The sequence below is a fragment of the Nyctibius grandis genome, chromosome Z (assembly GCF_013368605.1).
Source record: "Nyctibius grandis isolate bNycGra1 chromosome Z, bNycGra1.pri, whole genome shotgun sequence".
Classification (NCBI taxonomy): domain Eukaryota; kingdom Metazoa; phylum Chordata; class Aves; order Nyctibiiformes; family Nyctibiidae; genus Nyctibius; species Nyctibius grandis.
In genome coordinates, this window is record NC_090695.1 from 1,618,149 (window position 1) to 1,760,773 (window position 142,625).

Consider the following 142,625-nt stretch of genomic DNA (forward strand, 5'->3'; position numbering starts at 1 on the left):
ATACAGCACTGCCAGCATCTGAAGGTGGTTTCAGCCACCCCCAGCATTTGGATATGTCGCAGAGTTACTCTCTCAATACTCCCTTTGTTCCCAGAAAATCCCCAGGAGATTAAATCAGCTGGCTTTACAGTTCCTTGTTGCAGCCCGACAGATCTGGAAGGCAGGGAAGGAAGGGCACAACCTGTTTATGTGCCCTTCCCTGCATAGTTTGCTCCTGTAGTAGGTGAGCTGACGAGACTTGGATTGTAAGACTCATTGAACTGGCAGCATTATGGCTTTTGTGGCATAGAAAAAAGCAATGAAAGCATCAGAAAAGCTGGACCACGTCAGACCAAAAGTTCATTTGTGCCAGTACCCTGTTCCCAATAGTGGGTGAAATCAGATACTTTGTGAAAGCCCGCAAACAGTTAGAGATATGTTCCCAGAATATTGTTTTAGCATCTAATGATTTACAGCTCATGGGGTTTCTGTTCTAGACATGATGTCTTGTTTTTAATAACCCTCAATGGATTTTTTTCTTCCATGGACTCAACCAGTGACTTTTTAAAACCTTGGCACACTTTTAGCAGCTTACAGCATCCTGTGGCAATAAGCTCCACAGCTTAAATATAGGTTGTGAGGAAAAAAAATCTTCTGATGTTTGGAGCTGCCACCTGTGAGCCTCTTTTTATGCCCTGGGCTTCTTGTACTGTATGAGATCAGTTGCCAGTTGACTCCTGCCAATCCTTATCTACCTTCTCCATGCTAGTCATGGCTTCATAGGCATCTATCAGGCCTTTTCGGTTGTCTTTTTTTCCAGGTTGAAGAGTCATAGTCATCCTTCCAACCGAAGCAACCCCATAGTTTTGTACCCTTCACGTACCTTTTCCTGATCAGCTATACCCTTTTTGAGATGGGGAATTAGCTGTGTAGAGTATTCAGGATACTATATAGACTACAGTAGAGAGTGACATGATATTTTCTGTGATGAACGAACTCAACTGTAGCGTGGTGGTAAAATGTCTTACCACTATAGATCAAAAATTTTGCCCAGACATAAAGTAATCCCGTTGCTCAAGAAGAAATTACTGCTCTAACGACTTTTGAGTGCCAGAGCTCCTGGATGTGGTCAGGCGTGCAGAGTAACCCATTGCCCCTCAGCGTTTGAGAACCAGCCAGGTTAAGGCCCAGGAGCAGACATGAAGGATCTACAGCAGATTTATTTATTTTCTACTCCCTGCTCAGCAATGTTCAGACCATCATGTTCCCCAGTGACTTTCCACAGTGAGTAGCATGTCCATGTCTTGGTGAGGTTGTGAAACTGTGTATTAAATGATCACACATTAAATGTGTGTTAAATTAAATGTTCACACAAATGACAGAATGGATGTGCAACTAATCTGTTTCAAATTGAACATTCAAACTTGAAACGTCCAATTTGCACTTGGTTAGTTATGCCAAACTCCCCAGTTTAGGGAAACACCACTTGTCTGGTTTGTAACTGATCTACGGACCACAACTGCAATGTTAATGTGCAATGTGTGTCTCAGAATTAAGCATGAATGAAGCACGTTTTGAGTTAAAAAAGCTCAAGATAAAGCTCAAGAACGTGATCCTAGAAAACAAACACAGAGCAGCCACCGCCTAAACAAACCTACTTTGATAAACATCCAAGGAAACTTCTTATCACCGGTTGCTTTTTGTTTACTTTTGACTTGTGCCAAAGGTAGTACATGTTAAGTTGATGAAGGGTCCCACTAAACACTTGTGTTTCACAGACTCAACCCTCAACATTTTCACCAGCTGGCATCATAAAGAAAAGAAAAGGATACTGGAAAATTTACCCAGTAGTTTATATGGTTGTATATGCAGTACACATACCCTGACGCTGTGTCTGTACTAACGTTTCCCTATACTTGAACTCACTTATATAGTTAAATCGTTGCAGTGGCCCCGGCAGGGTTGTGTTTGAGCCCACTGATGTCCTGGGCAGCAGCTCCCAGCATGGATGGCGAGTTGACCCAGACCCCGATGACAGCTTGGATGTGGCCACCCTGAGCTTAAAGGTAATCATTGAGCTGTGATTTGAATTTTCCTGGGTCCTTGAATGGACAATAAATAAGTACGGAAAGCTCATTTGTGACTGATAGTCTTTTTTTTTCCCCCCACAGGGCTGGGTTTCCGTGAACTGTCCACAACGTCTCCAGACTGAGCTCTGTCCTTCAGGACTTAGGACTCATTTGCTTCTGAGATACTTTAGCGCAGTTATTTATGTTGGTGAAGAAGTGCACCAAACAAAAGCATGAAGGTATGTGCTTTCCTTTACTTGAGAGCATGGGAACAGACCTTCTCTTGGGACCGTACTTCTAGGTGCCTTCAAACCACCTCCCTCAAAGACCTTTAGTTGCCTTTTGTTGACCTTGTTCTGAAATGGCAGGTGAAATCCAGTGAATCATGAACAAGTTATTTGAAGAGGACAGCATATCTGAGCATTTACTGCTCTTGAGATTGATCATACTAGTGAATAAATACCTTGAGTATTATAAAAAGGTTATCTCCACATGAACAGGGCCAATTAAAGGCGTTACAGTAAAGATTCGGAAGTTTTGTCTGAAGTGGGTATGGCAAGCAGGATAAGGCCGTGCTAATTACTAGTAAATAAAATCTCTGCTTGTTTTTGTACTACTGATCAACTCTTGAGTGTTCCTGTGTCTTTTGTCTTCTGTGAGGGATTAAAGTTCAGGTTTCCTCAAAATTTATTCTTCCTTTTTCCATACTTTTTACGTAAAAGTTCAAGGCAGTTGTGCCAAAAGTTTCTATAAATTTTGCAGTGTACCAAAAATAGCACCTTCTCAGCAAACCTGTGTTTTTTAGGCTATATCAACAAGGAAATAACAAAAACAAAGCCTAGCATTTGCTCTGAGCCTCTTGAATCACCACTTTTACCCCACTGGCTTTCAAAGCAGAATCTCTCTGCTAAGCAAAACTGTTGGGAGAACTCCTGGAGGACACCTCACTGTTTTCCTATCATCTTCTGTAGCTCTTTTACCTCTAAGGGGTTTGTCCATGGAGTTTATGCCCAGATGAGCATGGCAGGGGGGTTGGAACTAGATGGTCTTTCAGATTCCTTCCAACCTAAACCATTCTATGATTCTAAATGTATTTTGACACAATTTTATTCAACTGACTTGGATTATTATACATTTTTGAGAGGGCTTTTTTTCACTATAATAAGATTATCCTTGATACATACGCTGATATGAAATGTTTCCTCTCCAAACTACTAGCCAAGTACTCACTAATGAATCCCAAAGCAGGTAAATAACCGACAGCCATATTAAGAAGCTCGGGCCCTGCATATGGCTCGGATCCTCGTGCCCTGTGGCGTGTGTCTCTGCAGCCACGTCCACACTTGGCTGGTTGCCCTCATCTCATTGGGTTTGATTTATCTGTGCTGGCAGTTTGCAGTGGTGGACTGCACCCAATCCACATGAGATAAGCCTGCAGGAAAGAACTGCCTCTTCCACCACCACAGCTCTCCACTCGGTGATCTCAAGCTTCTCCACAAAACTGAGTTTGGAGTCAGGCAGATACAGGGATAAAAAGGAAAAAACTATTAAGACGTTATACATCCCCTTCAGGAATATTAAAACATCCCATTGCTTTGTCCTTAACGTCTCTGAAAGTTCAATGAAAGTGAATTTCCATTCACAAGAAAAGTTTGCGGAGAAGAACGTGTCCCAGACACTTCCATCATGTCTTCACACTGGGCATGATGGAGGATTTAAGTATAATTCAGGAGATGTTCAGTGGCTTGCAAGAATGAGGTCTGCCATGTATTTAACATCTTTTCCTCTCAGGGCACAGTCTGAGTTCCAGAGAAGTCAGTAAACAGAGTCCCACTGACGTTGGTGAGCTTTGAATCAGACTCAAAATCACAAAGCAATTTAGGTTTTGGTTTGAGCTTTCTGTTTGATAAAGAAGGAAAGCACTGGCATCTGCCCAAATATAAAGTCCTCCCTTCTCAAGAAGTCTTTTGTGGCATATACAACATGGAAGTGTTTCATGACATCATGCTTGCTCTGGCTCAGAGCCAAATAAAAGGCCAATGATGCCCTGGAGAAGGGAGAGAAGGTATTTACATAGCAAATGTCCTCTGTGGATGGTACAGAATTAATAATTGTTGTGTGACTTAACCAAAAACATATCTGCATATATCTGCAGGCCTGCTCTCTGCTGTTCACCTCTCCATAAAATCTGTTTAATGTAGTTCATTCACTGGTTTCTTCCACCATAGATAAAAATTCATAGCCATGATCTATGATCTAAACGTGCTCAGTGATTTGGACTGTGGACATCTGAAACCCTGCCAGACAATCCAGGGGATTTGGAGAGCTGCTTTGGTCCTGTTTGATACTAGCAGTGAGGCAAGAGGAGCTGAAATTGTTTTGCAGCTATTTACCTAGGCACAGCAGAAAAATGCGTCACTCCCTGTTGTTAGTTTTGAAATACCTGCCAAAAATGCGTCAATCTCCATTGTTAGTTTTGAAATACCTGCCAATCTGGAGTGTATTAATGTATTCTGTGTGCATGTATTAATGAAATTAATGCTCCACCCTAGAGCACCACTCCTTCTCTGATCACAAAGCACAGGTAATCGTGTTTTTTATCATGAGATAACTCAGTGCCAGCTCAGCTCCAGCCTGGCAGTAAGGACTAGGGGCTTTTACAGAGCAAAACAAGGTCCAGATCTGCGGAGATGTGACTTCCCTAACAGAGGCGTGGGAAGAGGTGGGTGCTGCAGCACAAGATTGATGATATCCTCCTGTCCGTGGTGCAGTGCAGAACACCTAAGCCAGGCTGCAAGAAATGCCAAAACGAAGCACATTTGAAACCCAACCCTAAACTGTCCATCACCACTTAACAGCTCAACAACAGCTCCTTAAATTCCTACCTCGTTCCTTTCGGTGTGAAGAGCCAGGTTGGTCTGCGTAACACCCAAAAAGCAAGGACTGGCTTCACACTTACCGTGGTCCCGTAGTCGCCCCTTGGCCAGAAGCCATCTCAGCTGGTGGGGTTCCTTTGCCTGGAGAACACCTGAAGCACGGAGCTGCCTGCTTTCTCCACCCAGTCTGCTGAAGGAGACCCAAAGGCACCGCTCTTGGGACACGGTGTGTTTCTGCAGTGGCTCTGCAGTGCAAGCTACAGAGGCAGTTTTGCTGGAGGAGTTCGTGCAATCATAGCATGCCAGAAGGGGTCCAGTGCCCAACGGAAGCCCTGGCACGCTTCTAGGTGGAGTCCAGCCATGTCTCCTGCTTCACCAGAAAGATCATGAAAGGAATTGCTTAATAAAAGGATGGTGAGTAAAGCCTCTCCTTGATCCACGTCCGCACTTTATTGATTAGCTGTAAACGGAAGAGATTATTCCGCCCTAATAAAAACCACGGAGAGAAGAAAGAAATCAACAGAGGCAAATGAAAGTGAGCAATTAGTCTGAAACCCTTCAGACCAGCTTCACTTTCAGGCAAGGTCTTAGCAGCATGATGCTGATGGAAGGATCTCCAGCAGTCACAAGGTAATCCAGAAATTCGTAATCTTATTCTGCCCTAGATTTAAATTACCATGGTTTATTTTCTTAACTTTTTTCCAAGTTGAAGGGTGAGACTGAGGTGCTGCTTAGGACGTCTTACTGATGAGACAAAAAGAGATTGTATCATGATGGGCTGGAGGACTCTGTAGTAAGCAAGTGATCTTCCATTTTCAGTAACACTCAGCCCAGCTCTCCTTGCACCAGGGGAAATTTCACATGAGATCCTGAAACATCTTCTGGGCCAACATTTCTGTTTATTCACAGACGCCTGCACTAATGGATAAGAGGCAAAGCCTGGACAGTCTATTTAGGTACAAAATTATGCTGCCTGGTTTTACTGTCCAAGCTTTATAGGAGTTGTTGCATATCCCTCTGATTCATGTTGATAGGAGGGGTAATGGTTGTAGCGATAGGACAAGGGGTAAATTTGATTTTACACTAAAAGAGGGGAGATTCAGACTAGATAGAAGGAAGAAATGTTTTACACTGAGGGTGGTGAGACACTGGCCCAGGTTGCCCAGAGAGGTGGTAGATGCCCCATCCCTGGAAACGTTCCAGCTCAGGTTAGACGGGGCTCTGAGCAACCTGGTCTAGTTGAAGATGTCCCTGCCCATGGCAGGGGGGTTGGACTAGGGACCTTTAAATGTCCCTTTCAACCCAAACCATTCTATGGTTCTATGATTCTATGCCATGTACAGTATTTCAGTCTGAGCAGCATTTCAGAGCTGGTATCATTCCTCATATAAATGTGAGCATGGGTTTGGTTTGGCTTTTTTCCTGTAGGGTTGTATTTTTTTCAGTCACTTGCTTTTTTCTTGTGCAACCTGTGGCTACACAGATTTTTCACAATAATTCCATTTTAAGTTGAGCTTGTTGATGCAAAGAGAGTAGAATTTAAAGTGCAACATCTAAGACTTTCGATACAAGCTCTTTTGATATCTGAGAACATACTTGCAGACAAATTATTCTTGTGTTTATTAACTCAATGGCATCAGGATATATCTTGTGATTCCATATTTCATTTTTATGCTGGAAAAGGAGCTAGGATAGGATAAAATAATGATTGGAAATCTGCGTATCACACATGCAAGCTGGAAATATGTGTGTGCTTCTGTGTGTGCCTATGTGTTAGTGTGCCAGTATTAGTATGAGGTGACACCTGAATCTGACTTGCACACTTGCTTTTTATCCATTATACTTTCCAGTAATATGGCGTGTCATAGTTTTAAGCTTCTACAAGAGGAATATTATCATGGTGAAGGCATAAAACCAAGAGGCAGGAGATCTGCTTGAAATTCCCCCGCCATGCCACAGACTCTCTGACTGATGTAAGACACATTGTTAGCCTCAGTTTCTCCATCTTAACAGTAGGTTGATGATCAATCCATGCCTCACACGCTTGCTGTGAAGGAAGTTTCACCCACCATTTTGAGAAACGGTGCTTGAATGAGGTTTTTGGTGACAATATTGCTGTGGTAAAGTAATGGTGTTATTTACCACAAAGCAAGAAACTGTGTTTTGGGTCCCCATCATCTTTCCATCTAGTTGTTGGTCATTCCTAGTTACTTTCTTATGTGATGGCTGAGATTTTTTTACAGGAGTTAAGTACTCCACTTCTGGAGACAGTAAAAGAAAAGGTATAACCTGGCCTTGAGAAACTTGGGCTCAGTTACTTTTTCTGCTAAAGTCTCCCTCTGTGTCCTGGGGCAAACTGGCTGAGATTAGATGGAAGTGTGTGCTAGGCGTGCTGGAGTGTGATGCCAACATGCTTGTCCATGCCAAGATTAGATGCCGTACACAAACATGAAGTCAAACTCAAGGCACCTGGGGAAGCTCATTGCCTTAAGAGAAACGTTCAGGTTTTTGATGTCAGATTAAATTCTGCTTTTTGGATCTGTCCCATCTTGCTTTGATCCCCCGGTCTGCCAAACAGCGATAGCAGAATCTATCTCACAAGGAAATTGTGAAGCTAATTCACATTCGAGATGATGAAATGCTCCGTCGTCATAAATGGATCTAAAATAAATGTGCTGATTTTGATTAAATTGCCATCTGAATGCCTGTTGGCTTTCTTTTTCAGGCTGGTCCACGCTGGTGAAGAAGGTTTCCACAACATGGTGGTTGCCAAGGAAGAAGGTGCTTTTCTTTCCTGTTTGTTAGCATTTTAAATCAGTTTTGAATTGTTTATTTGCGTGGTGCCGGGCAATAGCAGTGTTATCAAGTATGTAAGATTAGCAGATACAGAGTGTTGAAGGGGCTCAAAAGGAATGAATGAATTAGCCATGTTAGACCCATTTCTGTTGGGGTTTTAGAGAGGGAAGAATGGTGGAAATAAAAGGAGCTGTTGCAGCAGAAGGGAGGAGTGAGAAACTTGGTGGCAGGGGTAGATAGGGGATGTAAGCAACATTTCACTCTATTAAGTTTGGAATTAAACCCATGAGCCAAAAAGGATGGAAACTGAAATTACTAAGAGTGGAAGTGGATGGAAAGTGGTGGCTAGAGAGGCAGAAAGATTTGGGATCCTTCTGCAGCTTTACTGGGAATAAGTGGATAATTTGAAATAACTTTGTGGTCTAACAGTGCAGGGCAGACTTTTCCACCCTTAGATCCCTAAGGCTGGGTTTCAGCCCTGCAAAGCAGTTTTGGTGTGTACTTTGGTAGATAAAGACCCATGAGTTAATTAACTGAGCTGTGAGATTTTTGAAGAAAAACTCTTTTCTAGGAACGTCCTCCTGACGCAGAGCTGGTCACCCCATTCCATCCAGGGTTTGCAGCAGGACAATCAGTATTTGCAGCCTGTAACAACCAGGGGTCATTTCACAACAGGCTGCATTTCTTAAAGTCATTTGTTGGCAAAACTAACCTGTGATTTCTATACTCTCTTCAAGGTTCATCACCGTCTACTTATGACATTATCATGGTGTCTCTCAGTGGAAGCCTCTTACTGTTGGTTACCATCAGCGCAGCAATAAGCGTTCTCTGGAGGTGAGTGTTAGGGCAATAGGGGAGGACCCAGGGTTGCCAAGGAAATGTGTGCAGCAATGAATTCCTCCAGGAGCCAAGTGTGATCAGGGAGCCTATGGGAAAAGCATGCCAAACCCTAGTGCTTCTTGGGACCCGCCTTTATGCAAGCTCTTTCTCCATCAGCCCTCAGCAGCGTTCATTAATGGTGGTTGGAGAATTGCTAGGGTGGGTGCTTGGGTAATACCAATTTAGACTCATAGAACCAGAAAATCATTTAGGTTGGAAAAAACCCTTAAGATCATTGAGTCCAACCATTAACCCAGCACTGCCAAGCCCACCACTAAACCATGTCCCTCAGCACCACATCTACATGGCTTTTAAATCCCTCCAGGGATGGGGACTCCACCACTGCCCTGGGCAGCCTGTTCCAGTGCTTGACAACCCTTTCCGTGAAGAAATTGTCCCTGATCTCCAATCTAAACCTCCCCTGGAACAACTTGAGGCCATTTTCTCTCATCCTATCACTTGTTACTTGGGAGAAGAGACTGACCCCCACCTAGCTACACCCTCCTTTCAGGTAGTTGTAGAGAGCGAGAAGATCTCCCCTCAGCCTCCTTTTCTCCAGACTAAACACCCCCCGTTCCCTCAGCCACTCCTCATCAAACTTGTGCTCCAGACCCTTCACCAGCTTCGTTGCTCTTTAGGGCAATGAGATTTGGTTTTGTTTTATATCTGGGCTAAATTATTCTCCTCCTCCTCCTCAGATTTTATTGAAATGCATATTTATATGTATTGAAATTTTACTGAGGAAAATTAAGAGACCCAAGCCCCTAATTTCTCATTACTGCCAACATTCTTATTTTTTTCAAGAACAGCCTGAAGTCAGAAGAAGAGGGACATTCCTTGAGATGTTTATTTCTATCACAAGAAAGTAAACAATAGTCTTGAGAAATCTCTTCAAACAAAAATTTTATTCAGCCTTAGTTTGAGTGCAACTAGCCAAATGGAGGAGGGGGTCCATGGTAGATGGAAAGTTGAAGGAAACAGGAGGTCATAAGGAGTGTTTTATGCTAAGGGGAAGATGATTAGGGGGAGAGGAAAAGGTCACCTCCATAATTAATTAAATCAGCTCTATCCCAGCCATTGGTTCTGTACTGCCATTAGTTATATCCTGTTATTAATTGGATTAGGTTCAAAATACAAACAGCTCTTCACGCTTATCTAACACCTAACGGTTTGTTTTGCTCCATTTCTGTTGTGCCAGGCGCTGCACATCAAACTCTTCCTCCAAAGATCTCAGTACACCTGTGGCGGTGGAAAATATTACAGTGACGAACAATAGCTCTGATAAGATCTCAGCAGTGGATTTGACTGTCCCGGTGTGTATAAGTTACATTTCTGACAAGCGAACTGTATCCCCAGAGTCTGCCGTCTCCGAAGAGACAATTTCCATTGTTGAGTTACCATTGTTCTCCTTCGCTGTCTCAATAACACCCCCCGACTCAGCGCCGGCGCAGTGATGGCCCACAGCTTCTTCCACCTGCAGCTTTTTTCTGGAGAGAAAAGTGGATGAAGGACCTGGGGGTGTGTGCTGGTGAGCTGAAGGACTGACGTGCCCCTCTTAATTTTCTCCACCGTAGCTTTGGACTGTGAACTCGTACCACACCAGTATTAGAAAACGTGGAGAAATGGCATTTTTTTTTATGGAAATGGAGAAAAAGCATAGATACATGTACCGCATCTCTGTGATGTGTTATAAATTTACTGTAGAGCCATACGACTTTCCATATTATCTCTTTCTGTGGGATGAGTCATGGGAAAACAAATGCAGGGAAGCGATTTCTGGTAATTTTTACAAAGATTTCCCAGTCCCTCTGACTCACACATGAATCCCACACGTTCTGCTGAGTCCTAACCTTTTGCTCATGGTTTCCTACTAGCTCAGTGGCTATGCTAATGTTATTGGACAGATTGCAATCTCTTAAATCACTAGGTCTGTGATTTGTTCTTACCTGCCCACTTTTACAGCCTGAAGGAAGATACTGTCTATTAATCTTTAAACTGAGTGCTGCAACTTTGCCAGCACTGATGACCTCTGCCTCTGGTGTGACACCAGCTTGCTAAGAAACAAGCCTGGATGTTTTCCCCATTCAGGTGACGGTTATGGGGACAGGTTAGTCTGAGATCTGGCACGGACAGGGATAGGTGTGCTCCTTGGATCTGGCCAGCCTAGTCCAACTTCATGCCCTTTGCTAACTGCTGCTCAGAACCCTGCAAGAGCTGTGGGGTGTGTAATTTTCCATTTATCTTATCAACTTTCTTGGCCTACCTCCTGTGTGTTTTCAGTACAAGTAGATGGAAAGTTGAAGGAAGCAGGAGGAAAGCCCTTCGACCAACAGATATTCTTCCAAAAGGGGTCTCGCATGGTCCGTTCCTCCTTTGTGCTCCCATGTCACATTTGAGAGGAAACGGCCTCAGGTTGTGCCCGGGGAGGTTTAGATTGGAGATCAGGAACAATTTCTTCACCAAAAGGGTTGTCAAGCAGTGGAACAGGCTGCCCAGGGCAGTGGTGGAGTCCCCATCCCTGGAGGGATTTAAAAGCCATGTAGATGTGGTGCTGAGGGCCATGGGTTAGTGGTGGGCTTGGCAGTGCTGGGTTAACAGTTGGACTTGATGATCTTGAAGGTTTTTTCCAACAAAAACTATTCTACAATTCTATAATTCTATGTCACAGAGCACTGAAAGTATCTGCAGGATCATTAAGGCACTTTAGTGTTGCCAACAGGTTGGAAGGGCGGTTGGCATCAATGACTGTGCCTTAGCTAACCTCAGTGGAAGTAATGCTCTCAGGGCTCACGTTTTCAAATGGGAGACCCAAGGTCCACCAAATGTATGAACAGAAAGGCTACAGCCTGTGAATTTCCTCCTCTTCCAGGCTGAGATGGAGCCAGGCGTTCACTGGAGAAGCTGTTGATAGAGGGTCTGGCCCCAGCAGGACCCACTGTGACACCAACACACTCGTGTAAGCTCTTGTACGTGATGCTTATCAAAACCAGCAAGGGAGATGTAGGGCAGGCACAGAAAGATGAGGCTCCCCTGCACGGATCCATGCAGGCATTAGGCATTTCATAGACCTGAGTGAAAATCTGTGTGCCATGCTGCAAAGGTGGTTGAACTTCAGTCACCGTTACAGCACCTCCATAGTTGTCCCAAAAGGGCAGTCTGAGTAACTTTTCTATTAGTGGAGGTGGAAACCAGACCTGATTCTGAAGCTGAGGGGACATGTCACCCTCTCTGGTGGAGGCTCAGCTCAGAGGAGAAAAGCAGGATCTTTTCTCTTCTGGCATTAGCTGTATTCCCATTCAGAATATTGCTACTGGTGGCATTTTCCATGGGCCAATGGAAACGGGTTTGCACCTCCATGGTGGCAAACACCAACTCCTTGCCTGTAACAGCCTGTGCCGCTTTGGTCTCCTGTTTCCATACCTGTATTCAGCGAGCTGCTCCTGCCTGCCCATCGCCCATAACAGCAGCCTCAGGCACCCCTTCTCTTTGATCTCCTTAAAACCCCTGCTCTTTCTTCATGCCACTCGCTGCACAGAGACAAAATCCACCCCCCCCTTGTCAAAATTCATGGAGCTGTTTCCTCATCCTCCTGTAAATCCCTCCTTAAGACCCGCTGCTGCCTCAGCGCCTGCAAATCCTGACCCTCCGTCAGCGGTAAGGCAGGGCTAAGCAGAGACTTCCAATTCTCTGACAAAGTCTTATTTGTTTTCTTCCTGCCCCACTCCCCCATATTGGCCTGCTTTTGATATCCACTGTTTTCCAGCTGAGACACGGACTGGAAAAATCCCTACGCCTGTCATCTCTGAAAAATATCTATATGGTACCGAGCATAACGAGCTTTGGTTCTGGACTGGTGTATTCCAGTACGAGCACAACACAAACAGTGACTGGGGTGAAGATGCCCATAATCACAGCACAATATAATGTAAAATAATGTAACACCGTACTATCGATAATACCAAGATCAACAGCAGCGTGTGTGTGTGTGCATGCACTAGACAACAGGTGACATTTAAAGGCTGTTACGGTTACAGACGAGCATGATAAACTTAAGAAATGGCATCAATAAATTTAGGTGTAAATTCAGAATTTTGTATTTATTTTTCCTTTGTTCTTCAATCTCCTTTTGTGTAGGGAAGCCATATTAATGTCCTCTCAAGGGTAGAGATGATACTGCGCAGCACATTTAGGGTCATGGACAAGACAAAGATCTTCTCTGTATGTAGCTGCCGAAGGGTAAGAACCAGATATTAACTCTCTCCCATGTACAGAGCCTTCTTGCGTTCCCAGCTTTGGTGGTTAAAACAAACAACTGGACATTAAATCAGCTGAATATTCAATTTGTGCTTACAAGAGATGCGTTACACCTGTCGGATGCATCACTAACCTTTGCAGCGGTTCAACAGTGCAGTAGGTGTGATGAGTAGAGGATGACAAAGGCTTCAGTTTAACTGCGAAATGTAGCTACGGGATTTATTTATAGCACATTACTGAGCCACAGAACCTACGTTTTTTGCATACACAGAGTTTTTCAGTTGATGGAGTTACTCATGGTAGAGCTTTGTGCGTGGCTGGCAGGTGTAACTAGTCAACTCCTTGATTCAGTACCACATTCCACATGTTGCGATGGTTTGTGTCTGTTCAGAGCCTCGTTAAGGTAAAACCACGATGTAGCAAGCTTCCTTCTGGACTCTGAGGGTGAAAATTTAAAGTTTGCTCATCTTCAGCTCATGAGGTACGACTAGGCCCACTGACAAACTCGTCTAGACACACACATTCATTAGCAACCGCTTGGCCTGAAGCATCGAAAATAGAGAGGCTGATGCCGTGTTCCCATTAAGGGTCTTTCCACTGGCAATTAGAGAAGTTAAATCAGGGTAAAAGAGTTGCCACCAACAAAATATATCTTTATTTTCAGCTTGGGATTGGTTGGGCCAATTTCCAGCATTTCCTGTGTCTCAAAACTATTCTTACTGATGTGTGTATGTCTGGGTATGTAAAATGTCTAAAGGAGGAAATTGTCATAGAATCATAGAATCACAGAATCGTTTTGGTTGGAAATCACAGAATCACAGAATGTTCGGGATTGGAAGGGACCTCAAAAGATCATCTAGTCCAATCCCCCTGCCAGAGCAGGATTACCTAGATCATGTCACACAGGAACGCGTCCAGGCGGGGTTTTGAATGTCTCCAGAGAAGGAGACTCCACAACCTCTCTGGGCAGCCTGTGCCAGTGTTTGGTTACCCTCACTATAGAGAAGTTTTTCCTCATATTTATGTGGAACCTCCTGTGTTCCAGCTTGCACCCATTGCCCCTTGTCCTGTCAAGGGATGTCACTGAGAAGAGCCTGGCTCCATCCTCATGACACTTGCCCTTTACATATTTATAAACATTAATCAGGTCACCCCTCAGTCTCCTCTTCTCCAAGCTAAAGAGACCCAGCTCCCTCAGCCTCTCCTCATAAGGGAGATGTTCCACCCCCTTAATCATCTTTGTGGCTCTGCGCTGGACTCTCTCTAGCAGTTCCCTGTCCTTCTTGAACTGAGGGGCCCAGAACTGGACACAATATTCCAGATGCGGCCTCACCAGGGCAGAGTAGAGGGGGAGGAGAACCTCTCTTGACCTGCTAACCACACCCCTTCTAATACACCCCAGGATGCCATTGGCCTTCTTGGCCACAAGGGCACACTGCTGGCTCATGGTCATCCTGCTGTCCACTAGGACCCCCAGGTCCCTTTCCCCTACGCTGCTCTCCAACAGGTCTGTCCCCAACTTGTACTCATACATGGGGTTGTTCTTGCCCAGATGCAGGACTCTACACTTGCCCTTGTTATATTTCATTAAATTTCTCCCCGCCCAACTCTCCAGCCTGTCTAGGTCTCTCTGAAAGGACCTTTAAGACCATTGAGTCCAACCGTTAACCCAGCACTGCCAAGCCCAACACTAAACCATGTCCCTAAGCATCACATCTACACGTCTTTTGAATCCCTCCAGGGATGGGGACTCCACCACTGCCCTGGGCAGCCTGTTCCAATGCTTGACAACCCTTTTGTTGAAGAAATTGTTCCTGATCTCCAATCTAAACCTCCCCTGGCACAGATTGAGGCTGTTTCATCGTATTGTTACTTGGGAGAAGAGACCGACCCCCACCTCGCTACACCCTCCTTTCAGACAGCAGTAAGGTCTCGCCTCAGCCTCTTTTTCTCCAGGCTAAACACCCCCAGGTCCCTCAGCCGCTCCTCATCACACTTGTGCTCCAGACCCTTCACCACCTTTGTTGCCCTTCTCTGGACTTGTCAAAGCTAGTTCAGAAAATAAACTCAGAAGATGGTGGCAAGTAAGGTGAAGGATGTAGGGACTGAAGTCTTGAGAAGACTTCCTTCGAGCTGGAATTTTCTCACAGGGAATAAACTAACATAATCCTGAAAACTTGCATACAACAAGCTCGAGTCTCGTTAACTGTAGCAGATAGTCAGAGACAAGGAGCTCTGTCTGATGATACTGAATAATAAACCGGGAATAAAAAAACCCCAAGGTCTTCACAATACTTCACCAGCCTGAAGTTTAATCCTTTGACATGTGTAAGGTGGTTTAAAACTCTCCTTTATGGTGATGGACTGCACTCTGCAGATGATGCCACGGGAATTTACTACACTGAAACATAACACCTTAATGAAGAAAAAAAATTGCTTTCCTTCTAATGCAAGCGGCTTTGTCTGGTTTTCCCTTCAACCACGTAACTCGGTGATTCAGAGATAAGACTCATGTGGTTATTAAGTTGCTGTGATGGATTTTACAAAGGGGAAAATCACATCAAGTTTATCTAAGCTTGATAGCAGCTGCTCTTTGGAAATACATCTTAATTATGGGTAAAAATACTAAGACATAACTTGTATACTTACTTTAAAAACCTCATTATATTTTTTTTCAGGGCCATAATTCTAAACATGAGCTCGTCGCTGAGATTAGTATTTATTTATAGGTTGGATACCGTAAGGAGGTCGCTCAGGAAATGCTGCTTGATGCTGGTGGTTATTAGACGTGCCTGTTAGTGACCCCTCGTATTTATCTGTATTTAATTATAGAATTACTGCCATAACGCCCTAAGTTATGTCTGAGAACAAAAGCCAGTTCCATTTGTGAGACCATTATATACCAGCACTCACAACTTCTTAAAAAATAGTCATGACCTTTGGGATGAAATCTTTTCAGCCCAATATTGACTTTCTCTGTGTGTGTGTGTGGAGTTTGGTAAAAATCATGATGAGCCTTTTTTATTATTTATAGACACATGGGAAAAGATGGTTTGAATAATTAAAAAAAGCTTCTTGCAAACTTTGGGGGCCTCTGGGTAACTAGAAATGTCTGCATTTTAAGATGTTAAACTGATAGTTTTTAAGAGGTTTGTAGTTATACCCAATTTAAAAATCTAGATGAGAAATAAAGAAGTTATGTTGGAATTCCTGATCTTGCAAGTGTGTGTTCCCCTGTGCCAGCACACCCGAGTAGTGCCGCTTACTGCTGACACGTATGAAGTTAATCATACACAGAAGTGTTTGCAGAAATATTTTGAGCTTTCCTACAACAAAACACTTCAGCACATGCTTAAATAATATTGATTTCACTGGAATTGCAATAGATGTTTTACTCACATCCCTGAACTGAGACTATATTTCTTTTTGAGACTGAAATGACAAATGCTTTTAACCAGATGACAAAACTCTGATGAATATGTTTGATTTTTGTTCTCTATTCTATCACCCTTAATTAATATTAGTAATTTTGGGTGTAAGTTAGGAACAGAATATGCTATGGCTCTGATGATGGGGTGCTTTCCCTTGCTTCCAGTTCCAGCTGTTAAAATAAAATGTAATTTAATAGTAATGATTATTTAGATGCATAATCCTACTTCATCGACTATGTGAAAGCAAATGTTTTGGAAAAGAAAGCTGAAGACAAGGAGAAGCTGAGGTGTGGGTTTCTTTGTGGCTAATTTGCGTGGTGTCTGTTCATCGTATGGTCCCAACAATTAATCGCTGAAGTATCGGATCATCTCGCGCTTGCTGGTGAGCAGATCTTAACCCAGAGCTGAAGCACAAAGACATAATATTGATAAATGGTGAATAATTTATCCAGATCGCATCAGAAGTCTGTGGCAGGGCAAGGAATCGAGGTGGGCTCTCTCCAGTCCACCACGTTAAGCACAAAGTTACCATTTCTATCGCGGCGAATGAGTCGAATAACCATCAGAGCGCAGCGGTTATGCAAATCTTCCTGCCCTGCTTGAGTAATGAAAGCTATCAACCATCCGGAGTTAAGGGGTTTGCATATTGTATGATTACTGAGAAATAAAAGCAGAGTGATTATGCAAATCACCTCCTTCAGCCAATCGGACTGAAAGAGGTAAGGGGAAAAAAAAAAAAGTGTATTTATGCATCAATAACTATACAGTATCCCTGAGCTCCAGTTACTATTATTTTTGTTATTTGACTGCAGAAGTACCCAGAGGCCAATATAAAACACAATCATTTTCTTTTGGGTTGTTGTGCATCTTGACTTCTGCAGTCGTGACACGTTGGAGAAACGACGATTGGGATCCGAGCGGATTTCCTGCTGGAGCAAAAATGTGAATCGACATGTAGCAGAAAAATACAGGGGGAAAAAATGAGATGCTATCCATAAAACTAAATATAAACCCCATATTTTTGAATATAAAGTGGTTTAGGTTTTTAACGGATTGTAATAATATTAGATTATTGATACATGGAGGGGTAAACCCCCATATTTTTGAATATAAAGTGGTTTAGGTCTTTAGCTGATTCTAATAATATTAGATTATTAATATAAAAAACCATATTTTTGCATATAAAGTCGTTTAGGTTCTTAATTGATTCTAATAATATTAGATTATTAGTACATGGGAGAGAAAAAAATGTGTATTTTTGCATATAAAGTGGTTTAGGTTTTTAACTGATTCTAATAATATTAGATTATTAATACATGGAGGGATAAAAACCCATATTTTTGCATATAAAGTCGTTTAGGTTTTTAATTGGTTCTAATAATATTAGATTATTAATACATGGAGGGGAAAAAAATGTGTATTTTTGCATATAAAGTGGTTTAGGTTTTTAACTGATTCTAATAATATTAGATTATTAATACAGGGAGGGAGGGGAGGCCTCGCCCATCGCCACGCCCCTTCAATGCCCATATATGGTCAAACCACGCCCCCTCCTTCGCCCCGCCCCAATCATGCCCCTCCCCGCCCCAAGCCCCGCCCCTCCCGGAGCTCGCCCCGCCCCCTCCGTGCCCGCCCCGCCACGTCCCGCCCGGGCGCCGCTCCCCGCCCCGGCGGCCCCTCGCACGGCGGCGCCGGGCCATGGCGCTCACGCTGTACTCGCTGCTGCAGGCCGCGCTCCTCATCGTGAACGCCGTCGCCGTGCTGCACGAAGAGCGATTCCTCCGGCACGGTGAGCAGCCACCGACCGGCCGCGGGGACAGCCCGGGCCAGGCCGCGGCGATGCCCCCGCTCCACACACACCCCCCGCCGGCCCGGCGGGGCCTCCTGCAGGGAGGAGCCGCCCGCAGCCCGGCTGGCGGTACCGGGCGAGCCCGGGGATGCTTGTACGCGGCAAGGCCGCCCGCTGTGGCGGAGGCCTCCCCCGGCCCGCCGGGCTCTGTGGGGCCCGGTGCTGCGCCCCCCCGCCCCGCAGCCTTCCCTTGCCGGTGTGGAGTGTCACTGTGCAGGGAGGGCTTTCGGGCCTGAAGGTGGATTTTCTGCCGGTGTGGTTGGCGTCGCTCCTGTCATTGTTTTGTCTCTTCTTTTTTCCCCATAATTTTCGTGTTTTTTTCTGTGCGCTTGTACTATTTCGTCCCCGTTTGTGCCGCTCGTCAGGATGTTGTGACGGCGTGAGGGGTTTCTTTCATCTTGTCGTGCCTTTTTTGGATGAGAGAGAACTTCTCTGCTTTTGCACGCTCAGTACTGAAGAAAGATCCCCAAGGCTGGCCATCCTCATCCTTTAAAAGAAAACAAAACCCCACAAAACACAGAAAAGCCACCGAAGCAAAGATCTGCAAAACCCCAGGAAAAATAACCGATGATCCAAGGTTTACCAGTTTCCTGATCCAGAGAGTCCTGACTTCTCCAAGTCAAGCTGGACTAGGATTTTTGGCAGGAGTGCAAATAGTTGCCCCTTTCTCCCCTTCCCTAGTAGGATTCACCACGGGATTTGCTCGGTTTGGGGTTTTCTTTTTTTTTCTTGATGAGCAGCAGCTCGAGTAAAAGGGAGATGTGGGGACTAACAGGATGGGTCAAGCCACTTGTTGGTCCCAGGAGACTCGGGAGACTGGTTTCTCCCTTGAAGGGCTTTGTAAACCGTTAGGAAAAAAAAAAACAACTTTTATTTTTTGTTTATAGCAGTTACAAAAATCATCATCCCGATTTGGAATTTGTGCTGATGGTTTTCTGTTGTGCAGCTCGTTTCTCAGTCCTGAAGCATCACTTCGTACCCAATAATTATTTGCTATTTTATCTTCTGGTAAAAAGGACCGTGAACAGATTGTAGTTTGTTTTTATTTTGGTGTATATTTTTTTTTTTAAGCTCAAATAAGCTCATTTGTTTCTCTGGCACACGGGGAACAGTAGTGTATTAAAAAGGTAAAGGTTTCCTTTACACAAACATCAATCTGTCGTTACTGTTGCCTTGATTAAAAGGTTAACAGCTTTTCTATATATTGTTTTAAAGTCTGATCATGAAATAAAGCAAATTGTAGTTTGTCTTTCTAATGTTAGTGCTGATATTGCTGATAGCATTTGTGACATGGCTTGGGGGTTTGTCTTTTAACATGTCTGGCTGTTTTTATGTGACACAGTTGGCTGGGGAAGCGATCAAGGGATTGGAGGATTCGGAGAGGAACCAGGAATTAAAGCACAGCTAACGAACCTTATTCGATCTGTACGAACCGTTATGAGAGGTAAGGTCACTATCTTTGGTTGATTGTTGTCTGTAAAGTTTTGGTTTCTGTGCTTTAATGAAGTAACATCAGTATTTTGACTCTTTTACCAAACAGCTGCTCTTTCTGCTCGTCATTTCCAATCCATCCTTCCTTCGGGTTCCTTCCTTCACGCGTGGGCTCTGTTTAAGAGGGTGCAGGTCCCAGCGTGTGGCGCTCGTGCCTGAGTTCGATAAAAACTTAAAAAAACTCAGCAAAACATAAACAGTAAAACATTCCTTGACTCTGGCTTGTGGTGCCGCTGCCACGTCTTGGCTTTCCTCAGAGTTTTGGAGTTGGAGGGGGAAGCTTGGTGATCAATCCAAGTGTGGAATTAGCTTCACCTTGGCTAAGCTCAATTTTATGTGAAGTACCTGGTGAGGGAAATGTAATTCTTGGAATTCCTAGAGGTAAGTCAGGCTTACGTGCCTCAAAGGATGGGGAACAAAATAGAACTTAATTTATAAGTTACAGATAATTTTATTCACTATAAAGCACAGCAAAAATTCCTTTTATAGGCGATGATAAAGAGGAAGCAACAAATCTTACCTGTCTTGCCCACCACAGGGTAAAACTGGATACATTTCTTCTAAATCACAGCAAAGCCAAGGATAGAAACTGATTTTGAGATGGTTTAGATTCATGTGGAGGAAAGGGTTGATTGGGTTAACACTAAAACATGATGGGCCGTAGAAAAATATTTAAGCTGTTGCTTCCTGCTCATTTTTAGTATCCCAGCTGGCTCCTTCCACTACTGCTGATTTTTGCATAGGAAAATTAAGAGTATTTGTAAACTTTTGATTGATGTTCCTCCTTAAAAGGTAGTGTCCCAAGATAATACAATGTTCTGTCCCTTTGTGACGTGGAAAAGCACATTTTCACAATAACTCTTCTTTCTCTGCAGTGCCATTAATAGCAGTGAACTCCGTTACAATCGTTCTCCTCCTGTTGTTCGGTTGAAGACAACCTGTTGCAAAATCTTTTGGACATCCAAAGAAGCAAGTTGCTAACCATCACTGCTCTGAGTTTTCTGGCATCCAGCACTGTTTAGCTGTCAATTTGACATTCAACTTTAAATAATAAAGACACTGTTTCTATTTATCCTTATTTTCTAATGTTCCCTTTCGGTTTCATTAAACAAGATCCTGGGATCAATGCAACAATGCTGCAAATATCTTGGACTATGCCGAGTTCTGTTGCTGCCTGTTCATGGTGTTGACTGATAAAGAGTATGCGTCGTAATGCGGCGTGATGATGGTCGTTGGGATGTGGTTTTTAAATGTCTCATGACTCAGGGATGAATTTCCTTCAGTACATTTCCCAATTTATTTTTAAATTAAAAAAAAAAGTGTTTTTTATTTCAATTACTACCGCAGTACTATTTAAGAGAATACGAATTAGGCTCTGAAAACATGCTATAAATTATTGAAGTACAGTTGTGATATTGAGGGAGATAAAACGAGCTGGGTAAAGCTCCGATTCAGTTCACATTGGAAGTCAAATGTTCCTGGTTTGATCGTGTCCAGGATTTTTCTCTTGATGTTTGATGGCCTTTGCAAATCAAGAATGTTTCATGCTAACAGTGAAGTATGTTGAAAATAGGTGCAATTGCTATGCAAAATCTAAAAAACCAAGCTGGACCTAAAGCTGGGCGACTCTGTGTTAATTTAGACTAGCAGGTGATATTAGTGATTAGCATTTGTTACTGTTCTGTCAAGGATTATTATACTTTAAAAAAAATGTGTGTTAAACTTCTGCACGCTGATGAGTACGTTGGGAGCAGGGAACCATTTGTATTCTGAGCTTCTGAAATTGAAACTGTGGGTATGATCTTGCAGTTCTGTCGCAGAGAATATTGCTAATTGTTTTGGTACAGATCTTGTCTCAAGACCGCTGGGTTAGGTCTGATGTTACGTAGCAAGAAGGCTGATTCTCATGTAGATTTTTAGAAAAATTAGAAGTCTTATGTCTGTTCCTCTGCTAAAGTGTTCTAGCTTCTTTTAAAGTGGGGGAGGCCAAAGGAAACCTGGCAGTTTCATTATTTAAGAACAGCTTAGTTTTATCTTCTCTCCTTCCGACGTCTTGACGACTAAAGCATATGCTGTTGTATACAAAGATAAATCTGTAAAATGTGTAAATGGATTTGATTATCTTCAGTTGCAGCATTCTTCAAAGTAGAGTATATCCAGGAGGAGAGTTTTATGTTGTTTCCTTTTTTTTTTAGTGAAAACTTGTAAATAAATTCTGAATTTCTAAGTTAAGCACTGTCTTTCTTAACTTGCTCTATATCTGTGTATAGTGGGAGTAGCCCAGAACTCAGCATCCTCCTGTTCCAGTTACCAGAGTTGCTGTTCTTACATGAAATACTTGTTTCTTATCCCTGTGGCACTTGTGAGTTATCATCTCTCTGCTATGAAGCTGTATTTTGGTTTCTGTCGCAAACCTAACGAGCCATGGTAACATTGGCCAGAGGCAGAATAGTGTCATGTTAACCTTTAAATTCTAAAATAGGTAGATCTATTATAAAGTGTTCCTTGTAATAATCTTGGTGTAATTCAGAGGTGATGAGGGTACCGTCCGGATCAGTTATCTTCATGTATCCGTCTTGCATGGAAATGGGGCAGGATATCTGTGGAACAGATAAAACATAGGTGTGCAGGCCTTTTTGTTAAATTGCTGTAAAAAAGCAGCAGTAGATGTTTCAGTTGCTGATGCGTTGGGTTGGAATACTGACTGATTTGAAGCGCAGCTCGCCTATCATTTCCTTTTCACATGTATTGACTGCTAAAACCCTAGTTCTTACTAAAATAAAAGCCAGCACTAAAGATGACAAGCAGCAGCTTTAAAGACAGGTGAACAGTGATTTCCCCCTGTGCTTTCAGACAGGCTGGAGTTTGAATGCATGGCTTACAGCACGGGGGTAGACCACTTCAAAATCAATTAGGCGCGTGCAGTAAGAGCAGCGGTTCTGTGCAGCAGGAATCCTGTGTTTGAGGCAAAACTGGGACGTGTTTTACCTGGCAGATGCAAAATAGCGACTCAAAGTGGGGCAGCAGCTGAAGATCAGGTCTCCCAGGTAATGAGCAAGGATGAGGACAAAAGGGTAGCCAGCAAACAGGCAGGGGAGAGTGTAGAAACAGCAAGGGAGTAACTATACTGCTGCTGCCGCCTCCTCATGTGCCTTTGAGCAGTTCTGCTGGGACTAAGTTGGAACAAGGTGAAGCACCTCAAACCTGGCAGGGGCTCGGGCTCTTTGGTAACAGGGAGCATGCAAAAAAGTTTCCACCTGACAAAAAGGTCTGAGTGCAAAGTAGCCTGCGCTCCGGTAGTCACTTCAAAGAATCAAGAGCATTACTGCTCGGACCTGGCACAGAAATCATGACAATAACCAGAACATTCTACAGATCAGGATGAGGACTAGGAGTTTCCAGTTTAGAATAATTGGCTCATTTCTAGGAAGGATTTGTAAACAGAAGGTGCTTTTGCAGCAGTAGGTTGCAGTGTGGCTGATACCAGTCGTGGCTGGCTGAGTGGGGAAAATGAAGCTTGTGGGACACTTCACAGAGTCTTTAGTGCAAATACAGACAGGAATGAGGGATCAATTCTGTGTACCTGTACTGTTAGAGGTTTTGTTTTGAAGGGCATGGGGACAGGCGAAGGGAAAAGTAGGGAAGTAATGGGTTTGTACACAGATAAATGAATCTCAAACTCACGTTAATTATCCTTGACATGTCACCTTAGGTTGCAATGTTATGACTTTAGGATTGTACTATCTTATATACCTTGGATTTTTTGATGTACCATCACAATATAAAATTGTGAATGTATATAATACTTAATACATTGATGTCCCCTCATTTCTTACAAAATCCCCACTTGCAGTAGCTTAAAATGCAATTGCATAGAATCATGGAAAGGTGTGGGTTGGAAGGGACCTTAAAGACCATCTAGTTCCAACCCCCCTGCCATGGGCAGGGACACCTTCCACTAGACCAGGTTGCTCCAAGCCCCATCCAACCTGGCCTTGAACACTGCCAGGGAGGGGGCAGGCACAGCTTCTCTGGGCAACCTGGGCCAGGGTCTCACCACCCTCACAGCAAAGAATTTCTTCCTCATATCTCATCTCAATCTCCCCTCTTTCAGTTTAAAACTGTTCCCCCTCGTCCTATCACTCCATGCCCTTGTAAAAAGCCCCTCTCCACCTTTCCTGTAGCCCCTTCAGGTACTGGAAGGTGCTAGAAGGTCTCCTCAGACCCTTCTCTTCTCCAGGCTGAACAGCCCCAGCTCTCTCAGCCTGTCTCCAGAGCAGAGGTGCTCCAGCCCTCTGAGCATCTTCGTGGCCTCCTCTGGACTTTCTCCGACAGCTCCATGTCCTTCTGTTGGGGCCCCAGAGCTGGATGCAGTACTGCAGGGGGGGTCTCACGAGAGCGGAGCATCTACCCATGTTTTCTGCAGGCAGCCTCCCCTGCCGCGGGGCACGGCGTGCTCCCCTGCCACCACAGACACAGCGCGGCCTCCCCCGCGCCCTGCCGGTGTCCTAGGCCAGGCTCAGCCCTCACAGTTACACCTTCCCGACACAGCAGCTGTAGGAAGCTCATCTTCAAAATGCCCACGAACACTCCCTGGGCGGCTTCAGCACCCCCGAATGACCAGGCCCGCTGGGGCACGGGGCGGCTGCTCCCCCGCCCCTTCGCCCCCCTCAGCCCGCCCCGCCGCCGCCGCCTTCCCGCCCTCGCCGCCCTCCGCCCCTCAGCGCGGCCGCGGGCTGCCCGCCGCGCTGCCTGTCGGTGGCTGCCGCACCCCCGCCGGGGACAGCGCCCCTGAGAGCTGAGCGCCGCCGCGGTGCCGCGGCTGCGGCTGCCGTGCCGGTAGCAGGCGGGTACCGGCGCTCGGTCGGGCAGCCCCGGCTCCGCGAGGGCCCCGCGGTGCGGTGCGGGGCGGCGGCGGCGGCGAGGCGGCTGGAGCCAGGTTGGTGTCGGGGCTGCTCTCCCCTTTCGTCCGAGTGGGCCCGCCCGCCTGCCTACGGCGTGAAAGGGCGGGCGGAACCATCGGCGTCAGGGGAAAGGGGAGCCCGTCTCCAGAGAATGGCGCGGCCCACCTGCCCGTTATAAACGGGCGGAAAGAGGCGGCGCCATCTCCGTGGCTGGGGGGCGGAGGTCAGTTGTAGCCTCATGACCTTGCCAGAATGGCGAGGGAGGGAAGGCTGCCGTCCTCGAAGGCGTTGTGGGGCAGGGGACCAGCCCCGGGGCTCCCCGGCGAGCAGCAGACCCTCACTGCCCCGGCTCCTCGGGGGGCAGTGGCAGGCCCGCAGGGGAGCCCGTGTGGGCTCTCTGTGGGGCTGGAGGGGTGGCCCTGGAGCCCCACTCCCCTCAGTGCAGCCTGACCCGGGCCTGGGCCGCTCTGCTGCCTTGTGCTGGAGCTCGCCGGTGGCTTCAGGGGCTCCTGCCTCGGTGCTCGGCTTGTGCTGTCATCCCAGGGAAGGGCCTGGCCTTCGCTGGGCCCTGCGGGGTGGCGCCGTGGTGGGGTCTGGGGGAGGGGAGGAACAGGAGCCGGGGGAGGCTTGCCCTGGGTGGGCAGCACAGGGTGCCTCTGCCATGGAGAGCAGCCCCTCGGTGGTCCCAACACATCTGTGCCGTTACAAGCCTCTCTGCAAGGGGACAAGGCCTCTTTACCTATAGGTTGTGAGCATCTTGTTCCATCCCTATATGGCATGTAGGCCCCCTTAGACCACCAAAGACCAGGTGGGAGTTGAACTGGATGGTCCTCCATGTCCTGACCAGCCTGAATTATCGTATGGCTTCATCCCGTTGCTGTAGCTGTAATGCCAGCACCAAGGTGAGGTTCCCTTGATGTGTTGGGCTGTGATTATGAAAACTGAGGTACTGCAGTTTTTTAGGACTTTTTGCTAGGCCAGGAGCTTTATACTTAAAATTAGGCTATGCTGAAAACTGGCTCTGCAAATAACTGAGATACTGCCCAAATGAATACTGTGAATAGGAGAACCAATGGAGATCTAGCCTAAAAGAAGAATAAAAAAAAATCCCATCACTGTTAAACTAGGATATTCTCTCCCTGTCCTTAGCTGTGGTATCCATGCAGGCATGGTTCAGCTGCTCTGCAGTCATGTGTTTTTGGCTGGAGAATTTATATAATAGCACCTTCTTCAGTCCTCTTTTTAATCTCTCTCAGCACTCAAAATTCCTTGTGCCAGAGTTGAAGTGCCTGAGGGAAGAGAGTTTTTTTGTCATGGAGATAATGTGGAGTCATGCAAATTCCATTCTGTTCAGGCACTTTGTCTGCAGGTAAGTATTTTACTCAGAGATGATGATGTGGAAACCTGGTGTCCTCTTCCCTTGCAATTGATGCAGCTCCCTTAGCAGTTCTGTTATCAGCTTTTTATCGTAGACTTTTCAGCTTGGCCTGTGTAGTAACAGACATGCTACAAAATAAGCATTTTTAATTTTTTTTTCCTTATTGCAGGCAACCAGCAGAAATAATGAAAGTGGAATCTCAAAGTTTTCTGCACATGTGTCTTGTGCCTGAGACATCAAAACAGTGATCAAGTTCAGATGATCCTGATCATTGATAAAACTGTCTGCAAAGATAAAACTGTCCCGATAGAAAATTAAATGTATTAAGGCAGGTTCTAATCATGGTGATGACTACTCTGCGTGTTTTTTAAAAGTACATACATGTTACATGTTCTGTCTGTAACCAAAAGGGCTCAACATAAAATTGCAATGACTTGCTAGTGAGGACAGATCAGACAGTCGTTACTGTCCAGCAAACAGGAGAAAAGCTTCTGTATTGGACGTTTGTGAAGAAATAGCTCAGCGAACTTGCTTGTGGAGCAAAATGCAGCACTTGCAGCACGCATAAAGGAGAAGTAGGAGTTTCTGAAGACAGCTTTTCAGCCAGATGACTTCCACATAACCTCACTGTTTTCTTCCCCAGTGCTTTTACCCGTTGAATGCTGGCTTCTCTTTTGGGCTGAGTCCCATGTACCTGTTTGTGTGACACAGAAGCTTGCTGTAGAAAAACCGCTTCACTGCCCCCTTTGCAAGAGGAGGGAGTAACCCTTTGGGGTGCTGAATATCCTTGAGCCCTGAGAGCTTCCAGGCTAAATCCACGCTGGCACACAGGCAGTCAACCGCTGAATAACTAAAGCGTTAGGGCGCTTGAGTTGCAGGCTGCATCACCGTAGATCTCGCTTACAAAAATAAAATTAACAATATGCACTTTTGTGGAGCGTTTTGAGCTTTATAGTCAGAGCACTGTATCATCACTTAGTAGTAGTGTATTTATTTTTGCTTGAACAGCGCCGTTGGTGTCGATGGGACTTGCTGAAATGTGCTTGCTGAGGCCTTGAACCAGCAATACCAGGCGTAATGATCCTCTTCCCAACACTCTTAGTTGTTTAGAGAATTTTTTGACGCGCACAAATAAAGGCACTTAAAAAACAAATAGCACCTGATTTCCATATATAGAGTCTTTGGGAAAATACCACCCCATCAATTATGTATTTTTTTTAAACACTGCCTTTTATTTCTCTGTCTAAAGGGGCCCATTTAATACTGCGAGTAATGTTCTGAGTAATACCGGGCTTGGCACAAATGAGGCGCTTAACTGAGTTCCTTATTTTTATTATCCATTGTCTGCTAACCAGTTTTTTGTTGTTTCATTTATTTGCCTTTTCCCGGGGGAAGGAAGGATGGCAGCTCGGCGTGCGCTGAAAGCCGTCTTGGTGGATCTCAGCGGCACACTTCACGTTGAAGACTCAGCTGTGCCAGGCGCGCAGGAAGCTCTTAAAAGGCAAGCTACCTTTTTTGATTTCCTCTGATAGGTTATGTCAGCCCTGCTTGCAGAAAGACGCTTCTTTAAGTAAATGGGCCTGAAGCTTCTGCCTTTTTACGCTGTCGTGGATAAGCAAATACGTGGCCAAGTTCTGCTTTTATTTACACCTGTATTAATACCGAGAGAAATCAGCAAAGGGCCTAGGTATTGAAAAGTGCTCATGTATCACCTGAGCCCCTGCAGCTTTCCTAAGTTGCTGTCTAGGTCTTCTCTGTCAGAAAAAGACTTAATATTCAGAATGTTTCCGCTAATTTCATAGAATCACAGAATCATTTTGGTTGGAAAGGACCTTCAAGATCATCAAGTACAACCATTAACCCAGCACTGCCAAGACCACCGCTAACCCATGTCCCTCAGCACCACATCTACACGGCTTTTAAATCCCTCCAGGGATGGGGACTCCACCACTGCCCTGGGCAGCCTGTTCCAATGCTTGACAACCCTTTCTGTGAAGACACTTTTCCCAATATCCAATCTAAACCTCCCCTGGCACAACTTGAGGCTGTTTCCTCTTGCCCTGTCACTTGTTACCTGGGAGAAGAGACCGACCCCCACCTCGCTACAGCCTCCTTTCAGGTAGTTGTAGACAGCAATAAGGTCTCCCCTCAGCCTCCTTTTCTCCACACTAAACACCCCCAGCTCCCTCAGCCGCTCCTCATCACACTTGTTCTCCAGACCCTTCACCACCTTTGTTGCCCTTCTCTGGACTTGCTTCAGCACGTCAATGTCTTTCTTGTAGTCAGGGGCCCAAATACTGAACTGCAGCCTTAACCAAAGTGGAAAGTAGTTAAGTTAACCTGAATTACCCCATCTACACCAAAGTCACTTCAGCTCAGCTGTTGCTCGGTGCTTTGTTTAACTACAGGAACCTGATGGTATATCTGAGCCCTTAGGCCCACGGTGAGCTAAAGTGGAATAACAGAGAGATTAACTTGGCCTAGTGAGGAAGGCAGCCTTTGCAGAGTTTTCATTTGGTCTTTCAGCCAAGGCTTTGCTGTATTATTTTAAAGTTTCTCTGCTAGGTAAACAACCTCAGTCACTTTTTAGTTTGAGAAACATTTGATAATACAGCCCATCTTTTGTAGGAATTTCCACGCGTTAATAAACAGGACAGTTAAGTAGCACTTTCTCTCCTGATGAAAGGGTTCCTGAAGAAACTGAGGTGTAGTCAAATGACTTAATCTGACCGAGTGACAAAATAGGATACGCAACTCCAGAGATCTTTGTACTGTGTTATGAGACTCTTTTCCTGGAGAAGACATCTGGCAATGGATGAAGAAAGGCACAAAATGATATATGCTATCATGGTGTGTGAGGGAGGACACTTTAAGATGTTGGGACAGTAAGAATCAATCAGGGGAGAGGAATAGAGTTGAATTAAGGATGAGACGTTTTTACTGGGGTTGTATTGGCTGCTTGGATTTTTATAAAGCTAGACTGTTGCTCAGAGGAAATGTTCACAGAAAGATTAGGAAACTCTGCATTTATTTTCACAAATAATTCTGTGTATCTCCTAAAGATGTAAAATTGCAACGAAGTAAAAACTGCTAAAGCATTGGGTACTCATTCATTACCCATGCATTCTGCCACGTGAGAGTCAGCACTCTCGAAAATCCATATATATATATAAAAGTGGTGATATTGTTGAGAAGAGTTCAGTATCTGCCTCGTCTGCTGCCCACCTCCAAACCCCCAGGCAGCAGAGTGGACAGAAGAAATGGCTTCTGTAGGATCAGAAGACAAACTCTTTTATAAAGCCACTGATTGTCCTTTGTCTTCTGCTTCTGTTTGTAGCTGTGTTGAAGCTGTTTGTCAGCTTCAACCTGCTGTCACAGGTATGGAGAGCGGGTGTCATTTCACTGCAAAGAACAGCCAGGTCTTTTTGCTTAGAGGTTTGAAAAAAAAAATTTCTCATGCTCTTTTCTGCTGATCCATGTCATTGTCCTTCCTAAAGAGAAGCTGAAATGATTGGCACGCAGCTTGCTTAGGGAATGAACGGATAGTTCCATTTTTTAGGGTTAATTCTCCGTATTGAGGTCCATTGGAAAAAGAAAAAATTACTTTTTATTTTATTAGCAACCAGGGGACTTTTTTACCAGTTCATACTTACGAAGGGTCAGTGTATCTGACAAACAGGAGAAATAAGTGGCAGGTGCAAGCAAGTCTCCAGCGTTGACCAACTTGATTCTGATGTTCTCCATGCAGTCCTGATGCCACTGTTTGTTTCTATAGCAACAAACAGAGAAAGTGATGGTGGGGGAATAATTAAAGGGAACGCCATTGAAATTGTCACTTAAAATTATTTTATTGTGTGGTAGCACATACTGTCAGTGTAAGGCAATAACGTGGTTTTATGTGATATTGGTGTTCTTCTGTAAAGGGAGAAATGGCTGCAAAAGCTGACATAAAATCGCCACACAGGTAACACAGGCTCCTAGAGCATCCTGCATCTCTGAATGAGCCACAGCTGCTGGTGAAATTCACCCAGCATGTGGAGTTCAATGTATTAATTTAGCAAGAAGGTTCTTCTGTTTAGTTATTTTGGTTCAAGATGCTGTTGATCCAAAATACAGGGCTTGTTTATTTATTAGCTAGTTTGATTGCCCCCCTGTACTCAGCACTGGTGAGGCTGCACCTTGAATCCTGTGTTCAGTTTTGGGCCCCTCACTGCAAGAAAGACCTTGAGGTGCTGGAGCGAGTCCAGAGAAAGGCAACAAAGCTGGTGAAGGGTCTGGAGCACAAGTGTGATGAGGAGCGGCTGAGGGACCTGGGGGTGCTTAGTCTGGAGAAAAGGAGGCTGAGGGGAGACCTTCTCGCTCTCTACAACTGCCTGAAAGGAGGGTGTAGTGAGGTGGGGGTCGGTCTTTTTTCCCAGGTAACAAGCGATAGGAGGAGAGGAAATGGCCTCAAGTTGTGCCAGGGGAGGTTTAGATTGGAGATCAGGAACAATTTCTTCACCAAAAGGGTTGTCAAGCACTGGCACAGGCTGCCCAGGGAAGTGGTGGAGTCCCCATCCCTGGAGGGATTTAAAAGCCGTGTAGATGTGGTGCTGAGGGACATGGGTTAGTGGTGGCCTTGGCAGTGCTGGGTTAATGGTTGGACTTGATGATCTTAAAGGTCCTTTCCAACCAAAACTATTCTATGATTCTATGAATTAAAAGGCTTTTCAAACTCATTGACTGTGGATCATAAATATGTTTGTTACTGCTATGGAGTTTGGAATCACCATTTTCCTCCTGACTTTTCCTGGTAGAAGCAAAGCAGGTGAGATTTGATCTTGTTCTGGGTAGGTATAATTCTTGCCATCTGTTTCACATTGCCCTCCAGTCCCCAGAAATTAACAGCCTCATGGTTCTATCATGGCAGTAGTCTGGGATGTATAAAGTCTTTTCATTGGCAGCCTTTAAAGAAATGGTCCTTTTTCAGTCCCAAAGAGACGTAAATAGAAGGATGCTGTGGCCAATTTGCCTTTGTTCTTCATCCATCAGGCTGCGTGGTGCTCCAGTTACCATTCGATTTGTGACAAACACGACGAAGGAATGCAAGAGAGACCTGCTGGAGAGGCTGACGAAACTGGGCTTCGACATTGCAGAAAATGAAATCTTCACGTCTCTGACAGCAGCCAGAAATCTTCTGGAGCAAAAGGAGGTGCGGCCTCTCCTCCTGGTAGATGATAAGGCCCTGCCTGACTTCACAGGTGAGGTGGTCAGAAAACAGCATGGTGGAGGTTACTGAACAACTAAGGAAACGTAGTGCTCTCTGTTTTGTAGAATGACAGTTATATATATACCACTATCCATGATGAAGCCTGAAATGTGGAACTCACCAGAGTCATAAAGGTCCTTTCTTCTTTTTAAATTAGCATTAAACAGTCTGAAATCATAGCTGCTTGAGGAGTAGTGGAAATGGCAGCCAAAACCTTCAAGGAGTCAGGAATTTGGGTAAAACTTGATACTTTTTATTAATTTCCAGTGTAAAAAAAAAGTAATGCTTATCACTAGATCATTGGATGTTTATTGCACTTACCAGTGCTGATTTGTTTTATAGCAAGGATGCGTCAGTTTGTTGGAAATCAGGTTTCCCTCAGCTATTGTACAGAGGTTTTGCTCGTAAAGAGATGAACAGCCAGTGTGTAGGCACATGCAGGAGGCTATTTCTCTCGTAATAGATTGTTATTAAAAGTAAAATCTTGAGGTAGTTACTGTTACTTATCTTGTATTGAACATCTAGGTCTCACTCCATGTGCTTTGATACCTTAATTGGTGACAGAAGGTTCATCGCCCTGACTTCTCTAGATTAGCATCTCTAAAGGCCTGGTTAAAACTTGCTTTACTTTCAGATGTTCCCATTTCCTTCCCTCAACAATAAAGGGAGTAGAAGATAATTTATTCTAACTTGGACGTGTCTGGCAGGTGCTAGGACAGTTAGTCCTTGACTTAAGCACATCCTTGTTTCAAGAGTAGTGAAGATCCTCACGTTTTTAACATACTCAGAGGTGAAAACCATGTGTTGTATATTCAATCTTTCGTTTAAAGTCAAGGCAGCAGAAATGTGGATGCCTTACCACTGCTCCCCGCCCCTTGCCTTATGAACTGAAATCCTTCTGCCTGTGTAATTTAAGTAGGTTCTAATCTTGCTTGGAGCTAGACATTTCCTGTTAAATTTTAGAGCCGTGGTCTACTCAGTTCAGGAGAAAAGCCTGTGTGGGCTCTGAGAGCAATGAAACCTGATAGTCTGTTCTACCTAACGTCGCATCCAGAGAAATAAACCCCGGCAATATCCTGTATTTCTGTTCTTGAGAAGGCTTTCTTGGGTCAGAAACAGCAGAGACAGCAGCTATTTCACTGAATGTCATTAAATCAGTTTAATCTCCATGTGTTTGGGATCTTTGCATCAGTTTTACAGTAGCTGATGCTAATTTTGTAAAAGACAGCAGAGACAGAGATATCAGCGGAGTGCATTAGTGACATTATCTGTATTGCTTGGGTCTGGAATGGATTGTTTTGTTTCTTTTTGCTACAGGCAATTTTGCTCATAGTCTCTCAGTACTGCTCTTGAAACATTTAAGTACAATGGAGAATTTCTTTAAATTTCTGTTAATGGCTGCTATTGAACTACTCTTGGCTAATCTCTCTGTAAAGTTGGTGACAGATGGATGATTGTCATCCGTTCTTGGTTAAAGGACCCAGATGCTTTTGGGTGGTGTCACAAATCCACGTGGCACATCTGAGTATGCGTTTTGCTCTCTGAGCTAACTGAAGGACATGCGGCAGGAGACATCAGCCAGCAGGCTGCGATGACGCTCTCAGGAGACCCAGGAGCTCTGGTTATCCCAGTAAAGGTGTAGAGCATATGCTGTGTGAAGGCGGAATGAAACCCCCCAGCAAGTGCAGGATGCAGCTGATGGTAACTTAACCTGTCATAAATAAAACTCTCTGATACTCCTGTTTCTCCTGCAGATGCTACTCTGCTTCCATTGCTGGTTCTGTTCAGAGGTGCCACTGCCATGTAAAACCTGTCCCGCTCCTCCAGAGCAGTGTAGGACAAAGGAGGTGCAAGCTGTTCTCAAGGGGAACAATCCATATTAAAAAAAAAGACCTTCCAGAAGAGCCAAAACTAATCTAGTGTAACAGCTTCTAGGTCATGCTGCAATACCATTGTTGCCATCATAACCAGACTGATATGTAGAACAACAGTCAGGCTTTATACCCTAAAAGTAGAGTTTTCTGTGACGAGAGTCACCATCTCTGGATGTGTTTAAGAAAAGACTGGACATGGCACTTAGTGCCATGGTCTAGTTGACAGGGTGGTGTCAGGGCAACGGTTGGACTCGATGATCCCTGAGGTCTCTTCCAACCTGGTTGATTCTGTGATTCTGAGAGGGAATAGAAAAACTGGATGGAATTCACTAGTCTTCCTGCTTTACTGTCTTTCAAAGCAGGTGAATATATGTAGGAAGAGATTCTTAGATAATAGAAAATCAGTTAAAATTTTTGCGTTCTGCTGCATTTCAGTGGAGGCAGTGAGAGAATCGCTGTTCAACAGTCGCTGTTAAGACTATCCAGCTGTAATGTTGTGGTTGTTGTGAAGGATGGCAGAGTCTGGATAGATCAACACCTTTTCCACAGATGCTTTCCTCATTTCTGAAAGATATAAAAGTCATCTATATAGTGTGTCCGTGTAAGAAAATGCTAATTTTTGCTGTGAAGTGATTCATTGCACTTACGGACCGGGTACTGCTAAGTATGACTAAAATTCTGTTCTCTCAGAATCATGTTTTCATGACTCTGAACATAATGTCTTGGTGTCATCGACGAGGGACATTGGAAGGAAGGGATGGCATCCAGAGGGACCTTGACAGGCTGGAGAGCTGGGCCTGTGCGAACCACTTGGAACTCAACAAGGCCAAGTGCAAGGTCCTGCACGTGGATCGGGGCAATCCCAAGCACAAACACAGGCTGGGCGGAGAATGGATGGAGAGCAGCCCTGAGGAGAAGGACTTGGGGGTGATGGGTGACGAGAAGCTCACCATGAGCCGGCAACGTGCGCTTGCAGCCCAGAAAGCCAACCGTGTCCTGGGCTGCATCCCCAGCAGCGTGGCCAGCAGGGTGAGGGAGGGGATTCTGCCCCTCTACTCAGGGGAGCTGTTGGAGTGAGTCCAGAGGAGGCCACGAAGATGCTCAGAGGGCTGGAGCACCTCTGCTCTGGAGACAGGCTGAGAGAGTTGGGGCTGTTCAGCCTGGAGAAGAGAAGGCTCCGGGGAGACCTTCTAGCACCTTCCAGTGCCTGAAGGGGCTACAGGAAAGCTGGAGAGGGGCTTTTGACAAGGGCATGGAGTGATAGGACGAGGGGGAATGGTTTTAAACTGAAAGAGGGGAGATTTAGATGAGATATGAGGAAGAAATTCTTTGCTGTGAGGGTGGTGAGACCCTGGCCCAGGTTGCCCAGAGAAGCTGTGGCTGCCCCCTCCCTGTCAGTGTTCAAGGCCAGGTTGGATGGGGCTTGGAGCAACCTGGTCTGGTGGAAGGTGTCCCTGCCTGTGGCAGGGGGGTTGGAACTAGATGATCTTTAAGGTCCCTTCCAACCCAAACCATTCTATGGTTTTCTGATTCCATGTTTTGATTTTCCAGGGATAGCCACCGATGACCCCAATGCAGTGGTGGTAGGACTGGCTCCTGAACACTTTCACTATGAGATGATGAACAAAGCATTCCGGTAAGTCAGCCTCTCCTCACGGCTTCTTGAGTGTTGCCTGTCTTGTGCTGGGCTCTGTACCTCTACATAGGCAAGGAAATCCTTCTCGTGTGGGGAGAAGAAGGCAGTAGCAATATCACATAACGTGATTATGGTGTCTTCCTCTGTGTCTGAGATAGAGCCAGTAATCTTGGTGGGTCTGGGACCTTAACCATGAGCTTCAGGCAGCCCAGCCCTGGTTTTCATAGCTTTGAGTCTGTACATAAACTAGAGAAGTACAGTCATGGTTGTCATTGAGGTGAATAAGTTAGCAACGCCTCAAGAGGAAATACACAAAAACGAGGATGTTGGGTAGTATTCAGGAAACAGCTTCTATGTTCAAACCTCAGCCTTCAGAGCTGAAATATTATAGGGAAGGAAATCCACTATTTAGGGCAGATTATTCCATATCTACCTAATGCAGGATATCTAGCAATATCTTCTGAAGCATCTTGTGTTCAGGAGTGGCCAGCACACGATATGGTGGGCTGGATGAACTATGGATCTGATCTGTCTGTCTTATTTCTAAAGCTCTTTGTTTTGTCTTTACATTAAGGGCTGAATCAGATAAAATCTGTCTGTGACTGTCCATGAGCCAGGCTGCAACAGTGTTAACCCCTGCGAGCAGCTGGTGACCAACTTTCAGTGCTACCTCAGAGCTAAAGAGCGCATCTCATAACACTCTGGTTAACTCCCTGCTGTGCTGTGATACATGCGATGAGTCTTTTCCACTCTTTGCTCACGGGATGATGGCTACCACGCAGTTTTTCACCTTGGAATTTGAAAAAAACTGATCTCAAGCACCTTAATCTAAAGTGGTCTTTATAACCACTAAATCCGAAGAGGGAGTATCAGTTACTGCTCACCAGTATCTTATGGAGGCTCCTTGGAGTAGGAAGCCAACACTGTCCTTATCTACATGCCAATTATATGTCAGAAGAACATGTATTGACCCAAACTGACTCTCTGGCAGCCTCATTAGTGCATGTAGCCAATGGCATTGATTTTCGAGTTTTACAGCGCACTCATGACTGGACTCTAATTTCACAACTGCCTGAACTTAACCCATCACGTATTCCAGTGCTTACATTATTTTATTCATTGATATTTCTGTCACGAATATATTAGCCATTGAATGATAGTCGTTAGGTGCCTCGGGCTGGAGAGTTGGACACTTAAAACAAGAAACCAGTCATCACTTTCAGAGTCCCTGAGGGCCCCAGGCTTCCCCAGGCCAACATACGCAGGAAAGCCTGCAGAACTGGCCCTGTGGAGGTGGGTGAGGTCATCCCAGGCTGCATTTGGGCTTTTTGCATTAAACACAGAATCAGACACTTGTTCTGGTGATGGAAGGAAGGTGCTGAAGGCCAAATCCAGTCCCCTGCAGCGGGCAGTGGGCACGGCACGGCCTTGCTACCCGAGAGAGACATGGAGGGGGTAGCATGGAGTGCGTGCTGCTGGAGCATCCTATACCCAGAGCTGTCTGGGTGGTGCAGCTGAGCGTTGAGCAAGGCTGAGTCCTTCAGCTCACCTTGCCTTGTGCAGACACGTTCCCAGCCGCTTGGCTGACTTGTCTGCCTGGAGGAAGATTTCATCCTCTGTGAATCTGTCCTGGATTTGCCTGCTGTTTTCCTGGGCCTGTGTTTTAGGCTGAGCAGAGGCCTTAGGATGGGCTCTGATCTTTAACATCTCACTGGGTTTTGTTCTGGGTTTTTCCCCTGGTCCTCTATTGAGAGTAAACTGTTTTGCTGGTGTCAGTTTTGTTTGGTCTAATAGAAATATTAACTACTGGCCACATTCTCTTCTTCTTGAGCCTTGTGCTGTGTCCATATTCCTTCTCCTTTACTGCTCAGATAATTAAGTCACTTGGGATTTGCATGGCTCATAGGAAAACCTTAAGGTGAGGCTGATTAAATGTGGATATCTACAGTGGCCGGGGCTCCTGAGGGAGAAAGGAGGCGCTTGTAAGGCAATATTCATTTTCTCCCTAGTAATGCTTAAAATATGACAGTTGAACTGTGCCCTAGAAGTGCTTTTTCCTCTCCACTGACTATGAAGATCCCAGGCTGACTAACTACCTGGTAGGCAACTACTTGGTTGATATCCAGCAGTAGGTTAGGTAAATCTAACCCAATATGAGTCCTGAAACGAGATACACAGAGTAAGGCCATTCTCTAGGCACCATTTGAAATGACTGAGACTAAATTTCTCTGTTTGCATGCGTGGGATTTTGATGCCACGTTTAAAAGAATTCTCTCAGGTGAGATCTTTCCTGCAAACAGCTGAATGTAAGTAGTTGTGGTGCTGCTGTCGAATTAAATTTTCCTGTATCCTAGAGGCATCCTCCTGTCGTGAACATATCTGGCTGGTCACAGATACACGTGCCAGCTCTCTTCTTGTTGAGCTTGCTTTGCAAGGCATTGATTCAAGAGAAATGTTTTGTGATAATGAAATTAAATGAAACATTATCATTTATGTATTGCTCAGAGTACCCAGGCTGCTCTGCAAGCACGTGGGAAGGTGCAGACGTCCTCCAAGGAGCATACAAGTCACCTAAGCCAGCCTCTTCGAGCAGAGCCTCAGCAGAGCTCCAGAAAGGCAGTGAAGGGGCAAAGGAAGATTTTGTTTGTTTTCTTAAAGGCTTTTTATTGTAAATGGGGTGGGGTTAAAGGGAAAAGAAATCCTTCTTTCTGCCCTGAAGATAACAGCCAACATTTCCCCCCTATCCCCCAGCTTTGCTAGTTACATTCTGTTGAGATAAAGACAAGTTGCCTGTGGTACCTGAAGAAGGAGAACCCTTAAGCAGCCATGAATTGACAGGGGTGACAGGGTAGTGAGGCTAAGGAGATGCTGATTGAGATGGGTGGAGCAATAGCACTTTCTTAATTACTTCTTCCTTTACATTTTCCCATCCACTCCAGGTGATCCCGTGTTCTGTGCAGGTTTTTAACAGGTAGGTCAGCTGGCAGGCAGAGATATTGTCTCTGGAACCCCGAGGAGGGTGCACGCTGGTGTGTCGGGGCAGAAATGGGCCCGTGGAAAGTGGGAGGATCTCAGTTGTTGTGCAAGGAGCCGTTCCCAGTCTCAGACCACTCGATTCCTGAGGCTCCCAGGTGCTGTGCCCAGCCAAGACCCCCCTGTAACGTTGCTGTATGGTGCATTATGACCCTTATTCTGTGACCCTTTTATTGTACTTGGAAGCATTAGGAATCTGCTGACTTGTTGCATGGAACTATCTTCCACTTGGAATTTTTGATTCCCAATAGCAAGAAGCCCAAATCCAGCTTTGTTTCTACAAGGCTCAGTAATAGCACTGTTAACTGGGGAATTCGGTGGGACGTGAACACGCCTCATATCTTTGTGCCCTTTCATGTAACTTGTTATTGTTAAAATAACGTTAGAATATAAAGTTAAGGTAAAATGATTCACCTTCTGCTTGGGACTCACTTGAACACCCATCTCTGCTGGAAACGCGTAGCTGTTCGGCTGCTACAGGTGGTACCAACAGCCTCAAGAACTGCTGGGCTGCAGATTTCCTGGCAGCCGCAGCCTGAAGGCACTGCTGTGTTCTCAGTCTAGGCAAGGAGATGAAGGCTGTGGCCATCAAACCGCTACCTCCAGCCTCGACCTGTGGTTAATGTCTTTTAAAATACTTTCGTGGGTAAATCAGATGGGTTCTGATGTTTGCCATAGTGAAAAGTGAGGCTGCTTAGAGTAGTGGACCTAATTGCAGGAGAGATATAGACAGGATTTAAAAATAGTTGTCTGTTGAAATCCTCAAGATGATAAATTCTTTATTCGGGGGATTTTTTATTAGCTGTTTCTGGGGAAAATAAGGAACTTTATTTAACTCTCCAAATGAATGCTAGCTTGTATTATAATTTGGGGTGTCGTGAAAGTCAGTGGGAGTTTTGTCATCAACTTAAAACAAAAGCCAGTTGAGGCCTTCAGCTGTAAATACCATTTCTTTAATATAATTTTTGTACTTTCTTCTTCATTCATCCTTTAGGTTGATTTTGGATGGTGCTCCTCTTATAGCTATACATAAAGCCAGATATTTCAAGAAAAAAGATGGCTTGGCTTTGGGACCTGGACCTTTTGTAGCTGGACTGGAATACGCGACGGACACCAAAGCGACAGTGGTGGGGAAGCCAGAGAAAACTTTCTTCTTAGAAGCTCTGCGGGGGACTGACTGTGCCCCAGAGGAGGCCGTCATGATTGGTGATGTATGTGGGGGCCAAATACTTCATCACCTGACTGTTAACGTAGTGCTTGTCTCCACTGCGTGTCGTGCCTCTCAAATGCCATGCACTGATCTTTCTAAAAGCGCTGTGATTCAACGAGGGGTGAACATTGAACCATCAAAGCTTGCATGATCTACTGTGTAGTCCATGGGGTTAGTTCTCTTCCTCCAGTCGCTATTTGATCAGGCAAAAAGCATGTAGTAAATCATTCCTGTGACTGTCTAATAGGTAACTACAGGATTTGACTCAGTGTAGCTGCTTTTAAGTGATGTGCAAAGCAGGGAACATCATGAAAACCTTTGTTAACAAATTGTGCCTGTGACCACTAACCAGCTGCTCTCCTGTCCTCTCCCAGGACTGCAGGGATGACGTTGGTGGCGCCCAGAATGCGGGCATGCGTGGGATTTTGGTGAGGACTGGTAAGTACTCCATGGATTGGTCATTTCGGGAGGCAGCGGAGCATTTCGTGATCCAGCTCTGGGTACTGGCAGCGCCCCCAGCCCTGGTTCTTTGTAGAGAACTGTTCCTGTGGTTTGTTACACCAAGGGGCTGCTGGGAGACACCGAGTCCATCACCTCAAGCATTTTGGTGTGCCCAGGTGGCCAAGGAGGCCAACAGCATCCTGGCTTGTATCAGCACTAGTGTGGCCAGCAGGACTAGGGCAGGGATCGTCCTCCTGTACTCGGCACTGGTGAGGCCGCACCTCGAATCCTGGGTGCAGTTTTGGGCCCCGCACTACAAGAAAGACCTTGAGGTGCTGGAGCGAGTCCAGAGAAGGGCAACGAAGGTGGTGAAGGGTCTGGAGCACAAGTGTGATGAGGAGCGGCTGAGGGAGCTGGGGGTGTTTAGTCTGGAGAAAAGGAGGCTGAGGGGAGACCTTATCGCTCTCTACAACTACGTGCAAGGAGGTTGTAGCAAGGTGGGGGTCGGTCTCTTCTCCCAAGTAACAAGTGATAGGACGAGAGGAAACAGCCTCAAGTTGTGCCAGGGGAGGTTTAGATTGGAGATCAGGGACAATTTCTTCATGGAAAGGGTTGTCAAGCACTGGAACAGGCTGCCCAGGGCAGTGATGGAGTCCCCATACCTGGAGGGATTTAAAAGCCATGTAGATGTGGTGCTGAGGGACATGGTTTAGTGGTGGCCTTGGCAGTGCTGGGTTAACGGTTGGACTTGGTGATCTTAAAGGTCCTTTTCAACCAAAACAGAGATTCCATGATTCTGTGAATTCAGCAGATGCATTTCCTCAGCTGCAGCGTGGCAGCCTGTCAAGCAGTAGATTGTGTTTAAGTCAGGATAGGCCATTCTATTTGATGTTTCAACAGCAGGGCTAGAGCACAGACCCCGAACTGCCAGTGGGATGATATGAAGTAATAGATGGGGGCAGCTGATCTTGTAGGTGTGAATTTTTTGCTCTAATGACTCTAAAATCCCAAGAACTAGTCAAAGAACAGAAAAGAGTGTTACTGTGACATCTTAGATTGCCAAAATCAGTCATAGCAACATAACCTCTGATCATTCAGGAACTCTGGTGATGTTCCTGAGTAATTACACTGGTAATTATAAGTCATTTTGCTTCAGACAAAAGTGGAACGTTAAGGGACTGACAGGTATTATCAATGTTATTGATACAGTGCCAGTACAGCAGAGTGAAAGCAGTGCATAAGTAACAGTAATTTTGAGCTAGAGCAGCCCCTGGAAGAATATTCAGTAAGGCTTGGTGTTTGGTTAGGGAAGACTTGTGAGATCATAGAATTGTAAAATGGTTTGGGTTGGAAGGGACCTTAAAGGTCATGTAGTTCCAACCCCCTGCCATGGGCAGGGACACCTTCCACCAGACCAGGTTGCTCCAAGCCCCATCCAACCTGGCCTTGAACACTGCCAGGGAGGGGGCAGCCACAGCTTCTCTGGGCAACCTGGGCCAGGGTCTCACCACCCTCACAGCAAGAATTTCTTCCTAATATCTAATCTAAATCTCCCCTCTTTCAGTTTAAAACCGTTCCCCCTCGTCCTGTCACTCCATGCCCTTGTCAAAAGTCCCTCTCCAGCTTTCCTGTAGCCCCTTCAGGTACTGGAAGGTGCTAGAAGGTCTCCCCGGAGCCTTCTCTTCTCCAGGCTGAACAGCCCCAACTCTCTCAGCCTGTCTCCAGAGCAGAGGTGCTCCAGCCCTCTGAGCATCTTCGTGGCCTCCTCTGGACTCGCTTCAACAGCTCCATGTCCTTCTTCTGTTGGGGGCCCCAGAGCTGGACGCAGCACTGCAGGGGGGGTCTCACGAGAGCGGAGCAGAGGGGCAGAATCCCCTCCCTCGCCCTGCTGGCCACGCTGCTGGGGATGCAGCCCAGGACACCGTTGGCTTTCTGGGCTGCCAGCGCACGTTGCCGGCTCATGGTGAGCTTCTCGTCACCCATCACCCCCAAGTCCTTCTCCTCAGGGCTGCTCTCTATCCATTCTCCGCCCAGCCTGTATTTGTGCTTGGGATTGCCCCGACCCACGTGCAGGACCTTGCACTTGGCCTTGTTGGGCTCCATGCAGTTTGTTGCAGTAGAACCTCAGATGGCCATTCCTCCTGCTGTGTCTGGTTGTTACTGAGCCAAGGAGGCTGGAATTTTTCAGGGGGAAAAAAAGGATACTCAGAGGAGCCTGGTAAATGTATCTTTCTGTTTATCTGTTACAGGTAAATACCGACCGTCAGATGAAGACAAAATCAATCCGGCTCCTTACTTAACCTGTGAGAATTTCCCAGAGGCAGTGGAACATATCCTAGAGCGCCTGCTATGAGAAAGGGACTAGTTAGTTTGAAGAAACATCTGTGTCACATCATTTCCTTTACTTTTGCTTCAAAAATTAAGGTCACAGGATCAAGGCATGTATTGCATCAGAAACCTAGCCGTGAGCTCCTTCCTCTTGAGTTGTGAAAGGGCAGAGGACCAACGTGGGCCCCGCACAGTCACAGCAGAGCCCCTGCTCCTATAGTAGTTTCACGAGGGTGTAAGTAGGGACCACGGATCCCCCACAGGTGAGACAGAAAGGCTGCTTTCCTGAGTGACACAGGGAGCACGGCAGAGAGTTCTGTTTATTTTCTGTTTTCAAGAAATAACTGATGCAAAGCCCTGTCTGGGAAGCGTCACGTCCTTCTGCTGAATAAGCTAAACCAAAAAAAAAACCCACTGGAAATACTCAAGTAAATAAACCTCAAAGACTAGCAGAGCCTTAGTCAGCCTGTAGTGATTTCCTGGAGTGTGATTCTGCTCTGCTCTAGTTTACAGGTAGAGATTATGCACATTTAGAAGTGAACTTTTAAATTAAAATATCACCATTGTTTAATAATAACTACTGTTGACTTCTTCCCTCTCATTAGAACATACCCTGTTTTTTTGTTTTTCAAATTTTACATAAAACTGTCAGCATTTTACAGATGTTTTAATTAGATGCTGTTATTAAAAATAATGGTACGGAAATAAAAATGGGGTATTAAATGCCTTAGAGACTGTGAATTTTTGAAGTTAGGCTTCAGCAGGGTCCTATTAATGCTACAGTCACAAAATTTCCCTGTTGTTGGGTTTCTTTGTTTCTTTTCAATGTTAGGGGAAAAATCCTTGACAAGCCATGGGGACAGATTGCAGTTTTTACACAGTTGGTTCGTAGAGCTGTAAAATGAAATTTAATTACATAGTAGGCAGTGCTTTTCCTTACATGCAAAATCCACCCATATGAACCAACTTTGTAATGATGGTAAAAAAATAGCTTTTCTGGTCCATTTGCAAACTGTAATAATCAAAAGTCCTTCACAGTTGTTTTACAGTGCTCTTGAGTGTTAAATTATTAGATGGTAATTGTACATTACTGGAGTATTAACCTTATTGGAAAGATAGTTTTGTGTAATGAGCCGTGCTCGTTAAGAAAAATCATCGTGATGAATGAAGGGGAAACTCTCCTTACGTGAAAGAGTGTCTGTCTGTGATCCGACGTAGGGGGTGGTCACCTACATTCAGATTTAATCTCTGAGACAGAATGTGTGGATGGAGTAGAGTCAGCAGTAGAAACACAAGAAACAATAAACCCCCCCCAGGAACAAAAGCCATGTGTGTGCCCTCATTAATTGTAACCTACAGTTTTGAATAAATTCAAACATCTAGTGTTCACGCCAACAATTCTGAACCTGTGCTGGGTTCTGCTTGGAGTACGTCAGGGAGGTCTTTGGCCTGTAGTCGGAGTCAGGTTCAGGAGGTGAGAGATCTGTAAGTAAAAATCCTGTGAAGATACTTCCCATAAAGATTTCTGACAACGTGGCAGATGCTGGAGCAAAAATGACACTGTCAGTGCTTCGGAGGTCCTGGAGCATGCTGGAAAGCACGCAAGACCGTGGTACTTTTAGAAAAGCAGCTGCACACAAGATAACTGCAAAGAGGATAATTGTTGCCAAGCAAGAGGGATGATGAGAGGGGCAGCCATGAGACGCAAGCGCCTGAAAAAATGTCTGATTAGAATTTATAATTAAAAGATTAAAGGACACGTGGCAGTCCTAACTGGTTACCTAGCTGTGTTAACAAGCAGAAAAGTTTCCAACTCAGCTAGTATTTACAGCTGCACTGCAAAGACTCGCTGCTGGCACTTTATGGCTGGTTGCAAACCAGTGGGTTACCACCAAGCCAGTTTCTAGTTAGATTAGCTTAAATCTGCTGATTTTCTACATTGTCTCCAAATTCCTCTAACTCTTTGCCTTTTCCACGTTGGAAATACACTAAACCTTGGAAAGCAATACATTTGGCACATCAAGGCTTTGACCTCAGCTGAAAACGATGACAAACTAACCAAATCTACAAGCACCACTAAGGTCCTGAATTTCATAGAATCACAGAATCATTTTGGTTGGAAAGGACCTTTAAGATCACCAAGTCACACCGTTAACCAGCACTGCCAATGCCACCACTAACCCATGTCCCTCAGCACCACATCTACATGGCTTTTAAATCCCTCCAGGGATGGGGACTCCACCACTGCCCTGGGCAGCCTGTTCCAATGCTTGACAACCCTTTCCGTGAAGAAATTGTCCCTGATCTCCAATCTAAACCTCCCCTGGCGCAACTTGAGGCCGTTTCCTCTCGTCCTATCGCTTGTTACCTGGGAGAAGAGACCGACCCCCACCTCGCTACACCCTCCTTTCAGGCAGTTGTAGAGAGCGAGAAGGTCTCCCCTCAGCCTCCTTTTCTCCAGGCTAAACACCCCCGGCTCCCTCAGCTGCTCCTCATCACACTTGTGCTCCAGACCCTTCACCAGCTTTGTTGCCCTTCTCTGGACTCGCTCCAGCACCTCAAGGTCTTTCTTGTAGTGAGGGGCCCGTTTCATTAAAAGCAGTGACTTAGGTTTCATTAAAAAGGGTGCAGGTCTCTGCTGGTAAAGCTACACTGATGGTGATGCTTTAGTGAGTCTCGGAAAGGGAGAATTACACTAATCACCCAAGCTTTCTGCTCCAGTTCTACTCCAACCTCTAAACAACTGTCATGAATAAAGACCGAGAAGCAAGCAATTTTTAAATCTTTATATATAAAATGAAGGCTGGAGTCTTCATTACACAGCATCTGCCATTATGTTATTTCCATGAAGAATGTGTTTTGAGTGGCCACTGAAAATGGCTAATAAAAAATAACCAAACAACCCCCCCCCCATTAAATTTTGAAAGTGAAGATTTCCCCCGGACATTTGCACTTTCCTGGAAACAACAGCACTTCCTTCCCCAGCACCGTTGGATCCTTCGGAGGCAAGGCGATGCCGTTTTCAACAGCAAAAGTCTTGGAAGTTTTCAGTCTTTTGGGGTTTTTCTTTTCAAACCGACTCAAATTCTCTCTGCCAAGCTGTGTACTTCTGGCTTAGATTCTTTGCTGATGGCTTGGTGTGAGCGATCACATCCAGGAAATCTGCTGTTGTGATCATGTCTAATCTGATCACAGGTAAATTACTGTTACCTAAAGAGAAAAGAATTGATTAAATACTGTTATTAGTACCAAAAGACATTCTTTTATGTCCCTGCCTCATGCGACACTTACTTAATATTAGTAAGAAATTCTTTGCTGTGAGGGTGGTGAGACACTGGCCCAGGTTGCCCAGAGAAGCTGTGGCTGCCCCCTCCCTGGCAGTGTTCAAGGCCAGGTTGGATGGGGCTTGGAGCAACCTGGTCTAGTGGAAGGTGTCCCTGCCCATGGCAGGGGGTTGGAACGAGATGATCTTTAAGGTCCCTTCCAACCCAAACCATTCTGTGATTCTATGATTAATATACGAAAACAACAGAATAAACCTAGAGAGATAAAGAAAGTTGTATTTGTGCACAGATACTGTCAGCTTTTAAAAAGCCTGATTTTCAGAAATATTAGCTTAAGTAGATGTTTTAGAAATGCACCGTTTAAAACTTTTCTAAGCAGGTAACAGAGCTCCACCTGCTGGGGTGAACATTATAATTTCGAGAGTTCCAGCAGTAGATCAGCATTTCCCAGATTGGATTCTCTACTCAGAGCTGTGATACCTGGCTGATGATTTTCAAGAGCATCGAAAATTTTCCTCACTGGTCTCATAGCTGCTTCCTTGCACACGAGTTTAATGTCTGAGCCGGAGTATCCGTTTGTTTCCTGTGACGGGGTCAGAATGAGACAGTACGGCTTACAAATCAGACAGGAATGGCATTTACAAGCCTATATAAGATATTTGTAAAGTCTATTCCTGTCTGAAATGTATTTATATGTGTGTATATATATACACATACACACATATATATTTTTATGTGAACCCTCCCTTCAACTTTATGTTGCTTGTTCTTGTTTTGAATGCCCACAGTACTTTGTAGGAGCCAAGGAAAATACCGGCATTTTCTTTCTAAAGGGCAATTTTCCATCGGTCAAATATAACCCACTTTTCCGTGTCTGTTCCCAGCTTCCCTGTTAATTAACTGTATTATTAACATTTATGAGTTCAAAGAAGGGCAACGAAGGTGGTGAAGGGTCTGGAGCACAAGTGTGATGAGGAGCGGCTGAGGGACCTGGGGGTGTTTAGTCTGGAGAAAAGGAGGCTGAGGGGAGACCTTATTGCTCTCTACAACTGCCTGAAAGGAGGGTGTAGCGAGGTGGGGATCAGTCTCTTCTCCCAAGTTACAAGTGATAGGACGAGAGGAAACAGCCTCAAGTTGTGCCAGGGGAGGTTTAGATTGGAGATCAGGAACAATTTCTTCACTGAAAGGGTTGTCAAGCACTGGCACAGGCTGCCCAGGGCAGTGGTGGAGTCACCATCCCTGGAGGGATTTAAAAGCCGTGTAGATGTGGTGCTGAGGGACATGGGTTAGTGGTGGCCTTGGCAGTGCTGGGTTAACGGCTGGACTCGATGATCTTAAAGGTCCTTTCCAACCAAAACGATTCTGTGATTGTAAGTGGGCATTGTCTGCAGTGCTGTCTCACCTGGCCCAGCAAGCGGTAGTCCAGATCTGTTCTCAGCTCCACTCCTCCGCTGTTGCTCAGAGGGGGCAGCCAGTGCTGGATCATCACCCGCCGTGCCTCTTTACTTGGCAGGTCGACCAAAATTCTCTTCTCCAGCCGCCGCAGCATGGCAGAATCTAACTCCCTGCAAGCAAAGGAGAGGAATTGTCTCAGCGCATCTCGTTGCAGAGACATGGCTTTGACAGCAAGCTCCTCACTGAAGTGCCATTTGAATATGAGGAAAAACAACTTTCCTTTGAGGGTGCCAGAGCCCTGGCACAGGTTGCCCAGGCAGGGTGGGGAGTCTCCTTCTCTGGAGATATTCAAAACCTGCCTGGACGTGACGCTGTGCAATGTGCTGTGGGTGACCCTGCTTTGGCAGGGGTTGGACTAGATGATCTCCAGAGGTCCCTTCAACCACCAACCGTTCTGTGTTTCTGTGACTGCATTTTTCAATCCCACCTGTAACTGTCAACCTAATTTTGAAAAAAAACCCACCACACCAAACCAAGGATTAATAATCCATTATATTCCTGTCCAATATGTCAGCAATACACTGGCTTGTGAATGAGGCTTCACAATAACATTCAGAAGTTGTGGTTGTCTTCCCTGCCTCTGGTACTCCTCTGCAGCACGTCTCATCAGTAACAACCTCTCCCTTTCTCCCTTTTCTATTAAGGAGACATTACAAATTGCCTGTCTGGGGCACTGTTAGGACTAATTAATTGCTACTTTGTAAGGGATGCTTTGTAGGTATCAAATACAGACTGAAGGTCTTGGATGAGAGGGCCATGTTTATGGCAGAACAAGACGTCGATCTGAGACTGCTCCTGCAATACAAATTATAAATAATACAGCCACAAAAGAAAGTATCCTTATAAAAAGGATTGTGTGAAGGATGGACAGGCTGGATAAATGTGTCAATGAGCCAAAAACCTGTTGACATCAGCACTAATAAAGGTATTTTGCCTAAAAAACATAAAGAAAAGGTAAAATACAAAAGATCGGGACTGCTCTTCAATTTTACTTGCTGGTGGTGCACAAAGGAAACCTGAAAGAAAAAGGAATGTTTCTTTCTGTTCCTTTCTCAGTGCATTTTATCACCATCTAGAAATAGCCCTTCTTGGCACTGCCACCCATTCTGTCAAGTGTCAGCAGTCCTGGTACACCCAGCACGCCAGCTCCTCTCTGACATGCATCCAAACCGTTCATTTTAATCTATTTTTTCCTCCAAGTGCTTTTCAGTTCTTGGCATCTAATGGTAACACAACCAAACAACTAAATACAAATTCCTACTCCAGTTCATCCCTTGTCATTTGTGTAATGGGAATGGTCTACAAGTACTCTAGTCATCCATACAATTTTCAAGAAGTAATAGCTGCTACAAAATATTTACTCACTCATAACTCTCCAGTGCCTTCCAGGAGCTGCTCTGAGCTATTATCCTTCCAAGTGCTGTACCAGTCTTTCTCTACTGGCCCCATGCAGTCACAGACTTGTTATTTCAGTTTAAAATACAATTAGGTCCTCATACCTGCCGAGAAACTCTCATCAAAGGGAAACTCACTTCAATGTGTCTTGTGCAGAGAGAAAAACAGGAGCCCTAAGCACCATTTCCACCCTGGTCGGCTGAGCAGAAGGAGCCAGCTGTTGGAGGACTGCACCTGCAGTCTGGGACTGTACCTACACTTAAATAAACCCACCTCTACCTTTTCCCCATTCCCTGGGTGAAATCCTCTTGCCAGCAAAGTCAACATTCAAGCAACGCTTCTTGTATGAAACTCCTCTTGAATTTACAGGGAGCTCAAAGCCAGCTCAAGACGGACCTGCAGCACACCCACAGAGCTTATTTCTGTCATCTTTGGTGACTTGTCATTTTTTAATAGCAAAAAATTTTCTACTGGCATAGCACATGATAAAGAACACCAAAAATGGGCTCCCAAATCCCCATCTAGGTGCCTGCCTAGGTTTTCCACAGACCTCAGCACACCTGGCTCTCAGCTCAGCAGGAGCATAAGTGTCCCTCTCCCCAGAAAGGACTTCTCAGTTTGGGAGAGCTTGTTCCTTGCCAAGGGCAATGAGAGCAAAGATGACAAAACCAGATCAACAGGAACTCAGAGGACAACAGGAATTCACTCAGATCCATCCCAGTACTTCTAATCAAGGCCTCGGAAGTAAATACCAGACTTTGCTAATCAATGGCTGTTGGTTTATTGATCTTATTGACATTTTTAGGCTGTTTATGATGCTGTCCAACACTCAATGCAACGCCTCTAGCACTGGGTCCCACCCAGAACGGACAAAGAACCATATTAGTCCCCGCTCTCCTTCCAAATGTATTTTTCAGCTCAACTTCTACTCAAAATCTTTTTGCTTGGCTGGAAATAATTACTCGCTGGCTCACCAACCCCATGGCTGTTATTTACCCATGTTACCATCCTCTGTGTAAACAGGGCAAAAGTTCTCGAGGTTTTAGAGGCGCCCATGCAGGTACTCTAAACCACCCTTGCAGGCAAAGGACAACCACAGACTCTGCAAATACCCTCCAAATCCACTAAATGATGACGTTTTCCTTCACTCCTCCTGCTTCAGAGCACTCCTGGGGTGTCCCCCAAGACCACAGTTTCATGAGCTCCCTAGCCACGTCCTGTAAAGAAGTCCACTGATAGGCAGAAGTTGCTCTGTTTATCCAGAAAGGTTACACAGACCCCGCTTGTTGGCTAAAGAGGAAAATAAAGCCTTAATATTTTTGTTATCTTAAGCGTTTAGGTTGTTTGCTAAATTGTTTTGTTAGTGATCAAATGCAAGGTTAAGTGACATGAACCAGAACAAGAATAATAAGCACTGAGCCAACCAAAATATTCTGTGAAACAATAGCCAATAGAAGTATTAAGAAATGCTCAAGAAAAGATGCACAAAGCTGCACAGGACCTATAAAAACGGGTGACTTTTCAGAGCTACCCCAGGTTGACATCAGGAGGCACCATGCCATGTTATCATTCCCAAATTTCATGAAGATAAACGAGACAAACACCTGTTTTAATTTCCAGAAGAGAGAAGGGTAACAAATGCATTTTAGGCAGAAATTAAGAGACCTCAACAACTCCAGAGGTGAACCCAGAAACAGCAAGGAGGTCTGTAATTAATCCCTGCCTAGTGTGATTGTCACCGCAACACTCAGGAGGAAAAAGCACCAAGAGTGAGTGAGCTTCTCCTCCTTCCCATCTCCCATCCTTCTGTGCAATGGTTTGGCCAGACACAAGCTGAGGGCTTGTTCTCACTCCACATCTTCTCCCACTCCTCTTAGGGTCTCCCTACACCGTCCTCCGCTCTCCTTTCTTGCCCTCCTCCACTGTACATACCATGCACTGCTGAGAGTGAAGGAAAGGGCTCACTATAGATATCCCAGATCTGATTTGGATTTCGCAGCCCACCTCTTCTTGAACTCATCTTGCCCATGCTTGGACTCAGCTTGGACAGAAGGGAAGACTCTATCAGCCTGCACCAAAGCTTCACCCACCCTGAGGTTGGTAAGGGAGAAGAAAGCAGCACTGCAAAGCAAGTCGAATTAAATGCACTAATACATTAGGAAACATTCACTACGTAGTTAAGGATCCCTTTATTTCTTCTCTAACAAGGCCTTTTACTTTATTTAATTACATTGAATCATTTCAACAAGTAATTTGTCAATAGAAAGTGCCCTGCTGATGAGTAGCAGGAAGCGGGGCTGGGCAGCAAGCAGAGGCTGAAGAGGAAGATCAATAGCTGCAGTGCAGCTTAGGACAGCGTAAAGAGCTTTGTTTAGGCTTCTTTTCATTCATCTAAAAGCAGCTTTGTACTGATTTTTTTTCATGATCAATAAATAACCAAGTTAAACAAATCTCTTGAAATCCAGCTTAACACCAAATGTTTGCAAGTACACAGGGCTGTGCTGCACAGCCACAACCTCGGACTGTAGTACTAGGTATTTTGAAACTTGGTTGTGAAATATCCCTACGCAGCTGAAGTCTGGGTCTTACAGTAGGACTGAATGTTGCTTAATACACATAAAAATAATCTGTAAACATATAGTTGAGATCTTAAGAGGTGTTCAAATCTCACTGACCTCTCTGGAAGCAGATACTCCCAAATTCCTCGAGGCTGTGAGCCTCAATGCTGATGTAAGATGCTCATGGCTTTCACTAGCTTTCCATCCCCCTAAAACACCTTTCTAAGCACACACTCAGCCACACTGCCATCCAGAGGGATCTGGACAGGCTGGAGAGCTGGGCCTGTGCGAACTGCATGGAGTTCAACAAGGCCAAGTGCAAGGTCCTGCATGTGGGTCGGGGCAATCCCAAGCACAAACACAGGCTGGGCAGAGAATGGACTGAGAGCAGCCCTGAGGAGAAGGGCTTGGGGGTGATGGGTGACGAGAAGCTCACCATGAGCTGGCAACGTGCGCTTGCAGCCCAGAAAGCCAACCGTGTCCTGGGCTGCATCCCCAGCAGCGTGGCCAGCAGGGCGAGGGAGGGGATTCTGCCCCTCTGCTCAGGGAAGCTGTTGGAGCAAGTCCAGAGGAGGCCACGAAGATGCTCAGAGGGCTGGAGCACCTCTGCTATGGAGATAGGCTGAGAGAGTTGGGGCTGTTCAGTTTGGAGAAGCGAAGGCTCCAGGGAGACCTTCTAGCAGCCTTGCAGTACCTGAAGGGGCTACAGGAAAGCTGGAGAGGGACTTTTTACAAGGGCATGGAGTGACAAGACGAGGGGGAAAGGTTTTAAACTGAAAGAGGGGAGGTTGAGATGAGATATTAGGGAGAAATTCTTTGCTGTGAGGGTGGTGAGACCCTGGCCCAGGTTGCCCGGAGAAGCTGTGGCTGCCCCCTCCCTGGCAGTGTTCAAGGCCAGGTTGGATGGGGCTTGGAGCAGCCTGGTCTAGTGGAAGGTGTCCCTGCCTGTAGCAGAGGGGTTGGAACTAGATAATCTTTAAGTTCCCTTCCAACCCAAACTGTTCTGTGATTCTATGATTCCACTCAGAGGTTGGATTTGCTTAAGAGAGGGCAAAATCCAACCTGTCCATGAGCAATGTTGATGAAGTCCAAAAGGAAATTCTAAGCTCTTAGGTATAAAACTTTCAAAAGTGGAGCTGGCTTCTCATAATGGTTCAGCTGCCACCCTCATGCCAACAGCGACTGCCAGCTTTATGTGGGAGCAGTTCCTCCAAAATAGAAATCTTGTCATTTTGAATCTACCTTAAAAAAGCTGTGTCATTTTTCTCATGTTTCAGAGGAGCAATTTTGTAGAAATTAGCACTTCAGAATTGCAAAATGATCCAAAATCAAATGTGTAAAACACTCAAAACTGTATTCTGTAATTTTTGTATGCACTTTAGAAAGAGTTTATCGGTTGCATAAGGGAGACACATGGTAACAAGATACACACAGGAATCTCTTTCCATAGAAGCAGAGAGAGGTCAGCCTCACACTGCCATTAACAAATCTCCAAGATCCCTAGATCCAGCACCAGCCACACAGTGACCTTCAGACCAGTTGCTGTCTCTGAACTCTTCCTCAGTGGGTTTCAAACACACAATTCTTCCTTCCAAACCAGTGTGAAAGAGTAGAAAGACATGGATCTTCTGAAGACATCTGATCCTTTTTAATACTGCCATGCTGCAGCGTTACCTGTGAAGCTCAGCTACTCACAGGGTAATTGAAGAGAGCCGGAAAGGTGCAATGCATTGCTCAGAGTTTCTCTTTGTAAAAGGCTAATGATGCTACAATAACATACGCATTTATCTTGTATTGCTAACGAACCATAAAGAGACATATGGATTATTAATGTATTAATTGTCTTTCAAACTTAACTGTTCACACACACAGTAGTTATTTTTCAGCATTTTCTTACACAACAGGAACTCAAATCAATCAAATTCTGCTCAGTTCCTTTCATGTAGATACTGTAACACGAAATGGGGTGGATTTTGTACTAATTTAAATTCATGAGTTTGTCCAAGGCATAAATCCCCCAAACCAACACACAGACTCCGCTCTTATGGCTATAAAAGCCAGCGGCGGCTTTGAACTCACACTGTTGGGCCAGGGTAGGAACCAGCCTAACTTGTATATCTAATTCCTACGTAAATTTTAGGTGCCCACACAGCCACTCTCCTAGTTAAAGAGCCTGAAAACCCTGGACAGGCCACAGAGAGAGGCAGATGAAAACCTCTGAATGTGTTACCACGTTGGTACTTGAATTTCAGCAGGTGAGATGTTCTCGGTGGCTTTCAGAAGCATCCTGCCTTGACTGTATGGGAAACATAAGGCTTTGCATTAGGAAAGAAAATCACAGAGTCACAGACTGGTTGGGGTTGGAAGGGACCTCTGGAGATCATGTAGTCCAATCCCCTGCCAAAGCAGGGTCACCCACAGCACGTTGCACAGGGTTGTGTCCAGGCAGGTTTGAATATCTCCAGAGAAGGAGACTCCCCACCCTCCCTGGGCAGCCTGTGCCAGGGCTCTGGCACCCTCAAAGTAAAGAAGTTTTTCCTCATATTCAGATGGAACTTCCCATGTTTCAGTTTGTGCCTGTTGCCCCTTGTCCTGTCGCTGGGCACCACTGAGAAGAGTCTGGCCCCATCCCCTTGACACCTGCCCCTGAGGTATTTGTAAGCGTTGATAAGATCCCCCCTCAGTCTTCTCTTCTCCAGGCTGAGCAGACCCAGCTCCCTCAGCCTCTCCTCCTTAGAGAGATGCTCCAGCCCTCTAACCATCTCCATACCCCTCCGCTGGACTCTCTCCAGTAGTTCCTTGTCTTTCCTGAACTGGGGGGGCCCAGAACTGTACACAGTTACTCCAGGTGTGGCCTCACCAGGGCAGTGTAGAGGGGGAGGAGAACTTCCCTCGACCTGCTGGCCACACTCTTCCTCATGCACCCCAGGACACCATTGGCCTTCTTGGCCCCAAGGGCACATTGTTGGCTCATGGTGAGCTGCTTGTCCACCAGAACTCCCAGGTCCTTCTCTGCAGACCTGCTTTCCAGCAGGTAAACCCCCAGCCTGTCCTGGTGCATGGGGTTATTCCTCCCTAATGCAGGACCCTACACTTGCCTTTGTTGAACTTCATGAGGTTCCTCTCCGCCCAACTCTCCAGCCTGTCCAGGTCTTGCTGAATGGCAGCACAGCCTTTTGGGGTATCGGCCACTCCTCCCAGTTTTGTGTCATCAGCAAACTTGCTGAGTGTACACTCAGTCCCTTCATCCAGGTCATTGATGAATAAGTTAAACAGGACTGGACCCAGTACTGACCCTTGGGTAACACTGCTACCTACAGGCCTCCAACTAGACTCAGCACCGCTGAGTATTGGGAAAGACAGGCTTATAGAAGGATCTCTTCCCATGATGGACAGAAACTCCAGCCCTAACATCAGAGAAGAAGAACTGTGTAATTCTCAAGTGACTTCTTAGGTATTTATTTAATTTTAATGAGGGATACTGAAGGATAACACACTGCCTGTTTTTATTCAGCAACTGTGCCTCTATGTCTAAGTCTGAAGACCCCTCCCCTTAGGCTTTTTTACATTCAGTGGAGAGAAATACTTTGAATCACTCTCATGGTACCTAAAGTAGTCCTTGCTTTGATTTACAGCATCACAGAATGGCTGAGGTTGGAAGGCACCTCCTGGAGATTTTTTAGCCCAACCTCCTCCTCAAAGCAGGGTCTGCCAAAGCAGGTTGCTAAGGGCTGTGTCCATTCAGGTTTTGAGCATCTCCAAGGATGGAGATATCAATAATGATGTTCAGCAAACTGCACAAACATTAGCCTTTCAGTCTGCTCCCAGCAGATACCTTGTATTTCTCTGCTTCATGTACACTTCAGCAAGGGGAAGAAGCATGGAAAAAACCCCTTCTTATACCTGACTCATCTTTTTTTGCAGACATCTGCATCCAAGACTGCCCCTCACCAAACAGATAATTTCCAGTTTACTTTGCTGAGGTTCCACTCTCTGGTTCCAACGCCCAGATTTTTTTGCCGGAAAAGATGTTCTTCCACTGAAGATTTCATGGATCGGTAGCCCAGGGACAGGGGGAACCTCAGGGCAGGCAGAAATCCACAGACTAGTTTCAGACCTATGAAAAACTAACTTCAAAAACAAGCCCAAACTAACTTCGAAAACAATCTCATCATCAACATGCTTCAATTCCCCGTACAGGTGTGGCTCCTGCTCTGGAAAAGGATTAGTGAGCTATTAATCAGACTGTTAAAACCAGCTGTGCTTAACCAACAGCCGCTGTTTTCCCCCTGTACTACTTTCAACCATTTGATAATGTTTTGTACGAAAGAAAGAGATATACTACACTAGGTTCAGATGAATGATCCAGCCAGATCAATGTGCTGGCTCTGACAGTGGCCATGGGAGATGCTGTTCAAGGAGAGGACACAAGCTGGCTGTTTGCTGCTGTCTGTTGGACTCCCTTGAGCATCCCACAGTTGTTACACTACAAATGTTACCTCCCTACCTCATCCTCTCCTGTCTGTGTTGTTCTCAATACATGCCCTGCCCATTTTGAGAACCAACATGATGAAGTGCCCTAGTTCCAATCTTAAACTGTTTAGTCTTCTATTCTACATTATGTTCAAGAAACTGAAGAATTTTGTCCCTCAACTTTAAAAAATCACATTTGATACCAATAAAATCCAACATTCCTATTTATGGAGTATCCTTCTAAGCACTAGATGTTTTAAGCACCTTACAGTTCCAGGCTGAAACCCTTCTTAGCTTAAACATAGTAAATAACTTGCCTATAAAGTCAAATACTCCATTTCAAATATTAGCAGCTGGTAGCACCAGCATATGTTGACTTTATTATGGATTATTCTCATGTGGCACAAATAGCAAGAATTGTAGAGTTTAAAAGTAAAAGCTCCAAATTAATCTTCAAATGCTTTAACCAAATATCAAGGCTTTTTTCTGCAAAAGTCTAAATAAAATCTTTATCTGTGCTTAGAAGCTCATGCAAATGTATTCAAAATGTACTCTCTGGATCTCTTACCATGGCAGATTGGAAGCTGCTAAAACAAATACAAGATCATCAGATCGGGCCAAGCCATCCATCTGCACCAGTAATTCTGTTTTCATCCGCCGACTTCCTTCATGTTCACCACTACCAAGATCCAAAGAAATATTATTTGCTCAGTGCATTAAAGTAATCATCTTTCTTTACACAGTGTCATTCACAGCAACTGAGCCCTTGTCGCAGTTTTGCCCCAGTTCGAAGCATGGTTAAGCTCCATTAGCTAACATCTAAGCATTAAAATCAAGCTTTCTAATGATTATTTAAATGGACTCTCTTCAGTCCATTAAAGCGAGGAGAATTCACTATTACTGAATCCAAAGAAAACATTTATTTTTATTTTTTTCTTCATATTAATGTCCACGCAACGTTGAGGTTTACTGGAGAACAGCTCAGGCTTTGATTGAATGATCCATATAAGAGAATTTTTATAATGTGATAGTTGCCATTAAATAACTAACACACACACCTGTTCAGGGCAACTAGTGGCATTTTTCTGTGAGTGAATGTTAAGTGGCCACACGAAGATACATCTACTACTGAATTCAATATTTTGCAAAATGGTCTATTGAAAGCAAACAGAAAAATATGCTGTATTGAAATGAATTTAAAAAATGGGGCAGAGACCACCCAGAAAGGATCCTTCCTCAAAAAGAGAAAGGGAACTTAAGCAAAGTGCTAAGAATTCTGGCCCTGATCCAGGTAACCAATTTTGCCAGAAACCAATCTGAACTCTTGGTCCCAGATGTAGAGTTCTTGGTAGCTCCTGCACCAAAGCAAGAGAAAACATCAGGGCCTTAGATGGTAAGAGCTACAATTCAGATTTAATGGCTTATTTTTGCAAAGGCATCCACACATCAGCGCTATGTCAATATTTAATAAGGATATGTAAAAATAACTACATAATCTTAGATTAAAATCCTTATTAAAATATATAATCCATTGATGTTAATGAGACCTTTTAAAAGTACGTATGAAGGCAAAATTTGTCCCATAATTTATAACTATTAATTGACAATTATTACAGGTTATTACGATATGGCATATTCTATTTATACACCATTGTGAGCATACAATTTACAGTACATAAAATCCACTGTAATGGGCTCCTAATGCTTATAATAATATTTTTATATTACTCCTGCTTCTTCCTCATCCCTAACTTTTTCAATCTGTTTTTAACTATGACCTGTCTACACCATGGATGACAATAATAACATCCTCCCATTCCTGCATCTGGAAGTCCTGACAATGCCACCAAAACTTGTTCCATTAATAAAAATGCCATTCCACCATGTACACTCCATCTTACTCTGCTATGCCTAAGCCTGTTCAAAGTGCACAAAATCAGCTGCTTCTTACTCGCCTCTAAAAAGTCATCTGTGGTTTCCTCCCCACTACCTTTATTGGGCACCAATGTTGGGCGGGAGTGTTGACACCAAGTTGGGCGGGAATGTTGATCTGCTGGAGGGCAGGAAGGCTCTGCAGAGGGGTCTGGACAGGCTGGATCGATGGGCTGAGGCCACTGTGTGAGGGTCAACAAGGCCAAGTGCCGGGTCCTGCACTTGGGGCACAACAACCCCACGCAGCGCTACAGGCTGGGGGAAGAGTGGCTGGAAAGTGCCTGGTGGAAAAGGACCTGGGGATGTTGGTCCATGGGCGGCTGAATACGAGCCAGGAGTGTGCCCAGGTGGCCAAGAAGGCCAACAGCATCCTGGCTTGTATCAGCACTAGTGTGGCCAGCAGGACTAGGGCAGGGATCATCCCCTGTACTCGGCACTGGTGAGGCCGCACCTCGAATCCTGTGTGCAGTTCTGGGCCCCTCACTACAAGAAAGACCTTGAGGTGCTGGAGCGAGTCCAGAGAAGGGCAACGGAGCTGGTGAAGGGTCTGGAGCACAAGTGTGATGAGGAGCGGCTGAGGGACCTGGGGGTGTTTAGCCTGGAGAAAAGGAGGCTGAGGGGAGACCTTCTTGCTCTCTACAACTGCCTGAAAGGAGGGTGTAGCGAGGTGGGGGTTGGTCTCTTCTCCCAAGTAACTAGTGATAGGATGAGAGGAAACGGCCTCGAGTTGTGCCAGGGGAGGTTTAGATTGGAGATCAGGGACAATTTCTTCATGGAAAGGGTTGTCAAGCATTGGAACAGGCTGCCCAGGGCAGTGGTGGAGTCCCCATCCCTGGAGGGATTTAAAAGCCGTGTAGATGTGGTGCTGAGGGACATGATTCAGTGGTGGTCTTGGCAGTGCTGGGTTAACGGTGGGACTCGATGATCTTAAAGGTCCTTTCCAACCAAAACGATTCCATGATTCTATTTCCACTTCAAATCCCTTATTTTAAAATACAGCAGCACTGGTTGTACACTCTTGCACCTCTCTCCTTCTCACAGTCTTGCTGGACCCATAGTCCCTTGCTAATCTTCATGCAACCTGTCTTTCATGCTTGCTTCTCTACTGATCTGATCTACTGTGAATGAAACAACCACTATATCTCACTCTAAATCCCCACAGTGTATGCAACGGTTCCATGACATGGTACTTGCAGAGCTGATAGACATTCTGACAGTGATACACTGCGAGGCTCCTAAAGTTGACAACAGAACAACAAAAAAAAAGGCTTCTTAATAAAAAGTCATGCAAATTTACCATTATCACTCAAAGTAATTATAATGTCAATAAAATCTATAAGACAAGTCTGTCAGGGGCCCAGTCATGCTCCTGTTAAGTTTATAGAGTAGCCTCAGGCTTTAGTTTAGCAAAGACTTGTTTCTAACAGGTACACTGTATGATTAAACATTGGTTAGCACCTGAACACACATACTACTGAAAAGATGCAGTAAAAGGGGGACAAATATTCTCCTAAAGCCATAGGAAGTGGTCTCATCGGTTACCTAGCAGCAGTGCCTCTCTGACTCATAACTGACTCCAGCTCATCCAAGAAAATTGTGGAAGGAGCATGGTACCGGGCAAGCTCAAATAGCACCTGTTTAGAGAGAAAAGTAAATGTGAAAGGAAAGATAAACTAACACAAAAAGGCATTAAGGGCCACTGTCACAGGAGAGAAATAACAGTAGCCACAATCCAAACTTCTAGGACAAAAAGGGGTATCTGCTGGGGAGATGCTCTGGGTGGGCTGAGGGTCCCTGAATCCTCTCAAATTCTGAAAGGTTTGTAAAGGAGCTATAAAGAACACAGGCTTGTAATCCTGTCTTTATATGTAAATCTTTCTGGCTAAATCCTATCAGAGTACCCTGCGAATAATGGGATAGAACAAAATGATCCATCGGAGGATTCTGGGAACCCCTAAATTGTTATCAGAGATTAAACATCTCTCTTTTGTTGTTGCTCCATTTGTAGTTTTTTAAATAAGGATTTGAGAAAAAAAAATTAAAAGTTAGCTGAACCATAAGGAAAGAAAATGGACTGATTCTCTTGATAAGAATCAAGCAGCTCTTTTGTTTTTCCTGGTGAAAACAGACATAAACTGCTTGAACAACCAAGATTTAAAAATGGAATATTAAGCTCTCACACCAAATCTAGGTCTGACCTTTTGAGAAAGAAGTTTCATCTGTTTTTCTGTAAACATGGAGAGGCTTATATTAGCAGTAATATCATATTGTCAGTTCTTCATTGAAGCATTCTTTGAGTTTTTAAATAAATATCACTAATAATATATATTAATCCATCACTTTTTTAAACTGAACACTTAAAAAGAAATATAAAAAGATACATATTATTTTCTACACTTTGGATATGAAGCACAGGGTTTAAATTATTTGTCCAGAGTCACAAGTGGTCCATGACCAGCATTGTAATTAGTGCTGTTTAAGGAAGCAGAAGTTTGCACTTAAGTAGAATGCTGGATTATATAATAGTCTTGCTACATGAGCGGCTTTTCCAAGATGGTTGAAACAAAAATTGAATGCTACGATATCAATTCTGCTTCTACATCCGCTATCACTGCTCTCATGCAAAACGAGCCGACAGTTTGCAGTCTACAATTTTACTACAAATCTAAAATATAAAACCACACCGACAGAGCTGAGAACTGGATGAGTGGCCATTCCTCCAAATGAGCACAAAACCCACATATACTTCACACAACTTCAGAAAACTCCTGCACCAGGCTCATGTCATTTTAGGATATAAATTCACACAATACATTTCTTAGAGCTGTCCCGATCCACAATCTTATTTCATTTCTGGATTCTGCCAAAAACTCAGCTAAGGGTGAAATGCCACAAATTCAGTATCATTGTGAATGCTGTAGCGTGTTCACAAAAACCCTTTTGGATGATGGTGTCAAAAAACAGACTGTCCCATCCCTACTCCTGGCAGAAGGGGAACTTTTAGGAAGCTACTGAGACAGATGTCAAGAGGATCAATGACACAGGAGGTGAATGTCAGAAGACAAATGTGCCATTTTAAAGGACAAAGGACACATGAAGAATAATTATGTTGCAGACATTGCCTAAATTTCAAGAGAGATTAACAAGGCTTGTAATGCCATTTGCCGAGGGCAATCTGTTACGATTATTCATTTTCAAAGGCTCTGTACCCATCTGAAGCATAGCCTAAGAGGCGAGTGTAAAGGAAAGCTAAGAGCTTGTGGATTTCTTACACTGAAATGGTGGACGTTACGGAGAGGTTAGGATCGGCATCTTAGGGCAAGGATGCTGCACCTGAATCCCTGAATTTTTTGGTACCACTGTTAAGCCATGCATGCTACTTGATAGTCTATATACAAAAATACATTTACCCATCTACCATCCAGCTACCTTCCTTAAAGCATCACATCTGTGCTTGACAGTGAGATCTTTGTGACAAGGGAATTCTTTGCCAATACTGTGCCCTGAAGACTAAGAATAGTAGGGAACTTGGGAATCTAAATAACATTTTGTAGGGAGCCTAGGAGCCAACCCTTGCAGAAAGGATGTGAAGTGCTTTGAAGGGGTCACTAAGCAAACACTATTTTACTTAGGAACTCTGCTTGCCTGTCTCTTGTTCAGTGAGTCAAAAATCTTTGCTGCCTTCAGGACATCTGTTTCATCTTGCATTACAGAACTAAAATTCCACAGCAAGAATCCATTGTGAGACTTCTGCAGAAGTGACGTTATTCTCATTTTAAAAACTAGATATGAACAGAGTCACATGTTTTGTCCAAGACAGGAAAGATTATGAGTATCAGAGGAATAACGCTAACTTTCCAGTTCTGTATTAAACTCCAGTTCTTTAAGTGGGAACCTGATGCTTGTTAAAGTATAACGAATAAGATAATAATTCTTACCCGGACAAGTTTTTCTGAATCACCTCTCCATTTGCTGACAATGGTGGATGCTGATATGTTGAAAAAGGTTGTATTGCATTCTGTGGCAACAGCCTTAGCAAGCAAAGTTTTTCCAGTACCTACAAACAACAGCATTGAAGAAATTCACTCTTTAAAGAAATACAATGCAAATGTTTGAATAATTCCCCTCATCCTACTATAAGTCAGATAAAAACACTAAAATAGAAAAAGTCATAGAATCACAGAATGGTTTGGGTTGGAAGGGACATTTAAAGGTCACACAGAATCACAGAATCACAGAATCACAGAATGTTAGGGATTGGAAGGGACCTCGAAAGATCATCTAGTCCAATCCCCCTGTCGGGGCAGGATTGCCTAGACCATATCACACAGGAACACGTCCAGGCGGGTTTTGAATGTCTCCAGAGAAGGAGACTCCACAACCTCTCTGGGCAGCCTGTTCCAGTGTTCAGTCACCCTTACAGTAAAGAAGTTTTTCCTCATATTTATGTGGAACCTCCTGTGCTCCAGCTTGCACCCATTGCCCCTTGTCCTGTCAAGGGATGTCACTGAGAAGAGCCTGGCTCCATCCTCTTGACACTTGCCCTTTACATATTTATAAACATTAATGAGGTCACCCCTCAGTCTCCTCTAAGCTAAAGAGACCCAGCTCCCTCAGCCTCTCCTCATAAGGGAGATGTTCCACTCCCTTAATCATCTTCGTGGCTCTGCGCTGGACTCTCTCTAGCAGTTCCCTGTCCTTCTTGAACTGAGGGGCCCAGAACTGGACACAATACTCCAGATGCGGCCTCACCAGGGCAGAGTAGAGGGGGAGGAGAACCTCTCTCGACCTGCTGACCACACCCCTTCTAATACACCCCAGGATGCCAGTGGCCTTCTTGGCCACAAGGGCACACTGCTGGTGTCACCTAGTCCAACCCCCCTGCCACGAGCAGGGACGTCTTCCACTAGACCAGGTTGCTCAGAGCCCCGTCCGACCTGACTTTGAACATTTCCAGGGATGGGGTATCTCAACATTCACAGGAACAAATGGAGTTTACTGCAGTGACAAGCCTTTGCGACCTGACTCAGGCGGTACTGACCTTCTGTCCCCTCCCAGCCACACTCACAGTGGTAGTGCTTGTGTCAAAGTGGAGCAGAGGGAGCAGTGAAGCTGTGCTGACATGGGAAACACCCAGCTAGCACAGCAGAGGGCAAAGCTTCCACCTCATTTCCAAAATAAGCCCCAAATGCAGAAGAAAGAAAGGGACATTTTCTTTAAGACAGTGAGTCCATGCCAGATTTATTCACATTTTGTAAGACCAGCTCAAGCCAGACTTGATTAATATAGCCCAAACTGAGTAAAACCAGAGATATGAGTTCTCACTCCTCTGAATGGTTAGTGTAAGTACTGTTTTTACTGTTTTTTGGAAGATCCAAGTGTAGAAATAGTCAAGGGTTGTGAGAAAGGCAAATGGACAGGTTTGAGTGTCAGAGACGGACGTAATCATCCACCATTGCCTCCTTTTATTTCATATGTTCTTTATCAACACATTTGATCTAATTAGCATCAATGATTTCTCCGTGGGACAAACACAGAAGCAGTGATAAACAAGTGGATATGGTATAAAGCTCTTCATACCTGGTGGTCCATACAGCAATAATCCTTTCCAGGGAGACAGAATGCCTGTAAACAGCTGGGGGTACTGAGGAAACAGAAAAGTAATTCAGAGATTAAAAATGTATCATCTATAACCAAATGCAAATACCCCACTGCTCCTAACGCATTCAGAAAACCTAAGAAATTTGCAGGGAGGGGGATAAAACCTCTCCAAAACAATATAATATATACTATCTGAGTACTGAGAAAAATACAGTATTTACCATTTGAAATCTGTTTTAAGTGAATTCTTCAGATGCAATTGGTTTGATATTCTATAAGTAATTTTCCATTGAATTAATACAGGCCAAATCCAGCAGCTCTTACATTGCCAAAGCATAGGACCCAACACTTATAATTTTAATATTGAAAGGCTATTTTCCTATAGGAGAATTCATATACTATTGTCAGATGAAACAGAAGCAGGAGGAGTTCTAACATGAACTGCCTACAAAAGCACAGAAATAGTGAGAACTCTAAAACACCACTGTAATGACAAGGAAAATGCTAACAAGGTTTTCTCAAACACTGGTTTTCTCAAAACTATTTAGTGCCCTTACCTTTATGGGATAAACAACTGCTTCCTTGACTAGCCTCTTAGCTGCATCCAGTCCAATAATATCATCCCACTTCACATTTGGATTATGGAGATAAATGTCCTGCAATGTACATTGCATCCTGTTAGCAAAACTTAAGTTCTTCTGAACTAGGATAACCACCTCTGGCAAAGTAAATCAACTCAGTTAAAAAGTAATAGTGCCATTAAACGATACAAACTGTATTACTTAACTCTGCTTTCCCTACGAGCACATACACTGCCAAATGTATGTGCCGAGCAGATCTGTTTCTCAGATCTCTTTTTTGTGAGCTGGTTTTAGTAACCAACTAACATATGAAGAGCTATCGTGATATGAAGGTTCACCAAGCCTAATATTTTGTCTCTGATGCTGGCAAGTATCGGATGTTCAAAAAAAAAAGTATAAGCAATAGGAGTGACATGTTGGTTCATATTTACATCCACCAAATTCTGCAACCGAAGTACTTTAATAATTAAAATCACATCTTAATCTTTGAGTTCCAACACCCTTTGACATTCATTCTTCAGTGAATTTCTCTTAGCTCTTTTTTTGAGCGTGCTTATTCTGTAGTAATGAGTTCCACAGTTTAATCACGTGCAATGGGAAAATACTTTTGGTTGTTTTAAACTTGATGCTCAGTAACTTTATAGCTGCACCTATTACTTATGTTGTAAGTAATAGTGAAAAATTGCTATTTACTCCACACTATGCAAGATTTTATATGCTGCAAGAAAAGGTGCGAGAAACTCTGTAACAGGAGGAAAATTTTCCCCTAAGCATCTATCAAAAGATAGTCGGTAATTAATCTATGCCCTGAAGCATACATTAAATTAATTTCATTTAATTCATCAAACTTTCCAAATCTTCTATGAATCTTTCAATTTGCCCTAGTAATGTTTTGTGGCTTTGCATTCCAGAGACTAATTGTTCTGTAGAAAATATCATATCCTCAATACAAATACTTGGGATAAATTCTGCTCTCCAGTAAAAACAGGCAGTCCCCAGAGACTGAAGAAAAATTATGTGCTTATATCCGAGGGGAAAATTTGATTTAATACAATTAGAAAAATTATTTATATAGACTAGATTACACTTTCCCTTTCTATTAACAGCAAATTAAGATGAATCAGATTTATGATACTAAGTAGAGACTTCCATAACTGTTTCCAAATTAAATTAGATTGTGTTGTGAAATAGATACCACATGCTATTTATGTTTATTGATTTACACAGTGTTGATTACTATAGCAACTAGGAACATACCAGCACAATTTAAAAAACATGCCATAATGAAGACTAAAGCACCACTATTGCTTTTTGCCAAAGTAGCAGCAAGAACAACGCTATTTTAAAGGTTTACCATGAATTAAATCCAGACAGGAACTGAAATGAAGGAGAATTTTCTTACTTTAAGGTTGGAAATTTCCTAGACTTCAATTCTACTAATTGCAAATCTAAAACTTGCAAAGCAAGAATTTGGGCCATACACAGCTATAAAAATCAGGCAGCAAAAGTCTTCCAGGCTTTTTAAACAGCTGATTTTAAGTATGTGGGAGCAACAGCTGATACTATTTCTGATGCATATATCCAGAGAGTGTCACAACACTATACCCGCACTACAACAAAGACCTTGAGGTGCTGGAGCAAGTCCAAAGAAGGGCAATGAAGCTGGTGAAGGGTCTGGAGCACAAGTGTGATGAGGAGCGGCTGAGGGACCTGGGGGTGTTTAGTGTGGAGAAAAGGAGGCTGAGGGGAGACCTTCTCGCTCTCTACAACTACCTGAAAGGGGGTTGTAGCAAGGAGGGTGTTAGTCTCTTCTCCCAGGTAACAAGTGATAGGATGAGAGGAAACAGCCTCAAGTTGCGCCAGGGGAGGTTTAGATTGGATATCAGGAACAATTTCTTCACGGAAAGGATTGTCAAGCATTGGAACAGGCTGCCCAGGGAAGTGGTGGAGTCCCCATCCCCGGAGGGATTTGAAAGCCATATAGATGTGGTGCTGAGGGACATGGGTTAGTGGTGGGCTTGGCAGTGCTGGGTTAGGGGTTGGACTTGGTGATCTTAAAGGTCCTTTCCAACCAAACGATTCTGTGATTCTATGAAATATTGTGATGCTATGAAGCTTTTTGGATAAGCACTGACCTGCTTCGTAGTGAGGCTGATCCCTGCTAGCCCAGGGCCTGTTTGCTAGACTGCACCTCGACCCATGAGTGAAATGAAATGGTGCTGACAATGTTGGGATTCCTTCCAGGTGCCAAAGTGCCCATCCTGGAAGAATCCCCAGTCTGCCCTGGGATACAGCATATTATTGGTGCTGCTCACGCAACTCCTGTGCTGGATGAAGGAAGGGCACTGCTTGCAGAGCCTACAGTAATAGCATCTCTCAACTGTACCAAGGGAGAAAAGACAAGGAGCCCAGATCATGCAGGCAGTGCAAAGCCAGGCACAGGACCAGTATTACAAACAATGCCAGAATAGCAGGGATTCATAATTTTGGTGTCTGGTAGATACACTCAGATTCAGGATATTGCTGCGATAGTGGCACAATATCCACACTGAATACAGCCCAAAGCTTTGAATGGGAACTGCACCCACAGAGCTAAATCAAGGTTTTTCCCACCATCTGATCACAGATAATACATTAGATAATAGTTGGTATTAGCTAATATATTTAATCTTTCTTTTCAGTAAAGTATTGTACATTTTCTGTAGCAGTAAGAAAAAAGGGAAAAGCGATGATAGTCTCATGGGTACAACATGATTAGATTACACGTTCCCCATTAGAAAGGAACGGTCTTAATTACTTCCTCCCGTTGTGTATCAGAAAGCAACATCGTTACATGTAAAGAAATGACTTGTTGGGAGTCGCATGGTGAGAAAAATAGCTTGCACATTCACGAACAAGCACTACCAGTGACAGTAAAAAGAAACAAACATCATTCTCAGATGACAAAGATAACCAAGATCTCTATACAACCGAAATGGAGATCCGATCTTACTTTGCTTACAACCATTGCAAGTTCTCTCATCTCACCAGTCATGCCCATAAAACCACTAAGGGGTTTCAATAATCGTTCCTAAAAAAGACAAACAGAAGTTCTTGTCAGACTTCCATTATTTTTAAACAGATGAACTATGAAATACTTTCAAAGAAGCTGATATATCATAATAATATCAACCTTTAAAGCTGTAAAAAGATGGATAATAATAAAGATTTTGATGTAAGCCATATTTGCAGTAACTCATCTTTTCATCTGACATAATCTAATCCTGAATTAACATTAAAATGAGCAGCTCTCTGATTGCACATGTAGCCCTAAACATGCCCTAAATAGTTTAAGAAGAGTGAAAAATGTAACTATGGGTCACTGCTTTGCCACATTCTCCATTTTGAAAGTCTCTTCAAGCGTAGCAGTTGCCAGGCAGACTGGCACCAAGTAAGCTGGATGCACTGCCTGAGAAGCTATGGCTTGTGTCAAGGAGTGAGTACTGAAAATTTCTCTTGACCACCTAAACTCTGTTCTTATCTCAGCTGAGGTGAATGCTAAGTAACATACTGAATTCAAAGGAACCAGAATTTCACCCTCAGATGTTCTGTGGGTTTCTGCATTTATTTTTGTGAATGATAAAGTATAATTTGTATTTGTTGCCTACTTTCATGTTCAACGAGTAAACAACTGTCAACAAATTAGAACAGTATCAAGTATGACTGTCCATTCAAGAAGCAAATAGACTGCTCAGAAATCTAAGCCCTTTTTCAGCACTTGGGAACGAAGGCAACATCTTGTGGTGTTTGATTTTGTTCCTGGTTATGTAAAACTGATGTTCATATTTATTGGATGGAAATATGAACAGAAACACTTACTGATGGATCTGGATCACAGTTAAGGCTGTTCAAGGCTATTCCATTTGATGATACTTTGACAGCATCCTGAATCATCCCATGGAAATCAATTACTTGGCCCTAAAAGAGAAAATAATGTTGTGACAGGCTTTACCATGATGGTAGCTCTACTGTTAGAAGTGCATTGGGCCAAATTTTGCTTGCCATTAACAGCAGCGAGTTTCCTTTCTGCACATACAGTCCTAAATATGGCAAAACCTGTCCACAGAATCTGTGGTAGCAATGGGAAAAGAACACACATCTCCTCAGTCATTGCAACAATTTAACTCTTACCATCTCATTCAGGAATGTGAAATTTATCTTCAATTTTAGCTATTACCACTGGGCTTTAAAAACAGAAATATTTTTCCTTCTTGACAATGTTTGAAATACTATTTAATGCAAGCAAAGCCTCCTATGCAAGTAATTACTGCCCAAATCATAAAATTGACCCTTCAGCTAATTATACAGGAACATTTTATATAAAAATAGACACAAAAAGCTCAAATTTAATATTTGTGAAAAACTTTGTGTTTTTTTCTACATACGTATTTCTATCATAAATCACATACTAGGTTTCCACCAACCCTTCTTGGGTGAGTGCTGTCTCCTCCAGCTTTGTTGATTGCTGAGATGCTTAAGCCAAAGTCAGATTGCTCCAGAGTAACTGCACTGTCATTATTCTAAATAAAAAACAATTTTAAAATAGATGTGTTGCCAAGTAAATGAGTTGCAGATATCATTCCATTGCAGGTATCATCCCACCTCTTCATACAAAATCACAGAATCCCAGACTGGTTGGGGTTGGAAGGGACCTCTGGAGATCATGTAGTCCAATCCCCTACCAAAGCAGGGTCACCTACAGCACGTTGCACAGGGTTGTGTCCAGGTGGGTTTTGAATATCTCCAGAGAAGGAGACTCCCCACCCTCCCTGGGCAGCCTGTGCCAGGGCTCTGGCACCCTCAAAGAAGCTTTTCTTCATATTCAGACGGAACTTCCCATGTCTCAGTTTGTGCCCATTGCCCCTTGTCCTGTCGCTGGGCACCACTGAGAAGAGTCTGTCCCCATCCCCTTGACACCCACCCCTAAGGTATTTGTAAGCATTGATAAGATCCCCGCTCAGTCTTCCCTTCTCCAGGCTAAACAGACCCAGCTCCCTCAGCTTCTCCTCATAAGAGAGATGCTCCAGTCCTCTGATCATCTTTGTAGCCCTCCGCTGGACTCTCTCCAGTAGTTCCTTGTGTTTCCTGAACTGGGGGGCCCAGAACTGCACACAGTTACTCCAGGTGTGGCCTCACTAGGGCAGTGTAGAGGGGGAGGAGAACTTCCCTTGACCTGCTGGCCACACTCTTCGTCATGCACCTCAGGACACCACTGGCCTTCTTGGCCCCAAGGGCACACTGCTGTCTCATGGTGAGCTGCTTGTCCACCAGAACTCCCAGGTCCTTCTCTGCAGAGCTGCTTTCCAGCAGGTCAACATCCAACCTGTACTGGTGCATGGGGCTATTCCTCCCTAGGTGCAGGACCCTACACTTGCCTTTGTTGAACTTCATTAGGTTCCTCTCCATCCAGCTCTCTAACCTATCCAGGTCTCGCTGAACAGATGCCCAGATACATGCCCCAGATACATGCCCATATTAACTGTATCATTACATGGAAGTTGCAACAGGAACCCCATATTTGTTAGATAAACACTATTGTACATTTAGTTAGACTTCATCTGACTGGTGACAGCAGTGGGGAAAGCCATGCCTCTAGAGCTCAGCATTCAAGCTATTTCATGCACAGAGCTTCCATTTTAAGTTGTAGAAATCTGCATTTTACATAGCTATGAGAAGAAACATGTACGAACAGTGGAAACAACAGGCAAGTATAAGGCACATTATGTCAACTCAGAAACGAGGAGCCAATTTAATATTATAATTTACTTTGACGTTCAGTTCACAGCAGTCATTGATGCAGTGTCCACAAGGTAATTTTTTTAAAGGGTGAGAACTGGTCAGAGATTAAATCTACCCTATGCAGGAATATGGACAAGTAGTTTTCACAGCAATCTTACCCAAAGGAGACTCACAAAGCTGAAAATTACAGAGCCAAATTACTCCCCAATCTCAAACACTTTATGCACTGTGAAGGCGCTTACAACTGACACCTGACTGTCTACTTGGTTTGTTTGTCTTGCTTTCTGACACTACTGGATGAATCTACTGGTGATAATGGCAAAGCTCCAGTTGCTTTCAGTATAGGTTGGATTATATGACTCCTTTTCCTCTAATTTTTGCCTGTGACTAGCTTCCCAACTCACAGAAAGCATATTCTCCTGAAGTCTTGCATCCATAATCTGTAAACTACATAATTAGTAAAACCCATTAGTTACACAATTATTAATCGTGTAACTCTCATCCTCTTGCTGCCTGTAGCCTCTCAAAATAAAACCACATTCATTTCAACTATAACGCTGCCAAGATAAAACATGTCTAAACCTGTTTGGGGTTCTCCTTGGTAGATAATTTAAATTCTGATGTGCTCCCAGGTGAAGTTTTTGACAACGGTCGTTGCACTGTCTGATGTTTGAGCCTTGGGAGATTCTGAGAAGAGCTTGCTGCCCTGGAATTTAAAAAAATATCATCTTGAAAACTTTCACAACTTCCTTTTTTCCTTCAAAATACAAAAGGCAGAGTTTTCAGTTAGTTTTGGGCTAACTTTGTAACTGCAGAAACTTTGTAAATTGCATCTCCATTTGGGAAATAAGTCTTTATTTTCCTCTAAAAGATACAGAAAAATGTACCATGCAGCATGACTCTGAGATTTAGTATTCCTATGGTATCACAACATTATTTTAACCACGCTGCATATTGCTTTTATAGGAAAATTTTCTGCCCAGAAAAAGCCCCATGCATTTCTCTTACCTTCTTGGTCTTCCTCCCGTTCTCAGCTGTTGTTTATTTTCCGCTGTGGCAAAATTAATATTAAAATGGAAAATAATTAAGGATATAAAAAAGGGCAACTTGATTTTTTTCCCCCTCCCTTCAAAAATATTTTTGAGCACACATTAATGACCTTGGAAATAACAATGCATAAACAGGAACAGCATGATTATAAGCAATGCAAGCTTGCAAAAATGTTTTGAAAACAAACTGATATTGGAGAGAGCAATTTGGCTTCAGGTTTGTTAAATTTTAGGCAGTCTTTGGTTTCTTTGCTTACATTTTAAAAAAAATATAATTTTCACAGTAAAATGGGCACAATTTAAGGCAGGTCACAAACTACCAGGCAGTAGCTTCTCTAGAGAAACACATGCAGGAGGGAGGCTGCTTAAGCTTCAGGGAAAAAGGAGCCCTGCCAGTGTGGTTGTAATTCTGGGCTTGGGTAATGGCAGTGCCCCATATCTGAGCTGCTCTACTAACCAAAAAATGGGTACTGAGAGCTTCTAAGAGTCTAAGGGTGGCTTTTTGGGAATGGTTCACTGGGATCGTGGATCAAGCCTTGGCTACCGCTCAGTTTGACTAAAGAGTATTTCCCCCTGTACTGGGCACTGGTGAGGCCGCACCTCGAATCCTGTGTTTGGTTTTGGGCCCCTCACTGCAAGAAAGACCTTGAGGTGCTGGAGCGAGTCCAGAGAAGGGCAACGAAGGTGGTGAAGGGTCTGGAGCACAAGTGTGATGAGGAGCGGCTGAGGGAGCTGGGGGTGTTTAGTGTGGAGAAAAGGAGGCTGAGGGGAGACCTTCTCGCTGTCTACAACTGCGTGAAAGGAGGGTGTAGCGAGGGGGGGTCGGTCTCTTCTCCCAAGTAACAAGTGATAGGATGAGAGGAAATGGCCTCAAGTTGCGTCAGGGGAGGTTTAGGTTGGAGATCAGGGACAATTTCTTCACTGAAAGGGTTGTCAAGCACTGGAACAGGCTGCCCAGGGCAGTGGTGGAGTCCCCATCCCTGGAGGGATTTAAAAGCCATGTAGATGTGGTGCTGAGGGACATGGGTTAGTGGTGTGCTTGGCAGTGCTGGGTTAATGGTTCGACCTGATGATCTTAAAGGTCCTTTCCAACCAAAACGATCCCATGATTCTATGATGTGACAAACGCTTGGTCACAGTTTTCCTTCTTCATTCATAACAAAACCCTTTGTTTTTGTCCTGCAAGGCTGCTCCTCTTTGTATTAACGCAAATCAATAGAATCTAGCCGTAAATCTCTTTTTCATGCAGATAATGCTTGCTTTCAGCTAGTACTTATCTTCTACATCACTGTGAATGCAATGATGACTAGTAGCTTTAGTATCTTTCAAAATCATTTCACCTATACAGCTAATTTTATTACATTTATATAATGTTTTATTTACCTGTGATTGCAAAGCTGCTGGCAGCCATATAAAACAATGACAACTGCTCAGAGATGTTCCCTGGCCAATCATCCCCTTCTCTAATGATTATATTTTTCTTACAAGACAAATAGGTAGAGATGTTGGTGTTTTCTGCACCCTCCAAGCTCTTGATAACTGACTCTTATACAGTTGTTCTTATGGCTTCTGTAAGTTACGTTTTGTGCTCAAGTACAAAACCATTCAGGCTCTCCGGGTCGTAACAAAACACTCGTGTTCTGATTTGCCTTATTCTGTGTCATTCATTTATACCTCAGATTTTAAGCCCTTTGGAGCAAATAAACCTATTACTTGTTTGGCACATTACCTTTAGTATATGCAAATATGCAAAATAAATGGTTAATGAGAGTAGTGGCGATAAACTTTTAAGCACTAGCTTGGATGAGTTAAGTTATAATATTTCATTTAAGTGGGTTATTTTAATTTAAAAATTAAATCCAAAATAGAACAGGCTTATTATTCTCTCCCCACGAAAAGAAAGTGAATATATCTATGCCATAATACTTTGCGCTTACATGGCATTTTCCAATATCAAAGCAGTTTTTAAAAGACAGAAAAATATCACCTTCTTTTTCCTCTATATAAAGAGAGAAGGAAGAGCAGAAGGGCTTAAAGCTCCATCTCTAAATTCTGATGTCCTATGTGCTAGCACTATAGCTCTGTAACTGTAAGAGAGCCCAGACATTAAACGCTGACATACACGAGAAGGACAATGAGCATATCAGGCAAATACACATTTTAGGCTTTGGAAACAAAAGCTTTCTTTCTGGAAAACAGCCACATACCCGTGTCCAGGACCTTTTTGGTAATTTTAGGATACTTTTGAAATTTTACAAAGTAATAGCTTTCATATTCCATCAAAATTGTCTCAAGATCAACGTTGTCACAAACTTCAAAGCCACGTAAATTTAATTTCGTCTCTTGCTCCAAGGCGTTTGCAGCATCGACGTACCTGGTAATTTAAAAAAACCCCAAAGATCAAAAAACTGAGAGTCATTATCTTATTCTGATTTTTGAGAGAAAAAGCAAACTATGGCATTAGTAAGTATATGGTATTTTTAACCTGTCCACAACTCTATTTGTTATAAAGGCATAAACTCTCTTTAAAAACCCTTTGCTCATTGCTCTGTTTTTAAATTATATAGGACATTTTTGTTCCAGAAACTGAAACAATTTAGTAAAGTAAACTGTCAAGATATATAACAGTAATTTACCTCTTTCTCACATCAAACCAAAGGGCCATGCGGTCCATCTGCCCCACAAGAGGACAGAAGGACACGTTATGGGAGGTCAGACACACACAAACCCACAAATGTAGAGCTCTATTGTTGAAAAAAACATACCCTTCCTCCATTAAATAACGCAAAATTAGAATGAGGAGATTTTTTCGACGAGCTTCTGTTCGCATCTCATCCTGTGAATTAAGACAGAACTCTAGATCAAATGTAATATTCTCTTTATTGCTGTAAACAGCATCTAAATGTAGCCTGTGGAAACAAACAAATTAAGACAACAGCATGTAAGAACTGTAAAACAACACACTGTTAATAAACAGAAGGAAAGTGGTTTTCAATGTAATTTTTCTTGCACATTATCAGGGCTACTGGATGGGTAGAAACCTTTTCCTAGTGAGGAGAAAATTACTTTGAGGTTGAAAAAATAACTTCCTTCCCTCACTATGGCTATGGATCTCCAACACGTTCAGGCTGCTGTGAATTTCAGGGTAGGATTCTTGCAGACCTCATGCGCAGTGTCTCCAAGAGCTGTGCAAGGAAACCTTGTGCTCCAGCATGGCTGTGTCCCTCCCTCTAGAAACCAGAAACTCATTTTCTGAGTGCTTGGAGAAGGGTAGATGGAGAAAAGGTCTGGGATCTGCATAACTACACTACAGAGACCAGCTGTACACTGTTGGTACCTCCTGTTTCATGGACCTTGATATGTAAACACAAGTGAAATACAGAGTACAAATTTAACACAGGAGTGACCAAAGGTAGGTCCTAACATGCAGAAATTTCAATACAGTCAGTCCCATCAATTTCTTCAGATTGAAGAACCCAAAGTCATTCATAAATGGTTCAGCGATAAAAACAAGGCAGCGTAAAACTTCTTTGCCATCATTCAGTGAAGCTACATCTGGGGGAGCATACAGCGCAATGTCAAGTAGAGCAAAAGGGACACTGGAAACAGAAATCTCTCAAGATACTGGAACAAAGTCTTAGTCCAATGAAACATGCCATATATGCTGAGTGCCTGCAGAGAAACCCTGAGATTTTAGGGTGATCACAGAAGTCACAAGGAAAGCTCTAGAAATCAGCACATCGACTTTGGTTTGCCTCACGGGGGTTTGAAGCTGGGACCACAGAAAAAGCAGGTATGGCCAAATCCACATTTAGGCAAATAATATATTTCCTTTCTCTTTTAGGATGCTGGCATTAAGCATGATTTATGAAGACGCAGTGTGAGCACGAAAGACTGGCACTTATTCAGTGGATGGGGAAAGAGCAGTAGTTTCTGCTGCTTGTGTAGCACATATATATTCCTGATCACACTGCACAGTACTGCATACACAGACTCCCACTTCCACCCCCAATTTCCCTCCCTTCTACACCAATCAAACAGTGCCTGCATCCATCCCCGAGACAAAGCTTAGCCCAAGTGTTAGGGATCTGCAGGAGACAAACCCACAAATCTTTGTCCTCTTCATACTGGAAATGGAGCCCCAATGTCTGTAGCAATGACTTCTGCTGCTCTCTGCCAGTGCCTGGCACACAAACAAGCAAAATAATTACTACTGACCAAGGTGTATGTTTTTAAATCCCTAAAGATGCATAAAGGGAATATTCATAGAAACATAGAATGGTTTGGGGTGGAAGGGACCTTTCAAGGTCATCCAGTTCCAAGCCCCCTGCCATGGGCAGGGACATCTTCAACTAGATCAGGTTGCTCAGAGCCCTGTCCAACCTGAGCTGGAATGATTCCAGGGATGGGGCATCTACCACCTCTCTGGGCAACTCGTGCCAGTGTCTCACCACCCTCAGCATAAAACACTTCTTCCTTCTATCTAGTCTGAATCTCCCCTCTTTCAGTTTAAAACCATGACCTCTTGTCCTATCGCTACAAGCCCTGCTAAAAAGTCTGTCCCCATCTTTCTTCTAAGCCCTCTTGAAGTACTGAAAGGCCACAATAAGGTCTCCCCAAAGCCTTCTCTTCTCCAGCTTGAACAGCCCCAACTCTCTCAGCCTGTCTCCATAGCAGAGGTGCTCCAGCCCTCTGATGATTTCTGTGGCCTCCTCTAGACCCGTTCCAACAGCTCCATGTCTTTCCTTTGCTGAGGACCCCCGAGCTGGGGGAAGACACCCTATACTTCCCAGCCTCTTGAAGCATCATTATAGCAAACTGTGGATACTGGAGAATCATTTATTCCTACAAGCAAAGGTATTTTTGGGTGGTGCAATGTTCTGTAAAACCAACTTACCAGCAGACCTAGCTGCTCCCTCTGCTCTGTACGTAGCAGTGGCTATCATACAGCATTCTGCTGCTAATTTACACGCTTGAGATAGCACAATCAGCTATTCTTTTATTTTAAAACTAACACCTCGCCCTGTGTTTGCCAACCTGTAAAAAGCACCGGGTAGAGCAGGCAAAAGGTCTCCCAGTACAGCAGATATTTTCTGGGATGTTTGCTTCAGATGTGGGGCCATCTAGTGACACAACTAAGAAGGGGCTGGAATTTGCTTTTAATGTTTCCTGAGGGCTGAAAGTGTATTTGTATTTCACATAGTAATAAAAAAGATTGGTAAAATCTTCATCCTGGCTTTCTAGAGAAAGGAAATCAAACTGGCTGTGGAAAAGGGAAGAACCCATATCCTCATTTCTAGCCTTTACTACTTTTTATTGTCTTGATGAAGTTAAGCAGCCACTCTGTTTCCAAGTCCATAAAGAAGCTGCAAGACTGCTTGCTTTTCAGTGGTGGTACAAAGATGATTTTTCTAAACCATTTTAGGGAGGAAGAGTGCTGTGTAAATGCTTGGTAGATCAGTTCCTGAGAGGTGCTGCAACAAGAAATGAACCAATTCTGAGAGCTGTCATGAGCAAAGAGGAAAACATTGACACCCTGGGATGAAAGGATCCTTTCCTTATTGTTTTGAGGTGCTGGTGTTTGGAAAACAGATTTTGAATTGTGGACCTTTTACCATTTCTCCTGGATGATCTGAATCTTCCGAAACAGGGCTGGAAGTGCAAGAAGGAAGCTGGAGTCACCACTTGCTGAGAGTCCCACTTGTACATTCTTCTAAATGCAACCGCTCCTGCTGTTTTATGCTGAGAAAAATTAGCTGGTGTGTTTTCCCGCATGTCAAAAGGCAAGATCACAGCTACCTCTGAATATTTAAACACAGTATGAAAACACACTGGTTGCCACAGAAGACAAACACATCAAGTGATTCTAAATGACCACAAAGTGGATACACCAGCCTCAAAACTCCGTGCAAATGTTTGTAATTATACTCTTCTCCTTTGAAAACCGTGGACTTTTGGAAGCTCACCCACACAGCCACTTTCCCATCATCTGTTCTGATCCCAAGTTTGATATAATGGAAGGAAAGCATAGCTAAGTATTTCCTATTTAATATTGTGCGTGACCACAACGTGGCAGACACCCTGTCTCTGAAGGGTGCCTGAAACAAGGTTTCTGAAATTTAGTCACATAAGAGGAGGACATGTTGCTTCTCTTCAAAAACCTCGAGGCTATCACCAATGACTCCGATGACAGACTGTCCGTAGAAGTTCTTTGAGAACTGGCACTCCAGTGAGCTAATTCTCCTTGTGTATTCAACCATGTGTAAGCGGCAGCTCACCTTTCCTTTGTAAATGGAGGACATGGGAAATCAGCAGAGATACGTTTAAGGGGTAGAGAGGTTTGCTCCCTGACAACCTTCCTGTATAGCGCATACATTTTAATTACATGTTATTCCAATTAACACACCAGGACTGAAAGCTATGAGGTAGCAAATAATACAGATGATAACAGACCAGTGATGGGACTTTTCCCATCTCTCTCCCTGGGACTTTTAGGGATCTAGAAAGTCACTACAGATGAAGGCTTTCAGCATACACAAGATGGACGTTGTCTTCAGACTGCTAATTTTTTTAAGTTGCTCATGATTTCTCTCAAATTTCTTAATTTAGAAATCAATTAATGTTGTCTCCGTTGATTTGGTTTTGGATAATGACATCACACCTTCACATGTGGCACAATACTGTGCTCAATAACAAAATTGTAGGCACTCTAGTACATATGTTTACTTTTAAAACAGTTTCCTTAATGGTAGAGGTAATTCATTATTCAACTACAGGGAGCACTGGATAATCTTTACTTCTTGGACTTAAAATTTTAATTTATTGCTTTTCATGAGAGGGTTCTTTCTTCTTTTTTGTTGCTTTTTGGGAAAGCAGTATAGTTGTCACATGAACAGAAAGATGATTAAAGGAATTATACAAGGAAAAAAAATGCTTAGGGACATGGGTTAGTGGTTAGGTTAATGGTTGGACTTGATGATCTTAAAGGTCCTTTCCAACCAAAATGATTCTCTGATTCCATTCTATGATTCTAAGTGTTCCATGTTTGAGTATTTACAGTAATACTCTGACGAGAGAGGAATTGCATCTGCCTGATGAACTACCGGGCTCACAATTCGTGCTTGAAACTTTTCTTGAAAAGCATTTGTATTCTGGTGTGTCGTCTGCTGCTCTTAATCCCACCAGGTTACTTCTGCTATCCCTAAGGCATTTGAAGTTCTAGTATAAATAGTGATACAGTGATGGGCAGCATCTCAAATATTCTAAGTAGAGACTTGTTTCGAGTATAGGATAACAATGTCTATGTATGAGCAACCCACTTCAGCCTTAACATGGTAATGTCGTTCTTGTGTTGACCAACCAGAAGCAAAAGCCAACGTTTACATCCAAAAAGGGCCCTATCTAAAAATCAGTAGAGAGTTTAGACTGAGAGGTTCATTCTGTCTTTATTTTGCGTTAATACGAACGCAAAAAAAATGGTTAATTTGAGAAGTCAGACTCCTGTCCAAAGAAAATTAACTAAGCCATTAATCAGTTGATTGACTGACAAAGACTTGCATTAGAGGAGCTGAAAACAAGAATAGAGATATCAAAATCTGTGATCCCAGTTCTATGAAGTTTCTATAAAACAAAAATTCAGGACCTTTCAACACGTAACTGTTACCAAATCATAAATCTTGTGCATCAGTGGTGCACAGACCATTGCTTTCTTGACCAAGCCCACAAAGCCACATGACCCTGCCTTTCACCAGTCTTATTCTACCACGTACCCTTTCCAAGAGGCAGATGAACCTCTGCACGTGTTGGTGCCACCAGCAGCTTTAGCTGTCCACTTAAACAGCTCTCTGCTCGCACAGCTCTCCTGTCCTGAACTCCAGTTTATTCTCTAGGGACTGACCCCCACTCCAAATATGTCCACAAAACAATGTGCCTGCCACAGTACAGATAGATACTAACACTGTCCAGGGCTTCTGCTGTGTTTAGAGAAGAAATGGCAAATCTTACATGGCATGAAAAAATAGGAGTACTTACGAGTGCAAAGTTACTTAAAATTCAGTTTAGCTTTATAGTGATTTAGCCTTCTTGTTTAATTAGTATTTAGAATTGCACGTTGTTTATAGCCACTAGAATTTCAATAGATGTTTAAGTGTTTAAAGTTTAATAAGCTTCCATTCTTAAAAGAACAAAAAATGTATGTAATTAAATTTTCAATTACTATAGAGGATTTGGGTGTCCATGCAATTAATAAAAGCTTAAGGCACTTAAGCGTGATCTTGTTTTAAACACTAAATAGTTGAGCACTTAACTAATTAGCTCGAACACTTATAGTGTGTTTTGCTTATTTCTAGCTTAACAAAAGTGGTACGTATTCCTTTCTTTACAGCCGTTTCAAATTAAACCCTATTAGAGTCATGCATCTTTAAATGCAATTGTTCCTTTAGTCATTTCCACACCTTTTAATAAAATGCTTTTACGTTATAAATCAACCTACTCTCTTGTATAATTCCATCAAATTAATGGACCTACTAAAAGATTAATTCAACCCCATAATGCTTCATTATCATTTGACCCTTTACTTCTGCATGAATGTATTTGATAGCATGAAGAAAAAAGTTACAGAGTAAGTCACTGAGAAGGTTGGAAATAATAACTATACTGTTGTAATACTGTGCCCTTGTACATTCAACTTCCTCCCTCCACCACTCCCTAATCCCCACAGCTTTCCCTCTCCCCTAGCCCTTTGCATGTTACATTTGCAACCTTGCCAGGCTTTTTAGAAGGCTGATGTTCAATTATTGTTTGGTTTGCTGACAGTATTTTTTGAGAAACGCAAGCAGAGAAGGGAAATGGTGAGTTTTAAACAATGTATAACTTGGCTGACATTGAATAGAATTTCCCAGCACAAAGAAAAGGCACTTCTTTCCTCTCTTCTCTCTTCCAAATTTTACAAGCCTGCTGCAAACAATAGATTTGGCAGTTTCTCAAGAAGGATGACAAATAGCTTTCATAATTAAAGACATACAGCAAGCTCAGCAACAGAAGTTATGGCTGCCCCAGTAGTAGCACTAGGATGCATCCGAAAGGTGTCACGTTTAAAATCTAAAGACATTTTACCATTCAAGTTTGGTGCACTGAAGACAGAAACCTTCTGATTTCTCCCCTCATTGCAACAGTTACATGCTGTCTTTCATTAATTCATGCTCCAATGTTAAGGGCCACTCACAGCCCACTGTTATCTCCCTCTTTTAACAGGAACATTGCTGAAGCCATGTTTTACACTGCCAAGACTTCACTAATTTGAAGTGATCTATGTTATGAACACATAAAAATGAATGGATGCAAAATATGGTGAATTATTAAACAATACAAATTAAGGATGGTGAATTTACAAATTAATTAATAAGCATTAACTCTCCCACTCATCTGTATGAATTTGCAAAGCTCTACTGCAGTTTACAATAATATTGCTTGTCAAGAGTGATTTAAAGAACAAACATAGGAAATATTTAATGACTAAAACCAGTAAAATGTCTCACAAAGAAAATTTCTTTGATTTTAAGACCACACTGGGTAGCTGTGAAGAGCCACAGAACTGTAATGCATATAGCAATTTATATTTATACAGGAATTTGTTTTTTAAACACTTTTTCCCAAAATTGCTAGCAAATAATAATTTCCATTCTACAGAACAGAGAAATGGGAAAATGCAATACAGGTAAGGACAGGGCTAGGGACCTAAGAATTCCAGTAATTATTTAGTGCTACCAATGAATGATGTAGCAGCTTAACTTTTAGATACTGCATTGGAATACTGGAATTCAGAAAACAGAAAGTAAGTTCCCTCCACAGAAGTCACGAACGTTAGAGCAAGAATCAAAAAAATCCTCTTGGCAGCTTCAGATTGTTCCTTAATCACTGAGTGGCTTAAACAAAGCAAGCTCCAAACTTCTGCCCCTCTGCAGAATATGAACACCTCTCTCTACTCTATCCAAAATATAAAATCTGATCTTCACAGTCATCCTGCCAAAAGGCTATGGAGAAGTCAAACTGACCCAAACGCAGTGGTATAGCTCACAGGGAAGAGTTCTTGAGCTCCACATCCTATACCCACAAATGTTTCTACATTCAAGCAGTCAAAACCAGTCCTGGGATCAGGGCTGTGCAAATCCCCACTGGTGAGGTTACAAATTAGACCCCTTTTTCACTTGCCTTCCTTCTGCACATTAACAGTGTTTCAATAGCACACTTTAGGGCACCATTCTCAGTGGCTGGGATCTGAATCCACTTTAGGGCTCAGAAAGAGATTGTGCTGGAGGCTCCCATTCCTAGGTAAATGTATAATCTACTTATCGAAGAGGCTGACATAACATAAAACTGAGGCTCAGAACCCCTCCCAGAACTACCTTTTTGTGAGTAACCCTGTCCTGTTCACGCATGCTGGGGATTTGTGTATTCATACAGAGCACTTAACACCTTTCTGGGAAGGGTTTTTAGCAGTCCTGCAGTGCAGCCCTACACTCTATCTTACTGCAGTTGAATTTGACCAGCAGATGGAAGCAAAATAACAGGTTAAGAAATTGAGCAAACTCCTGCTTAGAATCAGAATCATTTTGGTTGAAAAGGACCTTTAAGATCACCAAGTCCAACCGTTAACCCAGCACTGCCAAGGCCACCACTAAACCATGCTCCTGAGCACCACATCTACAGGGCTTTTAAATCCCTCCAGGGATGGGGACTCCACCACTGCCCTACGCAGCCTGTTCCAATGCTTGGTAACCTTTTCCATGAAGAAATTTTTCCTGATATCCAATCCTGGCACAACTTGAGGCCATTTCCTCTCATCCTATCACTTGTTACCTGGGAGAAGAGACCAACCCCCACCTCGCTACAACGTCCTTTCAGGTAGTTGTAGAGAGCAAGAAGGTCTCCCCTCAGCCTCCTTTTCTCCACACTAAACACCCCCAGGTTCCTCAGCTGCTCCTCATCACACTTGTGCTCCAGACCCTTCACCAGCTTCGTTGCCCTTCTCTGGACTCGCTCCAGCACCTCAAGGTCTTTCCTGTAGCGAGAGGCCCAGAACTGAACACAGGATTCGAGGTGCGGCCTCACCAGTGCTGAGTACAGAATACAGCTTCCTTCCTGGTGCTTGACCCATCCATGGGATGGAAGCACGGCGTGACTGTACAGCCCTGACTTATGGAAAAGGCAGCTGAAAGAAGAAGGAATAGGGACTTGAACGCTTTTGCTGTATCTGCTCCTGCCATGGCCATGCAACACACAGGGGCTGCGGGGAGCAAAGGGGCCTGCCCTGCACTGAGGTGCTGGCAGGACAAGAAACACCTTCGTCCTGCAAAGGGGAGGGAAACGAGAAGGGGGGGCTGTGGGATGCCCCCACGCTTAAGGAGAGCCAGGACCGCCGTCACGCCGATCACACCGAGGGCCTCCAGCCTCGGCCCTCCCCATGCCCGCCGCAGCCGCCATGACACCGGAGCCTTCCCCGCCCCTGCGCAGTGCGCACCGCCCCCCGCGCCTGCGCAGAACTGCCCCCCCGCCACGTCCATAGCAACGGGGACGCGCGGCCGCCCGGCCTGCCGGTTCTTACCGCCTCCCTCGCCTGGTAGGTGGTTCTCAGCGTCTGGCACGAGAGCTCCATCGGGGCGGGCAGCGGGCCCGGCCACGGGCCGGTACGACCCGCGGGGAAAGTCACAGCGAGCTCCCGGCCCCGCGGAGGCCAGCGGGCGCCCTGAGGAAGAGGCCCGCCCTACCGCCCTCACGCAGCCAATCGAGACGCCGTAGAGTGAAAGATTGCTGGCAGAACTGCCCAATCACGAGTGGAGTAGGCGGTGGCCGTTTAAAGGATGGCCAATCAGAGTGGGGAAGGGAGGCGGGGCTGACAGTAGTGCCGCCCAATCGTCTCTAGGCTCACCTGAGGAGGGAGGCGGAGTGAGGGGAGTGGCGGGAATGCGGCGCTGAGGGGCCCGAGGCGGAGCGGAGCGGACCAAACCAGACCAGACCAGACCAAACCAAACCAAACCAAACCAAACCAATCCAAACCAAACCAGCCCTGCCCAGCATAGCCCACTGCTAAACACGTCCATCTCACCCAGACAGGCGAGGTGCGCCTGAGAAGCAGCAGAGTGCGGTCTGCACCTCAGATCAAGGGTGGTGGTGGGTCTTAAAATGGAGGTTAACAGTGTGCTGGTGCTGAGGGAGCGTCGGGCTGTGAGAAGGGCCCTCTTCAGAGCACCTGAAAGCCGTCGTTAAACTTGACTGATGGCTGCAGCCTCCTGGGTTCAGGATGTGAATTATTGACGGGGTGAGCTGTGTCTGCTGGAAGCTGTTTGGCTTCAGTCCAGCTGGAGGGGAACATTAAAAAAAAATAAATCCCTGAAAATACACGGAAGGGAAGGTAGAGCATGCAAAAGGCTTGCTCGGTGACAGCCACAACAGGGCACAAAGCAGGGCAGAAGAGGTCAGAATGGGGAGGAGTGATCTTCTGGAAACACCTTGTCTTCTGATACATGAGCGCTTCCCAGCCAGGCAGCTGCAGGTACATGTTCTCTCTCCAAGTCCTGCCCATTGGAGACCAACAGCTACTCAGTTCCCCCAGGCTGGGTAACTACCAGATTCTTCACATCCATGCCATTCTACACTTGCTTAGCATCCTCAAAGCTGTGTTCCCCAGACATCTAGACCTTCCTCCAAAAGCTGTCTCCTCAGTATAAACATCGATACCCCAAAAAGCCTTGTGCTTTTGGTGCAACCCTGTTCCTACTAAGGAATGTTTTTCCAGCCCTTTTCTTAAACCTTCCTAATCCAGTATACACCAACATAAACTTTCCGTTCCCCCAAGCTCCCTTTGCTAAATACCTCCAACTGCACATACCTCTTATAATCCTTCTCTCCTTTCAATAAGTCTTAATCTCAGGGATGTCCTAAGCAAAAACAGGGCTTCAGCATATGTTAACTGCTCAGTTAGTTGCTCTGTAAATGTAATGTACTTTCATCCTGTTAAGCATGTAATTTAATACATATATTTTTTATTAAATTTGTCCCATAATACTTGAAGTTTTCAAAGTAGATCAGATTGATGTTCCTGCATCCAGCTTAGGTCCTCTCCTACTAGACTTTATGTTTTATTTTTTGAGGGAATAGCCTGGGTTCTTGGCTTAGCTTGACCAGAGGAAGTTTTCTAACATGCCTCTGAAAGGGGTAGTGGTACCTTAATATGTAGTTTGCTACTGTTTTGATGGATAAAGAGAGAGAGTCTTCAATCCTTAGATCACAAACTTGAGGGCAGTTTTCACCATATGTTTGTGAATGAATCTTTCAAACTGACTTTGGACACAAACGCACACCCACAGTCAGAACCTACAGAGAAATTCAAGAACCTACAAAGAAACCTTGCTAGGGCACTCATTATCTAGGCCTTACACTCAACGGACAACATTTAATAAAATGAATAATGGTCAGGTTTATAAACAGCTTTATAGCCAACATTTAAATATTTCTCTGCTGTGCTTATAACTAAAATGTAGATGTATCACCCTGGTATGTTAGCATAGAGAAGCAAAACTAATTAACATGCATTTAATCAACAAAACTGATTAGAATATAAAAAATAAAGAAGAATAAATTAGGTTTCTAATTTGCATTTTCCTCACTAAACATTACTATATCTACTGAGTCTGACATCGCTGTAGTTATTAAATAACTATATATAACTTCACTGTATGTCTTGACATAACAGGGAGAAGATTATATCTCATCTAAGCTCTGTTTTGGCAATTACCTGTACAGAAAGTGCAGATACAAAGCACCCACATGAACAATTTCTTTCCAATAAACAGAATAAGTATCCAACTCAGAACATCTCATCTTCTAATCAAAGCCCACATTTTTATGGGCAGCAGAGCAATTAAAGGGGGGCTGTGCTTTGACAGTTCTAGACCTAACACGAGAAGGGCATAGGCATTGAGCACCACCCCATGATATTTTTGCCATCCGCTTTCTCGAGTCTTACATTAAAAAATAAATGGCTATGGGACAAGAAAGACAATGGAGAAGCCTCAGGCTGACTGAGAAAGTTCTTTCCTTTAAACACAGTGCACACAAAAAAAATTAGTTGCCTATTAGCAGCTGGTTAAGCAGCACAGGAGGAGTTTGTTGAGGTGTAATGCTGATGAGTATAATTGCTGCAATGCTGGGAGCAGCTGTAGGGTGGGTGGTTTTTTTTTGTTTTAATTGACTGCAGTGTGTTTGTGGGAAGTAGGGGGAGTTTATTTAGATAATCAGATGTCCTAGTTTCAGTAGATAACACAGCTATAGGAAGAGTCAGGGCTTGTATGGACATACTAGAAAGATCACAAGAGAAGGCTGAAGCCCAGATATATATATATGTTTTTTTCCCACCCTAACTGAGGGATGCTTAGCACCTATAGGCTCCCTTCTTACCTAATTAGAGCCTACTGGGATAAAAAACCCCAACCCAGCAACTGCTGCAGTGATATTCTATCAGATAGGAGTACAAAGTGGCTGCCTTGAAGAAGGGCAAGTTGTATACTCCTCCAAATGGCTAGTTCTGGGCCTAGTTTTAAAGCTTGTGTTATAAAATCAGACAAAACTCAAAGGGAGAGCATAGGAAATGCTTTAGGAGCTGCAGCAGGAGGTTGTGAGAGGAGAAAGAAGAGGGGAAGAAAAAGGAAGTGGAAGTGCAAGAAGAAGAAGTATCAGAAGATAGAAGAATGCCTGACCCTTGAGGTAGGTTTCTTATAAGTTTCGTGGAAAGAGAAATGTTGGAAGGGTTGAAACTGGGTAAGCTGCGAAGGTGGCCTGGTAGCTGGTGAGGGGAAGTCTGGAGTTGATGCGTACGTGAGGAGTTTTGAAAAACTAGCAGGATTTTGAAGAACTAGAGTGAAAGGGAGATGGGTTCTAGTTACTTGAAAAAACAGAAGAGGGAGATTTAAGACAAACCTTGGCGTGGAGATAAGATAATGGAGTGTGAGAGGATAGGCCTGTGCCATGTGTTTTTTGTGGAGTAGGAACCTAGGAAAATGCTTGAGGAGGACCAGAAGTGTGGAGTACGTGTTTTTTCAAGGGTGTGGCTCCAGTGATGAGTAGCAGAAAGGTTGTGAGGGAAAGCTAGAGGAAAACAAAATATGATGAAGAAAAGGACTCTAAGGAACTCTTCAAACAAAAAATTAGGATAAGCTAATATGTAAACTCTTATTATCTTATGCATGTGAGGTGTTAAAACGCAAACTATAATCTGTTTGCCCTTATCCCGGATATTGGGGATGAGATGAATGGGAAGGTTGAAAGATGTGATTATGAAATGAGAGGTGAGCGTACATGAGAAAAGAAATGCCTGGCTCTGGTGTGAGTTTGGACATTGATGTGCTTCCTGGTTATTTGAAGGAAGAAACACGTGAAGGTGTGTTGAAAGAAGAAGAGAGAAGGCTTTGGTCTGGCCTGTGCTGGTGTGTGCTTTAATGATTGAAGAGATCCTCACCTGCAGCTTGCCCCTTTAGTCTGGCATTGAATTGCAGGAGAAAAAGAAATGTTTGATGGACTTGAGAGTTGAACTTGAGCAGCGGTGTGGCAGACGGCGCGCTTTATTCGTCTGCAGATTCCTGGGTTTGACTGACAAAAGGGGTTTGAAAACAGCCCTGATGTTTTAAATCTTTAAGGAAATGACTGTTATAAGACCAAGCACAGAACCAGTTTATGTAGAGGACTATCTAACTGTGTTTATGCTAAAAGCTTTAGCAGAACAAAAGGTTTATTTTGGACTAGCTGATGGTAAATAAAAAGGAAAGCCTGCCTCAAAAGCCTATTCCAAAATTACCACTAATAATGTTAATTATTGAATTCGTGTGTGTCCAGATCTTGTAGCGATATTGAGTGACCGTAGCCTGTGTGTACGGCGGGCATCGGTACCCTCTGTAAAAGCTCAACTATTTGTCCCCAAAATTGTCTGCCAGAATCCCGCTTGCTGCCAATGTGGCCCATCTCTTGGCTCATTAAGAAGCCCCTGGTGTAGCACACCCATATTTGTTCTGAGATTTGTAGTTACCACTCTGAATCCATCAATCGTGCAAAAACCTGATGCCTTTTGGTTAATGTGGGCAAATATATTTTGCATTTCAGACCTTTTTTTTTCCCCCGGTGTCCCTTCAACTTCTTGTTTGAGTCGGTTTGGCTGCTTGCCTGTTTGTTGGCTCAGTCTTTGCCTTTTTTTATTGCCCTAAGTCGGTTGTTTGGTTTAACGGTAGAGTTGCCAATGAAACTGAATATTGTGACTAGGTAATTATTGTGATTAGATAATGATCTGTGGCTGCTCTTGAAAATAATATTCTCAGGTGCACATCAACGTTTATTTTTCTGCAAGTGTCTCAACGTTTCCCTTACAGCAGGAAACCCATTATCCAGTTTGGAAGCTTACTGCCCGTGACATTTTCGCTTCATTTTTTATTAATAAAATGTGTCACATCATCATTGTAACACGAATTACGAGAATGTTTTTGAGAGTGGTAATACTAAGAAAGCTGTCGAATCACAGCGCAAGCCCGGCCTTTCTGTTTTAAGACGCTTCAATTGCAAGACTCTATTATTTGCTGTTATTCCTTTTTTTTTTTTTTGTAAATATAATAATTCTGTTTAACTGATTAGCATGTCCTCTTTGGTGTTAATTCTGGAGGTTAATTCTGGAGGGAGGGAAGGTGATCCCGCTCCCTCCTCACGCTCAGGGCCCCTCAGCGCTCGGCTCTCCCGCTGCGCTTGAGGAGCTGCCTCTCCCCTAACGCCCCGCGGCGCCGGGCCTGATAGGGACCCCGCGGCTGGCGGAGGGGCCGGTACCGGCGGGGTGGGTGGATGTGCGTACACCATAAGGCCGGTTTCCCCTCACGGCTTCCCTGAGGGCCGCCCCCGCCGGGCGGAGCGGCGGAGCCCGCCCTCCCCCGTCACGTGCCGGGGGCGCGCACAGGGTGCACGATGGTGGCGGCGGGGCCCGGCGACGGCGGCGGCAGGAGCGGCAGCGGGTAGAAAATGGCGGATTTCGAGGAGCTGCGGGTGAGGAGGGAGAGAGGAGGCGGCGGCGACGCGGGGAAAGATGTCGCCCGGCCGTTCCCGCGGCGGCGACGGGGGGGGCCCCTCGCCCACTGCCTTTCCTCACGGGGAGCCCCCCGCCGCGCCCCTCGGTGCTTGCCGGGGGAGGGGAGGGGGGGGCGGTGAGCCGTCAGCGCCTCTCGCTGAGGCGGCAGCCCGTTAACGACCGGCCGGAAAGCATCGGGGCCCCGCAGCCCGCCTGCGCCTTCCCCGGGGAGGAAGCGAGGCCGCCCTGAAACGCGGTCGAGGGGCGGCGGGAGCCGGCGGCGCTGCTGGCTCTGCCTGAGGAAAACCCTCCCTGTCAGGAGGGGAGGGGGCGGCTCGGGGAGCCCGCTCCCCATCCCCGCCGTGGGGGTTGTGGTGGGGTGTCGTGTCCCTCCGGCCACCCGACAGCTTAAAAGCTGTTTTCGGCCGTTGCGTGCGGCCCGGCCGGGCGAGAAGCCGGGCCCCGGCCCGGTGCCGGAGGTTCGCATGGCGCCTGGCGGGGCTCCGCGCCCTCGGCAGGGCCCGGCGCCGTGATGCCTTTGCTGCGAACCGAAGGGAGAATGACGAATAATTACCGGATTTTTGAAAATACTAATATTTATTTATTTATTTTTTGAATTCATTAACTGCTTTTTAACCGGGAAAACGGTGCCTGTGAAGCGTGAAATCCAGTATTTCTTTTCAGACCTGATTTACCTTCAGTCGAATGCCTTTTATATTGCACTTGCAGACTTTCTGTAAGAGGATTTTTTGGGGTGGGAGGGGGGTGGCCCTCCATATTTTAAGGTGTGTTCACAAAGAGCTGACCACATCGTTTCTGTTTTTCCTTACGTTTCTTGAACAATCTGTGAGCATCTTTGTTCGGAAGGAGATTGTTGTCCTTCTGCAGCATCCACACCTGCAGAAGTGCCGCCGAGGGAATACTATGTGCACACTGAACCCCACCCTGACCTAGGTTTTCCTGCAGAAGGAATAAAAGCCGCTTAAATAGGAACCACTGTGAGTTGGACTTTAGTGTAGAGAAAGGTCTGATGGCTGGAACTGACTGTAGTCTGACCAACAGTAGGAAATATGCTGCAATCGCCAGGGAATTTCCTACACTAAGGCTTCTTCCAGCACTAACACCGCTTGGGTTGGAGTGGCTGTAGTGTAGCTGAGGAGCTCGGTTATAAAAAAATCTCATGGAAAGAACTGAGTTTCTTTATTTGAGGACAGCAGTGCTCTATCTCAATCTTAGGTTTAAGAAGGGCTGGCTTATTTTTTTCCTAAGCTGTTAAACAGGTTTTTTTTTAAAAAAACTTGTTTGTGTTTACATGTTTTATTGTTTAGTGTCCATTTTCAGCCTTCTTCCCAAGGTCTCTCAAAGGGTGTAGCTACATAGGTGGCTAAACCCTCAGTGTAAACTTTGTAGCAGAGATAACTCTTCTTTGTGTAGCTCCTCTTCTCCAGGCTTGAGCTGTAACCTGCATTTTTCCAAAGTGCTATAATCACTTATCTAGATATGCGTAAGTATTGATAGGATCTGCCTGGGAATTGGGTACCTAAATACCTTTGAAATTATATATACACCTGAGTTGCTTGCCAAAAGTAACACAGGAAGTATGGGGGGAAAAGGGAACTGGGTTTCAGGCCAACTATAGGACTGCCCTTTTGTCACTCAAAATAATAGGTAGCAGTAGTTAAAAAAAATACTAGTCCGAAGAAATGTCTTTTGATGTTTCCATTCATCTTATTTGTAAACTGGAGTGCCTGTGAAATGAATCTGCTAGCCTGGAGCTTCTCTAAATATTCAACATCCACATATCAACGCTGATAATAATTCACTGTCCATTTTGGGGAAGCTCTAGATATTTTTCAGAAGAGAATATAATAGACTGCATTGTGTCTTCAAGGCCTTTACTGCCTGTTTTTTTCTCTTTTTAAAAAAAAGAGGATGCATTTGGATGTGTTTGCTTGAATACCAGGCACTTGGGTTGCAGGTTCAAGTTTTCTATCAGACTACCAATTCTTTTTGCTTTTGGCCAAAGAAGAGAGATGCTACCCCCACCCCCAGCAGATTTCATGAATTGACCTTTAGGAGTGATCTTAAACTGCTGCTTTATAGATTAATGTACGGGATGTTTTTATGGCAGTATTGTTTGCTGCTCTGTTGTTGATTGCAATTTCCTGTGGTATGTGATCTCTACCTGCCTCATAAAAGGCCACTGGGGCAATTTGGAGAGTTGAATTTATTGTAGTAAATCGTTAAGGACTGACTAGAGGCAGGAGGTCAGAGTTCTCCCTTAAATCCTGATTTTGAGGGAAAGAGGCAGGAGCAGCATTTTTCTATTCTCGGGGCAAAGGATCATTTTGATTTTTGTTAGTAGCAACCCTGCATCCTCCAGATCTTCACAGTAAAAGTTCTGGGGAGCTATGACCAAAGGGTTATAACCGAGAGGCTGTAGTGAAAGAAAACAAAGAGACTCAAAGGAACCTACTCTCACATCATGCCTTTTGGAAATCTTTGGCTTTGTTAACAGATTCAGAAGGAGCTGTAACCACAGTCACTACTTCTCACGATATTGGTGAAAATGTCTAGTATAAATTTACCCTTCCAGAACTTCAGATTAACCCTTAATTAATTAGTAATTTATTGAATTCTAATCTGGAATATTAGGGAGTTGCTGAGAAGATGTGGTGAGCACAACTGTATCTTGTATTTTGAGATGCAATTTCCAGACCTGTTGTTCACAGATGTGTTTTTAAACACGGCTTATACCTCTATCCATAATCCTCACTCACGAGCAGCCATGAATGTCAAAGGGATTACACAGGCATAGACGGACGTAGAACAGAAGTCAGCAGTCTGGTGTGGAGGCCAGAGGTGGCATGTGAACACATTTTTGAACAGAATTGGCCCAGGAGTGGGCAACTACAGCTCCTTCTGAGAGCCATCTGTGAGAAAACGATTCCAGCTCCCAACGAATTCTGAACTCTCCAAGATTTGGCTTGAGGCTGTGGTTTGCATCCCAGCAAAATACTGCAGATGAGAGGATTGGTTGTATATTACTTAGAGAGAGAGAGAAAGAGCTTCTCTTGGGTCACCTAATTTTCTGCTGGCATCCTGACTCTAATTTGGAAACAAGTAATACCGAATTCATGCTATACTTGAAACACTGCAGATCCCTAGTTTCGAAGATAACAGCTTCAGTCTCGTAGTTTGTATTTAATTGAGTTTTGAAGTAATGTGTTAGTTTCATCTTTATGGAAAGAAAGAAGCTCTTTATAGGCAAATGAATATGCCTGTGCCAAAACTAATTTGTGTGACACTAGTGATCAGTTTTATAGCCATTGTGGAAAAACTCATTTTAGTAAGAAGAGATGGAAGTGTGCTCATATGTCCCGTATGGAAGGGGAGATCACACAAAATTTACTGGAAAATCAGCGTTTATAAATGCAGAAGGTGAGCCCCACATTTAATTTTTGCTCTTGCACACCCAATACTGAAGTCATGCGATTCAAATGTGAAGAGCAATATAGTTCAGATACTGTATTAAAATATAGAATTTGCAGTCTCATTTTTGTATTATTGGATCTCTCATTCATACCAGACTCATTGTTCTTCTGCTTCTCTTGTTTTATTTTTCCAGTCTGAATGGGCAGTGTTTGCCTGTTGACCAGGTGAAGCAGTGCTTAGTGCTAAATTGTTAGCCCAGAAGAAAACACTGAGAGCTATTTTCAGGTGTCCTCTTCAAGCTTGTTGCCAAACACTCTGCTATACTCTGTTTTATTTTAGCAGTGTTAATAACATTGTATCGCATATGCCGACCAATTTGGGGGTTTGATGTAGAAATTCTGTGTGTTGATCTGGGGTAAACTTAAAACGATGGACAGAATAGATACTGAGAAGCATCTGTTGGTGATGTGGTGATCTTTACGTTGCAGTTAACACTGAGTGTATTAAATAAGATAACCTCTGATAAAACACTGTTAATAACCTCTGATATTATACTGTTATCTCATATCTGTACGTAATTCCCCTGTTCTTCCTAGATGCATAGTCACTTTTTCAGACCAGTGAGGCTTATTGTGGTACCTTAAAAGCTTGTTATATCTAGAATAATTAACAATTAGTGATGGTGCGGAGATAGAGTGATGGGGGAGAAGGAGGAGATAGTGTAGTTTATAGTACTTAAAAAATGAGGCTGCAGTGAAATGGGTCAAGCTTTGTTTTGAGTGTCTGATGTGAAATGAATGCAAGTATTTGATTTAGGATTTTCACTGTTACATTAAGTGCGTGCAACTTTGAAGACTAATGTCTAATTGAGGAGCCAGGCGAGAGTTAGTCCGGAGAAAAATCCCCATAATACTGAGGACCTCCTGGTTGTGCTGTTTGAGCCAGCTGTTGTGTTTTTCGGAGCTGTTCTTACTGTGCTGTACTACTTACACGGATTTAACTAGTGACATCCTCATTCTTTCCCAGGACTTGCAGTTTTTATCTATAGTTACATCAGTTTCCAGAATACATTTGTATTTAGGGTCAGCGTAGAGGTCTTCAGCCATCCCAAGACACGAGTTACTCTTTCTTACCAGTATTACACTTTTCTAGCCTCCTGTAAATCAGCATTTATGCAAACTTATTGCAAAAGCTGTCACAAATGAGCTTGTCTGCTATGAGTGTCCAGAAAACGGCTTAAAGTCAGGAGTGAGGATTTGTGGGGTTGGTGCTTGGTGCGTCCCTTCCTTGTATAGCCTTAAGACGCTTCAGAAAACATCTGGAAACCAGTGGGGCTGCAGCAGAGCTCTTCGGTAGAGCCTGAGTAGAACTTTTGGATTGCTTCCGTAGGTTCAAGTGCAGAGTTCCCTACTTGAGCAGTTGCTAGCAGTTGCAGTCATTGGTGCTTATTGTAGACATATGTCAAGAATTTAACAGGCATTCTTGGTTACCTTTCGTTCATATATGTAAGTCCCCTGACTGTTAAAATTTAGGGTAGTTTTGGCAGGGGGAGTGTGGAGAATCATGTACCTCTTGTTTGAGAGAGATGTTTGATCCCTTACTTTGCTCTGAAACACACCAGCCCGTAATTTGAGTGGTGTGTCAGCATTTCCTGCACTCCTTAACACCATCATCCCTGTGAAATGAATGCCATTCCAGATGCACATACGGCTTAATGCTTTAGAACAATGTTTCTGCTTATGAATCATGATTGCTATGCTTTAATGATAAGAAACAAAAAAACCCTGTGAAACTTCTTGTGACCTTCAAGTATGAATTTCAGGGCAGGGAAATGTTTCTGGAATATAAAAGTACTTGAATTCTCCAGTCTCATTTCTTTCCTTCAAGTTCTGTCAAACTACTCTTTGTGTTCATGGAGAAACATTAAAAATAAAATGGCTCTGGTCTTCTGTGTTAAAAAAGCTTTTTTATTGGGCTGCGCAGCTGTAAAGAACTTCTCTTAAGAGGAAATTGATGGCATTTACATGACACAACTTGAATGTCTAATCTTAATTCGGTGATGTGAAAAGCATGTTAATAGCTAGGCTGCAGTCTTCTGCAATATTGCTGGAACCTCAAAAGAAAATAACTTGGTAGGGTTTGTTGGAAATAGTCTGTCTTACACCACGATTATAAATGCTCCTAAGCATATGTTATGCCTCCATAAAACCTTGTTGATTATGACGAGTGTCCACTCTGATATATGTGTAAATGGAGTAATAAGCTAAAATGCGTAGATCAGACTAGCTGCGTCTTCATGCACGTCGTTGTTGTTGCCTTAAAGGGAGTGTAGAATAAGCTTTAGGGGGAAAATGTCGCTGCAAAAGCCATTGTTTAATTACTTCCAGTAAAACTCACTTCTGCAAGACTTCTTTCAAAAGCATATGGAAGATTTTTGTGTTTTGATGAACAAAACTATGTATTTTTTTCTACTCCTAAGTATTTTTAGTGGAGGTGTCAATTTAAAATCTTGCTGACTATGATATTGAAGCCAGCCTGTGTCTTCTAATAAAATGAAATCCATCTTGTAACAAAATGCTAGTTTGTGGAATTTCCACATAAAACGTTAGCTGTTTCGAGGAGTGATTGACTGCACATTTCACCTTGGTTAACTTGCAGGAATGCGTAGGAGGCAGACGGAAGGGTAATAGACAGTATTTTGCAATACATGCTGTTTCCTTAATCTCAATGTAAAGGATTATTTTATTCATTTGCATTCTGATTATGGAATCCAGAATCATGCTTACTGCCTATATTTGAAATGAAGGAGCTGACATTGCTATCAAGCTTATGCAGCTATCTGTGGAAGCATGCAACATGAAGTTCTTGGTAAAGTCCTGAATATCAGTATTATCTCTTAGAATTAACACAATTTCTCTTTTATGTGGCACGACTATAAAGCTGTTATGATACTTCAAGCTATTTTTTATGAATACTGAAACACTATGTTCTTCATCGTGTTCCAGTGTGAGACTAAGGAAGAGCAGCAGGGGAATGCCAGGTGGAAACTAACCTCAGGTGCTTGCAAACTGGATGGAATTCTGTCTCCGTCTTGTCTTGTATTGTTTTGCTGATGAGAGAAGTTGCTGGGATGAAATTAAGGTGACATTTGCTGTTGGTCTGTTCTTCAGAAGTTAGGGTAAGGCGCTCAGGACCTCATGTGACACTGCTTTCACTGGCAGTTGCATCTGTGGTGTGTTTATAGACAGGGTTTTGGGGGAATACCAGTTTGAAGACTGCTGGGTTAGCTTCCTGATAGCTACTTGATAGAAGCATCACCACACCCAGACTGACTGCCTGGAAATGTTGAACTTCAGTATCTGAAATAGGATACCCTTGTCCCCTCAACAATGAGGAAAGGGTGTGCCTGATCAGAGTAGAATCATAGAATCATTTTGGTTGGAAAGGACCTTTAAGATAGAGTCCAATGGTTAACCCAGCACTGCCAACCCACCACTAACCATGTCCCCAAGCACCTCATCTCCTCATCTTTTAAATCCCTCCAGGGATGACTCCACCACTGCTCTGGGCAGCCTGTTCCAATGCTTGACAACACTTTCGGTGAAGAAATAGTTCTTGATATCCAATCTAAACCTCCCCTGGCACAACTTGAGGCCGTTTCCTCTTGTCCTATCACTTGTTACTTGGGAGAAGAGATTGACCCCCACCTCGCTACAACCTCCTTTCAGGTAGTTGTAGAGAGCGATAAGGTCTCCCCTCAGCCTCCTTTTCTCTCCACCTAAACACCCCCAGGTCCCTCAGCCGCTCCTTATCACACTTGTGCTCCAGACCCTTCACCAGCTTTGTTGCCCTTCTCTGGACTCACTCCAGCACCTCAAGGTCTTTCTTGCAGTGAGGGGCCCAAAACTGCACACAGGATTGGAGGTGCAGCCTCACCGGTGCCGAGTACAGGGGGATGATCCCTGCCCTAGTCCTGCTGGCCACACTAGTGCTGATACAAGCCAGGATGCTGGTGGCCTTCTTGGCCACCTGGGCACTCTGCTGGCTCATATTCAGCTACCCATCGATCAACACCCTCAGGTCCTTTTCCACCAGGCACTTTCCAGCCAGTCTTCCCCCAGCCTGTAGCGGTGCGTGGGGTTGTTGTGCCTGAAGTGCAGGACCTGACACTTGCCCTTGTTGAACCTCATACAGTGGCCTCGGCCCATCGATCCAGCCTGTCCAGATCCCTCTGTAGGGCCTTCCTGCCCTCCAGGAGATCAACACTCCTGCCCAGCTTGGTGTCATCTGCGAACTTACTGAGGGTGCACTCGATGCCCTTGTCTACTGTAGTGTTTTAGATGGTTGTTTTGATAGGCACGAATAGTGTGGCCCTTGAAAAGGCAGATCCTGGGCACTTGCTCCTGCCATTTTGTAACGGCACAAGCTGACTTTTCATCTGGCTCAATTCCTTGATCTGTCTTACTCTAAAAACAATTCTTTCAACATTAAGGAGAGACTAGGGAGCAAGCAGCTGGGTATGTGGGGAGTTCAGACTTTTATTTCTTTTTTTTTTTTGGTGGCTGACCGCATGGTTGTAGAATAGTTGTGTTAAAACTTCAGCTGAGATCAGATCTGTGTTGGAATACATGGGTGTAAACTCTGTAACTGCATAGAGGGGATTAGGGAAGGTAACCCAAAATGTTGCATGTTGAGTTGTATCCCTTCTGAAATTAATGCCCAAAACTTTAGATATTATATACTGGAGTACTACTTAAAAGTCAACAATGCACTCTTGAACTGTTTTTAAAAAAATCTTTTATTATCCCAGATGTCTACTACTTCATATCTTCTGTTAGGGCCTTCATCTGCCAGTCCTTCAGTCTGGAGTTGGTACGGTACAGCAGTACAGATTAAAGTCAGATGTTCTTTCATCTTCAAAACTTAACCTACATGTTATGATGGAAGAGTCCCACAGAAACAGGAAAGAAATTGCTTAGAAGAATTCTGGAGAATTTTATACCTCTGAAAAGAGAGCTTGCTCGCAAAAATGTGAGATGGTGCACCTATGCCAAGTTACTAGTTTGTCGTAAGAAGATCGCTTCCTCTTGCATAGTGGGCTTTTTTATTTATTTTTTTTTTAATGAGAGTCTTTCTATTTATGAACTTCATACTTCAGTCCTCAGTCTTCCAAACCTAACTCTGATAATCAAGTAAATAATAGTATTTATTTTGAAGAGATCTTCCAGTGTCCCATGATACTAGGCAACTAGCGACAGGACAAGAGGACATAGCCTCAAGCTTCGCCAGGGGAGGTTCAGGTTGGACATTAGGAAGCATTTCTTCTCAGCAAGGGTCATTAGACATTGGAACGGGCTGCCCAGGGAGCTGGTGGAGTCACCATCTCTGGAGGTCTTTAAGAAAAGACTGGACATGGCACTTAGTGCCATGGTCTAGTTGCCATGGTGGTGTCAGGGCAACGGTTGGACTCGATGATCCCAGAGGGCTCTTCCAACCTGATTGATTCTGTGATACGAAAAGGACAGGAAGTTTTCTGTCATGTTCTGGGAGAACCAATTACGTTGGTTAAACAGTTTGTTGGTATGATATAATGTAGTTTTTTTAAACAGTGCCCACCTTGCTGTACATTCCTTTCAAGAGTGAAACCTGATGTGCCTGTCTCTGTTCATGCATGCATTTAACATGCTGCCCAAAATAAAGGATGTTTCAGAATAAACTATGCAGAAATTAAATGTTACTTATTTCTTAAGATGTGTTGGAAGACAGGTGATAATCCTGATTCATCTGATTTTTTTTTTGTGTTCTTGTTTCATGAAATGAGACAGATACTTTCTGTTAGAGCTTATGCTTCTGCCTGTGAATTTAAGATAGAACTGCATGGGTTGCATTAAGGTTTTGTTGTTGCTATTGTTTGAGTGTGGAAACAATTTGAAGGCTTTGAAATCGTTAACACAACCAAATTCGACCTTCATCCTGGACACTTCGTTTCTTCATTTTGAACTAACTAGACTCTTGTGTCGGGTAAGGGTATGGGTGGTACATAAGATAGCAACTGTGAAACTAAAGTGATGGAAGTTCAGATGCTTTACCATGCTTCTCAAAAAGACCTACTTGGGGTACTGTTGCTTCACCTGTGCTTCTCTCTCTTTTCTTTCTAGAATATGGTATCAAGTTTTCGTGTTTCTGAACTACAAGTGTTGCTGGGGTTTGCTGGACGTAATAAAAGCGGGCGGAAACATGACCTCCTGATGAGGGCACTGCACCTACTGAAGAGCGGCTGCAGCCCAGCAGTTCAGATAAAAATCCGAGAACTCTATAGGCGTCGGTACCCGAGGACGACTGAAGGACTTTCGAACATGTCGGCCATAATACCTGCTGTTTTCAGTGTGGACAGTAGTTCCTCTCCTGTCGAGCCTGACCTGGCTGTTGCTGGCATTCACCCACTCCCTTCTACTTCTGTCACGCCTCAGTCTCCTTCCTCGCCTGTCAGTTCTGTGCTCCTCCAAGACACTAAGCCCCACTTTGAGATGCAGCAGCCATCCCCTCCGATTCCACCTGTTCATCCCGACGTTCAACTCAAAAGCCTACCTTTTTACGACGTGCTTGATGTGCTCATAAAACCTACAAGTCTAGGTAAGTGTTTAATAGCTCTGCAGGTTGCTTAATTAATGAAACAGTGTTGTTTATGACAGTGCGAAGTCCAGACTTTAATTGCTTTTTTTGTGACTGGGTAAAAGTGGAAAGTCCCTTCCCTTCTTATCATAGAATGGTTTGGGTTGGAAGGGACCTTTAAAGACCCCTAGTCCAACCCCCCTGCCATGGGCCTGGACAACTTCCACTAGACCAGGTTGCTCAGAGTCCCATCCAACCTGACCCGGAATGTTTCTGGGGATGGGGCATCTACCACCTCTCTGGGCAACTCGTGCCAGTGTTTTACCACCCTCATCATAAAGAATTTCTTCCTTCTATCTAGTCTGAATCTCCCCTCTTTTAGTTTAAAACCATGACCTCTTGTCCTATCACTACAGGCCCTGGTAAAAAAAAAATCTCTCCACCTTTCTTATAAGCACCCTGGAAATACTGAAAGGCTACAATAAGGTCTCCCCGGAGCCTTCTCTTCTCCAGGCTGAACAGCCCCAACTCTGTCAGCCTGTCCTCATATGACAGATGTTCTTATTTCTACTCTTGCCCTCTCTTCATTACCTGTCCCCAAAAGTGCCAAGCCTCACTACAGAAAATGGTGTTCTCTTCTGTAAATATAAGATTGAAGGTCTTCTGTCTTTTGAATATTAAATATAGAGTAGAATAGTTCGGTTGGAAGGTACCCACAATGATTAACTGCCTGACCACTTCGGGGCTGACCAAAAGTTAGAGTAATAGTTAAAGTCATTGTCCAAATGCCTCTTAAACACTGACAGGCTCAGGGCATCAGCCATCTCTGTAGGAAGCCTGTTCCAGTGTTTGACCACCCTCTCGGTAAACAAATGTTTTCTAATATCTATTCTGAACCTCCCCTCAAGTTACTTTTGGCTGAAAGACTTGGACCTGAAGTCTTCGCCGGGTACAAAAACATTTATGGGGGCCAACAGTAAAAGTATTTGGGGGTCAGTAATTAATAAATTGCAACAACATAAAGAGAACAGGTTCACTGGTTTGTGACTTTGAATTTATCTCGCTGCAACAGTTTTGCAACAGTTCTGCAGGTTCTGGCATCTGGCACTGAAATAGCATTTTTGTGCAACAAGTGTTCAGCCTTGTACTCAGATTAGTGAAGGTTTCTTATCCTGCCAGTTGTTGCCATGCTCTGCCTTCAAACGTAGCAGTGATATGCTACTTTAAAAAGTAGAGTGGACCTTTGTCTTCCAAATAACCTGAAATTTCAGTTTAACTTCCTCAAATGCCTCACTCTTGAACATATTTAATTATTTGGAAATATGTTGTTTTCTGTCTTGAAATTCAACATGTCTTACCTTACATAGTAGAAAATGTTCCCTAACTAGTAATATTGTTTAGAAACACTTCAGCACATCTCAGGCTGTTTGCATCCTCTTAAACATTTTTGTTTCTTAATTGATCATAGAGCCCTTTTAGGCTGTGACTTGTACCTCAGTGAGGCATATACTGACCATTGGTCATCCTTGAGTACCTAAAGCAGCAAACATTACTAACAAGTGTTGTTTACAATGCCTGTTACTTTTGTTTGTGTGTTGTGATACCCTGTTAGAGAAGAGTTTAATATCGAACCCGTGTGTTGGTATGATAGCTGCTGTGGTGATGGACAGCTCTGTAGCTCATGCTGCCGTTACCTTTACAGAGATAATCTCTCAGTGCCACGATGTCCTGGCTAACTCCTGCTTATGTTCACTGTGTGTAGCAGCTGAGTATCTTAACTAGCTTCCTGAATTATTCTGTGTTATGGGACAACTGTTGGCTCATAACCAGACTGGTTGCCAGCCATATAGTCACTCTGTCCCATATAATGCAGCGTGTGCTCCCCATTGTGTTTCTGCTATGCAGTTACCTTTTGTTTCCCAGTCAAAGATATCTAGAGGTGGTGGTGATATGCTAGAAATTTCCCCAACAGCTTTTTTCCTCAACTTTGGAAATGATCTTTTTTTTTTTTTCTGAAAGGAGAACGACTCCTTAGGGGTGTCACCATTATAATTAATGTAAATTCCTCTTTCCTTTGAAGACTGTAGGCGTTTTGTTGCACATTGCTCAGTTTTCATAGGAGTGAGGATTATCTAGTCCTGTAACATTTGGATCCTCTTAGGATATGGGTGAAGGGGACAAGATTAATTTGAGTTCTTGCTTGCCTTCAAACTCTTTCCAGAGCGTGGTACCTGAAGGTGGCAGCAGCCAGAGCTACACCTCTGATCTGTGTGAGGAGGAGTGGGGAAATGAGCTGCGAGGAATGGCTTGATATGCAAATAATGGGCCCTTCTGTGTTAGAAGGATATGAACATTGGCTGAAAATCACTCAACATGGATTCATGAGCAAATTTGGAAATGAGACTTTCTTTATTTAATATTTTTAGATTGATATGGATAGCTTATAGTCCCAGTTAGTAGACGTGGGTGGTTGGGATATGGAACAAACAAGTTTTATGTGCTTGAGAATTAAGTATTCAGAAACCAAATAGACAGGTAGCTCAGAGCTAGGAGTACAGTCTGCTTCCCTGCGACTCTTTAAAAGGGAAGAGTATAGGTATTTTGCACTAATAGGAGAACACAAGAGCAGGTGTACGTGTGGGGTTTAGTTTTAATGCACACTCAATTCAATAACAAAATATTTACATAATTTTTTACACGTGCTCAAGTATTATTTTAAAATATAAAATGATGTCTGATGTGTGTGCACATTATGTGCACAATGTAGCTGTTTTAAATTGTTTGAGGAACTTGGTGTGTGTGTTTCTTCCACCTGGGTTCTATTTCGTGTTTGTGTCCTTTTTGTGCGTGTTTTCAGGGCACAGAGATCATCTTCTCTGAATGTCACAGTGTACAAGACAGTCTAGCTCTTCCAAATTTGCCTGGTTTAGTTGTGCAGTTTTTGCTTTAAGTTGTTGGACAAATCCAATCTACCTTTATTTCAGGTCAAGACTTATAATTTCTCAAGTCAAAAGAAAGTAGAAAAGTAACGTGTACATAGTATGAACGCTTAATACTAAAATATTACTCCTTCGCATCACTGACACGCAAGTAGGATTCTGATATGAAAGTTGTATTCATTTATTTTTTTTGCCAAATGCTACTGAGGAGTAATTCCCAGACGTGGTCTAGCTGGCTTCTCTGGCATTAGGGGCTGTGCTTCCTCCCTTCCTCCCCAAAGGCTTAGTTACCTTTAGCTGTTTCTGAATTGAGTGATTTTCCATCTGTCCGTTAATAACTTTTGGTAAATGTTCTTTTCTCATAGTACATTAAAATAGCTGTAAACATATTCTCTATGGTACTCTTTATCAGGTATCCAGTGTTATATTTTATGTGTTTTTTGAACCTTTCTCACTTGGGAGAAAGGATTATAACGTGGCTTGCCAAGCTGCTTTAGTACTGAAGTGTAACATGATATTAAGCCATCTGAATATAGTTGAATGAATGATTTGTTCCATTACTTTCCTGTTGACAGTTACGTGCAGTTCAACCAGAATTTGATCACATTAAGTGACTTGTGCCTTGTTTCAGGCAAAATTCAGCTGCAAATCTTGTTTTAATCAATGACTTTAATCACCATGGTTAAAACTCTTTTGTGTCTTTTTTTTTTTTGTAGTACAGAGCAGTATTCAGAGGTTCCAGGAGAAGTTTTTTATCTTTGCTTTAACACCTCAGCAGGTCAGAGAAATCTGTATTTCCAGGTAAGAAGTAAAGAGTGTGGCATAGTCCAGGTAGACTTCTGCAAAAGTTCAGGAGAGTGTGGGATTTTTGGTTTGTTTTATGCATTGCGTAAGCTCTCAGATGCAGAGTGATAATCCTCACCCAGGTTAGGCTGAGTTTATCTGTTCTGTTTTCTCAGGAGCTGCTGTGCACAGAATTTGTGCAGTTGGGGTAAATCCTACACTGCTAAAGAGTTAACAATTACTCAGTTCCAAATTATTGTGACTATTTAGAGAGGTGATAAGCTTTTCTTCCCTGCATGTTTCCTGGCTGCAGGAATGGAAGGCTGCTTTTATCTTTTGTTCCAGGGTTCATGTTGTTGCAAGACCTATGGCGTAAGCCAAGAGAATTCATAGGGCTTTTTCCTTGCTGGCAACATCATACTTTATTGTTACTATAAACTCTTGACAGAGCATGCTGATCCTAAAGTCCTGCTTAACTTGCAGTAGCTAAACAGGTGTCATTCATAAGACTTGTTCATAGCTCAATAAAAGAAAAATAAGAGCAAAGTTGAGTGATGTTGGGGCAGGTGTGCCAGTTCTTTCTGCACATGACTGGAATGTGAGATCTGCTGTCTAAATGGATACTTTTCTTTCTCTTTGTCACAGGGACTTCTTGCCAGGGGGCAGGAGAGATTACACAGTCCAAGTTCAGCTAAGGTACATTTTTTCATAGTGTTCTCTTACAACGTCTTAATTGGCTAATGTAATCTAAGTCTAGATGTTCGTGGGGACGTATGAATGTGGTGCCACCTGAAAATGACGCTTTCTCTTTTTTGGGGATATAGGTTATGCCTAGCAGAGACAAGCTGCCCTCAAGAAGATAACTACCCTAATAGTTTGTGTATTAAAGTAAATGGGAAGCTGTTTCCGTTGCCGGTAAGCTTGTTTGTACGTATTTGTGACTTTTGTGACTTGGGGAGGGGTGTGTGTTTTTTCTGTAATGTTAGCTTGCTAAAACAATTAAGCTGTTTATTGATATCACTCAAATTTCTCTAGTTACTGATGTTAAGCATATGTTTTGTACATTTGCTGTGTGAGATAGCTGTTACTACCATTAATCATGTTAGAGCCACTGCATGGATTAATTGTGTTTTAGCCACCTATAGCAAACCTCATCTGTTGCAGTTAACAAAATACATCAAAACCAAACCAGTGTCTGCACGGGTAAATCCTCCTCATAGGTCTTCAAACTGAGTTTATGTGACTTGATTGGTGGTAGCCCTTGCTGTTTGGGCTATCCGTATTTGTGATTGGCTTGAGTTCCTTCTTGTTACGAGGGAATGATATCGCCTTCTTGCGTACAAGTTTGTACGCCGCTCTGCATCTGTCTGGTTAGAGCAGGATTTGTTGCGGGGATGAAGAACAGACACATTTTAGGGTCCCTAGCATTTGCTGATACTGGAACAGAACAGTGTTGGCAGTCATCACAGTCATCACTGGTGTCTGATGTTGCAAAAGTTAGTATGTAGTCAACAAGGTCATCTCAAGGCCTGAATATATACAAAAAGGGAAAAGCACTCTCATTATTCTTGAAAAAAATCTCTAGAGTGGGTATCTCTGTACAATAGAATAGAGAGAAACTCTTATGCAACCCGTTCTGAAATAGTTCTGGAAGCTATAGAAGATGGAAAAAGTAGTAGTACAGAGGTGGTGTTCAGCAGAGGGTTTGTAATCTTGGTGTGTCAGATGTGTTGTCCTATACCCTGCCTCCTGCCGTATGCAACCATGACTGCTTTTTTTGCCTCTACTCAGCTTAAATGAGACTCTCTACCTTCTCTCCCCCTTACTTTTTCAACCGTTGCATCACTATTCTTCTGTCTTCGGTGTGTAAGAGGATTTCTTTCATGTGTTTTCTAGTCAGTATTTTCTGCAAATGCCAGTTATGTTCTCTGTGATAAACTTGAGGATTTTCTCCTTTCTTCTACAGATTGTTTTCCTTTTCTTAAGCAACTCACCAAAAAGAATTGGGACTGATGTTATCCTGTGGACATCAATGTCTGCTGGTTCTCAGTCTTGCTTATGTAGTTTACGCTCTGCTATGCTGTGTTATGCTATCCATTTTGTTTGTAACTTATGTCACAGTCATAGCAAAAATTGTATGTAATCTTGGATTATTGCTTTGCTTTAGATCTAAATCCTGTAGATTCTCCCTGCTCATCATAAGATGACTCTTTAATCTGTTCAGCAGAAACTTTAGGTGAGAAAGTGAATAAATGACTATTGTCTTGACAGCTTCCTTTCTTTTCCTCTTTAGTATGAGCTGAATGACAAATATAGTCTCAGTCTGAGAGCTCCTGTTGATTTGGTCACTGTCTGCATCCTTCTGGTGGTTCCTTTCTGTTGCAGGAAATGTAAGATAACTTCTTTGCCTCCAAGACCACTATTGTCCAACTCAGTAGTGTTGGTGTTAGGTGTTTCGTTGGTGATGCCAGCCTCTGTTGCCAACTTGTACAATTCTTAAGTGGCTACTGTTCTGTCTTTTCCTGGTATAGCAGTTCTTGCCTCTGCAGAGGTTTGCAAATTATTCTTGGTCATCTCCTTGGCTGTAGTTGTTACCAGAAACTTCAAAGAGATGCTGCCTGCTTGCCAGTACTGCTTCAGGTTGTGCCAGCTCATGTTAACATGGTGTTTTCTTGTATTCCAACAACTATCTGTGTCCTCCTCTTAGTGTTGGTTCTGACTTAAAAGGAGTAAATGTAGAGCCTTGCATGCTGGTGTCTTGGCGAGTAACAAGGATTTTATACATAATGTGCTACAGCAGGTTATTCTCCTGTTGACTTCTCTTGTAGGCAAGAGGAAAGGTTAAAGTCCAAAAAGGTAATTTGCTTTTCTTCTCGGGGGATCTCCATAGACCACTGCAGGTCTCTTTCAGAGGACAAAATCAAATATCTCAGGGCAGGCTGGAAACAGCCACATAGAAGAGCAATCCTACTTTCTGTTGATAGATTTTCTGGCTCTGTAGCAGATCCCTCTTACTTTGACTGATATGGTTCTGGCAAGAAGCATGGAAGACTTAAAGATCCAGATAATGTTGTCATTTGCTGGCTACTAGAATTGGTAGCCTAACTAAACAGTGCTAGAACGTGGTGGTTGTGGTATGCAAGACATTACCTGAAATGACTGAAATGAAGCACGTGAGCTGCAGAGTCTGTCTTTGAAAAAGAAAATAAAGTTGGGAAATACAAGAGAACTTTCATCCTTGCTCTCTAGAAAGCAAGGCAGCTTTGTTGTAGGTTGGAGGGATTATTATGGCTGGTACAGTATGTGTGGAAATACTCTCCTAAATATTGCAGGGATGGTGTGTTCGTCCTCATAAGCTCATTATAAAGTCACCATAGTGGAGAAAGGCCTACTACAGCAAAGCAGCTGGGATATAAACTCTGTAAATGGCTGCAGCTGTTATGTCTGATCAAAGAAATGGCAAATCATTCATTCTTTTAAATGTGAAATTGTCAGCAGTCCCCGTACATCTGGTGCCCCTATGTTATGTGGTAAAGCATACATGGTAAGGTTCCTGATAGCTACTGGGCCACTCATCATCTGGGGTGAGAACCATTTTAGAGAGAGTTCTTCAGCAACTGCTGTCTGCTGCTCTGGCCCAGCAGACCTGCCTGAGACGCTCTGACTCCCTATTCTGTCACTGCAAGCAGGAGTCTTGTCTGAAATGAATAAAGGGCAGCGGTGAGGCTCAGCCGGGGCTTGGTTGTAAGGTGAAATGTGTGGACTATAATAGAGCTGCTTTGGAAACCGAGGAAATGATGTGACAGCTATCGAGTCCTCCTTGGATTAAAGGCAGTGGTTATCCTGTGGGGTACTTGGCTAGTGAGTGGAAGAGGCTGTTTATTTCTGGTTTTTATTTTCAGACTTAGCATCTTTCAAAGTAACTCTTTTTTCAAGCTGTAAATGTGTGTAAAAAAATACGTGTGTGCGTGTTTTTCCAGCATATCCTTTCTGGGAGACTTTCTTGTGTAGAACAACGCTGTCTCGAACTAAATGAAATCTGGCAGGCAGTTCTGTGAAAGATGTAGGGCTGCAGTTATTCATTGGCATCCTGCTGGTGCAGGATGAGTTTTTGAGATGAGTGGACTGCAGGCTGTCTGTGTGAGCTCGAAACAGAGATTTTCTGAGTTCCTGTTACAGGTTGTCTCACTTTCCTAATGACAGACGCAGGGTGAGATGGATCAGCTGCACTTGTGCTGTGTGAAGGAGAACAGAGCCTACGTACTTTCTGTGTCACGATACTCTGGAGAGTACATGCTTACCTAGAAGCAAAAGAGAACTGGATGGCTCCTGATTCAATTTGCAAACATCCTATAGGAAATAAAACTACAGAGAAAAGCTGTCCAGGTTATGAAATTCCTCATCAAAGCTGAGCAAACAATATCTAGTTTATTTTGTTTCTGCAGACAACAGCAAATCCTATTAGCTCTTAAATACAGCTGATATTCCATGTACAGCTCTTCTTCAGGGGCCTTGCCAGAGCATGTGTGACAACCTGTCGCTAACAGGGCTAGGTGTAGTTGATGTGAGGCAAAGCAGACACCAAGGAGATGTGGAGCTCTTGGAACAAGACTTTATTGTTTCTTAAATAGACTCAATGAAGTGTTTTCTGGGTGTGAAACACTGAATTAACTCTTCATGATTTGCTGTTTGTCAGTAAGGCTGTGTCCTTGCGATGTTCTGCTCTCTTTCAGTGGGGTGGGAGGAAAAAAAGGACAAAGCATCAACATTAACTTTTTACTCTTCCAGTGAACTTACCTGGACCCAAACTGCATTCTCTTCCACCTTTTCAGCACTTCTGTACAAACACTTTGTAACAAAAAATGCTTTAAAATTGTGGTTGACTTATGGTATTAGACTCTTGAAGACTGATATTTCTCAGAGTAAGTGCTGAATTTAGTCTCCAGCCTAGAGAGCCTCTAGGTTTACTTGCTTCCCATGGATCTGTTTAAAACTAACAAGTCTGTTTCAGTAGATTTCCAAGTACAGCAGGGAGACTTGGTAACACTTTCCTTGTCCTTTCTTCCCATAGGGATATGCTCCACCGCCAAAAAATGGAATTGAACAGAAGCGACCTGGGCGCCCCTTGAATATAACGTCTCTAGTTCGGTTGTCGTCAGCAGTGCCAAACCAGATTTCCATTTCCTGGGCTTCTGAAATTGGAAAGGTAAACTGTATGTTCTGTAGGATGTGGAAAGTTGTCTGAATAACCTCATTTTGCATTCCTTCTCCCCTACTGCCTGATGTTGCTGGCAAGGCCTACACCAGCAAGTGTTTAGTATTAGGTGGCTGAACTTCTTATCAGTGCCAGGAAACAAAGTTTGCTGTAGAAGTATGGTAGTTTATTGTAAAGTATATAAGATTTGCATACAGATGGCAAAGAATTCCTTATAGAATTCACATTAGAAAGCCTGCTGTTAGGAGTTGCCTGAAATGTGTGTCAAAAATACCAACATCTTTTGGTGGTATAAACAGTACAAACCAGACATAATAAAAGGAAAACCTACTTTCTTCCTCGTTAGCCTCATGGTGTGAAAAATGGAAATGATGTAGCCATATATTCTAAGGCATGTTTCTCAGTATGTGTTGCGACTGTCCATTGGAGAAGGCTTTTTAAACTGCCCAGATGTGCCAAGGCCCTGGGGGTGGAGACATGCATTTGCTTTTGAGGTTTTTGTATTTTCTAACCAAGTAATAGTAAGTAGTTTTACAAAAGCAATTTCTATTTCGTAGGAAGAACTGGCTAATGGATATTTCCATCTCTATTCTTTTGAGATTCCTTTTTTTACATGAAAATGGCCCATCACTTAATTTAAAATTGTACTTACAAATAAACCAAAATGGGTGGAATTTCCAGCTCAGAACACTCTTAAATGGCAGGTTGCTGGGAAGGGCTTACTGGGAAGGTGTCAGGCTGCTGGTATCAGCTGTTTCTGGGCTTGATGGAACTCAAACATGCTTGGTCAGACCATACTTGTGTGTGTTTGTAATGCAGGATATCTGAGCAGTGTGTGTTTTCTTACAAATGAAGAGTATCCTGGAAATTTGGGTGATGTGAGGGAGAAGTGACTCAATGTGGCAAGGATGGAGAGCTTGGGGGTGGGGGGGGAAAGAAAATTGAAGCTTCTTCATGATGCAGTTCTGAACTTCATGGAAGGCTGCAGTGGGGGAAGAGCACACTGGACTTCAGGTGGCAGGAGATAAAGGGGGTGGTGACTGAAATGTGAAACCTGTTGCTTTTTAGTGCCTGCAGTCATTAATCATAGTTTAAAAGGAGTTAGTCTTTAAAATGGCTGCGTGCCTGTTTAGTAAATCCATAGGGGGATTTCTAAAGCAAGGAAGGGAGAGTGTGAGGAGTTTCTGAATTATTCCTAGGTTTAAATAGCTGTTGCAGAGCAGCCCTTTCAGCTGTTGGTGAGTCAAGAACTCCTTAATTCCTCTGTGACCTGTGTAAATCTTTCTGGATTCAGTTATCAAAGTAGCTTACCTCTTACTTTTTTTCTTCAAAATCAAAATCTGTGGACCAGAGACACCATGTGTTTCAAAGTGAGACTCTAGTATGAGCTTTTATAGATGAATTAAAATCTTAAAAAGAAATTGGAGAGAAAGCTAATGTTCAGAAAATAAATGAAGGGCAGTGTTGACAGTGAAGGTTTTTTTTATCTGAAGCAGAGCTGGAGGGAAAGATCTAACCCTTTGCTTCCAAATCATAAAGCAGAATCGTCTTCAAATGACTGCAGTGTTGTGTGTGGTCTTGGCCTCTCCTGCTGACCGCTGCCTTCTTCCTCCCCTCTATCTGCCAAAACATATTCTTATGGAAGCAGATGAATTGGAGGTTGTCCCAGCGTTCCCCCTTGCCCTGAGACGTAACGTGAGTTCTTTGGTTTGTTGTTGGTGCTCTGCTTTAAGCCTCAGAACTCACAGAGCAAGCCAGTTGCTATTCATCCTCTAAATGAGAGCCTTGGGGACAGTGCAGAGTGTCAGCAGGCTCATGTGATAAGGGCTTATTGGCACGTAGTTGACTGACAGTAGAGGGCTTCTGAGCAGGGGAGGCATTAATCCCACAGAGGTGGTCAGACTTGAGCCTGTAGAATTCATGTAGAATGTATGGCCATTCTTTAAGGAGAAAAAAATCCATTTTTCTTAGTGGTTTCCCCTGCATTTACATAACTTTATCTGCTCATCTAGGTAAGAGCTGGTTTTCCTATAGGTGGTAAAACAGGAGCAGGGTAGTAGATGGTGGTGTTTAAAATTGTTGTGCAGTACCTAGACAGTATAGGAGCCATAACAAGGTGGCTAGCAGGGAGTGGAAATAAGAGATTGCAGGTTGTGTTTGTTATGCAGATGAAACCATTATTATTCTGCAGTAGTGAGACTTGCAGAATGTTCTCTTTGTTAGTGACCTTGAAGAGAGAGTGAACACTGAACAAAAGCTGGCAAGTCGTGTGAACTGGGGGAGAGTAGTAATTGCTGGGGAGTGTGGCCAGCCTCAGAGAAGTGGACATGGTGTAATGAGGCTTGGCTTAAAAGCGCAGAGCAAGCTAAAGAGAAGGTACAAGGAAATTGGTGCAGCAGTGTGCTGTTGAAGGTGTTAGTTTTGCACCTGAAAGAGCATTCATATTTTCTTCTTTCACATGGCTCAGTGCCGGGTCCTGCACTTGGGGCACGACAACCCCACGCACCGCTACAGGCTGGGGGAAGAGTGGCTGGAAAGTGCCTGGTGGAAAAGGACCTGAGGGTGTCGATCAATGGCTGACTGAATATGAGCCAGCAGTGTGCCCAGGTGGTCCTGGCTTCTATCAGCACTAGTGTGGCCAGCAGGACTAGGGCAGGGATCACCCCCTCATACTCGGCACTGGTGAGGCCGCACCTCGAATCCTGTTTGGGATTGGCAGTTTTGGGCCCCTCACTGCAAGAAAGACCTTGAGGTGCTGGAGCGGGTCCAGAGAAAGGCAACGAAGGTGGTGAAGGGTCTGGAGCACAAGTGTGATGAGGAGCGGCTGAGGGAGCTGGGGGTGTTTAGTGTGGAGAAAAGGAGGCTGAGGGGAGACCTTGTCACTGTCTACAACTGCCCGAAAGGAGGGTGTAGGGAGGGGGGTGTTGGTTTCCAGGTAACAAGTGATAGGACAAGAGGAAATGGCCTCAAGTTGCACCAGGGGAGGTTTAGATTGGAGATCAGGGACAATTTCTTCATGGAAAGGGTTGTCAAGCACTGGAACAGGCTGCCCAGGGCAGTGGTGGAGTCCCCATCCCTGGAGGGATTTAAAAGCCGTGTAGATGTGGTGCTGAGGGACATGGGTTAGTGGTGGTCTTGGCCGTGCTGGGTTAACGGTTGGACTTGATGATCTTTAAGATCCTTTCCAACCAAAATGATACTGTGATTCTGGGATTGTCTTTGAACTCCCCACCAACACACTGACACTGAAAAAAGGGGAGGATTTAGGAGACAAACATGAGTAGTTCTTAAAGACTGTATGTATGAGAAGGTGTGTCACCAGTCTAAATCATCTTTCCAAGAAATGAGCCCAGATTGTCTCTTGGTTGTAGAGTTTTTCTTAGTTAAGTCACAACTGGGGTAAGACAATTGGACTTGGTGGGTGGGAGAATTCTGGCAGAATATTGGACTCTTTCACAGTAATGAAGTCATCTGTCAACGCTTTTCATAACTATTAAGCAAAAAAAATGGCTTGTTTTTACTGTATGCTACAACTAGCATAAATAGGAATCTGTTGGTGTAGTGGAAGTAGTGTATTAAATCAATATTTCATCTCGAATCACTCTTTTTGTAGAATTACTCCATGTCTGTGTATCTCGTTCGTCAGCTCACTTCAGCTATGCTTTTGCAGAGGTTAAAAATGAAAGGTATCAGAAACCCCGATCATTCCAGAGCACTAAGTAAGTCGAATTAATTTGCCTGTCTGTACTTTTTGAGGGTGGTTGGTGGCTCTTTGAAACTAAAACTGGTAATACTTAGGGGATATGCAACATTTTGGAAAATTAAGACCACGCCCAGAGTATCAAAGGTTCCCTTTGCTGTGGCTGAGGCATCATGTGCTGTTCCAGTGAGGGTCCCTGCGCCTGTAGGGAGGCACACCTAGAGATCCCATCTGAAGTGTTCTTATGGGAATGCCATGAGCACCACTTACTGTGGGGGGCTGTGAGGTGCAGGTAGATGTCCTAAATTCTCTTCGCTTGCGTGTGTTGCTGGTTGTACCTCACTCACTGATGGTTATTTTATTTATCCCTTGGCATGTCGGGTTGAGTTTGCTCTACTAACCATTGTGGCTGTTGGCGCATCTGCTGCACATCAAACAAACTCACGATGCATCGTGTTTGCCAGTTGCTTATAAATAGTAGAACTATTGTTGTTTGGTAGTGCTATGAACAAGTTTCCTAGATGCTTAATTTTTTTTAGATAGCTGGAAATGAAATATGTGTACTGACGAATCGAGATTAGCATTTTTAAATCATGATGTCTGTGTATAACTTCTTAATTTATTTTAATAGTTAAAGAAAAACTAACGGCAGATCCTGATAGTGAAATTGCCACAACCAGTCTGCGGGTATCTCTGATGTGTCCTGTAAGTATGGCTGGAAATTACCGTATGCAGATTTGTATATTCGTTTTTAGTGCAGAGTTGGGCTGCTTTTAAAAGGCCTCACTTTAGAAACTTCACTAGCTTTTGTTATATACTGATTCATTAACATACAGTAGCAGGGAGAAGGGTCCATCTGCAAGCACCTGATTGTAGCAGCATTCAACCAACTATGGTTTAGAACTGTGAATGCTTCAGTTGTAATACGGTCAGAATCGAGTTGCTACTCGTGTGTGTATAGCGAGGCCTTTAGAAGGAGTAATCTTGTATGTTGAGACTAATTGGGCAGGGTGACAGAATAATTAAAGGATCCAGTGATAAAAACTTTGACTCTCCTCATCTTGGTGGTATTGCTTATACTGTAACAAACAAAAAAATTGATGGCTGTGTAACAAGGTAACGCTGCCTTGGGGTTTCTCTTCACAGGTATAAACTGGCCTTGTGTTTGTGACTGGTCTGTTAAGCTAAATGGGTGTTACACCACTCTGAGTCTAACAGAACTGGAGCTCACAAAAACCCTTGAAATATTTGGCTAAAAGAAAATGATATAAGTGGGTGCTTCAGTAGGTCGTTTAATACAAATAAAATCCTAGAAATAATACGGATACAGGTCCACTAGAAATATTTCTGACTGTTTTCAGCTCGGTGAAGACTTTGAGGATGGCTTTATTGTTCCTTTAAGTGCACTGTAAGTGCTTTGATAGGGTGGATTTGCCTACAGCGACCTTAGCACTGGGCACCTCTGTATTGAGAAGAGACAGTTACTTCAGCGGCTGTCTCTGATTTCATTGTTGGCCATTCAGGCCTACTTCACTGTCTTCTGTTCTGATGCTCTTTACATGCATCTCCTGCAGCTTGGAAAAATGAGACTGACAATCCCATGCCGGGCTGTTACTTGCACACATCTGCAATGTTTTGATGCTGCTCTTTATCTTCAAATGAACGAAAAGAAGCCTACCTGGATCTGCCCTGTCTGTGACAAAAAGGCAGCTTACGAGAGCCTAATATTAGATGGGTAAGAGACTGGGTTTGTGGATTACACAATTACTTAAATTGTTTTGTGATGTACTCGATAGCTACTTTAGTGACTTGAGGTTTAACCATTTCGTAATATTTTCTTTGTCAAAATACTTCAGACTGGGAGGAACCATTAGACTCTGATAGTTTCTGTTCCCATGTTATGAACGACATAAGTTTATCTCCTCACTGCATCATCAAACTCTTGAGCCTCAGTATATTTCCTCTGGAGAAATCCAAATGTGACATCTAAGGATAGGTCTCCCTTTTACAGGAACTTCTCTCTGAAGCTATAAACTTTAAAATTTAACTTGACCTCGTAAACAAGTGTCAAACTTGAGTCAAAGGATGATGATTTCTGCTTCTGTATGGAAATCTATGAATTGCAGTAATGTTGGAATGGATCAAGGGTAGGTTGGGATACTCTTTTAGGTTTCAATGTCTGGATGTCTCCAAAGGCTGTAATTACAGGCTTTCAGGTAAGGTGAACTAGGGAGAGAGTGCGTTGAAGGTGATCGTAATTAGCTTTTCAACTGTGTTTCCTTTTCACTTAAAAGAAAAAAATCTCACTTGGAATCCAAAAATGAAACCACTCAACTTTTATTTTTCAGGCTCTTTATGGAAATCCTTAATGAATGTTCAGATGTGGATGAGATCAAATTCCAAGAAGATGGTTCCTGGTGTCCCATGAGGCCAAAGAAAGAAGCTGTGAAAGTCTCAAGTCCCCAGTGCACCAAAATAGAAAGTATGTACATCTGGGTACTGGTTGCAAACCAACAAAAATTCTCAGAGACTTAGTTGTAGCTTGGATAATGTGTATGGGTGTTGATGTTTGTTTTATGGAGGGCTTAATACTTCTACCCTTCTTGTCATTTAAACTGAAAAGAAAGGGTTATATCTCTAAAAATGTGTATTTTTGGGGCTTTGTCTTTGCTCTTTAGACTAGCAGTTAAGAAAATTAAAAGTTGCTCTTGTTTTAGGTCCTTAAACTGGTAAGTGAAGATTAAAGCTTGTGCTCTAATGTTCTCAACATGATACAGAATACTAATAAAACAGTTCCTGGGCCATAACATTTTCTGTAGTGGCCAGGAAGATGAGCTAAAACAGGATTTGAGCTCCTGGTTCTGTTGCAAGTAGAAACTGCTGATGTCAACAGCCTTTTAAAAAAACAGTGATATTTTATTTTCCTGTTTAGGTTCCAGTGTTGTTAGCAAACCGTGTTCTGTGACGGTGGCCAATGAGGTAAACAAGAAGAAAGTTGACGTTATTGACTTGACAATAGAAAGCTCTTCTGATGAAGAGGAAGATCCTCCTGCCAAAAGGAAGTGCATATTTATGTCTGAAACGCAAGGAAGCCCAACCAAAGGGTTTGTCAGTTTTAAAGTTAGTTGTTATTCTGTAATGTCTCAGATAAACTGATGTGTAGACAAATGGACTTGTAATCTTTCTTCGGGATCCAGCTCCCCACTTCCAGAGGAGAATTTCTAGGCCTCTCCTTGCAGAAGGTTGTATTGATACAATACCCTTGTACAGGTGAAACACTATTAAATAGTTTTACATCTCACAAAAGACTTGCACTGACTGTTGCTGTATTTGCAGGGATATTTCTCCATAGAAAAGGAAGCTGATTAAGCTAATGGACAGGATTCTACTGAGAAAGCAGGTTGTGCCAAGTGGAGGAGCTTTATATGTTCTTGCTAAGTTAGTGTCGTCTTAAAGGCTTTTCTTTCACTGTCTGTTATACCCTTTATTATCTAATCTGCTCTGGTGCCCAGGGAACTACGCTGCGTTGCGTGTTTCATCCATCCTGTCAGTCTCAGAAGGGAGGCGCTTTGTTGTTTTGAATCAAGACAAGCTTTTTTTTTTTCTTTGTTAAACTCTGGAATGTCTTGGACACTGTTGTTGGCCGTGGTTATCAGTTAGTCCTATACCTTGGTTAGCACAACTGACGACTTCCCAGATCCTCTGTCAACTGCTCCATATTTGTAGTCGTGCCTGACTTCAGCAGCAGGCTTAACCAGCTTCTTGACTGTTGTGCTGCCTTCTGTCTGTCCCAATCTGTGCAACTCAGCTGCAGTTACTGTTGGTGGCTTCTGTACAGTTCTTGCTCTTGGCTCGTAGGGTGTAGGAGACCTTCAGGGAGAGAGGGGCACTGGTTAGGCTCACCAGCAGTCACTGCTCCACGAGGCGATTCCAAGCGTCAGTTGTTAGTAATGTCTTATTAGTTAGTGTTGCTGCATGCATGAGGTGTGTGTCTGTGTCTCTTAGTGAAGTGCCTTATGTCTTGTACTAAAGTAGTAGTAATAAAAACAAACCCCTTCTGTTTTGCCAGCCCTTGAAGTAATGAGCAGGTGTACTGTGTCTCTGGTCCACAGGAATGTGTGGTATTTGGTGAGCAAATAGTTGGTCATCTTCAACACTTTTCAGCAGTGATACTGAAATGCTGTTGCTTTTTTGTGAGGATTGTGGAGGAGTCCTCCTGCGAGAGACTCTTTCTTTTTTTTATAAGAAAAAAATAGCTACAAATACATCTCTTAATGAAGTTTCAGAAGGCACCAAGACTTCCTTCCGTGCTCCTGTGTTTGTCTGAGATGGCTGCCTGCAACCATAATTGTAGAAGGACTGAGTTTTCTTGTCTGTCTGTGACCAATGTATTTTCCTTACTGTTTGGGTATGGAAATAGCACGTTTTCATTCTTCAAAAGCCTGGCTTTGACATGGATTTGGGGAATAGCTTATCTCCCGTAAACAGTGTTGCCTGAATGTTAGTTCTGGCAGAACTGTGGGGTGTCAGAAGCAACACAGGCTGAAGTATAAGAGGTGTTTGAGAAGGGAGGGTCTGAAATCCAGGCTTCTGAAATCAGAAGTAGCATCAATGCACCAGTGCAGCATCTGGGGAGAACTATGTGAGTGGATAACACTCATGGTTGGTGGGATGCAGAGCAGCTGGGAGCGGGACTCTGGGTATTTCCACCTGACGTGGAGTTTATGAAATATTTTCTGCATGTGGCTGGTGCCTGAACGCCTGTGGTGTCATCTTTAACAGTGCCACGAGGTAACCGGGCAGAAGGTGGGGATGCGGAAGGGTTTTAACCGGTTGCGTGTTCCTGGGGAGCTGAACTGAGCTTGGGCTCAGGCTGTGGGTAAAGATGGGTTTGATATTTAACTCCCACATGTGTCATCTGTGCTCCAGGGGCTGAATAAAGGTCAGTTGTGCCCTTGGCGTGACAGGTGAGCACCGAGGAACAGTTAGGTGGAGAAACTGACACGAGTGCTCTCCTCCTGGCTCTGGCTTCCTGCACATCCCTCCCAGGGTGCTCCACAGATACAGATGGGCATGCCTGTCTCTGAATGGTAGACTGTTATACGTGACTCCAGCACTGTACTTTGTTTTAATGCCAACTTGCTCTTATGTCACAGCTGCTGTTGAGAGCCAAGATACGCTCATGTTATTATGAAGACTGTTATGAAAGAGGAAATTAGAGTGGAATGCTGTGTAGTGAGTAGCCACGCTATAGTTGTTGTAACATAGTGACCTTGTGAATGAGAGTGCACAGCGGTGTGGAATTGCTCTTCTGTAACTAACAGCCAGATCGTTTGTAATTTCCCATGCTGTTTAAAACAGGGTTCTCATGTATCAGCCATCTACTGTCAGAGTGCCCAGCGTGACAACAGTCGATGCTGCCGCTATTCCTCCTTCGTTAACAGACTACCCAGTACCATTCCATCACCCACCAATATCCAGTATTTCATCAGACTTGCCAGGTAGGTGGTGGCTATTTTTAATGTGTATTTCTGATGGCCTTACTAATTTGTGGGGTGGGTAAAAATTTGGAAAACTGATCGATGTTTTTTCAGTTAAATGGAACAAAACTATGTACAGTATTGCACTGATATGATGTCTAGACGAGTCCAGTACAGGCTCTTTCCAGTTTCAGATTGCACTTTGCAAGAGTGTTGTGAAAAACATTGCTTCTGGGGTACAAATTGGCTCTTTGGAACGGCATCCAGAAGCACTTTGCACTATGTTCAGTTAGATTTTGTGTAAGCGTCTGGTTGTTACGTGTCGTAGATAAAAGGGAGAGTAGCTGCTTATTTAAGTTTATAGACATGTGATGGCACTGACTCACCCCAGCCCTAGACGTAGAGATATTCTGCTAGCTGATTCTAGTGGTGCTCTGTCTAGACTGTGTGAAAAAAGGTTTAAGGTGAGCTACAATATGGAAGCTGACCTCTATTGACTTTCTTTACCTAGACATACCCTAAATGCCTATGATGTATTCTTCAACACTGCTGCTAAATATCAGACAAAAGGTGGGGATACTGATTGTTTTCTATCCTGGCTCCTTGAAAAGTATATAGGGACTCTGGGGGTTCTCTTTGGCGGCTGTAACGCACCCAGAGCCCAGGAAATGGTGACTTGTGGTGACAGGTGTCACATTGGCCTCCTGTATTTCCCTCTTCCCCCCCACCCCTTCCATTGCCTGTCTCCATTTCTCCCCTGCAACGTCTCTGGGTTTTTTCCTCTTCTTTCAGCACCAGTTTGGCAATGGGATGGATATCATTCCCCTTGTTTCTCTGTCCATTTTGGTTCCCTTACTGCTCCCTCCCTCCACTTCTCCCTTGTTAAGAAATGGGTTGGCTTCCCAAATTGGATAGGAGAGTAAGCTGAGAGAATGGAAGTCTAGAACTGCTTTTTTGTCCATCTCCTATCAACTGAAATTCTAGAACATGCAAGAACAAAAGCAGCTCTCAATTCTGTAAAAGCAGCTGAGCTTAAATCTCCTTCCAAATTTTTCTCTAGTGGAGAAGAGGAGAGATGCTGCTGGCCAGAACAGATTTGGAGGTGAGGGGAGAGGGAGGGAGGAAGTTTACCATTTCTTTCTGTTGACATAGCAAACACAAGGCCAATATTTAGAAACAAAACAAAAAAAAAGGCTGTAATTTCTCATTGGTTTCCTAATTTTAAACTTACACGCTAATGGTGTATAAGACGGACGCTAGTTGTCACTGCTCTTAGAGGATATACGTTGAACTACTTGTAGTTTCCTCTTCTTCGTTCCTTTTATTTGTCTAGACACAAAACGGGGATGATATTAGAAATGTTTCCTTATTGGCTGCCCGTGGGTGGAGGAAGAGACCTGCTGCTTGTTTTTGGACTTGTGCATGTTGTGACTTTACTTCATTCCAGCATCTTTAATGTGATGACACTCTTCATGTCCCAGTTTGGCCAAGTCAGGTACAATATGCAGTGAAACTTGCATTATGAACCAACAGCTCCAAATGGCAACCTCTCCATCTAAGCAACCACATTGAACCACCCTGCAATATCCAGTGAATAATACATCATTATGTCATTCTCATTCTTAAAAAGAGCTACTTGTACTAGATAACTCGTTTTGCTGCTGCCTGAAGTAGTCGTTGAGAGTGGTGTCACAGTGGTATATTCCATTTAGAAACCGTGTAACAATTGCAAAATCTGTTCTACGACCACAAAAAAAAGATCCTTAAATTTGTTGTGCATGAATGAAAGAAAGATGTGTCCATTTATTATCCTTCTTTTCTTTCTAGGTCTGGATTTTCTTTCACTTATCCCAGTTGATTCACAGGTATGTTTCTGAACTGCTCTGGGGTTCATTTCCAAGTCTGTTTTTTGTGACATGCTGCTGGAGTAACTCTCAGGGTGCTGTCATCATCCAGACCGTGTTTGCAGTCCACTTGCTTAGACCTAACTGCAGACGAGGAAAATCCATTTTCCCAGTAAGACGTGGTGATGAAGATGCATTTAAGGGAGGATTCGGTTTAGCCTGACTAGGATGAATCCAGGCGTGGAAACTCTCTCTTCATTGATAGTTCGCTGTTCTAAAGCACTAAGTTGAATACACCTGTGATATACTTCACACTCTTAGTTCATGCTGTGTACCTGTAGGCCAGCTTAAGCTCTGTAAATATACTTTGCTAATTGCTATTTCTGTTGGTTTGGATATTAGTAGGAGTTTTAAAGAAAATATCTCCATTAATTTGATGGGCACCTGACTGAACACTTATTATAATAAATCCCTCTGTGTAACACTGAAACCCCGTTGGTTTTGGATTACATGGGAATTTTGTAGGTCAGAAGTAACGAGGTGGTCTTTTTTCTTCCCTGGAAACTTAAACTTTACACAGTTAGGGAGAATGATTCTTACTATAACTAGATCCTTAGACTACAGCCTTGAAATTGTTTTATTTAAACTGAAAGAGGAGAGATTTAGATGAGATATCAGGAAGAAATTCTTTGCTGTGAGGGTGGTGAGACACTGGCCCAGGTTGCCCAGAGAAGCTGTGTCTGCCCCCTCCCTGGCAGTGTTCAAGGCCAGGCTGGATGGGGCTTGGAGCAACCTGGTCTAGTGGAAGGTGTCCCTGCCTGTGGCAGGGGGTTGGAACTAGATGATCTTTAAGGTCCCTTCCAACCCAAACCAGTCTGTGATTCTGTGAAGATTCTGTGCAATGTGGGGGTATACTGGCTCCTTAACTCAGACAAGAGGATCTGAAGCAGCCCCTCTGTTTCATCTCTCTGTCACTAGAAGACAGCAGTAATAGGAGTCTACTGTAGAGTTGACTTTTCGGTGCCTTAAAAAACAAAGGATGAACTTACTCCTTTTCTTTCCACTTACTGCATCTTGCAATACTCTGTGCCTGACCTTGAGATCTGAACTGCCAAAAGGGGGAATAACAGCAACTTTGTTCATGTGGGAGACTGGAAGCAGATAACGCTGCTCTGAAGTGTCCACTTTGGACAGTTCAAACAGTTCAGGCTCAGTTCCAAACATATGCCCGAGATTGGAATCCCCTGGTAAGAGAAAGTAAGAACAACGTGTGTGTGTGTGTGCGGGGGTGTCTTATATTATCCTCTTCTCTGACACCTGGCGACCTTGTTCTGTTTCTAAATGCTTCAGATGTTTAGCTCTGCTTTGACAAGGCTTGTCTTCCACTTCAGGAAATTGAAATCAACTTAGTCATTTTTCTTAATCAGACTTGATCAGGGCTCATTTATCACTGCTAAAATGTTTAGAGACCTGCATGTATCATTGCAGGTATATACTGTGAAAATGTTGATCAGTACAACTGCTGCTGTTTGGGGGGATGAAATTATTCTAACCTCTGTCGAAGCAGCAAAAAAACCCATTCTGCTACCTTTTGTGATGAAAGGAGCCTGAAATACGCAGTTGTGCCTGGTAGCTGTGGGCAGTGAATGGTCTCCAAATGCTACGGGGGTTTTGTGATCATCGTGTGGTCATGACAGTATTAATGCGCTAGTAAAAGCTCAAGCTAACCAGTTAGGGCAAAAAAAATGGGGAGGATGAGGGAGAAGGGCTGGTGGCTACCATTTGTGCTTGCTTACTTGCCGGTTGGCAGAACTCCGGTTCTTGCTCTGCATGTGTTAACGAGGTTGTGCTAGTAACGTGTTTTGTGTTTGTTGTAGGGAAGATGTATCTTCAGAGCATACATTTCCCTTGTGCAGTTAGTCTCTTCATTCTTCATTGTTTGTTTCAAGCAGTACTGTCCTCCTATGTTTTTGGATAGTCTCACCTCAACCTTAACAAGCAACACGCCTGGCAGCATCATCACATCCACCAGTCACCACGAGAGCAGCACGCACGTTAGCTCCTCCAGCAGGAACGAGACAGGAGTGATCACCAGCAGCGGCAGCGGCGGCAGCGCTCCCGACATCATCTCACTGGACTGAACCAGGGGGCAGCACGGGATGCCAGGAGAAATTGCACAGAGCTGCTGCTTTTGTATCTCTGGAACTTCAGCGTCGTGGAAGTTCTTCTGATATTTATTGAAAGGATTCGCCTTCTGGAAAATTGGGAGTAAATTTCTCTACACTAGGAACAGAAGTGATAGGTGGTTTGTGGGGTTTTGTTTGTTTTTCTTTCTCATTAAATAGCTGGTGTAGAAAAGGCCCATTCAGAACATGCTTTTATGCTTTCGGCGTGTTCTGGGGAAACTGACTTTTTTTGTTGCTGGGTGGATTCCAGAAATGGTTTTTAATTTTCTTGTTAAAACAGCAATAATGTAAAAACAAACATGAACTTTTTTAATAAGAAAAGGCACTTAACCACTTGAGAGCAACAACAGCAACTTGGACAAAGGTGCAGAAGTGGATGGATGCATTGGTGAATTTTTAATACTTTCGCTGGGGCCTGTAATAAACTTCATTTAAGACAATGAAGCTTTGTGAAATAGCCATGACTTGTGTTGTAATGTTTCTTGTTCCCTACATGTAGGGAAAGCCTCTGTAAATGGGATTGTTTTTTGTTTTGTTTTCTCCTGATTCTATGTTTCTTCACAAATGCAACAAAATCCTAAGATGTGACTTCTTTAGGCTCGAGAGGGGACAAACTAACTATGCAAACCCTGCATCACACAATCTCTGTGCTGTCATGTTGGAATTGGGACACCTCCCACCACCAAAACCTCCAAACTATGTGCTGTTGAGCCATAGTTGAATTTCTGGTTTGATAAAACTTTAAAAGGGGATAGAAAAAAAAAAAAAAAGCCTCTAAACTCAGATTTAGATTATACAGTCCTCAGTTATAAAGTCCTTGGTGACCCTCGTTGAAACTGCCACCCCTGACCAGATGATCAAGTGAAGTGCACACTTTTTACAGCAGCTGGAAGGAGACAAAGTGGGAATTACTTCTGCTGCAGGATTATTTTCTAAGATCTCTTGCCCATGGCTTCTGTCACTTCTGTGTTCTGCTTGGGGATACCGCTCTCTGACGTGGCAAGGGGAAGGCTTGGCTTTTTGGAAGATCAACGCTGGAGCTGCACAGCGTTCCCACCTAACTGGAATTATGTGTTTTAGGGCTTAATGACTTCCTCCTGTTTTACTCCGAGTCTGCTGCTTTGTTGTGCATACACAGTGTCTCCCTGCACACCTCCAAGGATAACCTCAGCAGTAATGTACGTGGAAGAGGTTACAGACCAGGAAAATCAAGTCATTTCCATAGAGCTGGAATAACGGTATTGTCTATGTATGTTGACATAGCAGCTTTTCCAAGTGTTGTGTTTCTGTTGAGTAACTGTATTTGAGATTATTCCTTCCCTAATTACCAGCTTTCACTTTTTCCCAATTTTTGTGTTCCTTTCTTATTTCTTTAGTCAGATGTCTGGTGCTTTTTGCCTTCCATTACTGTTACAGTATTTGAACAAAGTACATGGATAAGAAATATTGTGGCAGGATGTATTGTAACTCTTGTCTGCCCTTTACTCCCACCTTTAATGCCGTGTTACTCTTCCTCATTGCCTTTTTTTTGTATGATCTTTCACAACAGTCTTCAGTTCACATGTTGGTCTTAATATTGCATTCAATCTATCTTCTTTTTTTTGTACCTGTTAATGATTGGTTTTTAGCATGATTTATCTCCAATAAAGCCATGCTATTCATGAAGTTTTTTTTTCTAATGACCTGCAGCAGATCAGTGCTTTCTTCATCACAATTGCACAGTGACTCGAACTATAAAGAAGAGTGTGGAGAGAAGTTCCAGAGTCATTCTGAATAAAGTCTTTAAAACTGGGATCTTGCTGAAGGTGCTGTTTGTACTCTCAATACCAAACCTGAGCTGTGCCTCGGGCAATTCCTGAACTGACTGAAGGGGTGTAAACATCTCATGTGTACGTCAGAAAAGTTAAGTAAGGGTGAGTGCCATTTTTAGGACATTTGCTCTAAACCATTCATGTTATTGTAAAATATGGCTGGAATTTTGTTAATTATTGTGCCCTGTTGGTAGTTACTTATCAGGGCAGAGGTTTGGTTGTGTTCTCCAGCTGTTTCAGGCAGGAGTTTTGCATCTGCATTTAGCTTTAAAACTAGACCCATAACAGAAATGTCAAATGAAAACTTAAAGCACTTGAGCCTTACCTGTTTAGGAGAGAGCAGGACTGGCACAGGCTCTGGTGTGAGGGATGCGGTGAGGTGAACAATGTGGTTTTCCTGCAGTGCTGATGGACACGCAGTAGGTAAGCCCTGCTCTAAGCAAACCTGTCTGTTGTAGCTAGATGAGTTTTTGGTTTATTTTTCCTTTGTTCTAAAATGCATCAGAATGTCTATCCAAGAACTTCTAACACAAGAAGTTTACTGCGTCCAGCTCTGGGGCCCCCAACAGAAGAAGGACATGGAGGTGTTGGAGCAAGTCCAGAGGAGGCCACGGAGATGCTCAGAGGGCTGGAGCACCTCTGCTATGGAGACAGGCTCAGAGAGCTGGGGCTGTTCAGCCTGGAGAAGAGAAGGCTCCGGGGAGACCTTCTAGCACCTTCCAGTGCCTGAAGGGGCTACGAGAAAGCTGGAGAGGGACATTTTACAAGGGCATGGAGTGATAGGATGAGGGGGAATGGTTTTAAACTGATAGAGGGGAGGTTTAGATTAGATATTAGGGAGAAATTCTTTGCTGTGGGGGTGGTGAGACACTGGCCCAGGTTGCCCAGAGAAGCTGTGGCTGCCCCCTCCCTGGCAGTGTTCAAGGCCAGGTTGGATGGGGCTTGGAGCAACCTGGTCTAGTGGAAGGTGTCCCTGCCCGTGGCAGGGGGATTGGAACTAGATGATCTTTAAGGTCCCTTCCAACCCAAACCATTCTATATTATGAGAAAAATCTTGAAGAAAATGTTAAATGATTTTTTACCTCTTTGTTTCCACTCTGGAAGTATCTTGTTACTGCTTTGAGTGGACTAAGATACCTTCAAACCAACTGCAGAAAGAAAGGAAAGCATATGAGACTAATACAAAAGTCCCTCTACTGCAGAAACAATAGCCATGCTGCAAAGAGCTAGTTTTTTTGTTTGTTTTTTTTTTTTCCCCCACCCATCCATTTGCTACATCTTTTTCTGCGTTTTCTGAAAGGGAACTAGCTGCTAACATACTAATTACAGACAGGCTATACCTATACACCTGAATCCTGGTTTTTAATTTTCATACTTCCAGGTCAGATAAAGCTGGCTGAAACAATCATGAGCCATGTAGGCAGGACTTTGCTGCCCCACAATATAGTACCAGTCCCAGGAGGTTCTGCACCCGTCCAGCAACATTTCAGACATTTCCAAAATCAGTTGGGACTTTCTGTATCTGTCTTTAAATGTAGGTGCTGGATGCTAGAAAGCTTACCTGTAACTTTAGGAAGTTCTCCAGCAGTGGAATACCCTCCTCCAAGACTTTGTGTTTACGTGTTTCAGCCACAACTTGCCAAGGATGAGAATTTGCATCATAAGGCTCTCCAGGCAAAATCTGCCAGTGAGCAAAGAGACGCTGTGGAAAAGCCTGACCACCAGTGTTGGATCTCAAGTCGGCGGTAAAACCTAGTGGGAAGGAAAAAATAAAAATTAAAGAGGGATGAGCCAGCTACAGGCAAAAATAAAACTGGTTTATTGTGAATTTCTGCATAGACAAAACCCCAAAACCATTCTTCCAAAACCTGGATACGGTACAGTTAGGAAACTGCTACTTCGCAGGTAATTCTTTCAAGTGGGTAAAAATGAGGCCAGCTCCAAAGAACTGCAGAAAGATCTGGTGTGACCAAGTAAATTAGCAGTACAAAGGCAAACAAAATTCAATTTAGATAGAAAAGTGTATGGGGAAAATCGTGTTTTGTATGTAACAGGACCTGAACCGATCACTACCACTCAGTTTGCGATCTTAGGGTTATGGTAAATAGTACAAAAGTGTTAGTTCAGTGTTCAGGAGCAGTCAAAATGAGAAATCAAGAGCTAGCAGCCATTAGGAAAGGCACAGAAAACAAAACATTACTTCTAGTGAAAGCCTGCGCCTTTATTATAAAGTTGTGGAGTTGTGGTTCCTTTATTATAAAAGCAGTTACCGCAGAAAAGGTTCAGAGAAGGGGAACACAGATGATCAAAGCCCTGAACTGGCTTCCATGCAAAGAAACACGCTGCACAAGGTAGGACTCTTCGGCGTGGAAAGAGCAGCAATGTAGTAGGAAGGACATAGAGGGCTAAAAATTAAGCAACAGGGACACAGTGGGTAAAGATCAAGACGAGCTCACGCTCGTTGCTGATACAAAGGAAGTGTCAGCTGAAGCTCACAGGTTCAAGAGGCACAAAAGGAGGTGGCTCTTCATGCGCCTAGATCTGTGGAAGTCCTTGGCAGTGCTGTGGATGCTGACAGAGGGGGAGACTGAGTAACTTCATAAAGAAATCCATGGAGGGTTACTAAATTGATCTAGAAACTACTGGCCCAGGAAGCTTCTGAAAGTGGTTATAAAAAAGCAGCTGGGGAACGGTTACACCAGCTTGCCCTGTTCTTTCTCTTCCCTAAGCATTCGCTTTCAGCTGCTGTCGTGAACAAGATGCTGGGCTAACTCCGTGTTTAGTCTGACAGTACAGGAACTTTACATGTACCTGAAGATACAGAGGTGTTTCCTTTGCCATTTACTTGTCTTCATAACAGTGTCATCCCCTTCTCCTAAGCATTCAGTCCCGTGAAGAGCTGCTGCCTGCGAACTGAGACTTCTGCTACCATAGAACCACTTCTAACCACTAATTTTATGAATTTTATTTCATCGCATCTTTAGATTGTTGTTTTAGTAAGATTCAATGGCAGCTTTGGCAAGGAACCAGGGAGGGAGTTTTGCAGAATACAGATGTTACAGTGCTGTGTAAGTTGATACTGACAGCACAGTGTAATATAAGCTTACGCTTCTTTTTGTTTTTCCATGTTTGGAAAATGAGTCTCTTTAAGAAATTGAGTTAAGCTCTGTGGAAATTTGGAGAAGGGGAAAGAAAATAACCCAAAATACTCAAAACCCAACCACACAAATACATGTGTAAATTGTTCTTTTAAGAAGTTAAATTGCCAGTTTAGACTTTGAAAGTCAGGCAGCTCTTGTTCCATCACTGATTATTTTAGCAGTTACCACACTAACGCACTTTGGCAAAGAAGCCCCATCCAAAATAAAACATGACATTTCTTACTGTTTTACTGTGTGAGGAGTTTCAAGTGCACTCCATGAAACTGGTAATCTGTCACAGGATGCTCTTGAAATGCATTTTTAAATGGGAAGGGGGGAAATGGGACACACAAACCGCAATACCAGAGGGAGGGCTCTGTAGCACGCTGACAAGTTGAAGTATCGGGGGCAGAATAAGAAGGATCAGATTATTATTTTAAAGAAAGTCTTAAGATTGGCAAGAGGGTGTAATGCCACTTAAGCTACCCAGGGCAGGCACTCTGTCTTCCTTTTAAAGATTCAAATTGGTACCAAATTTTCTAGCCTGTTGCCACTGAAGACCAATTCTTTCTTCCAGGCTTGCTTCAGAGGAAGACCTTGATGGAAAATGATGGAAACCAAATCTGGTGTATACTGAAAAGTCTTAATGTGCAGAAGGTGCCACACATCTTAGGAACATGGTTTAGAGGTGGGCTTGGCAGTACTAGGCTAACAGTTGGACTCGATGTTCTTAAAGGTCCTTTCCAACCAAAACGATTCTGGGATTCTATGATCTTTTTTGGCACCTTCTGCTGGCACGAAAGCCCAATGGAGTAGGCTGCCAGGAAAAAAGGATGAGTAAACTATTTGTTCTGAACTGAAGATGTGAAAGGACAACAGGCAGAAGCTTGGAGCTAATAAAATGTGAATTCTTAAGTCTCTATCATCCTGCAGAGGTCTTTCTTTAATTGCATGGGGGTAACAAAAGAAGCATCATCTTACCAAATGACTCATTTACAGATAGATAATGCCTTGACCACAAACATTGGACTTCCTGCCACTTGGGATTCTTCAAAAATGTGTCCCCATTTCCTGTTCAGCACACCATAGATCCCACCGACCACCTGTTCTGGGCACTATAAAAAAAAATTCTATCAAGTTACATAAAAGGAGGAGATCATCAGTTATTAAAACACAACCAGGCAGCATTAGACAACCCCTCTAAACAGCTCTCTTGATGTTCTTCTCATGATGGTGCCTCATTCAAGAGAAATTTTCCTTAAGTGTAACAAGTGGCTTCACTCTCACTTCCGAAACATCTTTCAGAAACTCTGGCTGCCTTCTCTGCCTCACACGACTGTGAAGTTTCCAATTACTTTATATACTGACTGTACCGGGTTGTAGTTTACAGACAAAAAGCGAGGCAAAAGTGCATATGCTCAGTGAATTACCTTCAACAATCTCTGGGCACAAGCAAGCAGAGTCCTCTAGTGCTTTTGTACTAAATGCATTTACTACAGGATGCGAATTTTATACAAACAGGATGTCGCTGTACCTTATCTTAGACCTTCCAACATGGCTGACAAGCACTCTGATAAAAACTCTACTTAAAAAAAAAAAACCACATTTGGTTAGAAACATACCACTAAGGTTGCAAAACTCCCCTGCTTTGTCACCATAGGTCTCACAAGTCACTGAGGTGAAAAAATTCTCTGTTTTTCTGTTTTGTCCTTACTTACACTCATCTTCTTCAGCCCTCATGGCTAAGACATTTTTTAAGCAACTGAGGTGGCAGATTTCCTGCCCACCACCCAGCACCGTAGTGTGGTATTAATTTTTAAAGCAGGTTTTAAATCTTCCAATTGCTTTTCAGACAGTTAAGACAATTTAATATGTGAATATCTATACTTGGTGATAAATAAATACTTTTAGCATGGGATATATGTTCCAGGCTCTTTCATGGAAGAATTTCATTTACCAAGAAAAGCCAGTTCATCAAGGGACAGAAGTTAATGTTTAAACAGCTCAAAAAAAGCTTTTTAAAAAACATTAAAAATCCTTGCTGCTCTTTCTGGTTGTTTAGGATACCCATTGTTCATTCTCCTGAGTGTTTACAGTGACAGAAAGAAAGGAGGGGGGAAAAAACCCCCAAATAATAACTTTCCCAAAGGTACTGGCAATTCATAAAGAACAGCATAATTCACCTCCCCACCTAGATTTTGCTGTTTCTGTTCAACCTCTTTCTAACTTTGGAATGGAAAACCTCTTCTCAAAGTCTTTGCATCACCAATCTAAAGGACACAGAACAGAGCTATCATGGTTTCTTGGAAGAGAACGCAGAAACACAATTATATATTTTGGGCCCCTCACTACAACAAAGACCTTGAGGTGCTGGAGTGAGTCCAGAGAAGGGCAACGAAGGTGGTGAAGGGTCTGGAGCACAAGTGTGATGAGGAGCGGCTGAGGGACCTGGTGTGGTCCTGGTGTGGAGAAAAGGAGGCTGAGGGGAGACCTTCTCGCTCTCTACAACTACCTGAAAGGAGGGTGTAGTGAGGTGGGGGTCGGTCTCTTCTCCCAGGTAACAAGTGATAGGATGAGAGGAAACGGCCTCAAGTTGTGCCAGGGGAGGTTGAGATTGGAGATCAGGAACAATTTCTTCACTAAAGGGGTTGTCAAGCATTGGAACAGGCTGCCCAGGGCAGTGGTGGAGTCCCCATCCCTGGAGGGATTTAAAAGCTGTGTAGATGTGGTGCTGAGGGACATGGTTTAGTGGTGGGCTTGGCAGTGCTGGGTTAACGGTTGGGCTTGATTATCTTAAGGGTTTTTTCCAACCAAAATAATTCTATGACGATCTCATCTATAATACCCTGTTGCATACCTGTATTTCTACCAGATAGACAAGCTCTGTAAGCACGGGTTGTGCTGTAAGATTAGAGGCATACAGAACCCTCCTCCCAGTAAGAACAGTTTGCCCACCACCACAGTGAATAGTATCAGTGTGCAGAGTGGACATCATGGATATCAAAACAAACACCTCTCATGTTCTCCTCACATAAGACAGCCTGCAGTATTAAAAGGGGAAAAACAAAGGTGTGATACTACTCAAGAGTTTGAGAGATGAACCTTCACTTGACAGGATTCTGGCCTGATTTAAGTCACTCATGCTGGTGCTGAACAGTTATATTTGGACCAAGGCCGTGTACACCATACACACAGCAAAGTCCTTCTAGGAAAGACTCAAATGCTCCTCTAGCACTTGAGAACTCACACTTGGAACAAACATTAAAATACTCACAGACAAAAAATGGAATACAAGCATGATCTTCTTCCAGATCTTTAAGGCAAATTTCTAGATGCAGCTCCCCTGCTCTAGCAATGATGTGTTCACCAGACTCTTCAATAATACACTAGAAGAGGAAATAGTAGGGAGTAAGCGTTTTAAACATTTATTAGTATTAAAAGAAACACACACAGACTAAATCAGAAAAATGTCAGATCCCAAAACTGCTCAACACCAAGTATTCAAAAATTTAACCAATTACCATCTCTATATTGTTTCCAGGAGTGTTCCAGAATGAATCTCCTCACTGACAGAACGGGGTACTCTCACATTAATCATAGTTCCTGTCCTACTGAGGTATTTGAGCATTAAAAAAAGTGTAAGGAAAAGTACTGCTCAAAAAGCCAATGCTAATTGCTGCAGAGTTTGTGTTTTTCCTCAGGATCTTCCTAGTCAAACGCTGACCTAACTTATCCCTATTTATCTTGTGTTAGCTCATACAATCACAACTGAAAACAGTTTCGAGCCTGCAGCCATGCCATTAGATCACATAAAGAGCTCTCTGTGAATACAGCCGAATGCTTTGAGTGTTGCACTGCAAACCAGTAGCTCTAAAGCTAAAACCTACAGCTAACACTTTCCTGAACCATAGGATTAGACTTGGCCGGATGCTTTAGACCTTCATCTAGTTTTGGTAGATCAGCAGGGTTTTTTGCTTCAACGGCATCATGTACAACAGGATTAACACTAAATTTCATCACTCTCATGTTGTGGGCATGTTCAAAGGTGGTAATGGTAGCCATCTTCACCAAAACTGGTCAACACCAACTAGACCAACGATGTTGCCACAAGGTACATCCTCAATGGGCTCAACATAATGACCCCCTCATCAAAATGGTTCCACAAAGACAGAGGATGAGCAACAATCCTTGAATACTTGTTTTATCCCCAGTATATCCAAACAGCTAAGGCTTTTCACACAAAGGAGAATTGCCTATAATCCCTCTGGATTACTGATTTTATTGAACAGGAAAAGAAGACTCTTATAAAGAAATACAATCTTCATTTCATTAGGATTCCAAAAACTAAAAGCAAGCATTTGTTTTTGCATGCATTGCTATTCAAAAGAAATATACTATTTCCATCTACCTTTGAATGGGTTTTAGGTAAAGGTCTTCTTTCTTGCCAGGTGTATAGTTTGGTCCCATGATTCAAACTTTCTGTCCAGTAGAAACAATACCAGAGAAGACTCGCCCACAGGCACAGAAACGCCCCTTATCAGATGTGGGGACCATTTTAGAAATATACATCATCAGAGGGCCTTTGGGATCATGGTTTTTGACACCTGCAATAAAATATGTATCATTTTCTGCGAGACTTCAAAACATAGAACTAGATTGATATGATTCTTACATATGAACCTTATTAAGAATTCCTCTCCTTTTCAGTTAGTAAAAGACAAATGTGTGTGGACAGATAAACTATAGCTATGGTAGCTATCAAGAATTCTTTGGTAAAGTAATGAATCATCACCACTGTTGTTTCTTTCCATACTGAGACCTCTGTTAGTACTTATTCTCCGCTTGCCCACATTCCCTCTTCTGGTAGCACGTTCCACAATATCACTAAATCTCCACTAATATGACCTAGTCCCAGGGAAAGTTTTGAATAGGGGGATTTAAAGATCCTCTGTAATCCATTAGAATCCAGCAGACAAAATACAGTGCTAGAAGTTCACGTCCTCAGTGATCATATGGATGATACGGTCAGAAGCAGGACCTCTAACCAGAAGTCCTGTTTGGTTTTGCAAGAAAGCGTTAACAGTTAGAGCATTAAACACCTGCCATCAGAGATAAGCTTATCTGCTGCTAATACTGGACTTGAAAATTACTTCAAATATGATTTATTTATTTAAACATTTGTGGGTTTCTGAGGGGAAGTGACAAATCCACACAAATCCAAAAATTGGAGATCCTCTTGAAAATCCTCAAGTTGGTGATCATATTACAGATGCATTCTTCAAAACTTAACCCTTCCTATCAATGTCACACCAACAGCCCTGTATCAGATTCAGATTCAGCTATTTGCTCTTTATCTAGTCATGATCTCAGCCACACCTTCAGACAACTGGGAGATGGGTCCAGTTTTTACCAGATTTTCGCCCTCCACCTTTAAGGTTGAGAGTCAATCAGAGAACAGTAAAAACATACCACGGGACACGTTAGAAGTGTTTGCAAGTAAAGTATCTTATGATTCTCACCGTGACTGAGGAGAAATCACAGGATTCAGTAGGTGACCATAATCAAAGCTGCAGAGACAATGAGGGTAATGAACTTGCTGCTCCATCCATCTCTTACAGTATATCCAAAGGCTGGTATATACCATATTCCTGCTCATCTCAACCACACATTCTCTGAACCTAAAATAAATACAATGTGGTTTCACACACATCAGCATCCAGCATATAAGGACATAAAGCAAGTTTTATGTGTAGTACCCCAAAGCTTTTCCTTTGCTTTCTTACTTTTTGTAATACCCTACTCAATAGAGTCCCCAGATTAGTAATTATAATATAGAAACTTAATACAAATCCATTTTAGGCAGTTTTACTCATCTGTGCACTAGGGGTGCTGTATTTTTGACCATCCTTGGCAAGCTGGGAAATTTTTTTTTTACCCATAGCAGCTTCATCATCATGTGGCCCCTCACAGAAGAGTTCACAGTGGTATTTTTGTGATGTTACAGGGGAAGGTAGGTGAATGGTGATCACCTGAAGCAAGGCATCTCCAGCAGGCAGCCAGCATCACATCACGGCCTAGGGACCCAAAATTCACATTGTAATTAAAACTTGTTTCAACAAAAATAATAACTGACCCCCAAATAAACCCTTTGGATAGCATGGAGAAGGCTACACCTAGAGGTGCAGTGTAAAAAGTCACAACAGCCATTTAAAATTTTCCTATGACTACTTAAATCTTGTTAAAAGCTATGAGTGAAATACTTATCAAGAACAAGCAATTTGAACATAACTGTATGTTTGAATTACTGAAAACCAGCACTCCTTACATTCATTTTTCCCCTGGGCTAGTGACTTACATTTCAACAAAAAGGTTAGGCTTCTTGGATTATATTAAGTTCCTGAAATAAAACACCAATGTCCTCCTTCTCTGCTGACCACAGATTACAATTGCAGAAGAAAAAAGGTCCACGAATACTCATATTTTATGGCTGTGTTTTCCATACATGGAAGATAAAAATAAAATCAAATGTTTTGTTAAATCTCTGACCATTTGCCACAGTGATGTGGTTGGATTTCCCTTCTCCAGTAATTATTTCAAGAAGTTTCCACATGTATCCCCTGGGCCCAGTTTTCATGTGGGTTTTAACATACCTGAGAGGAACACAAGTTAGCACAGGAACTAGGTAGTTTCTTCAAAGTCTCTGCTCTTAACATTCAGTGCTCCACAGAAACTGATCACTTGCTTTCAGATATGACTCTTCAGAAGGTTTACTGGCATTCAGCAGTGTTCTTGTATATACAGGAATTTCTGAGAGCCAGACAGAAACCATGTTTCTGACTACACAGCCACAGCAGACATGCATGGTCATACCCTTGGTATTCACATTGCATTTACACCTTCAGAAGAATGTATTGGTGGTTTTCCTAATGTATGAAATAAAAATTTTCTCCCTTTTCTTAAATCAAAACAGGTGTATCTTTTGTAGGTTGCAACACACTTAAGTCCTGTTACCTCTCTAGCAAATTCAGTGCAATACATTACCAAGCATTTTATTTCAAATCATGACATTCCTGACGCATAAATTAACTGACCAGCTCATAAAAAGACAATTAAGGTAAGTTTCTGTGGATTTTAGAAAGACCTAAAAGACTGTTCTCATGACACAGCTCAAGTGTAGGAAATGCTACCGTGCTGGCAAGTATAACAAAGTAGAAAGGCCAAGTTACCTTAAGAAGGGGTTTCCCCTCTTTATTTAAATCTTCGATGTCTAGCGTGATAGCAAGTTTCTCTACCAGCTTGTCTGCCTCTTCCTTCTCAAAATTCATAACGGCATCAAAGATCTGAAACAAGTTTATAGCGACTGGAGTAACATAACAGAGACAGGTTTTGCTTACCATTTCTTAAGCATGTTGTATGTCTGATAACCCTCTTGTTTCTCTGTTCTGGGCTTTTGTTTGAGAAACTATTTGCACAGATCATACAGCTCAAGGTTCACAAATTATATCAGATGTTTCTCATTCCAAAATATATTCCAAACTCCTATCAGAAGAGATTCACACACAAGACACACAAATCTTTAATCTAACGATATGCAGAGCATGTTATTTCAGGGAACAGACCATTCAGATTTGCTGCCTTCTACTTCTGTCCCATCTTTTGCACATTGTTCTTATACTGCAGAATTTTTCTAGTCTCAACAGCAAGTATGGACCTACTTTATAAGAGGGATGGCTTTCCTAAGAGCTAACCTGCTAAACTAAAAAAAAAGCCTCCTCTTACATTCCTGCTATCAAATCAAGACAAAATACTGCTTTACCTTAAAGACAGGATCCAGAACTAGCTGCCAAAATATCGTTGGCAACTTCCTTTCACCTGGGCTAGTGGCTGATTTGCTGAATTTTCCAGCTGCTGGATCAAAATATCTAAAGATTATGTTTATTTTTACTCATCCAGCTTGAACTTCAGGAGTAGCCACTTTTCCTGCAAATTTCTGCTTAGTTATTTTTAAAAGAAAACTTTGTCAAGTTTCACATTTAAGCAGAGATTAAAATAGCAGAAGAGTAGCTAATCCTTATTTGAATGTAGCAATAACTGTTAGATGTTTGGGGAGGTAAAGGATGGATTTTTGTTTAGTTTTTTTTTTAAGTTTGTTAAGTTTTTTTACTATACTTAAAAACACTGACTTCAACATGCATTTTTAGGCTTTTACAAGAAACTAGGCACTGTAAGAAAATCTGTTGCCAAGAATTCTCTTACTCCACCTTGTTATCTACAATTGTCTTTTGAAGCTTTGCTAAAATCATTTAAATAATACCATACAAGATAAATCTTGGAGTACCCTATGAGCTAAATGAGTCCAGGTAGGTTAATTTATTATAAAGCATCAGAAGACAAGCAAATATATTGAGTTCTCACACAAGTATAAAGCATTCAGTTAACAGCAAGTTGTGTACACATCTAATAGGAAATTAACCCCATCGTTTATGATATATAATTTAAGGTTCATTAAATTCACAGAAATACTTATGGGTATCAAAAGATTGGATTTGGTCCATAATCTTGTGTTGTGCATTAATTTTACCTATGCAGTTCAATAAAAGCATTTATGTTCTGAAGTTCTGAGAGTGAATCTTCTCTCTCTGCTCTTATGGCGCAGGTTATTAGAACTCACCACAGAAGACACATGCAGCATATCTGCATTACAAGCAATTGCCTCTCTTGGATAAACAGATATTTTTGTTGTATGAGTTACAAACTCATGTCTCTAACTAGCTTTCTAAGCTGCCCATGAAAGCCTAGTTTTACAGAAGCACAAACTCAACATGCACTGGGATGCATCACTGATATCCTTAGAGCATCACGGTGGTATCTAAGCATGTATCTACATTCCTTCCATGTGTACTGTGTTACTTACTTATCACCCCAGAGTTTTTTCATCACATCTTCCACTTTCTTTGAAAGCTCAACTGGAGGGAGTTGTGCTTTTTCACCTTTGGCTGCAAATTTGGTTACATACATCTCAGCAAACTGCTTCAGAGTAAATGCCCAGCCATGCAGACCAGAACCAAACCCAACAGTACTGATAACTGCATCGATCTCTAAAAGGGGGAAAAAAGTGAATGCATTTCACAAAACACTGATTTGAAATGAATTGCTTTCAACGACAGGTAGGATCAGTAAAGATGCCAAATATTTTCTGAAACACAGAACAAGGAAATATTTCCCCTAAAATGGGTCTGTTGAATATTATTTTGAAGCAAGAACCTTACTTTGTCCCATGCAGCAGAAATATCTATAACAAAGGCTAAAATAAAAACTTGAGAAATAGGTTTGTAAAGTGCTAAGTAGGATTTGGAGGATTATGACTTTGTAAAGATATTAACTGAATTGTTACTGGAGTTTCTCTGGAAATTAAAATACAAGTGGCTTATTTCTGCCACACAGATAAAACTCGTCTGACTTAAGAATGGCTGAGATTCATGGAATATAAGAATCAGAACACAATCCTAGCCGAGAGTCCTTTGTTTTGGTAACCAGATTATGCTGCAGTCAATTTTAGCTATAAAACAAGCTAGTATAGGACGATCACATTTAAACAAAGGGAACCAGGTCTGGAAACTTTGGTGAGAAGGTCTGTCTTGTAGCTATTTGGTAGAAAAAACAATATCTGAAGTAGCCTGATACTGATGATTCCTTACTGTAACAGCTGGACCACCAGGGAAGACTCTCAGTTGACTTTTGTTTTTTTATTTTACAATTCTCAGCTGCAATATAGGAAATACTATTTGTCTTTCTAGTTTCAAACCATCCTTCCAGAGATATCCAGCATATTATGATATGATTACTGGTAGAATGAGACCTACATCTTCAGATCAGAAAAGAGCAAATTAAATATCCTGTCAGTCAGGAACAGCAGAAAGGCCATGTTTCTTGTCGTGTAAGTGACATAAGCAGCAAAGCCAGGCACAGAAAGCTAATCTTCTGGCTTCTGCTCCTTTGCCTTAAATTTCCAACCATAGCTTCCCTTCAGCAGTTTACGCCGGGCAAACATCTGACATTGGATGTTTGAACGACACAGAGCAACTGGCTTGAGGTTACACATTTTGTTAGTGAGAAAGTATCACTAGAGAATTATTTGCTTTGTGAATTCTCTCCTCTCTCCTAGTTGCTTTCACTCCCCAGTTCGTTGGTCTGAAATAATATCCCCAAAAGAAAAATTATGAAATAGTGGAGGTGGAAGGGGACTGAAGAATGGCTCCTTCAGGTTGGCCAGAGATCTGAACTGCCATAAATGTAAGCAATTGTTTCACATCAAGGCTGGTATTCTCCAAAATAAAGGTTTCAACCACAGCAAAGTTTGAGAGTTTTCTTTACCGTAATATTACCCATTGGTCCAGTTTCATCCTCTCTGTAGGTGGAAATGATGACATTGACATTTTCCACAATATGCTGAAATGTCTGGTAGAGTTCCTCAGGCTTCAGCTGCAATTCCAGCAAAGCACGATCCACTCTGTTCATCATCAGTACCGGTTTGATACAGTCTCTGTCTGTACACAAACCCCTTAAAAAATATAAGCACAATTAAAACATGCATTATACATATGGGCAAGATCTCTAATCTACTTCGTACAGCAGTGATGGGGAAATTCAAACTGGGAAATTGGTGGTAGTCTCAGTGCTCCCTGAAACTGTCATTACTCAGTTGGATGTATCACTCCATTTTCTAACCGAAGGAGGAGAAGAACGACAGGCAGCTCCACTCCCTAGGATTTTATTGGAAGATTCAGTAAAGTCTGTATGCATTCCTGTGTAACCTGCCCTAGACTGGTCCTGCTCTGGCAGGGGGGTTGGACTCGATGATCTCCAGAGGTCCCTTCCAACCCCTAACGTTCAGTGATTCTATGATTGATTTTATTTCCTCAGTTACTCTACATTCAACCCATAAGCTGGAACCAAAGTGGACAGAATCCTCAAAGATACAGGAAAGGCCATGGACTAAGACTGCAAATCAGAATTCATACCATTAGAAGTTAAACTTCCAGAGAAAGAAGCTTTTTCCATTACACGTGATTTTTTTTCATTAAGAGGAAGAAAATAAAATACACTGAAGTCTTTCTAATTAGAAGAGCATGCTTACCTGAAACATAGTCAACCACAACAAGGGCATCATCAGTGACCCGGAGAGCTGCTGTAACGTCAGAGGAGAAATCAACATGTCCAGGGGAGTCAATTAAGTTAATAAGAAAACTTGAACCATCCCTACACTGTTTGATGAAGGCCAAGCTGTTGTCTGAGAGTTCACAACACACAGAAATTGCCCTGTAAGAGGAGACAATTCATTTTAATAATGTAATAATTTTTAATATTTACTGATTTTAAAACTTGCGTTGGTCAGGCACTTATACCTGCTCTGTTACAGTGCCAATATTTCTTGCTGTACTTAAAGGAAAAACCACAAGAAGACTTCATTATATCAATTTATAAAGTTCTCAAGATCTAAAATTCTGCTTTGTGTGTAATTAATTTTTATTCTTATTCAAAATCAACATCTCAAGGTAGCGGTCACGGCATAATACCACTGTCCAACACCTGTAGAGTCATGCTCCAAATCACTTCAGAACTTGTTAACTTTGCAGTTGCAGACATCAAAGAGAGAGGTAATACTAATGAGACAGAGACCACCACACTGGCTTGCATGAACAGGGTATTAGTCTGTAAGCAATCCAGTAAAAACAAAGGTTACTAGTAAGAATCTTTCTGAAAGCATCTTTCTCCATAGTGAGAAGCAAGTAAGAATGGCTCTGCTCGTATATTGCCCGGATTGCACTCTGAGGACTGTGAACTTCTGCTCTGTAATGCACAGCTTGATTCACATGTCAGCTTAAGAAAGATCTGGCAAGATGCAAGTCTTTGAGCAGACCATTTTTCTCTCTTCAGATTAAAAAGAAAGAAAAAAAAAAGATACAAATAAATTCTTACATAGGCTTGATAGTGATACGTCTTTCTTGCTCATCTTTGTGTGTGTCTCTGAATTATGTTTCTCTGGCTCTGGCTGAAGCAATGATGTCCGCTTTACACGCCAAGGAGTCTGTCAAGGTTGGTTTGTCATGATCGACATGAGCCAACACAAGTATATTCCTAATACTGGACTTCTTTTCCATGATTGCTTGGATCTGGTCTACTGTGAAATTCACCCAGATGGGGGAGAAAGAAACAAAAGAAAATCAGCTATTGCTTCCTTTTAAAGTATACAAATGTCTATGTGAAATTTTAAACTTTTACTATTTGTTATTAAATTCACAATCTAAAGAAGAAATGAAGTTGTTCATACTTTTAAGCTTAGTATTACAAATAGTTGTTCACATTTTTGGCATGTGTTTGTGAGTGGAGGCATAACTTAAAACACAGCTCAGATTTCATATCACAAGATGTCAACTTCCACAAAAATGAAGAATCCACCTGCGGAGACAGAACAGCTCATTCCTACCTAATGTTACAGGAGGGTTAGTGCACCCAACTGCAAGCTGCAGCTCTCATCAGAGCTTCCGCACACATCCTTCTCCTCTCCTCCAGCCACTGCCCTTCCCTTACCCAAGTCTTCCTCCCACACCCGCTCTTCATCTCCCAGGGCTTTTCAGGTGTGAGCCACTCCTCCTGGGTTTCCAGAAGACACTGGGTCTTCTCCTTTTTTAGCCAATATACCAGCTCTAGAAACTGGTGGTCCAACTCAGCTGAAAACCTCTTTAAAGACTTGAATTAGCCAAGTGCAAAAATTTTAGAGCCCCTCTCACACACGATATCCAAGAAAGAAATTTTTCTTATGTCCCTAACCCTTCTACCTCTTGCTAAGAACAATTTCCCTTGTTCAATTTGCAGAAAAGACCCTCTTGACCTTCAGAAGCCCTAGTAATTATCTATTAAACACATGACAGCTTAGCAAAGGAAGATGAGATCTTACCAATCTTGGCGTGTCTCATTCTGTAATGAGAGTCACAGGAGTGCAGTTAACATGGTTATTCTTGCAAATCCATTTAATGCATGAAGTGCTTCATAGGGACGTGGAAAAAGACAGAACTGGGAGGAAAAAATGATGGAGATTATTAAACAATCAAGCACAAAAATCACATACCACATCAGTAGTTTATACTAGTTGCTCAAGTGAAGAAAAATATACCAGTGGAAACACTTAAATAGGTTCCCCATCTGTGTTTGAGTCGCAAATGACACAAGAATAATGAAACATGCATTTCTATTGCTACATGAACAAGGGTTTCCAACACAGTTTTGTTCTTAATGAGTGCATCTGGACACTGGGAACCTGTCTTCTTCCAAGATATTAATTAAAAAAAAAAAACACAGTCCAGTTCAAAATATAATTATAGGTAGGTGACAAAACAGGTTTTGTTTTTTTCTTACATGGACAGATACACTTCTGATATATACATTACTGCATACTCTCATACTAACTTTGGATCTTCAGTTCAACTTTTCATTATACATTTTCTCAAGAAAATGGTTCTTATTATAAAAAAAAAGGAATACATCTAATTAAAATAGACAAGTTCTTTTTAGAGATGAGAAATACACAAACTAAGCAGCAGCCTGGCCTCTTCCCCCTAAAATGTATTATTTCCCCACTCTTCCCTACATTTACAGTTTCTTTTCTACCTCTTCCTTTTCCATTTAGAGAAAACAGCACCACTACTTTTCCGCTTTTATCATTTTCCCTGTTTCAAAATTGTGCTGTGCTGAAAAAAAAAATCAGTACTCTTAGTGAGAATTAATTACAGTGCTAGAGCTGTGCTATATATGCTTATTTCATAATGTAAATAAATACTTAATTGTTGAGAAGTCTACCTACGTGCTCTTTGTATTTGCTAATTACACACTTTCTTAACAGAACAAGCAAAATTTACTTCTGATAAATATTTTAACTAGCACAGATACCGTATTTTGAACTGAAACCTGTAATTTTTCCATTGTCTCTGAGCTTTCTATACATTTATATACACAGGTTAGATTGTAGCTTTCTTTTGGGGCAAAGAGCAGAGATGACCATAATAGTTTATTTCTTCCTCATATTTTAAGCATACAGGCCTCCTATGCATGTCCATTTACATTAATTCTAAATGTAAGCTTCATGTACATGTTCCTATGACAGGACTGGATGTTCTCCTATGGACTGTTGAAGCTATTCACATAATCTGAGAAAGGATGGTACTGGAGTTGTAAAAACCTTGACTTGTGCCTAAAAACGACGTAGTCTTCCTCTCCAGCTGGGATAATTATGCCCCACAGTTACAAAAGTCAAATGAAAACAGATACATGGAGTGACCATTATACAAGATGTGGATGTAAAATGTTAGTTTTATGGGTTTAGTTGCTTGGTGTTTCAAGAAGTCATTAATACACTAGTATTACTTTGCGGTGGAGCTGGAGCGAGTTGAGTTTGAGATGGAAAAGAATCACTAAGTCATGGTGAAGGAAAGGAGAGCCGAGAAGCACGATGAGAGAAGACCAGGGTCAGGCAGTCTTGAGGGGGGTGTGAGGGGTAAGGCAAAGGACAAGGGGAATCTACAACCAAGTTGAAGGGATCAGACGGACTGTGGGACTCAAAGATCTACAATATTATACCTCAAAAGAAGTCATCACAGTCAAGGAGGTGAAGAGGCAGGCCTCTATAAATGACCTCAAAGCTTCTGCTGCTAAGTCTCACAGCAAGCCAATGCCAACAACATGAACATATTTTTTTTTTTCAGACTTTCCATCCTTTTGCTCAAGCACAAGACTGCATCCCTTCGCAGTAACTGAAGGTCTGGTGTCTTAAATATCACTGCACTAGCACTTTTTGCCAGGCCTACAACAATATAATACACCTGGGCAAAAAGCTTTCAGCGTGTAGGAAGTTAATACTGAGAGCCAAGTTTAGGTAAGTGGCATTCTTTTATTATTATTTGGTTCATCCCTTGGCCTAAATGAGTATTTTTAAGAGCTTAACATTTCTAGCTCATTTTTAATTCACCTTGTTACATCATAGCAGATGTTCTTGTTAATATAACTGGATAAACTATTCTTAAGTTTCTGCTGATTAGCTTGTTAATAAAATATAGTATATTAGAAAAGATGAAGAGCTCAATTCAAGCATTAATATTAATGTTTTACCAGGCCTTCTGGCAGGAACTTCAGGATTATGTACTAATAAATGCTATCCACTTCCAAACATTTTATTTACCACTTCATTTACACAAATGCCAAAACAGAGTTTACCGTATGTGTTGTTCTATGAGAGAGAGAGGCACTGGCATCACAGGGTTTTTTTTGTCATAAATAAAACCGAAAACACAAAGCCAGATCAAAAATTAACAGCAATTTGAATTTTAAATGTTTTTCGTTAAAGAGCTGTTACAGAGTTTCTGTTCTGCTGTGACAGACAGCAACTGGATCAAAGTTACCTTGCTATGAAGTGCTTGCTGCAGAGGGGTTGAGGTGTTAAAGCATTCCACGTGCAAAAAATGAAGGGGACAAAAGCAGTATCTGTAGAAGGGAGAAACATCACCACTTTATTACAAGCAGAACGTCGCTTTGGTCAAAACCCTCAAGTTTCATGACCACTACAGCCAGACGACGACGTTGCTCCTTTTAACTACTGCATTACATCATTTGGGTAGCCCATTCTGCAGTGTTGCTTATCCCTCGCTATCAGTAATGCCTCCAGAGTAGACTGCCTTCCTCTTCTGCAGGGCATCTCTTTCTCTTAAAGGTGTTCAAATTCTTATCGTAACAAACCATTACACAGCTTCAATTCAGAAACACGTATTCTGAAAACAAAGGAAAATGAAAACACTTATTGAAGCTGATGTAGGTAACTACAATGTCCATTTCAGTAAACAATAATACTTATACAATTAAAGATTAAAAGAATTTAAAAAAAATGGTTCCAATAGCATTAATCATCAGGAAATGCAAAGATGTACAAGCATCTGTTTATCACAGAAACAGGCTGGTAAATTCTGATTCACTAGAATAAAAACAGACTCAAAAGAGGTGAAACACATTAGCAGAACTGCGATGATACAAAATAATGGGGCAGGCCTGCTAAGGGGAAAAAATAAATTAGAAACAAACTAACACAACACAACCCACCCCTTAGTGTTTCTAACAGATTGATTTCCTTGAGAAAACGCTGATCTGATGCAGGTCAGAGCATCCGTCCTCAAGACAAGCGCAGTGCAGCACCACATAATACATTTCACACACATACACAGCCTTTCCCAATGCTTTTATCCCCTACCCTTATAAACGCTGACGATCAGGATTTAACCCCAAAGCTCACACTTGAACTCACTACACACGTTGGTGGGCAAAACGTACAGAAACGTCCAAATCCGTGACCTACGCTGACAAGGTGCGCTCCCCATACCTGCAGAAGGACCAGAAAGAGCGAAGCAGCGGCACTCCCCCTACCCGTGCAACCTGGGTTCCTTCTAATAAAAGAGTATGGGGGGAATAAAAACAGATTATTAAGCTCAGCGGTGCCCGAGTCCCGCAGCCGGGCGGAAAGGGACGCGGCCGGCGCCGCCGGCGCCGCTCCTGCCCGGACTCCCGTCAGCGCCGGGAGGCCGGGAACCGCCTTCCCCCCCCACGTCCCCGGCCAGGGCTGCGAGAGAGTAAGGAGAAACTCCTGAAAAGTCTCCGGCGAGGGCCGGCCGGGCTGCTCCGACCCGCCGCCCCCCTCTCCCACCCGCTGCGCCCGACAGGCAGCGCTGTGACAGGCGCGGTGACAAAGATGGCCGCCGCCCCCCGGCCCCGGCAGCCGCCCTCCGCCGAGGCGCGGGCAGCGCCCGGCTGCCTCAGGGCACCACTGTGGTCGGTGGCTCGGCCGCCTCCGCCCCGCGGGAGCACTCACCAGCGCGGCGGGCGGCTCCGGCTCCCACCTGCCGCCGCCGCCTCAGCGGGGAGGCGGGGACGAGCCGCCGTTGAGCATCCCACCCCCGCCGAGCGCTCCCTCCCGCCGCCCGCGGTGCGCTGAGGCGGGGACGGCCTCCCCTCACGGCGGCGCGGGGGTCCCCTGCCCCGCTCGGCCGCCGCCCGCTCCCGCTGCGAGCCTCCCGGGCCCCTAACGGTGGCCGTGACCCCCAGCCATCGCCTGGCCGCCGAGGGTCCTCCGCGTCCCTCAGAGGGACGGCGGCGGCTCCCGGGGTACCGGGAGGGGACGGGAGCCCCTGGCGAGTCCCCGGTGGGTTTCCCCTCTTCGGGTGTTTAGGCAGGTTCATTGCTTGCTGTGAACAAGTCGTCAGGCTCGGTGCCCCAACCCCTGATTAGTTACTTTTAAAAATAAGTTAAACGGCTGCTCGGTTCCCTGTTGAAATGGGAAGATGACATCGTGTCCCTTTAAAAAATAACTTGCTGTCATGGAAGACACTGAAGTAATAACAGCACTTCACATTTTTAATACGGATTTTCACGTGAAAACGTCTTTTAGAAGTATTAGGTAATTAAACTGTCAAGCGCAGAGCGAGCACATAAATGTCTTCACTGAAAGCACCAACTTCTGGGATCAAACTAAGGGAAAATTTATACGGTAACACTTCCTAAGAACTGAAGAGCAGAAAAGAAGAATATCAAGTCAAACTATTATGCAAGCGTATTATTATATATAAAGCACTATGGACAGAACGAATGGCCGTATCAGCCATACAGAATGACTGGTCCTTGTTAGAAACCGATTCCAGCCTCAGGCATGGAAAAACATTGACCTATTACTTTCAACAGAGCTTCTGCCCAAGGAGAACTTGCAGGATTTTACTCAATTAGATAAAGTTTAATACAATCAAATACATTTAAGATATCAAAATAGCAACAGCAAGGACTAAGGAAGGAGCAGAAAGTGGGAATGTGATTAGGAAATTCTACCTGCAGGGTTTTCTTTTATTATACAGCAATTTCAGTGGTCATAAATGGACCGTAGGAATTCAGAATTACACGTTGCCTCAAAGGCATTACTCATTTTATTAAAGAGCAGGTATTAGTTGCACCGTGCTGGTCAAAGCGGTACTGTAACAGGAAAAGCTAGATCTGAGAGCTCCAGACCTTCTTTGGCCAGATCCTTACACTTCACACTGAAGAGACTGTAAGCCCAATGCGTTTGCTGCCTTGTCAGTATCTATATTTGAACCAAATGCTCTATTTGTCCAAAGTCCTTCACTTAGCCAAGAAATAAAAAGGCTGAGAGCTTCTTGCTGTTCAGCCCCTGTGACTTTTCATGTGCTGTTTTATTCATCTCTTTTTCCCCAAACAATAGGAAATGTTCACCAGATACTTTGCTGGCAAGATTTTTCTACCCAAAGGCTCATTTTTCTTTTAGTATATCTTCCAGGGGTTGTGAAGCAGACATCAAATAGTTTCCTTTAATCAACCTGGATGTCTCGCAACAGAGGAAAAGCACTGTTGTTTTGTTCTGAAGAGCTGGGCAGCACTTGCATGGACTTCCTTATGCAGACTGAACTTCAGCTCTGTGCACAGTTCTCTGTCAACATGAAGAGTTCTTTCTGAAGACTTCATGGCTGATTACAAAACCAGCTTTTCCTCATGCCTGCATGCCTGCAC

The 142,625-nt window shown here is 43.3% G+C and overlaps 4 protein-coding genes and 1 pseudogene across 17 annotated transcripts; 3 read left to right on the top strand and 2 right to left on the bottom strand.

Annotated features, from left to right (window-relative positions):
* Positions 1–17,925: 17,925 nt before the first annotated feature.
* Positions 17,926–20,767, top strand: IER3IP1 (immediate early response 3 interacting protein 1). Its single transcript, XM_068423780.1, has 3 exons — positions 17,926–18,073; positions 19,476–19,577; positions 20,500–20,767. The coding sequence occupies exons 1-3, from the start codon at positions 17,983–17,985 to the stop codon at positions 20,553–20,555; spliced, it is 249 nt and encodes an 82-aa protein (XP_068279881.1). The 5' UTR covers positions 17,926–17,982; the 3' UTR covers positions 20,556–20,767.
* A 3,731-nt stretch (positions 20,768–24,498) lies between these two features.
* Positions 24,499–43,109, top strand: HDHD2 (haloacid dehalogenase like hydrolase domain containing 2). Of its 4 annotated transcripts, none has more exons than XM_068423776.1 (7): positions 24,499–24,563; positions 27,302–27,407; positions 30,938–31,146; positions 34,580–34,664; positions 38,692–38,908; positions 39,282–39,345; positions 41,598–43,109. In XM_068423776.1, exons 2-7 carry the CDS (start codon positions 27,307–27,309, stop codon positions 41,699–41,701), a joined length of 780 nt encoding a protein of 259 aa, XP_068279877.1. In that variant the 5' UTR covers positions 24,499–24,563; positions 27,302–27,306; the 3' UTR covers positions 41,702–43,109. The 4 variants fall into 4 exon arrangements, with proteins under 4 accessions (XP_068279877.1, XP_068279878.1, XP_068279880.1 ...); XM_068423777.1 differs by having other exon boundaries at positions 24,539–24,563; positions 27,306–27,407; XM_068423779.1 differs by lacking the exon at positions 24,499–24,563 and adding an exon at positions 24,654–24,751.
* A 1,524-nt stretch (positions 43,110–44,633) lies between these two features.
* On the bottom strand, positions 44,634–81,435 carry KATNAL2 (katanin catalytic subunit A1 like 2). Of its 2 annotated transcripts, XM_068423231.1 has the most exons (17): positions 81,385–81,435; positions 72,548–72,618; positions 71,990–72,156; positions 71,654–71,667; positions 69,742–69,767; positions 69,316–69,439; positions 67,419–67,514; positions 66,814–66,912; positions 65,948–66,025; positions 62,932–63,030; positions 62,354–62,417; positions 60,712–60,830; positions 58,316–58,407; positions 55,410–55,520; positions 46,363–46,525; positions 45,441–45,543; positions 44,634–44,886 (listed from the first exon to the last, which is right to left on the bottom strand). In XM_068423231.1, the coding sequence occupies exons 1-17, from the start codon at positions 81,433–81,435 to the stop codon at positions 44,747–44,749; spliced, it is 1,617 nt and encodes a 538-aa protein (XP_068279332.1). In that variant the 3' UTR covers positions 44,634–44,746. The 2 variants fall into 2 exon arrangements, with proteins under 2 accessions (XP_068279332.1, XP_068279330.1); XM_068423229.1 differs by lacking the exon at positions 71,654–71,667 and having other exon boundaries at positions 69,742–69,784.
* Positions 81,436–86,758: 5,323 nt separating this feature from the next.
* PIAS2 (protein inhibitor of activated STAT 2) lies at positions 86,759–120,782 on the top strand. 10 transcript variants are annotated; one of them, XR_011050043.1, is made up of 15 exons: positions 86,759–86,852; positions 96,468–96,942; positions 100,577–100,661; positions 101,289–101,339; positions 101,468–101,558; positions 105,715–105,849; positions 109,472–109,577; positions 110,190–110,263; positions 111,133–111,293; positions 111,907–112,040; positions 112,491–112,662; positions 114,920–115,059; positions 116,866–116,903; positions 117,984–118,129; positions 118,861–118,930. XR_011050043.1 is itself a non-coding variant. In XM_068422549.1 (14 exons), the coding sequence occupies exons 1-14, from the start codon at positions 86,829–86,831 to the stop codon at positions 119,021–119,023; spliced, it is 1,950 nt and encodes a 649-aa protein (XP_068278650.1). In that variant the 5' UTR covers positions 86,759–86,828; the 3' UTR covers positions 119,024–120,782. The 10 variants fall into 10 exon arrangements, 9 of the variants coding, with proteins under 9 accessions (XP_068278650.1, XP_068278652.1, XP_068278651.1 ...); XM_068422549.1 differs by lacking the exon at positions 117,984–118,129 and having other exon boundaries at positions 118,760–120,782; XM_068422551.1 differs by lacking the exon at positions 117,984–118,129 and having other exon boundaries at positions 118,835–120,782.
* Positions 120,783–122,018: 1,236 nt separating this feature from the next.
* On the bottom strand, positions 122,019–136,216 carry LOC137675839 (elongation factor 2-like; annotated as a pseudogene).
* Positions 136,217–142,625: the final 6,409 nt, after the last annotated feature.

Excerpts from the sequence above, each read along its gene's own strand:
- IER3IP1 (XM_068423780.1), top strand. The coding sequence starts at position 17,983 with ATGGCGCTCACGCTGTACTCGCTGCTGCAGGCCGCGCTCCTCATCGTG. Across the intron at positions 18,074-19,475 it reads AGAGCGATTCCTCCGGCACG|TTGGCTGGGGAAGCGATCAA; the intron begins GTGAGCAGCCAC and ends TATGTGACACAG. Across the intron at positions 19,578-20,499 it reads TGTACGAACCGTTATGAGAG|TGCCATTAATAGCAGTGAAC; the intron begins GTAAGGTCACTA and ends CTTTCTCTGCAG.
- HDHD2 (XM_068423776.1), top strand. The coding sequence starts at position 27,307 with ATGGCAGCTCGGCGTGCGCTGAAAGCCGTCTTGGTGGATCTCAGCGGC. Across the intron at positions 31,147-34,579 it reads GGCCCTGCCTGACTTCACAG|GGATAGCCACCGATGACCCC; the intron begins GTGAGGTGGTCA and ends TTGATTTTCCAG. Across the intron at positions 39,346-41,597 it reads TGGGATTTTGGTGAGGACTG|GTAAATACCGACCGTCAGAT; the intron begins GTAAGTACTCCA and ends TATCTGTTACAG.
- KATNAL2 (XM_068423229.1), bottom strand. The coding sequence starts at position 81,435 with ATGGAGCTCTCGTGCCAGACGCTGAGAACCACCTACCAGGCGAGGGAG. Across the intron at positions 69,440-69,741 it reads ACGGGAGGAAGACCAAGAAG|GGCAGCAAGCTCTTCTCAGA; the intron begins GTAAGAGAAATG and ends TTTAAATTCCAG. Across the intron at positions 58,408-60,711 it reads ATTCAGAAAAACTTGTCCGG|GTGCTATTTGAGCTTGCCCG; the intron begins GTAAGAATTATT and ends CTCTCTAAACAG.
- PIAS2 (XM_068422549.1), top strand. The coding sequence starts at position 86,829 with ATGGCGGATTTCGAGGAGCTGCGG. Across the intron at positions 100,662-101,288 it reads AGAGAAATCTGTATTTCCAG|GGACTTCTTGCCAGGGGGCA; the intron begins GTAAGAAGTAAA and ends TCTTTGTCACAG. Across the intron at positions 101,559-105,714 it reads GGAAGCTGTTTCCGTTGCCG|GGATATGCTCCACCGCCAAA; the intron begins GTAAGCTTGTTT and ends TTCTTCCCATAG.